Source organism: Ranitomeya variabilis, chromosome 2 (assembly GCF_051348905.1).
Source record: "Ranitomeya variabilis isolate aRanVar5 chromosome 2, aRanVar5.hap1, whole genome shotgun sequence".
Lineage (NCBI taxonomy): Eukaryota > Metazoa > Chordata > Amphibia > Anura > Dendrobatidae > Ranitomeya > Ranitomeya variabilis.
In genome coordinates this window covers 220,227,499-220,371,120 of record NC_135233.1, presented here as the reverse complement: position 1 = coordinate 220,371,120, position 143,622 = coordinate 220,227,499, and the positions used below count along the sequence as shown (strand labels likewise).

Below are 143,622 nucleotides of genomic sequence, written 5' to 3'. Positions count from 1 at the left end.
GCTTTCGTTGTTCTGACCAGCCACAATATAAGAAATTGAGTGTTCATGTAATGCTGGATGAACCAGTTATGAGCAAAAAGCGTGTTAGAACATGATACGGGGAACCTGGTTATGTTAAAAATATTGAATGGGCAACACAGGGATAGTTAGATTAATGTGTTGAGGCGGTAGGCCAGTCTGAACAAATGCGTTTTCGTTTTCAGGGCACGCTTAAAACTGTGGGTATTGGGGATTAATCGAATTGTCCTGGCTAGTGCATTCCAAAGAATTGGCGCAGCAAGTAAGAAGTCTTAGATACGGGAGTGGGAGGTTCTGATTATTGAGGATGTTAATCTCAGGTCATTAGCAGAGTGTAGGTTGGTAGACTGAGACGAGGGAGGAGATGTAGGGTGGTGCTGAACCATGGAGCACTTTGTGGGTGAGAGTGATAAGTTTATATTGAACTCTGGAGTGGGGCTTGATGTAGAATGTCAAGGAATAATGAAAATTATGAGCAATTTGAAAAATTACTTTAGTGTAATATGTCACGCTCACGCCCTGACTGGTGGGCGTGAGCCAGGGGGTTTGTGGCCCCACTGTGCCACAAACCAGACTACCCTGGAAGAGGCGTGACTAGGACAGCTGCCTTGGTGTTCGCTGGAGCCTCTGATGGTGAGGTCAGGCTTGTGTGGCAGGTAGCTGCCAGGTGCCACTCCAGGGTAGTGTCTGGATGTGGCTGCTGATCCCACTTGGGAAACAGGAACACTAGGACAGGTGCGGGTGACAGGCAGAACTGGCAGATGAGCATGGCTGAAACACAGGGTAAGCAGGCATGGCTGAGACACAGGGCAAGCAGGCATGGCTGAGACACAGGGCAAGCAGGCACGGCTGAGACACAGGGCAGGCAGGCACGGCTGAGACACAGGGCAGGCACGGCTGAGACCTGGAGCATGCAGGCACGGCTGAGACACAGGGCAGGCACGGCTGAGACCTGGGGCATGCAGGCATGGCTGAGACACAGGGCTGGCACGGCTGAGACACAGGGCAGGCAGGCACAGCTGAGACACAGGGCAGTTTGGTGTGGTGAATGAAGGAACAGGTAGGGACCTGTTCACACGGGAGGTGCAGGTAGGGATAAGAAGTATGAAGGAACAGGTTGGGACCTGTTCACACAGGAGGTGCAGGTAAGGAAACAAGCAGGAAGGAATGAAGTATGAAGGAACAGCTAGAGACCTGTTCAAACTGGAGGATAACCGCAAGGCTGCAGATAAGAGCTGTAGAGCAGCAAGAGATTCTGCGGCAGCAGAACCAGCATGAAGCAGAACCGCAGGAGTACGGAGCACAGGCAGAGCCGCAGAAAGACAAGGGTAAAGAGCAGGGTAGAACCGCAAGAAGCACAGCAGGGTAGAACGGAGCTGCAGAGCGGAGCCGCAGCGTGCAGAGTAAAGCTACAGAGTGCAGAGCTGAGAGTAGAGCGAAGGCACAGAGTGCAGAGCCAAGAGCAGAGCGAAGGCACAGAGTGCAGAGCGAAGGCACAGAGTGCAGAGCCGAGAGCAGAGTGAAGGCACAGAGTGCAGAGCCGAGAGCAGAGCAAAGGCACAGAGTGCAGAGTGTTATGGACCTGGTGGTTAGGAGCACCCAGAATGACCTGATGAGTAAGCTAGAAATCGGGACAAGCTCTGGGGAGTGGGAACTCTGCTGACCGCAAACCCTACTCCTATCACACACAATAGAAATAGCCGTGGAGCGTACCTAACTCTCCCTAGACGCCTCTTCACAGCCTAAGAGCTAACTACCCCTAAAGCTAGAAATAGAAGCCTAACCTTGCCTCAGAGAAATTCCCCAAAGGAAAAGGCAGCCCCCCACATATATTGACTGTGAGTCAAGAGGAAAGTCACAAACACAGGAATGAAACAGGTTTTAGCAAAGGAGGCCAGACTTCACTAAATAGTCAGAGGATAGAAAAGGGAACTATGCGGTCAGCACAAAAAACTACAAAAACCACGCAGAGTATGCAAAAAGGCCCCCACACCGACTCACGGTGTGGAGGTGCAACTCTGCACCCCCAGAGCTTCCAGCTAGCAAGGGAATATCATGATAGCAAGCTGGACTAGAATTTAGCAGTACTAAGAAATATATTCAGGAAGCAGTAACAACAAATGAACTAGCAAGGACTTAGCTTCTGCTGGAGTAGACAGTTCCTCAGAAAAGTCCAAGAGAGATCTGAATCAATACTGAGACATTGACAGCTGGCATGAAGTAACGATCTGAGTGGAGTTAAATAGGGAAGCCAAGATAGAAATAAACGAGGGCAGCTGAGAAAGCCAACCTCAGTGACCAGCAGCTCCGCTCAAAGCCACCAGAGGGAGTCCAAGAGCAGAACTAACCAAAGTACCATTCATGACCACAGGAGGGAGTCCGAGAATGGAATTCACAACAGCAGAGCGAAGGCAGAGTGCAGAGCTGAGAACAGAGCGAAGGCACAGAGTGCAGAGCGAAGGCAGAGAGTGCAGAGCGAAGGCATAGAGTATAGAGCGAAGGCATAGAGTGCAGAGCGAAGGCAGAGAGTGCAGAGTTGAGCAAAGGCAGAGTGCAGAGCCGAGAGCAGAGCGAAGGCACAGAGTGCAGAGCGAAGGCACAGAGTGCAGAGCCGAGAGCAGAGCGAAGGCACAGAGAGCAGAGCAAAGGCACAGAGTGCAGAGCCGAGAGCAGAGTGAAGGCACAGAGTGCAGAGCGAGAGAAGGCACAGAGTGCAGAGCCAAGAGCAGAGAGAAGGCGCAGAGTGCAGAGCCAAGGGCAGTGCGAAGCAAGACACAGAGTGCGGAGCCGAGTGCAGAGCAAAGAGGCACAGCAGGGAAAGAAGCCAGAGACAAGGAGGCAGGGAGACAGAGGTAGAACAGAGTTCAGACAAGGTAATGGTACAAGACAAGGTACAGGAACAAAGACACAGGGACCAGGATATTCTACCTCCTGGAGGGCGGACAGACAAGTACAAAGCAAGGCTAGAACTAAGCCACAGGGACCAGGATATTCTGCCTCCTGGAGGGCAGACAGTCAAGAACAAGGCAAGGAGTAAAGCCTTCAGAGAAGGCAAAACACAGCAAGGCCTGGCAGCTCAGAAGCAAAACACTGAGTAAACACATTGCACAGGCAAGTTTCACAGGGTGGAGCTGCCCTAAATACTAGAAGCCTCTTGGTAATTGGTCAGGGACACATTAGACAGGTGCACCCTGATTCCATAAGAACCAGAGAGTTCTGACACTGCCCCCTATGCACATAGCCAGGAAGCATTCAGAGAGCAGGCAGAAAGCAAGAGACACAGAGCATGGAGCCAGCAGCAGACAGAGACCACAACATGACCTGGAGCAGTGGGTAAGATGGTGTGTGAGGGATGGGAGGCCATGCAGTGATGCCAGCACAGTTGTTACATAATAACACAGGTCTGCAAGGGTAAAATTGTTTGAAAAGGGGGGATTTTTTTTATACTTTCAATCACTGAACTCAGTATCAGACTCACCACCAGAGACTGTACGTGTGTCCAAAGACGTGCTGGGGAAACCTGGGGACTCCTACTCTGGGGGTGATCAGGGAGACATCACTGGCACTGTCACCCCGAGCCCTATAGAAAAAAGCACCCTGAACGGCAACAGCAACCTCCCTCTGAACTTGCTGCTAAGAGTGAGCACACAGAGGATCCATAACACACACACTAATGTCCCAGAAAGCCCCACACAGAAAGAGGGAAAAACTTTAGAGGTCAGTGATAATGTGATGGACACCGTATCATACTCACCACAAAAGACTGTACGCGTGTCCAAAGACGTGCTTGGGAAACCCGGGGACTCCTACCCTTGAAAGTGAACAAGAAAGAAAGTATGCTGCAGGAGGAACAGAACCTGCAATCACGTGACCACTGGGGTAGTGATTGGGGGTGGAGCTAGGTCCCGAACTCCTAGCAGGGATAGTGGAACCCAGCACAGCCGGGAGAGTAGTCAGTAAAGCCGAGGTCAGACCAGAGGGCCGCGCAGTAATAAGCGGGTGACAACAATAGAGTGGTAAGAAGGAAGCCGGGGGTCAGAGGCCAGAGAGAGAAACACAGTACCAGGTGCAAAGACAGATGGGAAGTCAAAGACGTAGCCGGAGTACAACCAAGAGAAACACAGAAAGTACAGAATCAGCTGACGAATCTCAAACGGGAAAAAGACCGGGTCATACACAGAGTAATCGTACAGAAGCAAGCAATATACACAGGTACACAAGGGTCAGCTACTCAGCCAGGAACGGACGTATCACTGACAACGAGCATGGCACAAGTGCGGATACTTATAGCCCTCCCCAAACCAATGAGAGGCCACAAAGGATTAACCCTGGAAGGACCATAACATAAATTCCAGGCAGACCATGACAAATAGGCTTTTTCTGACACCATACTTTGAACCCTTTGAGCGACCTTTTGGTGGATGATTTTGGTGTCATTAGATTGGTTGGAAATTATTGGAAGCTGTGCTGCAAGTGACTGCTGTGGATTAGGATTTTGTTAACCCAGCTTCCAAAAAGAGTGTGGTGGTGTCCATACCATATCTTTCATTTTACCTCAGCAGTATAAGAAATGAAAGCTTTTACTTGGACCGTGGAACTTCCTAAACCTTCTGCAGAACTTTTATTCTCTAGACTAAAAGAACCTGCTAGTGGAGCGCCCCCAGACGCAGGGCCGCGGGGTACTCGGTACCGGGCCTCTCTGTCTCGGTCCTGGGGTTGTCACGGTGGCTAGACCCGGTCCGTGACCCTGCTAAGGGGCGTCCAATGAAAGATGTGATGGTGATGTGTGGTGCAAGTCGCGATGAATAACGAGGACACATGGTTGCAGTCTCTTTACCTCTTTACTGAAGGCTTCGGGATCCCCAATCCAGAGCACTGCTAACAGGGCTGGCTGAGACCGGCCGGTCCGAAGGCACATCCAGAGTTTCCTTTGCAGGTGGAAATCAGTGCCTACCTTCTAGCGCCTGTGTGTTGTAGTACCTCCCTGCTGAGCACCACGGGATAGTCCTCACAACTGTTGTGTTTGCTTCTGATGTTCTTTCTCACAACTATCGTATCTGTTCTGATGTTCTTCTCCATCCCCCAGATGATATGGCTAGGACGCACCCGTATGACGGGTAGGCCTGGAGTTATTCTGGGACCCTAGAGACGCCCCTCTCCCACAATTGCCTCCTATGTCTTCTTAGGTGAATTAGGTGAGACAGCCAACCTATAATTAACTGTCCTGCCGCTGTTTGAAGTAATGCTTGGAGCCCAATACTTCCTCGGCGTTCCGGCCACCGGCTACGCGCCTCAGGAGGATGTTGCCACGATCTTAAGGCACGACTCCTACTGGTTCTATACTCCTTTGTGCTGCGATCTCGTTTCTCACTTCTCCTCAATAAACCTCGCTTCGTGTCCTTTCTTAGGATGCCACCGCAACGGGTGCAGGCACGGCTCCGTAACGTTCTGTCCTGTTCGCTAGGCCTCTGCAGCGCCCCCACTGCCGCAGGGCCGAGGGGTACCCGGTACCGGGCCTCTGAGTCTCTGCTCTGGGGTTGTCACGGTGGCTAGGCCCCGGTCCGTGACCCTGCCGAGGGGCGCACAGTAAATAATAGATGTAGATGATGGTAGTGGTGGTGGTGGTGCGGTGCAGTAAATAACGAGGACACCAGGTTGCAGTCTCTTTACCTCTTTACTGAAGATCTCTGGGTCCTCAGTCCGGAATACGGTTCACCAGGCTGCGCAAGTCCGGCCGGTCCAATGGCACCTCCAGAGTTCTCTTTGCAGGTGGAAATCTGTGCCTTCCTGCTAGCGCTATGTGTTGTGGTCCTCCCCTGCTGTGCTTACGGGGTAGTACCCCACAACTGTTGTGTCTGTTTCTGATGTTCCCTCACAACTCGTTCGGATGATGTTCTTCTCCTCCGTCCCTCCCTGATGTTCTGGTTAGGACGGCACCCGTATGACGAGTAGGCTCGGAGCTCTTCCGGGACCCTAGAGTCGCCCCTCTCCTAGTGCGCCCCCCATGTCTTCATAGGTGATGTATGTGAGACAGCCCGCCTGAGACTGACTGTCCTGCCGTGGTTTGAAGTATTGCTTGGAGCTAGATATATAAATACTTCCTCGGCGTTCCGGCCGCCGGTTGTGCGCCTCAGTAGGATGTTGCCTCGGTCTTACAGCACGACTCCTACTGGTATTTCTCCTCTTGCTTTGATCTCGTTTCTCACTCAGCACAATATATCTCGCTTCTAATAGTTTCTTAGGGCACCGCCGCTATACTGAGCAGGCACGGTCCTGTGACGTTCTTTCTTGTAGCCAGGCCTCTGTCAGGGTCCCAAACCTGACAGGGACCCTACCGAATGTTCCCCCACAACACCCTCTGCCACAAGGTGTTGCCTGGTCCAACCCAATCAGCTTTCTCTCCAACTTCCTGCCTGACCCCCAGTTTTTACCCACAGTGGTGAGGAGTGGCCTAATAAATAGCACCCTTAGCTCCCCCTGGAGGCCCGACTGTGAAATGTATTGGTATATGTGATACCTGGTCAGATGAACTCCTTCAGTGCCATCAGACGTACCATAGCCCCCCTTACCGGCGGAGCCACAGTACTGCAACGACCAGGACTCTGGGGCGCTGCACTCCCCCCCGGTTAAATCCAGTACTCCGGGACTGGGAAGAAAACAACAATACAGGTTAGCAAAAAGACATACAATTTTTGTGAGTGCAATAACAGTAAGCATATTTAAACAGGCTTCCCTTTATGGGAGGTGAGGACACTTGAACGTTACAAAACATGATTAAATGTTATAGCAACATGCTATAACTAACTTTCTTTTACCCAACCGGGTATTCTACTAAGTGCAAAATTGTTGAACAATAATTTAACATTGCCTTTAAGGATGTACACTCTAAATCCATTAAAGACCTTCTTATAACACATTATAAGGCAATTAACTTCATACTCCTTCTTTAAATCTGCAGGACTGCCTGTCCTAGATGCTCCAGACCTACTGCCTCTCCTTTCTTTACAGGACCGCCCCTTTCAGCCCGGGCCTACTGTCCTTCCACTACTATACACAGTATAGAACATAACATTTACTTTCAGTTTGAAATCACTGAGCCATCCCTACATGGCTCCTAAGAGGACGCACTGATTAACCCCGTACGGGTTCACTTTCTGTCCTCATTTTTCTTTCAACGTTATTGAACCTTTCTTACAATTAACTAGTTAGTTACATTTAACTCTTACATATCAGCATTATTACTTTCTCTTTTTAAGACATTATTGCCACCCAACTGTCTTAAGGCAATACGGTTCATCAGCGCAATACGTGGACATCCCCTTTAAGAGGGGATCAAGTCTCTATGAGGTAGCACATCTTCTCAAGCTACCAGTCCGTACTCAGCAAAGGCTCCGGTCTGGTATCTTTGCAAAGAGTCCTTCTTTAAGTAAAACCAGTAGGGAGCACCTTTAAGAAGGTGCAAACTATTTACAAGCAGTTTGTATCATGCACTGTTCATGATTGCGGCAGTTCTTTTCAACAGGAAACAAAAAAAATGGAAAAACAACCAAAGAGCAGAAACAATAGGGATCCCGGGTCAACAAAGGGATCCCTTTAAGAGTTAACCCTGGACGGGTTTAGCAGCAAAACAGTAGAACAGTAACTATTTACATTAATGAAGCGTTCTTGCTTACTCAGTCTTGTAGTGTAGGGGGTGGTCTTCTTCCAGGCCTCACCCGGCCAACGGGTCGCCTTGTTGTAGCAAGGGCCGGTCCTGGCTCCAGCAGCGACAGGATCCCTCGCCGGGATGCCCTCCTTGGTTGTGGGCGAGCGCGACCCAGAGGCATGCGGTGGACCCGGACCTCCTGAGGTTCTGCGGTGACGGGCTCCGGCACCTTCCCTGCAGAAGGCTCGTCCTCCGGCGTTCCGGCAGCAGCCTGGAGGGCGACGCACCGCTGGACGCCCCGAGCTATCCAGCCAGCTCCGCCAGCTTCCCTCCTCCACCGGGTGTAGGTCACCGCATCGCCAGGCTCCAGATCAGGATCGTACCTTCCCCCGCAGGGCTCCACTTCTTCCCGATCCACACGGACCTGCAGTGGCTCCCCGATCTCCTGTATAACTCCCCTTCCTTTCCAGGAGTTAAAGGATACCACTACACCCCAGTGTGACGGTGGAACCTCCTCAACACTCCTCAGATCGACCTGGGCTGCCGGTTGGGACCTGTTCTGCCACGCTGTCATCAGGCGCTGCAGGTGCTCCGCCTCCGGCAGGATCCTCAGGCCCTGTGCCTGCAGCTCACACTCCGCCGCGGCCGGGATGAAGGAAGCGGTGCTTCCGGCGTCGCCATTTTCGCTTCTTCTCTGGTGTCCTCTTCCCGCGGTCTCTTTCGTGGGCGGCCCCGTCTCCATGGTCTCCACCCTCCAAACAGGATCAGGAGGCGGACCTCGGCTGTTGACGGACACGTCCTCAGGACACAGAAATATTTAGACTGGGCGGCCATTGTCCTTCGCGCTCTTCGGCTTGTCTACGCCCACTCCACACCCTTCTCCTTCTCCTGCGCTCTCCTCAGCGCTGTAATGGCGGCGGATTTTGGCGGTAAATGGCGCAGCACAGTCCTTGCAATAAAGTACAGTCCAAGCACAATAAATCACAGTTCCAAGGCACACATGACCTGATTCTTCAGGCTTAAGTAGATCCTGTTCGTGACGCCAAGTTTGCAGCGCCCCCACTGCCGCAGGGCCGAGGGGTACCCGGTACCGGGCCTCTGAGTCTCTGCTCTGGGGTTGTCACGGTGGCTAGGCCCCGGTCCGTGACCCTGCCGAGGGGCGCACAGTAAATAATAGATGTAGATGATGGTAGTGGTGGTGGTGGTGCGGTGCAGTAAATAACGAGGACACCAGGTTGCAGTCTCTTTACCTCTTTACTGAAGATCTCTGGGTCCTCAGTCCGGAATACGGTTCACCAGGCTGCGCAAGTCCGGCCCATCCAATGGCACCTCCAGAGTTCTCTTTGCAGGTGGAAATCTGTGCCTTCCTGCTAGCGCTATGTGTTGTGGTCCTCCCCTGCTGTGCTTACGGGATAGTACCCCACAACTGTTGTGTCTGTTTCTGATGTTCCCTCACAACTCATTCGGATGATGTTCTTCTCCTCCGTCCCTCCCTGATGTTCTGGTTAGGACGGCACCCGTATGACGAGTAGGCTCGGAGCTCTTCCGGGACCCTAGAGTCGCCCCTCTCCTAGTGCGCCCCCCATGTCTTCATAGGTGATGTATGTGAGACAGCCCGCCTGAGACTGACTGTCCTGCCGTGGTTTGAAGTATTGCTTGGAGCTAGATATATAAATACTTCCTCGGCGTTCCGGCCGCCGGTTGTGCGCCTCAGTAGGATGTTGCCTCGGTCTTACAGCACGACTCCTACTGGTATTTCTCCTCTTGCTTTGATCTCGTTTCTCACTCAGCACAATATATCTCGCTTCTAATCCTTTCTTAGGGCACCGCCGCTATACTGAGCAGGCACGGTCCCGTGACATTCCTTCTTGTAGCCAGGCCTCTGTCAGGGTCCCAAACCTGACAGGGACCCTACCGAATCTTCCCCCACAACACCCTCTGCCACAAGGTGTTGCCTGGTCCAACCCAGTCAGCTTTCTCTCCAACTTCCTGCCTGACCCCCAGTTTTTACCCACAGTGGTGAAGAGTGGCCTAATAAATAGCACCCTTAGCTCCCCCTGGAGGCCCGACTGTGAAATGTATTGGTGTATGTGATACCTGGTAAGATGAACTCCTTCAGTGCCATCAGACGTACCATAGCCCCCCCTTACCGGCGGAGCCACTGTACTGCAACGACCAGGACTCTGGGGCGCTGCACCTCTGTCAGGATCCCACCCCTGACAGAGACCCCCTGAATCTTCCCCCGCAACACCCTCTGCCACAGGATGTTGCCTGGATCAAACCCAGTCAGCTTCTGACTAACTTCCTATCCAACCCCCAGTTTTACCAGATTGTGAGGAGTGGCCTAATACATAGAACCCGTTGCTCCCCCTGGAGGCCAGAGTGTGAAGTGTAATGTGTGACTGTGATACCTGGTCAGGTGAACTTCTTAAGTGCCATCAGACGTACCATCACTCCCCTTAGTGGCGGAGCGTCAGTACTGCAACGACCAGGACTCTGGGGCGCTGCACTAGCTCCTGATACCTGTTTTTCATGGTACAGAAGCAGAGAAAAGTAATTCCTTCCATTCTTTTCTCAAGACGGTGCTCTAGTGTACTGCAGTGATGTTCCTGGGCTGATGGAAAAATGTAATATGAATGAAAAAGTACAATGTGAATGAGTGGAGACTCTTTATTGATTTATCCAAAAAAGTCTTAAAGGTGTGTTGCAGCACAATGGCATCAAGTATGCTTCAGTGCTTGTAGGGCATTATGTGCACTTGAAGGAAAGCTATGAAAATTTAGACTTTATCCTCAAGAAACTTAGCTATGAGGATCAAAGATGGTCAATATGTGGTGATCTTGAAATTCTCACTTTGCTCATTGGGCAGCAAAGATGATACCCGAAATGCCCATGCTTTTTGTGTGAATAGGAAAGCTGGGATAGGACTCATCAGTGGAACCAAAAAAGTTGGCCAACGAGAACATCTTTGCAACATGGACTTAAGAAAATAGCTGCAAAAAGTTTATTTGATCTCACTGAAGTTCTCCTGCCACCACTCCACATTAATATTGGACTAATGAAGCAGTTTGTAAAAGCTCTACCGAAAAAAGAAAATACTCTTAAGTACTCGTGTACCAAGTTTCAGGGACTGTCTGAAGTAAAACTGAGGGAAAAAAATTTTAAACGACGATATGTTTGAAACAAAAACGAAAGCTGTTGGGAAAAGGGCTTAGGATTCCTTTAAAGAACGTGTCAAAAAAAATTTGATGAATTTGAAGCTACATTTTTTACAGTCCCATTTGGACTACTTTCCTGAAAACCTTGATGCTGTTAGCGAAGAGCGAGGAGAAAGGTTTCATAAGGATATCAAGGAGATGGACTAATGATACCAAGGTTAGGGGTCATTCCATTTCAAATAATTCTAATCTGAATCTTTTTTTACATGATAACTTAGGATATTTTTTTCTTTTGTGTTTTGAAGTGCTACTTCAGTGAATTAAAAATTATAGTTTTTTTGATACCTAACTTTTTTTGGTATGGATTACATTTGAACATTATATTGTTTTGGGGTGATTCTCCTTATATTGCCCTCCGCATTGCCCCGTCTTTGTAATTCCCTTTATTTGCTGTGTCTCTTGATGTAACTCTTTGTCTGGATTTAATTTCCTTTGTTAAATAAAATTTGAAAAAATTTAATTAAAATTTACAGTTTAAAAAAAAATTATAGGTTTTTAATTTTTATCTTCATTAGTTATTTTTTTATAGATTTCTGAAGTTTTGAAAAAGCCTGAATTTTGGGTTTGTATGACCTTAAATTTGATATCATAGTTTGGGCTATTTTGTTAGAATTGTACAGGCTTTAATTTGATATAAAGGCACAGATGATTGGCCTCGGGGAGACCAAAACATCCAACACCGCGGAGACACCATCACGTGTTTCTCAACGCAGTGATCCAGAACACTGCCCCCATCCCTTATGGGAAATATGCAAATGCATGTAGGATATCTGCGGAGACACCATCACGTGTTTCTCAACGCAAGCAGTGAATAGCCAGGCCTTTCCCCGGGAAGGAACAACCACAGGAAGGGCAGCATCCAATAAAGGAAAACATCCAATACAGGAAAACCACCTATGCCAAGCATGGTATCCATCCACAGACAGCTATTTCGGGGTGTTTGCCCCTCATCAGTGTGGAGTAGGAATCTGGCTATTAGGAGCAGTGCCTAGTAAAAGACTGTAAAGGCACAGATGATTGGCCTCGGGGAGACCAAAACATCCAACACCGCGGAGACACCATCACGTGTTTCTCAAAGCAGTGATCCAGAACACTGCCCCATCCCTTATGGGAAATATGCAAATGCATGTAGGATATCTGCGGAGACACCATCACGTGTTTCTCAACGCAAGCAGTGAATAGCCAGGCCTTTCCCCGGGAAGGAACAACCACGGGAAGGGCAGCATCCAATAAAGGAAAACATCCAATACAGGAAAACCACCTATGCCAAGCATGGTATCCATCCACAGACAGCTGTTTCGGGGTGTTTGCCCCTCATCAGTGTGGAGTAGGAATCTGGCTATTAGGAGCAGTGCCTAGTAAAAGGCTGTAAAGGCACAGATGATTGGCCTCGGGGAGACCAAAACATCCAACACCGCGGAGACACCATCACGTGTTTCTCAACGCAGTGATCCAGAACACTGCCCCCATCCCTTATGGGAAATATGCAAATGCATGTAGGATATCTGCAGAGACACCATCACGTGTTTCTCAACGCAAGCAGTGAATAGCCAGGCCTTTCCCCGGGAAGGAACAACCACGGGAAGGGCAGCATCCAATAAAGGAAAACATCCAATACAGGAAAACCACCCATGCCAAGCATGGTATCCATCCACAGACAGCTGTTTCGGGGTGTTTGCCCCTCATCAGTGTGGAGTAGGAATCTGGCTATTAGGAGCAGTGCCTAGTAAAAGGCTGTAAAGGCACAGATGATTGGCCTCGGGGAGACCAAAACATCCAACACCGCGGAGACACCATCACGTGTTTCTCAACGCAGTGATCCAGAACACTGCCCCCATCCCTTATGGGAAATATGCAAATGCATGTAGGATATCTGCGGAGACACCATCACGTGTTTCTCAATGCAAGCAGTGAATAGCCAGACCTTTCCCCGGGAAGGAACAACCACGGGAAGGGCAGCATCCAATAAAGGTAAACATCCAATACAGGAAAACCACCTATGCCAAGCATGGTATCCATCCACAGACAGCTGTTTCGGGGTGTTTGCCCCTCATCAGTGTGGAGTAGGAATCTGGCTATTAGGAGCAGTGCCTAGTAAAAGGCTGTAAAGGCACAGATGATTGGCCTCAGGGAGACCAAAACATCCAACACCGCGGAGACACCATCACGTGTTTCTCAACGCAGTGATCCAGAACACTGCCCCCATCCCTTATGGGAAATATGCAAATGCATGTAGGATATCTGCGGAGACACCATCACGTGTTTCTCAACGCAAGCAGTGAATAGCCAGGCCTTTCCCCGGGAAGGAACAACCACGGGAAGGGCAGCATCCAATAAAGAAAAACATTCAATACAGGAAAACCACCTATGCCAAGCATGGTATCCATCCACAGACAGCTGTTTCGGGGTGTTTGCCCCTCATCAGTGTGGAGTAGGAATCTGGCTATTAGGAGCAGTGCCTAGTAAAAGGCTGTAAAGGCACAGATGATATTTGATATGGCACACTATGCTTGTTGATTTTTTGTTTAGTCAAATTCTAAATTTTTATGGGCGATTTTTCAAAAACTGCATATGTGTTACTTGTGTTCTTGGTTACATTTGTACATTGATTCAAGTTGGGATCTCTGTAGGATCATAGCTTGAAGCGTGGTTTTATAAATACTGTTTCATCCTAATCATATGTTTAACTAAATTGAAAGAATCAATATTTGTAACACCTTTTTAAATAGACCGTATTTTTCAGATTATAAGCCACACATTTTGGGGGAAAATGGGGGTGAGTCTTATAATGTGAATATACCTTACCGGTACCAGTACTGCAGGCCGCAGGCTGGGATGAAGGGGTGTCTGGAGGTGCTGTGGGGGTGTCTGGAGGTGCTGCAAGTGTCCGGCGGTGCTGCGCAGGTGTCCAGTCTCATCTTCCGAGATCTTGGTGACGAGATCTCCATCTGCGCATGCGCCGCCCCTGGCAGCCATTTTCCCGGAGTCCACCGCATAGGAAACCATGGAACTGCGGGGGCTCTAGCCTTTCACAAAATGTCAGCAGAGCCCCCATAGCACCGGAGACCCAGCGCAGCACCGGACACCTACGCAGCACCGCCGGACACCCTCGCAGCACCGTCCGACAACCCCACAGCACCGTCCAACAACCCCGCAGCACCGCCGGACACCCGCAGTGGAGCGCCACGTATCTGAACACCCCTCATCCCAGCCTGAGGCCTGCAGCAATGCTCCACTCTTGCCTCCTCCAGCAGCGACCCTGGGACCCCGCTTCACCATAGCCACCACCCCCGGTGTTACGGCTAGCAGAAAGCTCCAAATAAATAGAGATGTTTTTATTGATATTGGTGCATTCGCAGCCCGGGGTCCACCGTGCAGGAGTACCTGCTGCTAGCAACAGCGGCACGATATGGCGGTATGGACTAACTAACTTCACCAAGTAGTCGTGAAAGAAAAGCACTGTGCCCTGTTAGGCTTTACAGAGGCACAGGCTAACTGCCCACACAGAGAGCAGTCAGTGGTCACGCATGCACACAAAACTCCTCGCCAGAGGTGCCAGCATTCTAGGGGCTTATTTCAGAAGGGTCCCTGAACACATTGAAACACAAACTCCTCACCGGAGGTGCCAGCATTCTAGGGGCTTATTACAGCCGGGTCCCTGAACACATACTCTCGTGACCACACTGGCGCAAAGCACTTAACAAAGAACAATACTAGTGCATGGCCATGCGGTCATGCGAACCTTAAATAGCTGCAGCACATACAGGACCTTCCTAGAAGGACCAATGAGAAGCTACACCAGAGCGTGAGCACCTACAGGACCTTCCTGAAGGAGCCAATGACCTTAGCTGCAGTATCAGATCATGTGACCCTCGATCTCCACTGAGAGATCTTACTTTGGGCATGCTCAGAACGAGCAAAGCAGGACTTAGACCCAGAAGCGTCTGCTCGCCGCTGCCCAGCACCGACTTCAATGGCAGAAGCAGGAAAGGCAGCAGTAACTCTTAGCACAGAGTCAGACTGAGCGAGACGCTGGGACCGACATCTCCGCTGAGCAGGCTCCACTGCGGCAGGAGAAGAATGGGAGACCACAGCGGAGATGGACCGAGATTCCCACTGTGCAGAGGAGGGAACTCGACCCCTAACACCCGGTAAGCAATAAGACACATGGATTAAAAGAAGCACCACCATTTTATTAAAAAAGTTTTTTTCCTATCGTTCTCCTCAAAATTTGGGGTGCGTCTTACAATCCGGAGGGTCTTATAATCCGCAAAATACGGTGCATGTACTGTAACAATGTTTATTATCACGTCACCAGACATGTCCTATTTCAAGATTTTTAAAAGAATAGTACAGTAGTTAAATAATTAAGCTATAAAATAAAACAATATGAACTAGTCTTAACCCCTTAACGACCGCCGATACGCCTTTTAACGGCGGCCGCTAAGGGTACTTAAACCACAGCGCCGTTAATTAACGGCGCTGTGGAAAAAGTGAATAGCGCCCCCCAGAGTCGGATTTTCTCTGGGGTCTCGGTTGCCGAGGGTAGCCAAGACCCCAGAGAACATGATTCGGGGGGGTTTTACCGACCCCCGAGTTGCGATCGCCGGTAAGTAACCGTTTACCGGCGGTCGCAACAAAAAAAAAAAAAACGCGATTTGCCATTTAATTTCTCTGTCCTCCGATGTGATCGCACATCGGAGGACAGAGAAATAGGGTCCCCGATGGCCCCCGATAGCCCCCCAATACTCACCTATCTCCCCCGGTGCTCCTCGTGGCTCCCCATGGGCGCCGCCATCTTTTTTCTGGGAAAAAATGGCGGGCGCATGCGCAGTGCGCCCGCCGCCCGGCACCCGGAAGATCTTTGGGGTCTAGGCTGCCGGGGGTAGCCGAGACCCCAAAGAACATGATCGGGGTCGGATTGCACCGACCCCTGTTTTGCGATCGCCGGTAATTAACAGTTTACCGGCGACCGCAAAAAAAAAAAGCGATCTGTAATTCACATCAGAGGACAGAGAAATAGGGGGATTCGGGGACCCTATCATACTCACCCGGTGTCCCTGGGTCCTCTTCTGTCTCCTCCTGCCGGCCGGCTTTTTCCTCATGGCAGGCGCATGCGCAGTGCGCCCGCCATCTGCTGCCATCTGCCGGCCGGCAGGAGAGACGAGTTGGGGCTAAAATTAGGGTTAGGGTTAGGGCTAGGGTTAGGGTTAGGGTTGGGGCTAAATTTAGGGTTAGGGTTAGGGCTAGAGTTAGGGTTAGGGATAGGGTTGGGGCTAAATTTAGGGTTAGGGTTAGGGCTAGGGTTAGGGTTAGGGTTAGGCTACTTTCACACTAGCGTTTTTTGGCTTCCGTCGCAATGCGTCGTTGGAGAAAAAACGCATCCTGCAAAAGTGCTTGCAGGATGCGTTTTTTCTCCATTGGCTTGCATTAGCGACGCATTGCGACGGATTGCCACACGTCGCATCCGTTGTGCGACGGATGCGTCGTGCTTTGGCGGACCGTCGGCACAAAAAAGCTACATGTAACTTTTTTGTGCGACGTGTCCGCCATTTCCGACCGCGCATGCGCGGCCGGAACTCCGCCCCCGCCTCCCCGCACCTCACAATGGGGCAGCGGATGCGTTGAAAAAACAGCATCCGCTGCACCCGTTGTGCGGCGCTTACAACGCTAGCGTCGGTACGTCGGCCCGACACACTGCGATGGGCCGAGTACGACGCTAGTGTGAAAGTAGCCTTAGGCTTCTTTCACACTTGCGTCGGTACGGGGCGGTCGCAATGCGTCGGCCCGACGTACCGACGCACGTTGTGAAAATTGTGCACAACGTGGGCAGCGGATGCAGTTTTTCAACGCATCTGCTGCCCAGTCTATGTCCTGGGGAGGAGGGGGCAGAGTTACGGCCACGCATGCGCGGAAATGGCGGACGCGACGTACAAAAAAAAGGTTACATTAAACTTTTTTTGTGACGACGGGGCTAAAGTTATGGTTAGGGTTGGGGCTAAAGTTAGGGTTAGGGTTGGGGCTAAAGTTAGGGTTAGAGTTGGGATTAGGGTTAGGGTTTGGATTAGGGTTGGGATTAGATTACATTTGGGATTAGCGTTACGTTTAGGATTAGGGTTGGGATTAGGATTAGGGTTGGGATTAGGGTTAGGGGTGTGTTGGATTTAGGGTTTTGATTAGGGTTATGGTTAGGGTTGAGATTAGGGCTGTTTTGGGGTTAGGGTTGTGATTATCGTTAGGGTTGTGATTAGGATTATGGATCGGGTTGAGATTAGGGTTAGGGGTGTGTTGGAGTTAGGGTTGGAGTTATAATTTGGGGGTTTCCACTGTTTAGGTACATCAGGGGGTCTCCAAACACGACAGCCAATTTTGCGCTAAAAAAGTCAAATGGTGCTCCCTCCCTTCTGAGCTTTGCCGTGCGCCCAAACAGTGGTTTACCCCCACATATGGGGCATCAGCGTACTCTGGATAAATTGGACAACAACTTCTGGGGTCCAATTTCTCCTGTTACCCTTGTGAAAATAAAAACTTGGGGGCTAAAAATCTTTTTTGTGGGAAAAAAATATTTTTTTATTTTCGCTACTCTGCATTATAAACTTCTGTGAAGCACTTGAGCATTCAAAGTTCTCACCACATATCTAGATAAGTTCCTTAGGGGGTCTAGTTTCCAAAATTTGGTCACTTGTGGGGGGTTTCTACTGTTTAGGTACATCAGTGGCTCTGCAAACGCAACATAACGCCCGCAGACCATTCTATCAAAGCCTGCATTTCAAAATGGCGCTCCTTCCCTTCCGAGCTCTGCCGTGCGCCCAAACAGTGGTTTACCCCCACATATTGGGTACGAGCATACTCAGGACAAATTGACAACAACTTTTGGGGTCCAATTTCTCTTGTTACCCTTGTGAAAATAAAAATTTGGGGGCTAAAAAAATCTTTTTTGTGGGAAAAAAAATATTTTTTATTTTCACTACTCTGCATTATAAACTTCTGTGAAGCACTTGGGCATTCAAAGTTCTCACCACATATCTAGATAAGTTTCTTGGGGGGGTCTATTTTCCAAAATGGGGTCACTTGTTGGGGGTTTCTACTGTTTAGGTACATTAGGGGTCTGCAAACGCAACATAACGCCCGCAGACAATTCTATCAAAGTCTGCATTCCAAAATGGCGCTCCTTCCCTTCCGAGCTCTGCCGTGCGCCCAAACAGTGGTTTACCCCCACATATGGGGTACCAGTATACTCAGGACAAATTGGAGAACAACTTTTGGGGTCCAATTTCTCTTGTTACCCTTGTGAAAATAAAAACTTGGGGGCTAAAAAATCTTTATTGTTAAAAAAAAAATATTTTGTATTTTTACGACTCTGCATTATAAACTTCTGTGATGCACTTGGGCATTCAAAGTTCTCACTACACATCTAGATAAATTCCATGGGGGGTCTAGTTTCCAAAATGGGGTCACTTTTGGGGGGTTTCTACTGTTTAGGCACATCAGGGGCTCTCCAAACGCGACATGGCGTCCGATCTCAATTCCAGTCAATTTTGCATTGAAAAGTCAAATGGCGCTCCTTTGCTTCCGAGCTCAGCCATGCGCCCAAACAGTGGTTTACCCCCACATATGGGGTGTCGGCGTACTCAAGACAAATTGTACAACAACTTCTGGGGTCCATTTTCTCCTGTTACCCTTGGTAAAATAAAAATTTGGAGGCAAAAAATCATTTTTGTAGAAAAAATGCGATTTTTTTATTTTCACGGCTCTACTTTATAAACTTCTGTGAAGCACCTGGGGGTTTAAAGTGCTCACCACACATCTAGATAAGTTCCTTAAGGGGTCTAGTTTCCAAAATGGTGTCATTTTTGGGGGGTCTCCACTGTTTAGGCACATCAGCGGCTCTCCAAACGTGACATGGCGTCCGATCTCAATTCCAGCCAATTCTACATTGAAAAAGTAAAACGACACTCCTTCTCTTCCAAGCTCTGCGGTGCGCCCAAACAGTGGTTTACCCCCACATATGGGGTATCGACGTACTCAGGACAAATTGCACAACATCTTTTGTGGTCTAATTTCTCCTGTTACCCTTGTGAAAATAAAAATTTGGGGGCAAAAAGATCATTTTTGTAGAAAAAATGCGATTTTTTATTTTCACGGCTCTACGTTATAAACTTCTGTGAAGCACTTGGGGGTTCAAAGTGCTCACCACACATCTAGATAAGTTCCTTAAGGGGTCTAGTTTCCAAAATGGTATCACTTGTGGGGGGTTTCCACTGTTTAGGCACATTAGGGGCTCTCCAAACGCAACATGGCATCCGATCTCAATTCCAGCCAATTCTGCATTGAAAAAGTCAAACGGTGCTCCTTCACTTCCAAGCTCTGCGGTGCGCCCAAACAGTGGTTTACCTCCACATATGGGGTATCGACGTACTCAGGAGAAATTGCACAACAACTTTTGTGGTCTAATTTCTCCTGTTACCCTTGTGAAAATAAGAATTTGTGGGCGAAAAAATCATTTTTGTGAAAACAAATGCGATTTTTTATTTTCACGGCTCTACGTTATAAACTTCTGTGAAGCATTTGGGGGTTCAAAGTGCTCACCACACATCTAGATAAGTTCCTTAAGGGGTCTAGTTTCCAAAATGGTGTCACTTGTGGGGGGTTTCCACTGTTTAGGCACATTAGGGGCTCTCCAAACGCGACATGGCGTCCGATCTCAATTCCAGCCAATTCTGCACTGAAACAGTCAAACGGTGCTCCTTCACTTCCAAGCTCTGCGGTGCACCCAAACAGTGGTTTACCCCAATATATGGGGTATCGACGTACTCAGGAAAAATTGCACAACAAAATTTGTGGTTAAATTTCTGTTTTTACACTTGTGAAAATTAAACAAAATGGTTCTGAATTAAAATGTTTGCAAAAAAAAGTTAAATGTTCATTTTTTTCTTCCACATTGTTTCAGTTCCTGTGAAGTACGTAAAGGGTTAATAAACTTCTTGAATGTGGTTTTGAGCAGCTTGAGGGGTGCAGTTTTTAGAATGGTGTCACACTTGGTTATTTTCTATCATATAGACCCCTCAAAATGACTTCAAAGGTGATGTGGTCCCTAAAAAAAACATGGTGTTGTAAAAATGAGAAATTGCTGGTCAACTTTTAACCCTTATAACTCCCTAACAAAAAAAAAAAATTGTTTCCAAAATTGTGCTGATGTAAAGTAGACATGTGGGAAATGTTATTTATGAACTATTTTTTGTGACATATCTCTCTGATTTAAGGGCATAAAAATACAAAGTTTGAAAATTGCAAAATTTTAAAAATTTTCGCCATATTTCCATTTTTTTCATAAATAATCGCAAGTAATATCGAAGAAATGTTACCACTAACTTGAAGTACAATATGTCACGAAAAAACAATCTCAGAATCAGCGGGATCCGATAAAGCGTTCCAGAGTTATAACCTCTTAGGGTATGTTTCCACGTTCAGGAAACGCTGCGTTTTTGACGCTGCGTTTTTCCGTAGCGTCAAAAACGCAGCGTCCAGATGTTAGGCCGCTTTCACATTTGCGGTTGTGTCTGCAGCGTTTCTTCCGCAAATATCTGCATGCGTTGTGTATTCCTATCTTTAACATTATCGACGCATGCGTTTTTCTATGTTCGCGTTTTGCCGCGTTTGACGACGCATGCGTCGTCTAGCCGTCTGCGTCTTGGCACGGAAATGCAACATGTAGTAATTTTTAGAGGCGTCATTTTGCCGCCTGGAAACGTATGCGGCTGATTGCGCAAGGTTTGCGCCCAAAAAACGCATTGTAGTCTATGTAAACGCATGCGTTTTTTAGTACATGCTTTTGCTTGCGTTTGCCGACGCATGCGTCTCAATTGAGAAAAACATGTCTAGACACTGATAAGCCACCCCCCACATACAAGGTGATAAAGGGAGGGTGTGGACAGTTGCAGGTCACTACTCATCAGACTGCCTTGCAGACGAGACGCCCCACAGCCCCTTGGATCAGCAAACAAGCCTCAGAACTATGTGAGTATATCCTATCCAATGCATTTCTTTTCTATAATCTGTGTCTATGTGCCCTAATTTCTGTCATTCCTTTCTTTCTGCACACATCAGAATGTCTTCTTCTTCTGATGAGGAAACGCCTGGGCCTGCACAAGGGGAACATGTCAGCGAAGTGAGTATTCACCTCCTCAGATTGTATTCACTGTCACATCTACCCATATGACAATGTATATTTTCCCTTTTTCAGACCACTTCTTCTACAGCGGAAGAGACTGGGCAGGAGACTGGGCAGGAGACTGGGCAGGAGCAGCGTAGTCACGGCCGGGCAAGACGGCGGCATCGTGTAAGTATAGCTGGCTGAATGTGTATTGTATCCTCACTTTATAATTCTTGAATCTTCATTTCTTTCTACTTCTCTCTTTCTTTCCCTTTTGCTTCAGCACCAGTGTTTTTTTTACTTCAATATTCATGCCATTCCTCTGATTCTGTTTTCTGTCTTCCGTATGTGAACGCCTCCTATATTAATGTACTTTTTGTTGTTAGGTTCCAGAGGAGGATGAGGACCTAATTGAGAATGAACACCTCATCTCCCTGGTTCACGAGCGAGTCGCATTGTGGGACACCCGGGATCCACTGCACGCCAACAATGTGACGATCCGGAGGCTTTGGAATGAGGTGGCCGCAGCGTTGTGGGATGGCTGGGCCAATGCCCCGGCTCGGGTCCGTTCTGCATTTGGTAAGTATCGCAATGCAGTGTGATGTAGTCAATACCTTGGCCATGCTCACACAACTGTGTATGATGTGAGAAAGTCATTACTTTTTCACAGCACATACAGTTGTGTGACCATGGTCAAAAGACCATTGTCCTAACTATTATGTTTTGTTTTGCCAACAGTGTCAAAAGTGAAAACACGTTGGAGATCGATGAAGGACCGCTTCAACAAGGACCTGCGCCAAGAGAGCCGGCTTCCAAGTGGTTCAGCAGCAAGGATACGCAAATACAAGTACCACCGCATCCTTGCGTTTTTGAGACCAGTCCTTGCACGAAGAACGTAAGTATATTGGTTAAAAAAGAAAAAAAAAAGGGGTGTATAATGCAATTTTTTGTGGGTCATTATTACAAATCAGTATTTGTAATCCAAAACCTTGAGTGATTGATAGATGCAGCAGTGGGGTACGTGTTCTTTGAATACTTTCCCTCACATAGTTCCTCTCCAGGTTTTGGCTTACCAATACTGATTTGAAATACTGAGCAAATACTGAGAGTGTGACGGTAGCCTGCACAACAGATCTATACTCAGCAAGTTAGGTGTCAGAAATAATGAATTCAGGATGCCAATGGCTCCTCAATTCATTTTTCCTGACACTTGTCCTGGTGAGTATACAGGTGGCTTGTATGTCCTCTGTCGTCAATTCGTATTTCCCATCAGTATTTGTAATCCAAAACCTTGAGTGATTGATAGATGCAGCAGTGGGGTACGTGTTCTTTGAATACTTTCCCTCACATAGTTCCTCTCCAGGTTTTGGCTTACCAATACCTTGTATAGAGATATGGCTTGTATTGCCTCCATCGTCTCTTCATAGTTTACATCAGTTTTTTTAATCCCCAAGGACTGGTCGATGCATGCAGAAGTATAGCATGTTGTTTTATGAAACTTTTATTCCTACTGTTGAACTCCTGGCTTGCAAATTCTGATGTAAAATTCACTACAAATAGTAGTGTGACCTTTCCCTATCTGAATGTGTATCTAACTGTTCAGTTATCTTTTTGTAAATGTTTTGTAATATTTTTTTTTTCTTTCCGCAGCACTTGGAGCTCCACTGTTGGCCCAGGTTCTGGAGCGGTCCTTCATCAGTCAGCCACGGACCCGTCCCAGCCATCCTCCAGCGCTGCAGCAAGTGGGCCTGCCACACAACCTGGAGACCAGGAAGCTGGTCCATTAGATGTTCCCCTTCCCCAGTCCTCTGCCTCTAGCCAATTTTTTATGGGCTCCTCCCGGCAGCGGCAGAGGGCCGCGGACAGGTCACTCATGCCCGAGTTTTTGCACTTGAGCTCGGTCTTCCATGAGGGACTCAAGGCGATGGGTGACCGACTGGATACTGCCATTAGTCATATGAGCACACGTATCCAGGAGGTAACCACAGCCCTTGCCCAAGTGAAAGCCGACCTCCAGAGGCCAGCACATCATTTTTTTAATCAGATAGAACAGGGCATGTCGGAACACCTTAGTCCTGAGCTCCAGATTACTGTTATGCAGGCCTGCAATGCTGCTTACGTGCAGGCTATGCAGCAGAGTCGGTATTTTCAGCAGACAGTGGGGGCATTTCCAACAGTGCCCACACTGTCACGCTTTACATCAATGCCGACATCTGCTGCATACCACTGCACGGCCACCTCCATTCCAAACACTTCCGGACCGTATTATAGCACCACCACCATGCCCATTGCAGTGGGTCAGCCCACCGCCACCACCATGACAACTGCTGCTCCTGCTTGGGCCTCCTCCACTGCCACCAGCATGCTGCCGCCGCCGGACCCTGCCCTGGCGTTCCCTGGCACCACCACCAGACTGCCGTTGCCGGACCCTGCCCTGGCGTTCCCTGCCACCACGACAAGACTGCCATTGCCGGACCCTGCCCTGGCGTTCCCTGGCACCACCACCAGACTGCCGTTGCCGGACCCTGCCCTGGCGTTCCCTGCCACCACGACAAGACTGCCATTGCCGGACCCTGCCCTGGCGTTTCCTGGCACCACCACTACAAGACTGCCGTTGCCGGACCCTGCCCTGGCGTTCCCTGCCACCACGACAAGACTGCCATTGCCGGACCCTGCCCTGGCGTTTCCTGGCACCACCACTACCAGACTGCCGTTGCCGGACCCTGCCCTGGCGTTCCCTGCCACCACGACAACGAGCCCGCGCAAAACAAGGAAGGGGAAAGGCAAAAAAAAACAAAAAACCATAGCTATCCCTCCCCCCTCACCTCCCAATGTGTCTGTAATGTCTGGTTTGTCTCACCCTTCCAGTGTGTCTCAGCCCTCTCATGTGTCTAGCCCAATCCCTGAATTTCCTGACCCCAGCAGTTTTATAGCGCCTTCTCCTGCCACCCCTATGTCGGCTACAATAAGCCAGACCTCACAGCTCGACACCCCACAATATCGGCACTCAACCCCAAGCAGGCGCAGTTAAGTTTTTGGTTTGTGTGTGTTTAATAAACCTGTGTTTTGCCCCAATAAGGTTTGGTTAATTGTGTATTTCGCCGCCGTCACCACACAGCATGCGCCAATAACAAATTATGCGTCAAACACTTTTTTGGGGGCCACCTCCAACCTCCAGTACCTACTTAGCAGAACACTGAAGCTTGGTGTGTGTTTGGTTGAGAGATATGAGGTTGCCCCCAAAAATAACACTTGTATTTTCTCCAAAAACAGTTATTTCTGTTTACTCCGTGACTTTTGGTCGCACACAGAAGACAAAATGGTGGTAATACACAGCACAACTATACTCAACAGGTCGTGTCTTATCAGAAACATTATTTATGACCCCTGACCTGCTGTTTTTAGAAATGCATTGTATTACCTCCATTTTATCTTATTGGTACATATACATATATTTCACACAAAGTGAAGGAACAATGTACGTCATACATGGCATATCTATACTCACCCGGACAAGTGTCAGGAAAAATGAATTCAAGAGCAAATAGCATCATGAATTCATTAGTTCAGACACCTGACTTGATGACTATAGATCTCTGGTGTAGGCTGCCGTCACACTGTCAGTATTCGCTCTGTATTTTACAGCACTATTTGTAAGCCTAAACCTGGAGTGGAACTATGTGAGGAAAAGTACATTAAACAGATATGCACCACTAAAAGAATTTAACTACCGCTCCTGGTTTTGGCTTACAAATACTGATGTTAAGTACTGGACAAATACTGCGACAATAACGGACATCGTCTATACAGTCTGCGGCAAATAGCTAATGGTGAACCAAGACAGGACTCAATTACGTCAACAACCTAAGCCCAAAAACCCAAAGTGGTTTGTTAAGGAAATAGATAGGAGACATGGTGAAGAAAGTAAATCACAATTATTTTATTTGAAAAAACATTAACATTCCAAACATAAATTTGCAGACCCGAAACCAGCAGTACATTTTACACCATATTGTCCTGCCATGGCACACGTCCAATGTCAGAATCAAAAAACGCTGCAAATTGGTCCCGCATGTGGCCTACTTCAACTGTTGACCGCAGCGGGTGATGACGGTAATCAGGCAAAGGGTTTGCAACAGGTTCATCAAGTTCTATGGTGGGTCGCTCCTTAGCCAGAATGAAATTGTGGAGAACCACACAGGCTTTAACTACCTCATCCACTGTCTCCATTTTTAGATTTATTACAGTTGCTAGAATGCGCCATTTGGACACCATAATCCCAAAGGCACACTCTACTGTTCTGCGTGCCCTGGTTAGTCTGTAGTTATAGATCCGTTTTGTGTGGTTCAAGTCCCGACTTGAATAGGGCTTCAGGAGATTTTCACTCATCTGAAAGGCCTCATCCCCAACCATTACAAATGGCAGCGGTGGGCCTTGAGTGTAGGGGAGTGGTCGTGGCTGTGGGAAATTAAAATTTTTGCCATAAACACGTCGGCCCATATCAGAGGTTTTAAAAGTCTGTGAATCGTTGCCACGGCCAAAAGCACCAATGTCCACAGCAATGAAGCGACAGTCCGCATCGGCTATTGCCATAAGAACTACTGAAAAATATTTTTTGTAGTTGAAGAACTGTGATCCCGTTCTGGCTGGTTTGGTAATCCGGATGTGCTTCCCATCCACCGCACCCAAACAGTTGGGAAAATCACAAACAGTCCAAAATTTGTCAGCAATTTCTTTCCACATGTCCTCCGTGGGTATGGGTATAAATTCCTCACGGAGAATGGTCCATAAAGCCCGGCAGGTTTCAAAAACAATTCCGGACAGCGTGGAAATCCCAAGGCGGTACTAGAAATGAAGGGATGACAAGCTCTCTCCAGTTGCAAGAAATCTGTAGTAAGAATAAATAATTTACAAAATAGGCAAAAAAACATCAGACCTGCAAAAAATTTTGGGTAGCTTTTGTTTAGAATTATTACGTACCTTAAGGTAACCAGGAGACGTTCCGCTGGTGGAATGGCTCTACGGAGCTGTGTGTCCTGTCTCCGGATGGCTCCTTGGACACGATCAAGCAAATCCCGGAAAGAGTCTTGTGACATCCTGGTATATTCCGGGAATTTTTCTGGGTTCTCATTGAGCTCACCATACAGGGTGTGATATGCACCACGGCTCTCACGCAGTTCTACAATGGGGTGTTGCCAAAACCGCCTACGCCTTGTCCTTCTCTGTCTTTCCCGGTTTCGGTGTTGCTCCCAAGCAAACGCACATGCCAGAAAAATCTTGATGCTCAGATCCAGTTTGAAGTAATAGCTATCCATGTGAAGATCCATCTTCTCACAGGACACAGGAGCAAAATCTGAAGATTTCAGCTGTCCTAGGGTCTATATATAGATTTCACATAATACACGCCCTCTGTAGTCCCATTGGCTGGTTCTTGCATCTAGAATTTTTCTCTGGTAAATTTTTGCGACATGCGCACAAAAAACGCAAACGCATGGAAAACGCAAGCAAAAGCATGTAAACGCTGTGTTTTAATGACGCATGCGGTAACCGTAAGCGTTTTAAAAACGCTGCGTTTACACGCGTTTTTCGTGTCCTTGCGTTTGCGGATTAAACGCTGCTGATTAAAACGCTAATGTGAAAGTAGCCTTACAGCATAGTGGAGGGGATTTCATGAAATCCCGACTCCACTATGCGTTAAAAAACGCATGCGTTTTTGCCGCGAAAACGCATGCGCGGTGCGTTTTTTCAAAACGCAGCATGTTGCTACAATGAGCAAAACACGCAGGCACACCGCAGGTGACCTGCCAGTGACCTCAGGTGCAGTTTTGGTCAGGATTTTACTTGCATAAAATCCTGACCAAAGCCTGAAGCAAGCCTGAACGTGGACACATACCCTTAAAGTGACACTGGTCAGAATTGTAAAAATTGGCTCGGTCATTAAGTACCAAATTGGCTCTGTCACTAAGGGGTTAAACAATGAATATTAAGTATTTAAACTGACCTTTTATCATGAATTTGTCCCTTCTACTGGGTAACCTGTAATCTTATCTACAATCTTTTACTAACAATGTCCATTGCTTTTTGTGTCAAGAGTATGTACGGCCCATTATGGTATTTGGGTCCACCTGAGTTAATATTTAATCTTTTTTTTTTACTTTTAAAATGTCTGGTTTTCTTGGATGCACAAAGGCTGGTGATGGACCAGATGGATGTAAAAAGTCACTTGTCACTTTTACTTTTTCATTATCATAATCTTTGGAGAATACATTAGCCAGTAGCCACCAGTGCCAATCATATTCACAGGTAGCATAACCAGTTATGTCATCCAGTGCCAAGCTTGTGCCACCTTCAATCACTTCATGGGCCTCACTGTCGTTGCTGGCTGAAAAAAATCCTTGTTTTTATTTTTTGTTTACTACATGGAATGAAAGTGAGATACTGCTGAGTCCCTTTGATGGGTTTGGCTTCCTGTAACCGATGTTTTAACAAACTCCCCTCTTCTTTGTAGTCCTGGTTTGTGCAATACATGAACTGGATGTTATGAATATTTTTCCAGCTCCAGTTAAAAAGTTGCATGGGCGTTAAGATTTGGTCTGAATATGGCCTCTGGAGGCTAGCTGCAAGGCGTTTCACGGTGCCTCCTAAACCTAAAGTGCCATTCAGCTTCCATTCCAAAATTATTCTTGTGATGGCGTAGTTTTATAATTTTTTTCCTGAAGCATACGAGAAGTAGTAGACCTTGCGCAAACTTGGTAGAATGTCAGTTTTTATCACTGAAACCAATTTTTTTTTAAACAAATGAACAGCTGCTAAAATTATGAAGTAAGCACTCAGATATCGTAACTACACTTTTGTATTTTATTTCTGACTGTGCTTCATCGTGAACAACAAAGGAACAGTTCTCTGAAAAGTCTAAAGGCCCCGTCTCACATAGCGATTTACCAACGATCACGACCAGCGATACGACCTGGCCGTGATCGTTGGTAAGTCGCTGTGTGGTCGCTGGGGAGCTGTCACACAGACAGCTCTCTCCAGCGACCAACGATCAGGGGAACGACTTCGGCATCGTTGAAACTGTCTTCAACGATGCCGAAGTCCCCCTGCAGCACCCCGGTAACCAGGGTAAACATCGGGTTACTAAGCGCAGGGCCGCGCTTAGTAACCCGATGTTTACCCTGGTTACCAAAAAAACAAACAGTACATACTCACATTCCGGTGTCCAGGTCCCTTGCCGTCTGCTTCCTGCTCTCACTGAGCCGCCGTACACTGAGAGCAGAGCGCAGCGGTGACGTCACTGCTGTGCTCTCACTTCTCACTGTACGGCCGGCAGTCAGTGAGAGCAGGAAGCAGACGGCAAGGGACCTGGACACCGGAATGTGAGTATGTACTGTTTGTTTTTTTTTACATTTACGCTGGTAACCAGGGTAAACATCGGGTTACTAAGCGCGGCCCTGCGCTTAGTAACCCGATGTTTACCCTGGTTACCAGTGAAGACATCGCTGGATCGGTGTCACACACACCGATTCAGCAATGTCAGCGGGGCCTCAACGACCAAAAAAAGGTCCAGGCCATTCCGACACGACCAGCGATCTCGCAGCAGGGGCCTGATCGCTGGTACGTGTCACACATAGCGAGATCGCTATGGAGGTCGCTGTTGCGTCACAAAACTTGTGACTCAGCAGCGATCTCGCTAGCGATCTCGCTATGTGAGACGGGGCCTTTAGCTTATTATTGCCTCACTCTGATGTTATCTTTGAGTTGATTATAGCAGTCCGGCTGGTAGGGGGCTAGTGTTTTTTAAAGGGTTAGTCCAAAACCTAAAAGTACATTTCAATTAATAAATCTTTAAAAACAAATAACTATTGTAATGTCTGTAAAGCGCTGTGGAATTAATGGCGCTACAAAAGTGAGTAAAATAAATAAATAATTGAAGTCATGGTAGAATTCCCTAGCATTCGCTCTGTACTTCAACTTAAGTTTCTGTCCATATTATCCACTTCCTATGACGATTAATTTAAAGAAGTTGTCCACTACAATAAACATTTTTTTTTTCATAAATCTTGCTATTATGTGCCACTGAAAACATCCACTGTCTTTATTTTAGCAATATTACCTTTTATCGTGCTGTAGCAGCACATCTTCAGTGCTGGATCCAGCTCTCATGGGGTTAATCGACAACTTCCTTTCTCCTGAGTTATTGTGCTCTAATACTACAAGTTCCATTATGCATTGCACTTGCCTGTAACTCTGCACCTGGCACACCCACTCCAAAACACACCCCAACCCCTCCATCCTCTGTCTTCAAAGGAAATGTCTTTGTGATGTCATTTCTGTCCAACCTCCTCTTTTACATTTGTCCAACCCACACTACATTACACACGGATATATGGATAGATAGATGGATAGATAGATAGATATGGGATAGACAGATAGATAGACAGATAGATAGATAGATAGATAGATATGGGATAGATAGATAGATAGATAGATAGATAGATAGATAGATAGATAGATAGATAGATAGATAGATAGATAGATATGGGATGGATAGATAGATACATACAGATATATCTATGTCTATTTCCATACATATGTCCATATCCATGTTTCTAAACCCTTTCACCCCTGGGAGCTTTTTTGTTTTCGTTTATCGCTCCCCTTCTTTCCAGAGCCATAATTTTTCCGTCAATATGGCCATGTGAGGGCTTATCTTTTGCGGGACAAGTTCTACTTTTGAACGACATCATTGGTTTTACCATGTCGTGTAACAGAAAATGTGAAAAAAAGTCAAAGTGCGATGAAATTGCAAAAAAAGTGCAATCCCACACTTGTTTTTTGCTTGGCTTTTTTGCTAGGTTCACTAAATGCTAAGGCTGTGTGCACACGTTGCGGATTTGATTGCAGATCCGCAGCATTTTTTGCACAGAATTGCATCAAATCCGCAGTGTAGTGCACAACCATTGTAAGCCTATGGGAGCCGCAGACTTGTTGTGCACATGCTGCGGAAAAGGCCGCACCGAAACGCAGCTTTTTTTTCTCGCAGCATGTCACTTCTTTTGTGCCGAACTGCAGCGTTTCTGCACCTTTAGACTTTCATTGAGTCAGGCACATCCGCAGCAAAACCGCAGATGTAAAAAAGATGTGCAGTTTAGATGCAGATGTGGGTCTGAGAAACGCTGCAGTTCGGGAGGAGGGAAGTGTGTGGGCGGTGACGGTGTGCGTGTATGTGTGTGCGGACGGGGTCTGCGGGCTGTTCGGATGTGTGCGGCGCTGTGCGGGACTGTTCAGGTGTGTGCGGGGTCTGCGGGCTGTTCGGATGTGTGCGGGACTGTTCAGGTGTGTGTGGGACTGTTCAGGTGTGTGCGGGGCTGTGCGGGGGGGTCTTTTGGGTGTGTGTGTAGGCATCATCGATGGGACTACAAGTACGCAGCATCCAATCTGCAGCTAATTCGGATGTAATCCGGACAGTGGACACGCACCCTACACTATCCATACATCTATCAATAGATATATCTATCCAGACATATCTATAGATAGATATAGGAATAGGTAGATGTATGCATCTATAGATCTATCTATATGTAGCTCTGTCTATCCATTTCATCTATCATCTATATGTCTATCTGTGTGTAATTAAGTGTGGGTTGGACAATAATGACATCACAAATCTTTTTTTTGTTCAATAATACATCTTTATTTAGCTTTCAAAAACGCATACAAAAATGCACAAAAAACACGCAAAAAACGCAAAAAAAACCGCACCAAGAACTGCATCAAAACCACACAAAAAACCTGCATCAAAACCGTGCAAAAAACATGAAAAAACGTGAAAAAAATGCATCCAAAACGCAGCGGCGTTTTCTGCAAGGAGATGCAGATTTTGTGCAGAAAATTCTGCACCCAAATCTGCAACGTGTGCACACAGCCTAAAACTGACCTGCTATTATGATTCTCCAGGTCATTACGAGTTCATAGACACCAAACACGTCTAGGTTATTTTTTATCTAAGTGGTGAAAAAAAATTCCAAAGTTTGCTAAAAAGAAATAAATTAATTGCGCCATATTCCGATACCTGTAGCGTCTATATTTTCTGAGATATCGAGTCGGGTGAGGGCTAATTTTTAAAAAGCTGACGTTTTTAATGATACCACTTTTGTGCAGAAATGTTCTTTTGATCGCCCATTATTGCATTTTAATGCAGTGTCGCGGCGACCAAAAAAACGTAATTTTGTCTTTAGATTTTTTTTTCTCGTTATGCCGTTTAGTGATCATGTACATTTTTTTTTGTATTGAAAACAGCTGACATGTTGCGGCTTTGAAGTGGGCTCACCGCCGAAGCCCACCTCAAAGCGGGGGATACTGCCAGCTGACGTACTATTCCGTCAGCTGGCAGAAAGGGGTTAATGAACAATATGTTTCAGTAAAAAAAAAAAATGCCGTGGGCTCCCGCGAAATTTTCTGCGCCAGAGGGGGAAAGCCGACGGCCGGGTGCCAATATTTGTAGCCTGCTATGAATATCAGCCCGCAGCTGTCTGCGTAGCCTTTACTGGCTATTAAAATAGGGGGATCCCCCAAAAAAATGACGTGGGGTCCCCCTATATTTTATAGCCAGAAAGGCTACGTAGACAGCTGCGGGCTGATATTCATAGCCTAGGGAGGGGCCATGGATATTGGTCCCCCCCCCCCGGCTACAAATACCAGTCCGCAGCCGCCCCAGAAATGGCGAATCTGTAAGATGCGCCAATTCCGGCACTTAGCCCCTCTCTTCCCACTCCCATGTAGCTGTGGGATATGGGGTAATAAGGGGTTAATGTCACCTTGCTATTGTAAGGTGACATTAATCCGGGTTAATAACGGAGAGGAGTCAATAAGACACCTATCCATTATTAATCCAGTAGTAATAAAGGGTTAATAAAACACACACACATTAGGAAAAAAGTATTTTATTATTCTTCATTTAACCATACTTACCATACTTCAGCGCCTGCAAAAAACATAAAATAATAAACCGTATACTACCTGTCCGCCGTAATTCAATTAATAACGAGTGTCCCACGACGATCTCCCCTATAAGACAGTGACATCAGGTGATGTCACTGCTCTATAGGACCCTCAGTGACACACTGACAGGAGACAATGGCTCCTGCAGTGCATCACTGAGGTTACTATAGTTCACTGGTCTCACTTTATGGCAAAAAGCTGTGTGGGAACTTTCTCATACAGCAATGCCAAACGTGAGACTAGGGACTATTTTCTCACAGGGGCGTAGGAATACATTGTGGGGAATACATTGTGGAAGGATACCTTCCTTCCCTCATTGTGTTCCTGGAGCCCTTGGTGAGCGGTCGCATCAGCTGATGCTCCTGCTCTCCACGGGAGATCGTCGGGGGACACTCGTTTTAATTGGATTTCTGCGGATCAGGGAGTATAGTGTTTGTTTATTATTTTAATCTTTTTTACAGATGACACTGGCTTCAGGGAACAAAGTGACAAGTGATGGTATGTACTCTATGTTACATGTACTGTATGTCTATATGTATGTTGTATGTATGTACTGTATGTACTGTATGTGGCATGTCTGTTATGATCCCAATGGCAGAGGATCTCTGATATTCCGGCAAGATAGCAAAAATATAAATACTGCTCTAGGGAGGTGGAAACTGGGCTAACCGCATACCTGATCCTGGCACAAACAACTAAAAGTAGCCGGTGAACGTGCCTACGTTGGTTCTAGACGTCTCGAGCCAGCCGGAGAACTGACTACCCCTAGAGGGAAAAAATAAGACCTCGCTTGCCTCCAGAGAAATTGAACCCCAAAGATATAGAAAGCCCCCAACAAATAATAACGGTGAGGCAAGAGGAAAACACAAACGTAGAGATGAACTAGATTCAGCAAAGTGAGGCCCAATAGTCTAGATAGCAGAAAATAGACAGTGGACTATGCGGTTAGCAGAAAACCCTACAAAACATCCACGCTGAACATTCAAGAACCCCCACACCGACTGACGGTGTGGAGGGAGAATATCAGCCCCCTAGAGCTTCCAGCGAGTCAAAAATCAAATGTAAAGCAAGCTGGACAAAAACACTGAATAATGCAAACGATCCAAATTGTACAAAACAAACTTAGCTTTTCTTGCATGAGGCAGACTGAAAGGAATCCGGAGGAGACCAAATAGGTCTGGATACAACGATGCCAGGCAAGAGACTGAGTCCAGAGGAGATTCAAATAGGAAACACCCGCTGCTTAAAGACACAGCTGGAGCTCAGGCCTGCAACAAGACATACCTAACACAATACCGTTAGTGACCACCAGAGGGAGCCCAGAAACACAGTTCACAACAGTACCCCCCCCCTTGAGGAGGGGTCACCGAACCCTCACCAAGACCCCCAGGGCGATCAGGATGAGCAGCGTGAAAGGCATGAACCAAATCAGCCGCATGAACAGCAGAGGCGACAACCCAGGAATTATCCTCCTGACCATAGCCTTTCCACTTAACTAAATACTGGAGTTTCCGTCTAGAGATACGAGAATCCAGAATCTTCTCCACCACGTACTCCAACTCGCCCTCAACCAAAACCGGGGCAGGAGGCTCAACAGCAGGAACCATAGGCACCACGTACCGCCGCAACAAGGACCTATGGAACACATTATGAATAGCAAAAGACGCTGGAAGGTCCAAGCGAAAAGACACCGGGTTAAGGATTTCCAAAATCTTATAAGGACCGATAAAGCGAGGCTTGAACTTAGGAGAGGAGACTTTCAAAGGAACATGCCGAGAAGACAACCAAACCAAATCCCCAACACGAAGTCGGGGACCCACACCGCGGCGGCGGTTGGCAAACCGCTGGGCCTTGTCTTGTGACAATTTCAAATTGTCCACCACATGGTTCCAAATCCGCTGCAACCTATCCACCACAGAATCAACCCCAGGACAGTCAGAAGGTTCAACCTGACCCGAGGAGAAACGAGGATGAAAACCAGAGTTGCAGAAAAAGGGTGAAACCAAGGTGGCAGAACTAACCCGATTATTAAAGGCAAACTCGGCCAGTGGCAAAAAGGTAACCCAGTCGTCCTGATCAGCAGAAACAAAACATCTCAAATAAGTCTCTAACGTCTGATTAGTTCGCTCGGTCTGGCCATTAGTCTGAGGATGAAAAGCCGACGAAAAAGACAAATCAATACCCATCTTAGCACAAAAGGATCGCCAGAATCTGGACACAAACTGGGATCCTCTGTCAGATACAATATTCTCAGGGATGCCATGCAAACGAACCACATTCTGAAAGAACAAAGGAACCAAATCAGAGGAGGAAGGCAACTTAGGCAAGGGCACCAAATGGACCATTTTAGAAAAACGATCGCACACCACCCAGATGACAGACATCTTCCGAGACACCGTAAGATCCGAAATGAAATCCATGGAAATGTGCGTCCAAGGCCTCTTTGGGATAGGCAAGGGCAAAAGCAACCCGCTGGCACGAGAACAGCAAGGCTTAGCCCGAGCACAAATCCCACAGGACTGCACAAAAGAACGCACATCCCGCGACAAGGAAGGCCACCAAAAGGACCTGGCCACCAAATCTCTGGTACCAAAAATCCCAGGATGTCCCGCCAACACCGAAGAATGAACCTCAGAAATAACTCTGTTGGTCCATCCATCAGGGACAAACAATCTCTCTGGTGGACAACGATCAGGCCTATCAGCCTGAAATTTTTGCAGCCCTCGTCGCAAATCTGGGGAAATGGCAGACAAAATTACTCCCTCTCTGAGAATACCAGCCGGCTCATAGACTCCCGGAGAATCAGGCACAAAACTCCTAGAAAGTGCATCAGCCTTCACGTTCTTCGAACCAGGCAGGTACGAGACCACAAAGTCAAAACGGGAGAAAAACAACGACCAACGGGCCTGTCTAGGATTCAGGCGCTTGGCAGACTCGAGGTAAATCAGATTTTTATGATCAGTCAAGACCACCACACGATGTCTAGCTCCCTCGAGCCAATGTCGCCACTCCTCAAATGCCCACTTCATGGCCAACAACTCCCGATTACCAACATCGTAGTTCCGCTCAGCAGGCGAAAATTTCCTTGAAAAGAAGGCGCATGGCTTCATCACGGAGCCATCAGAACTTTTTTGCGACAAAACAGCCCCTGCACCAATTTCAGAAGCATCAACTTCAACCTGGAAGGGAAGAGAGACATCCGGCTGGCACAAGACTGGCGCTGAAGTAAACCGACGCTTCAGCTCCCGAAAGGCCTCCACGGCCGCAGGAGACCAATTCGCAACATCAGAACCCTTCTTGGTCATATCCGTCAAAGGTTTAACCACGCTGGAGAAATTAGCGATAAAACGACGGTAAAAATTAGCAAAGCCCAAGAACTTCTGCAGGCTCTTAACAGACGTGGGCTGAGTCCAGTCATGAATGGCACGGACCTTAACTGGGTCCATCTCCACAGTAGAAGGGGAAAAAATAAAACCCAAAAAAGAAACCTTCTGTACCCCAAAGATACATTTTGAGCCCTTCACAAATAGAGCATTCTCCCGCAAAACCTGAAACACCATCCTGACCTGGTTCACATGGGACTCCCAATCATCAGAAAAAAACAAAATATCATCCAGATAAATAATCATAAATTTATCCAGATATTTCCGGAAGATGTCATGCATGAAGGACTGAAACACAGAAGGAGCATTAGATAATCCGAAAGGCATCACCAGGTACTCAAAATGACCCTCAGGCGTATTAAATGCCGTTTTCCATTCATCTCCCTGCTTTATGCGCACAAGGTTATACGCACCACGAAGATCTATCTTGGTGAACCAACTGGATCCCTTAATCCGAGCAAACAAATCAGACAACAATGGCAAAGGATACTGAAATTTAACAGTGATCTTATTCAGAAGACGATAATCAATACAAGGTCTCAGAGACCCGTCTTTCTTGCCCACAAAAAAGAATCCTGCACCAAGAGGGGACGAGGATGGGCGAATATGTCCCTTCTCCAAAGACTCCTTTATATAACTCCGCATCGCGGCATGCTCTGGCACAGATAAATTAAAGAGTCGTCCCTTAGGAAACTTACTACCAGGAATCAAATCTATAGCACAATCACAGTCCCTATGAGGAGGAAGGGCACTGGACCTGGCCTCATTAAATACATCCTGAAAGTCTGACAAAAACTCAGGGATCTCAGAAGGAGTAGAAGAAGCAATAGACACCAATGGAGAATCGCCATGAATCCCCTGACACCCCCAACTAGACACAGTCATAGCTTTCCAATCTAAAACTGGATTATGGGCCTGTAACCATGGCAGACCCAAAACGACAACATCATGCATTTTATGCAGTACCAAAAAACGAATCACCTCCTGATGTACAGGAGTCATGCACATGGTCACCTGCGTCCAATACTGAGGTTTATTCTCTGCCAATGGCGTAGAATCAATTCCTCTAAGAGGAATAGGATTTTCCAAAGGCTCCAGGACAAAACCGCAGCGCTTGGCAAACGAAAAATCCATCAGACTTAAAGCAGCACCAGAATCCACAAAAGCCATAACTGAGTAAGAAGATAATGAACAAATTAAAGTCACAGACAAAATAAACTTAGGCTGAAAAGTACCAATGGCGACAGGATTAACTTTTTTCTTTAAACGTTTAGAGCATGCTGAGATAACATGTGTTGAATCACCACAGTAGAAACACAACCCATTTTGACGTCTATGATTTTGTCGCTCGGCTCTGGTCAGAATTCTGTCACATTGCATAGAATCAGGTGACCGTTCAGACAGCACCGCCAAAGGATTATCAAATTTGCGCTCCCGCACTCGTCGATCAATTTGAATGGCTAGAGCCATTGAATCATTTAGACCTGTAGGGATAGGAAACCCCACCATCACATCTTTAATGGCTTCAGAAAGACCATTTCTGAAATTTGCGGCCAGTGCACACTCATTCCATTGAGTAAGCACGGACCATTTCCGAAATTTTTGGCAATATACCTCAGCTTCGTCCTGACCCTGAGAGATAACCAGCAACATTTTTTCAGCCTGATTTTCAAGATTAGGCTCCTCATAAAGCAAACCAAGTGCCAGAAAAAACGCATCAACATTCACCAATGCAGGATCTCCTGGCGCCAGAGAGAAGGCCCAATCCTGAGGGTCGCCGCGCAAGAAGGAAATAACAATCTTAACTTGCTGAGCGGAATCACCAGAGGAACGAGGTTTCAGAGACAGAAACAATTTACAATTATTCCTAAAATTCAGGAATTTAGATCTATCTCCAAAAAACGGCTCAGGAATAGGTATTTTTGGTTCAGACATAGGGCTATGGATAACAAAATCCTGAATGCTTTGCACCCTAGCAGCAAGCTGATCCACACTAGAAGTCAGAGTCTGGACATTCATATCTACAGCAGAGTTTCAGCCACTCAGAGAAAAAGGGGATGGAAGAAGCTAGGCAAACTGCAGCAAAAAAAAAAACAAAAAAACCCCCCAAAACTCAGAACTTCTTTTTAATCCCGCTTCTGCGATGCATTAAACATTTTCTTTAGGCCTGGCATTCTGTTATGATCCCAATGGCAGAGGATCTCTGATATTCCGGCAAGATAGCAAAAATATAAATACTGCTCTAGGGAGGTGGAAACTGGGCTAACCGCATACCTGATCCTGGCACAAACAACTAAAAGTAGCCGGTGAACGTGCCTACGTTGGTTCTAGACGTCTCGAGCCAGCCGGAGAACTGACTACCCCTAGAGGGAAAAAATAAGACCTCGCTTGCCTCCAGAGAAATTGAACCCCAAAGATATAGAAAGCCCCCAACAAATAATAACGGTGAGGCAAGAGGAAAACACAAACGTAGAGATGAACTAGATTCAGCAAAGTGAGGCCCAATAGTCTAGATAGCAGAAAATAGACAGTGGACTATGCGGTTAGCAGAAAACCCTACAAAACATCCACGCTGAACATTCAAGAACCCCCACACCGACTGATGGTGTGGAGGGAGAATATCAGCCCCCTAGAGCTTCCAGCGAGTCAAAAATCAAATGTAAAGCAAGCTGGACAAAAACACTGAATAATGCAAACGATCCAAATTGTACAAAACAAACTTAGCTTTTCTTGCATGAGGCAGACTGAAAGGAATCCGGAGGAGACCAAATAGGTCTGGATACAACGATGCCAGGCAAGAGACTGAGTCCAGAGGAGACTCAAATAGGAAACACCCGCTGCTTAACGACACAGCTGGAGCTCAGGCCTGCAACAAGACATACCTAACACAATACCGTTAGTGACCACCAGAGGGAGCCCAGAAACACAGTTCACAACACATGTCGCATGATGTCACATGTTGCATGTCATCGCATGGTGCATGTCGTCGCATGCCTTCACATGTCGCATGGTGCATGTCGCATGATGTCACATGTCGCATGATGTCACATGCTGCATGTCGTCGCATGATGTCGCATGCTGCATGTTGCATGTCGCAAGTCATCGCATGGCGCATGCCGCATGCCATCGCATGTTGCATGCCACATGGCGCATGTTGACGCATGCTGCATGGCGCATGTCGATACATGTTGTCGCATGCTGCATGTCGCATGGCACATGTCGGCGCATGGCGCATGCTGCATGTCGTCGCATGGCGCATGGTGCATGTCGTTGCATGCTGCATGGTGCATGTCGTCGCAAGGCGCATGTCGTCGCATGGCGCATGTCGTCGCATGGCGCATGTCGTCGCATGTCGCATGCCGCATTTCGTCACATGGTGCATGTCGTCGCATGCTGCATTTTTTTTTTACATTCAACACATTAGCCGGATGATGGGACTACTACTGTCCCATCATTGGCTAAAGTGTCACTCACTGTCACTGTAGCAGGCAGAGCTCGATGGGACTTGTAGTCCCATTGGACAATGCCTGCACACAGAGAGAGAGACACACACACACACCCCAAAGATCACCCCCCCGCAGCAGACCCAGCACATACCGGCGCCGGCCCCCACATACCGGCCCCCACGTACCGGCACTGGCCCCCACATACCGGCGCCGGCAAGCAGAGCCCCGTCACCGGTGCCGGTACGCAGAGCCCCGTCACCGGCACGCAGAGCCCCGGCACCGGCACGCAGACACCGGCGCCGACACGCAGACACAATCATCACTACCTAGCCCCGCCCGCCCCCAGCACAGCCCCACAGTCAGCCTCCAGCCCCACCCACAGCCCAGTCACTCTTGATGAGTGACTGCTGACTGTGCGGCTGGGTCACGCCTGCTGCTGACGTCACGTCAATTTCCAGAATCTGGAAATTGACGTGACATCGGCGGAAATAAGCGGTGGCTGTAGCCTGGGGATCAGGTGACCCGGACTCAGCCGCCGCTATAGCGCCGCTCACAGGCGAAAACGGCAACAGAAGGTATTTGCACAATTCATCAGGGGCCACGGGGGGATACATTGGGGGGGTTAATTGAAAGTAGTGGACAACCCCTTTAAGGGTCCCTTTCCACTTGCGAGAGAAAAAACGGTCCGTAATCTGGACCGAAAAAACGGATGTAACGTATGCGATTGTCATGCGAGTGTCATGCGAGTGCAATGCGATTTTTAATCGCATCATCCGCTTTTTGTAATCGCATCATCCGTATGACATCCGTATTACTGTCCGATTTTTACGCACCGGTGTCCTGTGAAAAGCCGGTAATTCAGCGCGGGTACTGAATGGAAAGCTGGGTGATCTGTAGTTACCTTGAGTCACGGTGAGGCGCCCTCTGCTGGATGTCCTCATATGAACTCGAGCGTGGGAACTTTTCCAAGGCTCCAGTTCATGAGGACATCCAGCAGAGGGCGCATCACCGCAACTCAAGGTAACTACAGATCACCCAGCTTTCCATTCAGTACCCGGGGCTTTACAGGCAGGAGCGAGTGCTTTAGCACAGCTCCTGGCTATAAAATGATTTAACCCCTTCAGATGGATTTACTTCGTGGGACGTGACTGCTCATCGGAAGGTATGAGATATTGTTGATTTGTTATTTTTACTTTGTTACAGAACGATGGTCTTCAGCTGGATTAAGAGAATAATAAAATATTACAACAACCTGTGTCTTTATTTCATTAAAGGACTTTGTAATAATGTGTGTGTGTTTTATTAACCATTTCGTACTATTGGATTAATAATGGATAGGTGTCATAATTGACGCCTCTCCATTATTAACCTGGCTTAATGTCACCTTACAATAGCAAGGTGACATTAACCCTTCATTACCCCATATCCCACCGCTACACGGGAGTGGGAAGAGAGTGGCCAAGTGCCAGAATAGGCGCATCTTCCAGATGTGCCTTTTCTGGGGTGGCTGGGGGCAGATGTTTGTAGCCAGGGGGGGGGCAATAACCATGGACCCTCTCTAGGCTATTAATATCTGCCCTCAGTCACTGGCTTTACCACTCTGGCGGAGAAAATTGCGCGGGAGCCCACGCCAATTTTTTCTGTGATTTAACCCTTTAGTTTTATAGCTAGAGCCCCCAAATTTGACACACAGACACTTCTTACATCAGTGAAGAGGAATATGTAATAAAAGAAGGGATATGAGATGGTTTACTGTATGTAAACCATGTCTCATATCCTGTCGGGTTTGTGAAGGAGAGAGCAAAAGCCGGCAATTGAATTAGTGGCTTTTATGCTATCTAGCGCTGCATTAAATATAAATATACATATGTAGGTGTCTCACTGACATATATATATGTATATATACCTATTCTATGTGTATATATCTACTCTATTCTAACCTGTCAGTGTGATTTTACTGTACACCGCGCTGAATTGCCGGCTTTTCAAAGGACACCAGTGCGTAAAAATCGGACAGAACTCGCATGGTGCGAGTGCTGTGCGATTTTTTTCTCGCACCCATTGACTTGCATTGGCAAGTCTCGTCCGAGAATCGCAGCATGCTACGTATTTTTTTCTCAGCCGACCCAGATTTTTCTCAGTCCTATTAAATAACATTGGTCCGAGTGCAATCGGATTGCACTCGTCCGTTTTCCTCGCAAGTGGAAAGGGGCCCTAAGAATCCCCAGTGCATGATGGTATACTCAAAAGAATCATCATCTGCTGGCTGAAACTGCTGTCACTCCCCTTTCTGCCCTAAAACAAGCATAACAGGCACGTGAATTGTTTGACAATTTTATATAATTGATTTTTTGGGAATGTTTTCAAAATTTTGCGTTGAGTCTGCATGGGCAAAGTATTAACAAAGATGCTTTTGTGATATATACATTTTAGAGTGGCATGGTGTTTTTTTCTTTTTCCCTATCTTTGCTATGGCCTGAGTTATGAAGAGAAACGTAAAGGCAGGCAACACAGAAATTTGCATTGTTACCAAACTTTGAAAATTAATAAAAAATAAATAAAGTATATGGAATTTTTTTTCCTCACATTTTGCATTCTCTAACACACTATTACGAAAGAAAAAAAATCTCAAAAGAATTAAAAATATAGAGGAAAATTCAATTAGTTCACTTAAAATAGAATGACCCTGTAGATGGAAAGTGAACATGATGGGGGACTACTACTGGATGCTTCACACTGAAGATCCACATGGCTTATAAAAGAGAAAAGCTATCAAGAGAAGCTTTAAAATGAAAAGGACATTTCCAATAAAGCTGCAGAATGACTGCTTAATACATTTTTATATATAATATATTGTGTACATTTTTGGCTACAATATAGAAATTTCTCGTTCATCTCGCTTGTCTGTAATTTCACTCATGTTTTGTGCAAAATCCATACCTGATGGTTAAAAATAGAAGTGTGTTTTTAAATCAGGGCAAAAGAAAATATAAGAATCAGTCATTGGATTTGAAACAATTTTCAGAAACTCCAATTTTGCATACCTGTGTAATTTTTGATGGACACTTCTTAAAAAAATTACTCCAAGGACTAATGTGCTGTGTTATTCTTAGTGCAACACAGTGGCACCTGTTTCAGACTTTCAAAGATCACTGAAAATAGAAAAAAGAAAAAGGAACCACAAGCAATGAGTCATAGAGGTGGATAACTAAGTATGTTTCCACTGGCCGTATTGTTGGCACATTGATCGGAGCAGAAACCCCACTCCACCCAAAGCGCTGCCCCCTTCTGTACGCGCGGTGATTCCAGATGTGTTCATTGAACACATCTGGAATCGCCGCACCCTATGCATAGGACTGTGTTATTTACCTTGCGGAGAGGGAGTGTCGCTGCAAGGTAAACAGACATGGGGAGGTCTAAAAAGATGCGCTGCATGTCCAGAAACGCAGGGCCGCCGGATGCGTGTTCGCACGCATAGTGGAGACGGGATTTCATAAAATCCCCTCCACTATGCTGTAATATCTGGACGCTGTGCATTGAACGCTGCGGCTGTACGCACCGTTCAATCCGCAGCTAACCGGCCCATGGAAACATACCCTAAGGAGGAAGAAATAGAAAAATAAGCAAATAACCCACTATTTGTAATTGTAATCCCTCATAGAACCATCCAACCAAATATCAGAAATACGCGCCAAAACTGCCAGTTCTTACCCATTATGCAGAGTGGTCCCAAGAAACACCTAAAGACATCCACAACGCGTGTTTCGCTTACTGTGTCATTGCTCACTCTCCCCTTGGGAAAGAAATGACACAGTAAGTGAAATGTACATTGGGGATGTCTTTAGGTGTTTCTTGGAACCACTCTGTATAATGGGTAAGAACTGGCAATCTTGGGCCGAATTTCTAATGTTTGGTGGGATGGTTCAGCGAGGGGTCAAAATTACCATAGTGGGTTATACGCTAATTTGTTCTATTTCCCCCTCCTTACATATCCACCTGTAGAACCCTTTGCTTGTGGTTCTTTTTTTTCCTATTACCAGCCCATTTGTCTACTTTATATATAATGTATTTTATTATTTTGTATAAATAAAGATGTTTTTATCCTTTGAAAGCTCCATTTTCTCCTCCTTTATTTTCGTAATTAAATGTACATGAACCACACATGTGCATAAATATACACACCAAAAGGGTCACAAGGAGATACAACATAATAAAGTACCAGTGCAAATAATATATACATCACAGAAAAAGTTCAAATATTGCTTAGATTGTGAAGGTACCTGGTTTAGCTTGAGAGAAAACCCCTGGTAGGTCCAGTACGCAGTAAACCCAAATTTATTTAAAGAAAAAAAAAAAAAAGAAAAATGTCACTTATAAAATTTAAAGTGCCTCATAAAGCTAACAATTCACTGTGACCTCAACGCGTTTCCCCATCCTTGATAAACATTCATGAGGAAGTATTAGAGGGTAGTCCAAAGCAGATACTTGGAGTCATAATGCCTGGATAAAAGCATGCCGGAAACACGTTGAGGTCACAGGGAATTGTCACTCTGTCCATATTTATGGATATTTCTTTTTTTTTCTCTCCCAAATTCATTCAGACTAGGGGTGACTTTTTGTGAGTACACGGCTCCCTAGGTTCCTCTAAAGCTAGAAGACAGTGAGCGCAAATCTTGTGTACTTTATTTAAGGTGCCAAACTTTGCGGTCAGGTAGGTCATCTCTTAGAGAAAGTATCAGGTCCTCCTTTGCCCTGTATCCTAACCTACTCAGTTCTATAGTTTCCCTAGTACAACAGTGAATAACCAAATTCATTCAAGCCAACATTATTTGGATATTTTAGGAACAAGGGTGATATTTTATTTTAATTTGGATAAATAAAAGTTATCTTTTATTGAGGGGAACTTTTTGAATATTTAGATTTTATTTAAAAAAGTACTCCAATATTTTTTTTCTTTGAGGATATAATACATACATCACTTGTTAGGGCTGGCAGAACGCACCGAGTAAATAGAGAGATAATGTTTGGTGCGTTCGCAGCCCAGGGTCCACCGTGCAGGAAAGAACCTGCTGCTGGCAAATGGCGGCACAATATGGCAGTAGAAGCGAACTCTGTTACTTCACAGAGTCGCTATAGAGAACGCACTGTGTCCTGTTTAGCTCACAGGTGTACACAGTAACTGCCGAGCAGATAGCAGCTTGTGGTCACGCAGTCAAAGAGGCAAACATACAATCTCCTCACCGGAGGAGCCGGTATTCTAGTGGCTTATTTCAGCCGGGGGCCTGAAACCATACACATAATCTCCTCACCGGAGGTGCCGGTATTCTAGTGGCTTACTTCAGCCGGGTCCCTGAATACACACAAGAGTGACCACATTGGCGCAAAACTCATCACATGAATTGATACTAGCAAATGGCCGTGCGGTCATGGGCACCTTTTATAGCTGCAGCAAGTAGAGGACCTTCCCAGAAGGACCAATGGGAGGCTGCCACAGACGTTTGAGCACCTTCAGGACCTTCCTAGAGGACCAATGGGTTTTGCTGCAGTATCTGAGCATGTGACCCCTGATCTCTAATGAGAGATCTTAACCTGGGCATGCTCAGAAGGGGAAAAGTGGGACTTAGTCCCAAAAACGTCTGCTCGCCGCTGCCCAGTACTGGCCACAATGGCAGAAGCTGGAAAGGCAGCAGTAACCCTCTGCACAGTCAGACTGAGCAAGACGCTGGGACCGACGCCTCCGCTGAGCAGGCTCCACTGTGGCAGGAGAAGAATGGAAGACCGCAGTGGAGATGGCTCGAGATTCCCCCTGTGCAGAGGCGGGAACTTGACTCCTAACATTACCCCCCCTCCTAGGCCCTCCCTCCTTGGACCTCACTACGCTCGAAGGCAGCAATGAGCTGCGGAGCCTGAATATGCTCAGCAGGCTCCCAGGACCTGTCCTCAGGACCATAACCTTTCCAGTCCACCAAATAAAATTTTTTGCCACGTACCACCTTGCACCCCAAAATAGCGTTCACCTCGTAACCATCCGTAGACGAACCCGATGTCCCGGCAGATGACTCGGAAAACCGGGACATGTATACGGGTTTCAAGAGGGACACATGAAAGGTGTCGGTGATACCCAGGCATGGCAGAAGGGTCAGATGGTAGACCACAGGGTTAACCTGTTCGGGGACCTTGAAGGGGCCCAAGTAGCGAGGTGCAAACTTAGTGGACTCAACTCGCAGCCTGATGTTAAGGGGGGAGAGCCACACTAAGTCGCCAGGAGCAAAGGTCGGAGCGGGGCGCCGATGTGCATCGGCGGAGGACCTCATTCTCTCCTTTGAGGCCCGAATGGCATCCTGAGTGGGGTCCCAAATGTCCCGTGCCTCCACAGCCCAGTCTGCCACCCTGGAGTCGGTGGAAGACACAGGCATAGGCACAGGAACCTGCGGATGCTGACCATAGTTAAGGAGGAATGGGGTCTGTCCAGTGGAGTCAGCTACAGCGTTGTTAAGCGCAAACTCCGCCCACGATAGAAAGGATGCCCAGTCATCCTGCCTGGCTGAGACAAAATGTTGCAGATATGTGATCAAGGTCTGGTTGGCCCTCTCTACCCACCCATTCGTCTCGGGATGATATGCAGAAGAGAGATTCAACTCAATGCTGAGAAGATGACAAAGCTCTCTCCAGAACCGAGACGCAAACTGGGGACCCTGGTCACTGACAATTTTGTCCAGCATACCGTGTAGGCGGAAGATGTATTTTATAAACAACGCTGCCAAGGCCCGTGCAGAAAGTAGCCGTGGAAGCGGCACCAAGTGCACCATTTTAGAAAAATGATCGGTGATAACCCAAATGATGGTACAGCCACGAGACTTGGGCAAGCCCACCACAAAGTCCATCCCGACCATCTCCCAGGGCCTGTCTGCCACCGGCAAGGGATAAAGTAACCCAGCTGGCCGTTGTCGAGGAGACTTATTTTTGGAGCAGGAGACACACGCCCGAATATCTCTGATGTCACGAACCATAAGCGGCCACCAGTACGTCCTCGCCAGCAGCTCAGATATCCTCTTTGTCCCAAAATGTCCACCCACCTTGGACGACTGAGCGAGAGAGAGAACCTCCGGTCGCAAATTAATAAGTACAAAGGTCTTGCCCGGAGGCACTGACTCTAGCGAAACCGGAGCTACGGTTCTCAGGCTCTCTGAAGGGACAATAAGCTGAGGCTCCCCTTCCTCCTCCTCAGAAGACAGAACTGAGCGAAAGAGGGTGTCAGCACAAATGTTCTTCTCCCCAGTGAAATAATGGAGGGTGAAGTGGAACTGGGAGAAGAACAAGGACCATCTGGCCTGACGAGAATTTAGCTGCTGGGCTGTTTGTAAATTAACCATATTTTTGTGGTCCGTGAAGACTTGGAAGGGAAAGCGAGACCCCTCCAAAAGATGTCTCCACTCCGAGAAGGCTAACTTCATTGCTAGCAACTCCCTGTCCCCGATGGAATAATTCCTCTCCGCTGGTGTGAAGGTCTTGGAGAAGAAGAAGCAAGGATGCTTCCGACCTTGAGCATTCTTTTGGAAGAGGACTGCTCCTGCACCAACGGATGAGGCATCCACCTCCATTATAAACGGCTTATCAACATCGGGACGATTTAGGATGGGAGCGCTAGCAAAATGAGACTTAATAGAAGAAAAAGCCTTGGAGACCTCTTCAGACCACAATTTGGGATTTGCTCCCTTCTTGGTGAGGCTACCAAGGGAGCTACCAAAGTTGAGAAGTGGGGAATAAACTGACGATAGTAATTTATGAACCCCATAAAGAGCTGCACCGCTTTAAGAGAATGGGGTTCTTGCCAGTCCATCGCAGCCTGTAGTTTGGCAGGATCCATAGCCAATCCCTGGGTGGAGATGATATAGCCCAGGAAAGGTAGACTCCTGCTCAAACATACACTTCTCCAACTTTGCATAGAGGGAATTTGCCCGTAAGAGGTCGAAGACTCTGCCAACATCTCTCCGGTGGGAGTCAATATCTGGAGATTAGATGAGAATATCATCCAGATAGACTACGACCGAGGTGGAGAGCATATCCCGGAAGATATCGTTAACAAAGTCTTGGAAAACAGCTGGGGCATTACAGAGCCCGAAGGGCATCACCAGATACTCATAGTGCCCATCCCTGGTATTAAATGCCGTCTTCCATTCGTCCCACTCATGGATGCGAATCAGGTTATAAGCAACCCGCAGATCTAATTTGGTAAATACCCTTGCTCCCCGTAGCCTATCAAAGAGCTCTGAGATCAGAGGCAATGGGTACTTGTTCTTAACGGTGATGGCGTTAAGACCCCTGTAATCTATGCATGGGCGTAATTCTCCATTCTTCTTCTGCACGAAGAAAAACCCTGCCCCAGCAGGTGACACTGACTTCCTAATGAACCCTCTTGCCAAATTCTCCTGGTTGTATTGGGACATAGCCTCCATTTCCGGGAGAGAGAGGGGATAGACCCGTCCCCGAGGAGGTTCTGCTCCAGGCAAGAGATCAATAGGACAGTTATAGGGGCGGTGAGGCGGAAGGGTCTCCACAGCCTTTTTGGAGAAGACGTCTGCATAGGACCAATAGCACTTGGGAAAGGAAGAGAGATCTGCGGGTATCTCAATAGTGGAAACCTGAACGCACTCGGAGGTTCTGCTCCAGGCAAGAGATCAATAGGACAGTTATAGGGGCGGCGAGGCGGAAGGGTCTCCGCAGCCTTTTTGGAGAAGACGTCTGTATAGGACCAATAGCACTTGGGAAGGGAAGAGAGATCTGCGGGTATCTCAGTAGTGGATACCTGAACGCACTCCCTCACACATCTGCCCTTACATGAATCACTCCAACCCAATATCCTCCCAGAGGTCCACTCAATATTTGGGGAGTGGAAACGGAGCCAAGGTATTCCCAGCAGAATCTCATCCATTCCCTCGGGAAGAACAAGAAGGGAAATAATATCCTGGTGGGGAAGGGGACATGGAAAACGTGAAAGGGACAGTCTGGTGTGTGATTTGTGAGGGAAGTGTCGACCCATTCACTACTCTAACAGTCACCGGTTTGGCGAGCATCACCAGAGGTATTGCATGGCGCAGAGCAAAAGCAGAGGACATGAAATTCCCCTCTGCTCCAGAGTCCACACAAAGCTCGACTGTCAGAGTGGATGAGCCTAACGTGATTGTCCCTTTCTTGGAGGAAAATGCCGCTGTGTCTAGTGAAACTCCTCCAATGGTCACTAGATGCAATCGTTTTCCTGACCGCCGTGGACATTTATTGGCATAATGTCCAAGTTGTTGGCAATTTTTACAAACCACAGGTACTCGAGTGGTCCGAGACTTAGGTCCCGCTCGAGAAACCTCCATGGCCTCATAGGTGTCAGACGCCTGAACAGGAGATTCTAGAGGACTGGAGAAGGTAGGAGCCAGCCGAAACCTCTGCCTACACTGGGTCCGCTCTAACCTCCGCTCGTTAAAACGGAGGTCGATGCAGGTAGATATAGAAATGAGCTCCTCCAGTGTGGCAGGAATCTCCCTGGTGGCCAAGGCATCCTTCACATGGTCTGCCAGTCCTTTCCAGAACACCGGAATTAGGACTTTATCCGGCCACTCCAGCTCTGAGACCAGAGTCCTGAATTGGACGGCGAACTGGCTGACCATGGACGAACCCTGTGTTATTGCCAACAATTGGAGCACGGTATCGTGGGTAACACGAGGTCCTAAATAGACCTGTTTCAGAGCGTCCAGGAAGAGAGGAGCACTCTGCACCACACGATCATCACGCTCCCACAGCGGCGTTGCCCACTCCAATGCCCTGCCCGACAAAAGGGATAAAATAAATCCCACTTTCGCCCTTTCTGTAGGGAAACGCGCAGCCAGGAGCTCAAGATGTATGGAGCACTGACTCACGAATCCTCGACATAGCTTACTGTCACCAGCAAACTTGTCTGGAAGCGGGAGACGGGACAAAGTCGGAGCAGGGGTGGCAGAGGACAAACTGGCTGCAGCTACACTTGCAGCCTGGACAGCGACTGCGGTAACATCCACAGCTGAGGTTGTGCATTCAAGAGCCGCCAACCTACCCTCCAGCTGCTGGATGTACCGCTGTAGTCTCTGATCGTCCGCCATTTACTAGCCAGACCCTGGCACTAGTATACTGTTAGGGCTGGCGGAATGCACCGAGTAAACAGAGAGATGATATTTGGTGCGTTCGCAGCCCAGGGTCCACTGTGCAGGAAAGAACCTACTGCTGGCAAATGGTGGCACAATATGGCGGTAGAAGCGAACTCTGTTACTTCACAGAGTCGCTATAAAGAACGCACTGTGTCCTGTTTAGCTCACAGGTGTACACAGTAACTGCCGAGCAGATAGCAGCTTGTGGTCACGCAGTCAAAGAGACAAACATACAATCTCCTCACCGGAGGAGCCGGTATTCTAGTGGCTTATTTCAGCCAGGGCCCTGAAACCATACACACAATCTCCTCACCGGAGGTGCCGGTATTCTAGTGGCTTACTTCAGCCGGGTCCCTGAATACACACAAGAGTGACCACATTGGCGCAAAACTCATCACATGAATTGATACTAGCGCATGGCCGTGCGGTCATGCGCAACTTTTATAGCTGCAGCAAGTACAGGACCTTCCCAGAAGGACCAATGGGAGGCTGCCAAAGACGTTTGAGCACCTTCAGGACCTTCCTAGAGGACCAACGGGTTTTGCTGCAGTATCTGAGCATGTGACCCCTGATCTCTAATGAAAGATCTTACCCTGGGCATGCTCAGAAGGGGAAAAGTGGGACTTAGTCCCAAAAACGTCTGCTCGCCGCTGCCCAGTACTGACCACAATGGCAGAAGCTGGAAAGGCAAACGCTACACATAAACCCAGACTCATAATAATCAAGGTGGCCGAAGACAATGTCTGGTCTCCTATAAGCACTACTCCCAGTTAGACATATATATACAAAGGAGAACAACAGGAGCATTTATAGCAAAAGTGAATATAAACTTTATTAAGAAAATTGTTAAAAGCTAACACACTTAAAAGACACCAAAAGAAACCACCAGAGAACAATGTCAATGCCGCTTTGTTAACAACAAAATTGTTGGCATATATTAATGCATAAGGAAAAGATCCATGATCCCCAAAAGGCCCCCCCAACAAAGGACCAGACTGCCTTAGACCAGCTTATATCTCCTGTAAATTAATATCGCCAATGTGGCTAGAAATATAAGAGAGGCCGGCCAAAACGTGATACCAAATCGGGGTAGTAATGGGGAGTGCCCAGAGGAGCAATGTAGGTAAAGTGCCGCCTGGCGTAAAGACACCCCTACCAGAGCACCAACAGGATCTTACCCAGTAATAAAGTCCCTGGATTGGGCGCCACCCCCTGGAAAGGCAGCAGTAACCCTCTGCACAGAGTCAGACTGAGCAAGACGCTGGGACCGACACCTCCACTGAGCAGGCTCCACTGTGGTAGGAGAAAAATGGGAGACCGCAGCGGAGAAGGCTTGAGATTCCCCCTGTGCAGATGCGGGAACTCGACCCCTAACATCACTATCTACATTCTCACTGTTTATTTCATCCCACTGCAGTTATATATCTATAAAATTCCATCTCTTTATATTAGGATGTTGGGTCATGTGATCTCTAGTCTGACATATAGTCAAGTACATGCCCTAATACACTGTGTGCAGAATTATTAGGCAAGTTGTATTTTAGAGGATTATTTTTATTATTGATCAACAACTATGTTCTCAATCAACCCAAAAGACTCATAAATATCAAAGCTTAATATTTTTGGAAGTTGGAGTGGTTTTTTTTTAGATTTGGCTATCTTAGGAGAATATCTGTTTGTGCAGGTAACTATTACTGTGCAGAATTATTAGGCAACTTAATAAAAACCAAATATATTCCCATCTCACTTGTTTATTTTCACCAGGTAAACCAATATAACTGCACAAAATTTCTGACATGCAAAAACAAAACCCCCTCAAAATTAGTGACCAATATAACCATATTTCTTTATGATGACACTCAACAGCCTTCCATCCATAGATTCTGTCAGCTGCTTGATGTTTACGATCAGAATTGTGTGCAGCAGCCACCACAGCCTCCCAGACACTGTTCCGAGAGGTGTACTGTTTTCCCTCCCTGTAGATCTCACATTTTATGAGGGACCACAGGTTCTCTATGGGGTTCAGATGAGATGAACAAGGGGGCCATGTCATTATTTTTTCTTCTTTGAGACCTTCACTGGCCAGCCACGCTGTGAAGTAGTTGGAGGCATGTGAGTGATGGAGCATTGTCCTGCATGAAAATCATGTTTTTCTTGAACGATACCGACTTCTTCCTGTACCACTGATTGAAGAAGTTGTCTTCCAGAAACTGGCAGTAGGTCTGGGAGTTGAGCTTCACTCCATCCTCAACCGAAAAGGTCCCACAGGTTCATCTTTGATGATAGAAGCTCATAACAGTACCCCACCTCCACCTTGCTGGCGTCTGAGTCAGAGTGGAGCTCTCTGCCCTTTACTGATCCAGCCTCTGGCCCATCCATCTGGCCCATCAAAAGTTTGGCAATTTCAAGACTGCTGCATCCCTCTGCAAGACATCTCACAATTTTGGACTTTTCAGAGCCCGTCAAATCTCTCTTCTGACCCATTTTGCCTTAAGGAAAGGAAGTTGCCTAATAATTAAGCACACCTTATATAGGGTTTTTGATGTCATTAGACAACACCCCTCCTCATTACAGAGATGCACATCACCTGATTTACTTAATTGGTTAATTGGTAAATGGCTCTCAAGCCTGAACAGGTTGGAGCAGGACAACATGTATAAAAAGTATCATGTGATCAAAATACAACTTGCCTAATAATTCTGCACACAGTGTATGTAGCCAGGAAGTCGCTCGTGGACTTCATGTGAACTTTAAGATGATATCATCAGCTATTAAATTTCAGCATGACAGCTCTGACTCTTCTTTCTCCGCTCCACACTCCCTGTCCTCCATGTAGATAAAGATATATGTAAAGACTTAAAAAAAAGTCTAAAAGAAAAATAAAATGGTCTTTCATGCTCATAGCAACCAATCATATAGCAGCATTGATTTTTGTATTCTGCTCTTTAGAAATAAAAACTGCACTGTGATTGGTTGCTTTTTTCTGTTGCTTATTTTTATAAGTTCAGTTAACTATTCATAGAAATATTGTGTTCCAATATTTTATTTGTAAATAGTTTAATGCATAGTGAAATAATAAATAAGCGCAGGATTACATCATATAGAGATGAACAGATTGATCAAAGTCAGACTATTAATAGTCCCCGTCTTTGGACTGACCTTGACAGAGACAGTTTCTCACACATAAACCAGTACTTGACCCTAATTAACTAATGTCACCCTAACAACTGTTCATTAGCTAGGAAATAACATAATATTCTCACTGTCAAGTTGAAATGAAGAAAAATGCATTTAACATATATTTCTTTCAATTTACAACAATTTTTAAAATGATTCTCAACTACTAATCTCCCAACCTATTAACTTAATCTTCATGGAAATAACTAGGGCTCTGTTCACATCATGTTTAGCCTATGTTAGAAGTACCGTATATATGAGAAAGATCTGCCAATTTATACCTTTTGTGGACATCTGCAACATATTTCATTGTATGGACATACAGTAGGATATTTCAAAAATATTTTTTTTTACACATGCATTTAAGATGCAGCAAACAACATTCTTTCTTCAAAAAGAAATCCCTAGGGTCAACTCACAGCAAAAACTACATTAGAAGTTTAACACATTAGTTAAACCAGAACCCCTAAAAATTCACACCTGCCCTTTAAGAAGCAGTTAAGAATACCACTACTGTGTCTTGTATTCCAAGATTCAGCTATATGCCTCTTTCAGACATCAAATTTTTTTTTTTATATATATGAGAAAAATGGACAGAGTTTCATCAGTGATTTTCATTAGTATTTCATGAGTGATTTTCAAGAGTGACAAAAAGAAAAATTGGGAAAAGCCTCACCGTGTGGTAAATGTAGCACTGCTCTTTGTTAACACAGCATGGATCCAATACTGTTGACCACCGGAGAAAATTGACAAAAAAAAAAAGGATCCACATGGCCGTAACAGTATAAATATGTAGCTTTATATCACATGGTTAAAAAGAGGTGTAAAGACAATTAAAAAACATGCCCATTCTAGAGAGAAGAAAGAGAGAGTGGGCATGTTTTTCTAATTGTCTGGGAATAAACTGTAGGAGAGATCAGCGCAATAGGGTCTTATCCGATGGACACAAATTTCATTCAATTCAAATAGCACTAAGGCTAGTTTCACACTAGCGTTAACTGCAATACGTCGCAAAAGTTCTTGCTGGATACGTTTTTTCGTCATAGACTAACATTAGCGACGCATTAGCGACGCATTGCAAAACGTCGCGTCCGTTTTGCGACGCTTGGGCGTGTGTTAGCGGACCGTCGAGAAAAAAAAATGTTACATGTAACGTTTTTTGCTCCCGACGGTCCGCTTTTTCCGACCGCGCATGCACGGCCGGAACTCCGCCCCCACCTCCCCGCACTTCCCCGCACCTCACAATGGGGCAGCGGATGCGTGGGAAAAATGCATCCGCTGCCCCCGTTGTGCGGCGGAGACCACGCTAGCGTCGGGAACCTCGGCCCGACGCACAGCGACGGGTTGTTCCCGACGCTAGTGTGAAAGTAGCCTAACCTGAGAGATCTATTGGTAAGGCATATAGATCTTAATGAGGATTCCAGCTGCACCAGATCCACGGGTCCGCAAGAGACCGTATCAATATGACAAGATAGAGGATATTATGGCTTTAGTCTGATTTAATTGTCTGGACACCCCATTTTTAACCATGCAAAATAGAGCTACATATTTTTATTCATACGGCCATGTGGATCCTTTTCTTCCTTTTTTTTTGTTGATTTTCAAGTGTCACCAACAGAGTTTGGTCAGAGTTTTCTAAAAAGTTTTCACTGATAAGAAAAAAAAGTTTGTCCATCTTCTACTATCTATCAGTCCATGAAAAAGTACAAAACATGGATGGCATCTGATTTCTGTCCGATTTTTTCGTGAACCCATAGATTTTCATTGCCAAGTTTGACCGGAAACGTCTCTGCGATTTTGCAACAACCACTGACATGTAAACAGCCCCATAGACTGTCAAAGCTATGAGTACTGTCCGTGAAAAACACAGATAGAACTCGTATGTGAAAAACTAACTTGTGAATGAGCCTTTAGATTTATAATTTGTTGATTTTCAAGTGTCACCAACAGAGTTTGGTCAGAGTTTTATAAAAAGTTTTCACTGATAAGAAAAAAAAGTTTGTCCATCTTCTACTATCTATCAGTCCATGAAAAAGTACAAAACATGGATGGCATCTGATTTCTGTCCGATTTTTTCGTGAACCCATAGATTTTCATTGCCAAGTTTGACCGGAAACGTCTCTGCGATTTTGCAACAACCACTGACATGTAAACAGCCCCATAGACTGTCAAAGCTATGAGTACTGTCCGTGAAAAACACAGATAGAACTCGTATGTGAAAAACTAACTTGTGAATGAGCCTTTAGATTTATAATTTACTCCTCAGTGCATATACTTTATGATTATGTATATGATCTTTCTCTCCATATCTACATTTTGTTAGTTAATCCTTCAGTGTAGAGAACATCTACAACACATCAGAACAAAGTTTGGGCTCTCTTCTATGGCAGCTCCAGTCCGTACGTCGTGCAGTAGCATATCTGGCTTTCTACTTTCAGCATTGTAGGTCTCTGTCCTTGCTATTTTTCTGTGGAGGCTTGACTGAGCTCTTCACTTTCATTCAGCAGGTGATTTGTAATAAGTGACATGCCTTCTACTCAACTCTCAGGAATCCTGCTAATTCAATTCTGATGCTTTGGCACTTTATATATTGTCACATGTGTCAGCCTCAAGTGATGTTAATTTATCTTTTGACATTTTAATGTGTGTTACATTGGGTAAAGGTCACTTCAAAGACAAGCTCTTTCATAGAGCAGCGTTTTTTCCTTCCTGGAAGCCTAGTTTTACACGTTCCCTGGGCCCATGTATAGTGAAATAAGTTCAAAAGACATAGCCAATAAAGAGAGTCAGCTGTGTCCAGCCTCATCAAGGCTCTTTATGGTTGACAAAGCTACAATAATGGTTGACAAAACACAGGTTTTGCTGCATTTTTGCTGTTTTAGATGCTTTTTTTGTGCAGAATACTTGTATGAATTGTCTACAGTACACGTTTAATAAAGTTGGTTTATTTCAGGTAGAAAAAATACTGCAAAACCTGTTTTGCACTTTCACTTTGATTTTTATGGGTGCCAAAATGCTGTGTGTGAACGTAGCCTTAAAGGGAACCTGTCACCTCAGGGCGTTTTTAAGTAAAGGAGCCACCTTCAGCAGCACTAAGGCTGCATTCTGTGAAGGTGGCTCTTATGTTTATCATCCCTAGGAATGCTGAATTAATTACTTTTATAAATTTGGCGTCGTACCGCTATTGAATCAGGGAGGTATGATTTCTCCCAGACTCAAGCACCTCGCAGCCGTCCATCATCCCACCGGGCGCCGCCTCCTCTCTGTTTTGTGCAGTCACCGGCACCTGCGCTCTGCAATTATTTCTCGGGCATGCGCCGTGCACGCTGCCCTGGAACTTACATCAAGTGATGTAAGTAGATCGCGCCTGTGCACAGCGGAGGCCCCAGATCTCGCCCCGCAGTGTGTTGTGATGTATTCACACTGCAAGGCTGGGAATCTGGTGCCTGCACAGTGGAGCGGGTCACCGTGCTCCATTGAAGATAGTGCTGAAGTCTCGCGAGATTTGTGAAGTCTCACGAAACATCGGCACTATCTTCAATGGAGCACGGTGACCTGCTCCACTGCGCAGGCGCCAGATTCCCAGTCCCACAATGTGAATACATCATAACACACTGCGGGGCGGGATCTGGGGCCTCAGCTACATGAAGGCGCCGGAGACATCACGACAGAGAGGAGGCACGCCCAGTGGGATAATGGACGGCTGCGAGGCGGCTGAGTCAGGGTGAAGAATCATACCTCCCTGACCCAATAGAGGTTTGTGCCAAATTTATAAAAGTGATTAATTCAGCATTCCTAGGGATGCTAAACATAAGAGCCACTGTAACAAATGGAAACGGAGGCACAGATGGTGAAGTTCATATTCGTATTTATTGTAATTGAATGTGGAACCTTAGGACCACGGTCCGGGGGGCTCCGAAGGGGGTGTGACTACGTGAGCCTAAGACACCCGTAGTAAGACCCCTCGAACAGGGTCAGAATGGTATACCTGGGGGACACGGGTGCTACCTCCAGTTAGACCCCAGACTCGTGGTAACTGACCCAGCAGGACAGATGGACAAACAGGGTTAGCAGGTGATGTAGAGCTAACCGGTTGGTACTGGGGGTACGGGTAGAAGCTGGTTCCAGCGGTACTGATGTTGTCCTGAGGTTCAGGTGACTGAATGGCGGAAAGAGACAGAACTGGAGTAAGCAAGTTGGAGATCGTCCAGAAAAGCTAGGTAACGGGTAGCAGATAGTCTAGACAAACAGTGTAAGCGAAGCACTGACAGAGACATCAGAACGGAAGCACATGCTAGCAGGAACCGTAAGATAGCAACTGACGATACTTGTTGCTCCGGCACCCTCCCTATGGTGGAGGGACTAGAAATAGCAATCATTCACATGCCATTGGTCAGAAGCACTTATTGGAAAATGCGCGCTGTCTCTTTAAGAGACTGGGAGAGAGCGCAAGCAGGACCTGCTGGCTGCACGCCAGGAAGCAGAGCAGGCAAGAGAAGCAGAGGTCCTGTCCGGACAGCATGGAGCCGGCACAGAGCAGGAGTCCCGACAGGAACTGGACTGGGTGTAACAGTATACCCCTCTTTACGCCCCCTCTTTTTCAAGACTGCATAGAATCTTTTCAGAAGGAGAGGAGCCTGAATATTCTCTTTAGACTCCCATGACCGCTGCTCAGGACCAAAACCTTTCCAATCCACCAAATACAAAATCTTACCCCTTACTCTTTTAGTGGCCAAGAGGTTCTTTACCTCAAAAACATCCTCCTCACTGACGGGCTCAGGATTGGAACCTGGGTCTTTAGAAAAGGAGCTCAAAACTACTGGTTTGAGGAGGGAAACATGGAAAGAGTTAGGCACACACAAAGAAGCAGGCAATTTCAATTTGTAGGAGACTGCGTTGCTCTATTTCAAGACTTCGAATGGACCAATGAAGTGGGGACCTAGTTTGTATGAGGGGACCTTCAGACGGATATACCTGGAGGAGAGCCGCACCTTATCTCCGGGCAGAAAGATGGGTGCATTCAGACGTCTTTTGTCCGCATACCTCTTCATACATTGTGAGGCTTTCTCCAAGGCAACCTTGGTGTCACTCAATATTTTCGAGAATTAACCAGTAAAGATATCAGCTGCAGGGACGCCGGAAGACCCAGAGATGGGAAGAGGGATCCCGGGTTGGAGCCCAAACACAATCTGAAATGGAGATTTTCCGGAAGATTCACTTACTTGATTATTGTATGAGAATTCTGCCCAAGGCAGCAATTTGATCCAGTCATCATGATACTCATTGACAAAGTGATGCAGGAATCCAGTCAGAATTTGGTTGGTCCACTCTACTTGCCCATTGGCTTGAGGGTGGTATGCAGAAGAGAAGTCCAGTTCCACTTACACAGATTTACAAACCGCTCTCCAGAACTTGGAGGTGAACTGGACGCCCCTGTCGGACACAATGTGGAGAGGAAACCCATTGTTAGGGGTCGAGTTCCTGCCTCTGCACAGGGGGAATCTTGAGCCATCTCCGCTGCAGTCTCCCATTCTTCTCCTGCCGCAGGGGAGCCTGCTCAGCGGAGGCGTCGGTCCCAGCGTCATGCTCAGTCTGACACTGTGCGAAGGGTTACTGCTGCCTTTCTAGCTTCTGCTATTGTAGCCAGTACTGGTCAGCCGCGAGCAGATGTCTTTGGGACTAAGTCCTACTTTTTCCCTTCTGAGCATGCCCAGGGTAAGATCTCTCATTGGAGATCAAGGGTCACATGCTCAGGTACTGCAGCTATTCCCATTGGTACTCTAGGAAGGTCCTGAAGTTGCTCAAGTTCTGTGGCAGCTTCCCATTGGACCTTTTTTGGAAGGTCCTGTAGTTGCTGCAGCTATAAAAGGTGCGCATGTCCACACGGCCATGCGCTAGTATCTTTCTGAGTTATGTGCTTTGCGCCAGTGTGGTCATGTGAGATTGTATTCAGGGACCCGGCTGAAATAAGCCCCTAGAATACCGGCACCTCTGGTGAGGAGATTGTGTGTTTGAGTGTATTCAGGGACCCAGCTGAAATAAGCCCTTAGAATACCGGCACCTCCGGTGAGGAGATTGTGTGCATGCATGACCACTAATGCTCTCTGTTGGGCAGTTAGCCTGTGCTCCTGTGAAGTCTAACAGGGTGCAGTGCTTTCCTTTCACGGCTACTCTGTGAAGTAACAGAGCTAGTCTATACCGCCAAATAGTGCCACCATTTACTAGCAGCAGGTTCCCCTGCACGGTGGACCCCGGGCTGCGAACGCATCAATAATAATAAACATCCATATTTACTCAGTGCGATCCGCTAGCCCTAACAGAATACTAGCACCAGGGTCTGGCTAGTAAATGGCGGATAAACAGCAATCCTTGCGGTACATCCAGCAGCTGGAGGGTAGGTTGGTGGCTCTCGAGCGCTCAACCTCAGCTGTGGATGTTACCGCAGTTGCTGTTCAGGCTGCTAGCGTGGCTGCAGCTACCTTGTCCACTGCCACCCCTGCTCTGACTCTATCTCGCCTCCCGCTGCCAGAGAAATTTTCTGGAGATAGTAAATCTTGTAGGGGTTTCGTGAGCCAGTGCTCTATACATCTCGAGCTTCTGGCCGCACGTTTCCCCACAGAGCGGGCAAAGGTGGGATTTATCTTGTCTCTCCTGTCGGACAGGGCATTGGAGTGGGCTACACCGCTGTGGGAGCGTGGCGATCATGTGGTGCAGAGTGCTCCGCTGTTCCTGAGCATTCTGAAACAGGTCTTTTTAGGGCCTCGAGTCACCCATGATACGGTGCTCCAACTGTTGGCATTGACTCAGGGCTCGTCCTTGGTCAGCCATTTTTTCATCCACTTCCGCACCCTAGCATCTGAGCTGGAGTGGTCGGATAAAGCCCTTATCCCTATATTTTGGAGGGGGCTGGCTGACCACGTGAAGGACGCTCTGGCCACAAGGGAGGTTCCCGCCACACTGGAGGTGTTAATAGCTGTGTCTACCCGTATTGACCTCCATTTTCACGAGCGGAGGTTAGAGCGGGCCCAGTATAGGCAGAGGTTTCGGCTGGCTCCCACCTTCGCCAAACTTTAGGAATCTCCGGTCCTGGTTCCTGAGTCACATGAGGCCAAGGAAGTGTCACGAGCGGGATCTAAGTCCCGGACCGCTCAGGCACTCAAGGTCTGCCATGTTTGCCAGCAGTCAGGACATCTTGCCACCAGATGTTCACAGCGGTCGAGGAAACGTCAGCGTCTAGTGGTAGTAGGTGGAGGTACACTAGACACGGCGACGTTTGCCTCCAAATTGTCCTTTAAGGAGACAATTACAATAGGCTCATTCACTTACTCGGTAGAGCTCTGCGTGGATTCTGGGGCGGAGGGCAATTTTATGTCTTCTGCCTTCGCCCAACGTCATGCAATACCCCTGGTAATGCTAGCTCAACCAGTAACTGTACGAGTGGTGAATGGGTCGACACTGCCCTCACAAATTACACACCAGACTATCCCTTTCATTCTGTCCTTGTCGCCATCTCATCAGGAGATTATATCTTTGCTTGTCATTCCTGAAGGAATTGATGAGGTCCTGTTAGGGATGCCTTGGCTACGGTACCACTCTCCTCATATCGAGTGGTCCACAGGCAGAATTTTGGGATGGGGTGAATCTTGTGGGGGTAGATGTCAGAGGGAGAGCGTTCAGGTTGCTACAACAGAGGTACCCACAGATCTTTCCTCTTTGCCCAAGCAGTATTGGCCCTATGCTGACGTGTTCTCCAAAAGGGCTGTGGAGACCCTTCCGCCTCACCGCCCCTATGACTGTCCTATTGACCTCTTGCCTGGTGCTGAGTCTCCTCGGGGTCGAGTCTATCCATTATCTCTCCCGGAGAGGGAGGCAATGTCTTAGTACATCCAGGAAAATCTGGCAAGAGGATTCATTAGAAAGTCAGTGTCACCTGCAGGGGCCGGGTTCTTCTTCGTGCAGAAGAAGAACGGGGAACTACGTCCATGTATAGACTACATGGGTCTTAACGCCATCACCGATAAGAATAAATATCCCCTGCCCCTGATATCTGAGCTCTTTGATAGGCTTCGGGGAGCAAGGGTATTTACTAAACTAGATCTGCGGGGTGCTTACAACCTGATTCACATCCGTGAGGGGGACGAATGGAAGATGGCTTTTAACCCCAGGGATGGGCACTATGAATATCTAGTGATGCCCTTTGGGCTCTGTAATGCCCCAGCCGTTTTCCAAGACTTTGTAAACGATATCTTCCGGGATATTCTCTCCACCTTGGTCGTAGTCTATCTGGATGATATTTTCATCTACTCTCCAGATATTGACTCCCACCGGAGAGATGTTTGCAGAGTCTTCGACCTCTTACGAACTAACTCCCTCTACGCCAAGTTGGAGAAATGTGTGTTTGAGCAGGAGTCTTTACCTTTCCTGGGCTATATCATCTCCACCCAAGGATTGGCTATGGATCCTACCAAACTACAGGCTGTGATGGACTGGCAAGAACCCCATTCCCTTAAAGCGGTGCAGCGCTTTATGGGGTTCATTAACTATTATCGCCAGTTCATTTCTCATTTCTCAACTTTGGTAGCTCCCTTGGTAGCCCTCACCAAGAAGGGAGCAAATCCCAAATTGTGGTCTGTGGGGCCTCCAAGGCTTTTACTTCTATTAAATCTCATTTTGCTAGGGCTCCCATTCTACATCGCCCCGATGTAGATAAGCCATTTATAATGGAGGTGGATGCCTCTTTCGTTGGTGCTGGAGCAGTCCTCTTCCAAAAGGATGCTCAAGGTCGGAAGCATCCTTGCTTCTTCTTTTCCAAAACCTTCACACCAGCGGAGAGGAATTATTCCATCGGGGACAGGGAGTTGCTAGCAATGAAGTTGGCCTTCTCAGAGTGGAGACATCTCTTGGAGGGGGCTCGTTTTTCCTTCCAAGTCTTCACGGACCACAAGAATTTGGTTTATTTACAGACCGCCCAGAGGCTAAATTCTCACCAGGCCAGATGGTCCTTGTTCTTCTCTTGGTTCCATTTCACCCTCCATTTTCTTTTCGGGGAGAAGAACATTCGTGCCGATGCTCTCTCTCGCTCCTTTGTATCATCTGAGGAGGAGGAAGAGGAGCCTTGGCTTATTGTCCCTTTTGAGAGCCTGAGAACTGTGGCCCCGGTTTCACTAGAGTCTGTGCCTCCGGGCAAGACTTTTGTGCCATCCCGTTTGCGTCCGGAGGTTCTCTCTTAGGCTCACTCATCTAGGGTGGGTGGACATTTTGGGACCAAAAGGACATCTGAGCTACTGGCGAGGACATATTGGTGGCCGCATATGGCCCGTGATGTCGCAGACTATGTTCGGGCATGTGTCTCCTGCGCCAGGAACAAGTCTCCTCGTCAACGGCCAGCTGGGTTGCTTCATCCCCTGCCGGTGGCAGACAGACTCTGGGAGATGGTCGGGATGGATTTTGTGGTGGGCTTACCCAAGTCTCGTAGCTGCACCATTATTTGGGTTATCACCGACCATTTTTCCAAAATGGTGCACTTGGTGCCTCTTCCACGGCTACCTTCTGCACGGGCTCTGGCGGAGTTGTTTATCAAACACATATTTTGCCTACATGATATGCCTACATGGTATGCGTCTCGATTCTGGAGAGAGTTTTGTCGTCTACTCAGCATTGAGTTGAATCTCTCCTCAGCTTATCATCCCGAGACTAATGGGTTGGTAGAGAGGGCCAACCAGACCTTGGTCACATATCTGCGACATTTTGTCTCAGCCAGGCAGGATGACTTGGCATCCTTGCTACCGTGGGGGGAGTTTGCGCTGAATAATGCCATAGCCGACTCCACCGGACAGACCCCATTCCTCCTAAACTATGGTCAGCATCCGCGGGTACCTGTGCCTATGCCCGTGTCTTCTGCCGACTCCAGGGTGGCAGACTGGGCTGTGGAGGTGCGGGATATTTGGGACCACACTCAGGATGCCATTCGAGCCTCCAAGGAGAGAATGAGGTCCTCCGGAGATGCACATCGGTGCCCCGTTCCGACCTTTGCTCCTGGCAACTTAGTGTGGCTGTCCGCCCGTAACATCAGGCTGCGAGTTAAGTCCACGAAGTTTTCTCCTCTCTACTTGGGCCCCTTCAAGGTCCTCGAACAGGTTAACCAAGTGGTCTACCGTCTGGCCCTTCCGCCACGTCTGGTTATCACCGACACCTTTCATGTGTCCCTCTTGAAGCCCGTATACATGTCCCGGTTTTCCGAGTCATCTGCCAGGACATCGGGTTCGTCTACGGACGATTATGAGGTGAATGCTATTTTGGGGTGCAAGGTGGTACGTGGCAAAAAATTTTATTTGGTGGACTGGAAGGGTTATGGTCCTAAGGACTGGTCCTGGGAGGCTGCTGAGAATATTCGGGCTCCGCAGCTCATTGCTGCCTTCTAGCGTGGCAAGGTCCAAGGAGGGGGGCCATGTTAGGGGTCGTGTTCCTGCCTCTGCACAGGGGGAATCTCAAGCCATCTCCGCTGCGGTCTCCCATTCTTCTCCTGCCGCAGTGGAGCCTGCTCAGCGGAGGCGTCGGTCCCAGCGTCATGCTCAGTCTGACACTGTGCAAAGGGTTACTGCTGCCTTTTCAGCTTCTGCCATTGTAGCCAGTATTGGTCAGCGGCAAGCAGATGTCTTTGGGACTAAGTCCTACTTTTTCCCTTCTGAGCATGCCCAGGGTAAGATCTCTCATTGGAGATCAAGGGTCACATGCTCAGGTACTGCAGCTATTCCCATTGGTACTCTAGGAAGGTCCTGAAGTTGCTCAAGTTCTGTGGTAGCTTCCCATTGGTCCTTTTTTGGAAGGTCCTGTAGTTGCTGCAGCTATAAAAGGTGTGCATGTCCGCACGGCCATGCGCTAGTATCTTTCTGAGTTATGTGCTTTGCGCCAGTGTGGTCATGTGAGATTGTATTCAGGGACCCGGCTGAAATAAGCCCCTAGAACACCGGCACCTCTGGTGAGGAGATTGTGTGTTTGAGTGTATTCAGGGACCCGGCTGAAATAAGCCCTTAGAATACCGGCACTTCCGGTGAGGAGATTGTGTGCATGCATGACCACTGACTGCTCTCTGTTGGGCAGTTAGCCTGTGCTCCTGTGAAGTCTAACAGGGTGCAGTGCTTTCCTTTCATGGCTACTCTGTGAAGTAACAGAGCTAGTCTATACCGCCAAATAGTGCCACCATTTACTAGCAGCAGGTTCCCCTGCACGGTGGACCCCGGGCTGCGAATGCATCAATAATAATAAACATCTATATTTACTCGGTGCGTTCTGCTAGCCCTAACACTCATGAAGATGGAAGATGTGCTGTATGAAATGGTGAGCGAGCTCAGGAGCAGATGGAAGACCCGGTAACGAAACGATCCACCACTACCCAGATGACGGTACAGCCGGAAGAGACGGGAAGATCAGTAATGAAGTCCATCGCGATGTGCTGCCAAGAACCTGAAGGAATAGAGAGAGGTAATAGCTGCTCAGACAGCAGATGCTTAACAGTCTTGTTGCGGGCACACGAGGGACAGGCAGCAACATATTCCTGGACATCTTTGCGCATGGTCGGCCACCAGTAGTAACGGGAGATTAGTTGCAGAGTCTTTTTATGACCGACATGGCCAGCCAACTTGGAAGAATGACCCCACCGGAGGACACGGCTCTGATCCGAAGTAGATACAAGAGTTTTACCAGGAGGAAGTAGAACAAGATTCACTGCGGCTACAGACACAAACCTGGATGGTTCAATGATGTGCTGCGATTCTTCCTCAAAATCAGGAGGCAGGAACGCTCTAGAGAGTGCATCAGCTTTAACATTCCTATCAGATGGACGGAAATGAAGAACAAAATTAAATCTGGCAAAAAACAAGGCCCAGTGGGCCTGACAAGGATTCAGTCTTTGTACGGATTTACGGATTAAAGATAAGCGAGGTTCTTATGATCAGTGAAGATGAAACCTGATGGGCCACTCCCTCGAGATGTCGCCACTCTTGCAAGGCTAATTGATTGCCAATAATTCTTAATCTCCCAAGGAATAGTTCCTTTCTGAGGTAGAAAAGACCTTCGAGAAGAAACCACAGGTGACCATCTGACCGGAGGATGACTTCTGGGTGAAAACCGCACCAGCACCTATGGAAGAAGCGTCTAACTCTAGCAAGAACTGTTTCTCAGAATCCAGTCGATGAAGAATGGGTGCAGAGGAGAAGGCCTGTTTAAGAGAAACAAAAGCTTCCTCTGCCTCAGGAGACCAATCCTTGGGATTTGCCCCTTTCCGGGTCAAGGCCGAGATGGGTGCCACATGGGTGGAAAAGTGAGGAATAAATAAACGGTAATCGTTGGCTAACCCCAGGAACCGTTGTATGACTTTCAGACCGGATGGGCGAGGCCACTTAAGGATGGCAGATACCTTCTCCAGATCCATCTTTAATCCTGTGGACGAGACAATATAATCAAGGAAAGGCAGAGATGAACGTTCAAAGAGACATTTTTCAAATTTAGCATAAAGTCTGTTCTCCCTGAGTCTTTGTAAGATCAGACGTACTTGTCTCCGGTGGGAGGCTAAATCTGTAGAGAAGATCAGAATGTCATCCAGGTAAGCAACCCACGAATAGAGCAGATCTCTGAAAATATAATTTACGAATTCCTGAAAAACTGCAGGTGCATTACTTAAACCGTACGGCATAACCAGGTATTCGTAGTGTCCATCCTGGGTGTTAAAAGCAGTTTTCCACTCATCTCCTTTACGAATATGTATTAGGTTGTAGGCCCCTCTGAGGTCCAGTTTGGTGAAGATTTTAGAACCCCCTAAGACGATCAAACAACTCTGAGATAAGCGGCAACGGATACCTGTTCTTTACCGTAATCTGGTTTAGCCCCCTGTAATCGATACAGGGCCGAAGAGCTCCATCTTTTTTCTTCACGAAGAAGAAGCCTGCTCCAGCTGGCGAAGAAGACTTCCGGATAAATCCTCTGGCCAGGTTCTCCTGAATGTAGACCGACATGGACTGGGTCACTGTTTGTGAAAGAGGATAGATTCGCCCCCGAGGAGGAAACGTTACTGGGACCAGATCAATCAGGCAATCATACAACCTGTGTGGAGGTAATTTCTCTGCCTCCTTTTTCCCGAAGACGTCAGCAAAGGCCAAGTAAGAGGGTAGGCCCGGCAGGGCAGTGGGCTGAACTGGAGGAAGAACAGGTCGAACTGGAATGATACATCTATCCAAGCAGGAGTCTACCCAGCGCAGAACCTCTCCTGTCTTCCAATTTAAGACTGGTTCATGCATCCGGAGCCAGGGTAGACCCAAAAGCAAGGGGTGAGAGGAACCAGGCAGGACATAAAAGTGAATTCTTTCTGAATGCGTTAAAACCTACCCGGAGTTCCACTGGCTCAGTCTGGAACCAAATGGACTTGGACAGGGCACCTGCAACGGTTCTGGAAGGCATTGGACTGGTATTTGATAACGATCCACGACCGCCTGCTGAATGAAATTCCCGGGAGCTCCAGAATCCAGGTGACAGAGTTCAGAAAATTTTACCTTGCAAAAAACCACGGAAACTGTTATTTGCAGTGGTGGAGGAAGATGATCCTTACCTAGGGCTGCCTCTCCTACAGACCCTAGGCACGGGAGCTTCCCGACTTCTTTGGAATTACCAAAACAGCTCTCCTCCTGGCGGCAATTACCCAACTTTACCCGATCTAATTCCATAGCCACGGTTAAGGAGAACGAAGTCGGGAAAATCGCTGATTTTGGAGTAATAGCAACCAGGTGGTAGGAACCTTTTTCACGTTCGATCTCCTTAGATCGTCTTGACACCGTAGGTCAATCCGGACTACCATGGAAATTAGGTCATCCAGTGTTGTAGGCACGTCCCGTCCTGCCAGCTCATCCTTAATTCTTCCTGAAAGACCCACCCAGAAGATAGCCACGAACGCCTCATTGTTCTCGGATAATTCAGACGAGAGGGTACGGAACCGCACTGCATACTGAGACACAGTAAAAGCCTCCTGGCGTAGTCGAATAAGAGCCGAAGCTGTCGATGTAGCAAGACCAGGTTTATCAAAGGTCCTGGGGAATGCCTCTAGAAAAGACTGAAGGTTAGTAACCAAAGGATCCATTCTCTCTCACAGCTGATTCAGCCAGGTAAGGGCCTCTCCGTCAAGGTGAGAGATGATGAAGCCCACCTTGGCCCAATCAGAAGTAAACATATGCCCCAGGAGTTCAAAGTGCAGAGTGCACTGGTTAATGACCCCCCGACACTGAATGGGATCACCACGGAAGCGGGTGGGAGCCACCAAACGAGGACCTCTACTTGTTGTCCAGCTAGGTACCTGGATGCCAGTGGCAGAGTTGGGTGCAGGTGAGAGACCAGGGTATCCATATAAGTACACAAGTTGTACAGGGACGTCGTGATCTTGTCCTGTTGACTCCTCAGACGGGTAACCTCTTGACATAGCTCCACGGCCAGTGGTGCTTGGGATCCAGCGGGTTCCATGGCCTGAGCAATCTGTAACGTATGGAAACGGAGGCACAGATGGTGAAGTTCACATTCATTTTTATTGTAATTGAACATGGAAACTCTGAACCACGGTCTGGGGGGCTCTGAAGGGGGCATGACTACGTGTGCCCCAGACACCCGTAGTAAGACCCCTCGAACAGGATCGGAATGGGATACCTGGGGGACACGGGTGCTACCTCCAGTTAGACCCCAGACTCGTGGTAGCTGACCCAGCGGGACAGATGGACAAACAGAGTTAGCAGGTGACGTAGAGCTAACCGGTGGGTACTGGGGGTACGGGTAGAAGCTGGTTCCAGAGGTACTGACGTTGTCCTGAGGTTCAGATGACTGAATAGAGCAACGAGACAGAACTGGAGTAAGCAAGTTGGAGATCGTCCAGAAAAGCCAGGTATCGAGTAGCAGATAGTCTGTGAAGACAAACAGTGTAAGCGACGCACTGACAGAGACTTCAGAACGGAAGCATATGCTAGCAGGAACCGGAAGATAGCAACTGAGGACACTTGTTGCTCCTGCACCCTCCCTATGGTGGAGGGACTAGAAATAGCAATCATTCACATGCCATTGGTCAGAAGCACTTTTTGGAAAATTTGCGGTCTCTTTAAGAGACCGGGAGCGAGCGCGCGACCTAAGCACACAGCGCGAGGACCTGCTGGCAGCACGCCAGGAAGCAGAGGAGGGAGGTGAAACAGAGGTCCTGTCCTAGCAGCGTGGAGATGGCACAGAGCGGAGTCCCGACAGGGACCCTGCGAATGTACAGGAACCGGATCGGGTGTAACAGCCACCTTCACAGAATGCAGCCTTAGTGCTGCTGAAGGTGGCTCTTTTACTTAAAAACGCCCAGGGGGGACAGGTTTCCTTTAATGTCTAATTGCCTGGTGGCATAAAGATTAATTATCACCTTTCTTGGTGCTCAAGAGCAGTGGAGGAGTCGAAAGTTTTCCATCCTACATATTTTAGGTTTAGAAGCCAGAAATGCCCCAGTACTTGTGCTTGGACATTTCTCCTGAATGGGGTCCTGTCCCACCAAGAATACCAATGTAAATGAAGAGGTGGCAGCACATCTGAAGTCCTTTGCAATAATTTCTATTGGAGTTCCAAAACCAGCTGAGTGCCTGTGTTCATACTGGGGGGAGGGGACCCAAATTCTGAAGCTAGGTACAGGTTTTAGAAACAGTCCTTTCTTAATATATCTTGTTGCATACCCCTTTAATGGCTCCTTTCCTGGTAACCTGGGATTAATATCCACTTCCAAGGTGGTCTAAGGTAGCGAAAAGCTTAATATCTATGGTCCTGTTTTAAAGTAATGAAGGTGTTATTCCCAGATTCCATGGTGATTTCTGGTAGTCACAGTTTTAAGGTTAGCTACCTGAGTGGTCTATGGTCATGGAGAGGGATCTATATTCATTGTTTAGTGATATACTTTCCTCCTGGGCTCCATCACTATCTCATCAGACCTCTGGCTGTTGATGGTGTAAGATTCGTTAAACATGCTCGTCTTTGCATTTGTGCCTTGATCATACAAGCCTTCTAATAATTCAAGCCGGGACTTCTCTGCCACACTGTTCTCTGATAAGAGAAAAAAATAGAAATGAAAGGCAGATCTACAAGAAAAGTTAGATATTTGTTTTATAGGGACTATAGCTTACCTTTTGGGAATATAATAATTTAACAGGAGTATCCTGTGCATATTTTTCATAAACGCCAAAGATGGGAATATATTTTTTAGTGCTGTTACTAAATGAAATCTGCTTCTGTGGTTGTATATAAAGTATTTTAAAACAAACATAATGAAAGTCACATAAAATTATTCCAGAAAAAGATTTAAAATTACTGAGTGGCAAAAGTTAAACAATCAATTCCTAGCCTAGTTTTTCTGGCTTTGATTTGCAGAGTAACAGGTGTAACGTATCAGTAGCAAGGCTACTTGTTATGACACTATTTATTAGCGCTCTCAAAGTGTAATTAGATTGCATTTGGTTCTTTTTTTATATATGAGCTTTCTTTCATTAAGGGCTTCCTATTCCTGGTCTCAGTGAAAAACAATCCCCACTTTACTGATAGGTTGTAGATTGCAAATGTTATGTTCCACATCCAAGCAGTCCAAGTCATCCAGGTTAGGAGTCTTATTTTTACATTTGATGAATAGACAATATTGGGTCCTGGTGCACGATTAAGGCAATATCAAGGTTCACTCTATTAGTAGGGAGTGCAGAGTTGGCAAAAGGATGCAATATATAAGCTTACTCAATAGCCTTTATCCATATTTTTTTTCTCTCTGGTCTTCGTAAGTATCGTTTGTTCGTATTGCATGTGAAGTAGTGTGAATAATAATAATAACAATAATATATTTTTAATTGATATGTTTGTAACAAGAATTGTGTAAGGGCTTATAAAGTGCAAAAGGACATAGAAAACGGTGACAATTATTGTCTAACGTTACATCAAAAAGCATGAATTACTGAATTCAGAACCTTTCTATTGTCTACGAATGAGTATTGATACTGCATATAGTTGGCTTAGACTAGAAAAAAACTTACGTTGTCGAAGTAATACTAATTTTTTCAACATTTTCACCTTTTAATTTTATAAATGTAATGCATTAATCAAAAAGTAATTCTAATCCTTTAGAAAAAAAATTGTGTTCTGCAAGCCACAGCGTGGATTGGCACAATCATTTGTCGTAAATTTCCATCTTCAATAATTTTTTAGAGTTTCAGAAATTCAGAAAGAAATAATAATCAGATGGGGCCAATTAAGGAAAATATGGTGAATTATCGACAATTTCAAAGCGGATTTTATTGAGTTTAATCTTCACCTGATATGGTTAACTTTTCTTACAATTTCAAAATGAAAAACTTTTCTGCCAAAACATAGCACGTGCATTTGTCAAAGTTAATACTTTAAAATAATTAATTAATTAGTAAATTTACCAATACTTCCTCGTATATCCAGAGTGCCTCTTGGATGTGAGGAAGTTATATATATACAGTATATATATATCTCAAAAGCCCAAATAAGGCCTTTTGAGATATATATATATATTTATTTTATACATATACATATATTATAAACATATTTGTATGTAATGAATTGTCCAAGAACCCAAAGTGTATTTGTATCTCCCTCAAAAGATAATACAACCCCTGGCAAAAACTATGGAATCACCGGCCTTGGAGGACGTTCATTCAGTTGTTTAATTTTGTAGAAAAAAAGCAGATCCCAGACATGGCACAAAACTAAAGTCATTTCAAATGGCAACTTTCTGGCTTTAAGAAACACTAAAAGAAATCAAGAACAAAAAAAGGTTGTAGTCAGTAATGGTTACTTTTCTTAACCAAGCAAAGGGAAAAAATTATGGAATCACTCAATTCTGAGGAAAAAATTATGGAATCATGAAAAACAAACAAACAAAAAAACACTCCAACACATCACTAGTATTTTGTTGCACCACCTCTGGTTATTATAACAGCTTGCAGTCTCTGAGGCATGGACTTAATGAGTGTCAAACAGTACTCTTCATCAATCTGGCTCCAACTTTCTCTGATTGCTGTTGCCAGATCAGCTTTGCAGGTTGGAGCCTTGTCATGGACCATTTTCTTCAACTTCCACCAAAGATTTTCAATTGGATTGAGATCCAGACTATTTGCAGGCCATGACATTGACCTTATGTGTCTTTTTTCAAGGAATGTTTTCACAAATTTTCTCCATGGAAGGATGCTTTATCATCTTGAAAAATGATTTCATCATCCCCAAACATCCTTTCAATTGATGGGATAAGAAAAGTGTCCAAAATATCCTACATAAACATTTATTGAAAATGTAATGACAGCCATCTCCCCAGTGGCTTTACCGGACATGCAGGCCCATATCATCAATGACTGTGGACATTTGCATGTTCTCTTCAGGAAGTCATCTTTATAAATCTCATTGGAACGGCACCAAACAAAAGTTCCAGCATCATCACCTTACCCAATGCAGATTCTTGATTCATCCCTGAATATGACTTTCATCCAGTCATCCATTTCTTACAGTTTGGTCACAGACATTGACTCCAGTTTCCTCCCACTCATTCCTCATTTGTTTTGTTGTGCATACCGTTTTGGAGACATATTGCTTTAAGTTTCCAGTCTTGACGCTTTGATGTCTTCCTTGGTCTACCAGTATGTTTGTCATTAACAACCTTCCCATGTTGTTTGTATTTGGTCCAGATTTTAGACACAGCTGACTGTGAACAACCAATATCTTTTGCAACATTGCGTGATGATTTGCCCTCTTTTAAGAGTTTGATAATCCTCTCCTTTGTTTCAATTGACATCTTTTGTGTTGGAGCCATGATTAATGTCAGTCCACTTGGTGCAACAGCTCTCCAAGGTGTGATCACTCCTTTTTTGATGCAGGCTAACGAGCAGATCTAATTTGATGCAGGTGTTATTTTTGGATATGAAAATTTACAGGGTGATTCCATAATTGTTTCCTCAGAATTGAGTGATTCCATAATTTTTCCCCTATGCTTGGTTAAAAAAAGTAACCATTACTGAATACCACATTTTTTGTTCTTGATTTCTTTTAGTGTTTCTTAAAGCCAGAAAGTTGCCATTTGAAATTACTTTAGGTTTGTGCCATGTCTGTGACCTGCTTTTTTTCTACAAAATTAAACAACTGAATGAACATCCTCCAAGGCCGGTGATTCCATAATTTTTGCCAGGGGTTGAATATCGCATCCACAACCAGCGCTCTACTTCTGCTAGCAACCACTGGCCAATTTCAATTTCTGAACAGTAGTTCACAATTCTCCTGATATGTGGGCATCACATCCTAGATGACAGAGATGTCTATGGCTTGAATGTCCCTTTAGAGTTACTTATATGCTATTTCCATTCCTTGTTAGATAACTCAAAATACTTTATTCCCTGGTTGTGCTAAAAGGTAAGTGGTGATGTGAAAAACAAGGACAGAAAGTCCACAAGACCACTGGAACAATAATTAATCTGTTCATGCTAATATTTATTAATTAGACGTAAATGTAATACAAAACATAAAGAGGGACAACTAAACAACAAAATCAACATAATAAAATATGTGAAATAATCCCTTTTCTCTACTAGGGTTAAAGTGGACAGTAACATACAAAAACTATTTTTTTTGAGGACAGGTAAAAAGACTTTCATTTTGTTCACAGTAACCATACTATATATTTTTAATAAAAACGTTATTGGTAATGTTGCCACCATTTTTTTACATCATATAATGATTAATTTATCTAGACTATATTCTTACAGAATCCAGCAAACATGGGTGACGGTGAAATGGCGGTCTTTGGTGATGCTGCACAGTACCTCCGTAAGAGTGACAAAGAGAGACTAGAAGCCCAAACAAAGCCTTTTGATGCCAAGAACACCTGCTTCATAGATGACCAGAAGGAACTCTATGTGAAAGCTTTAGTCACGTCTAGGAATGACGGAAAAGTCACTGTGAAAACCGCAGATGATAAGGTAATGAGAACAATAAATTGAATAAATGAAAGGACAAGTAGAAAAAAATGTTAAGTAAAAAACATTTATTTTATTTTTCTTCTACTCAAGACTTTAACTGTAAATGATGATCAGGTTTATCCTCAAAATCCACCAAAGTTTGATAAAATTGAAGACATGGCCATGATGACTCACCTGAATGAGGCATCTGTGCTGTTTAACCTCAAAGAGCGTTATGCAGCTTGGATGATCTACGTAAGTCAACTCACTTAACTGAAAATTGACAGCTTGTATCTAAAAAAACCCTGAAAATGTGTAATTGAAACAAAAAGTTTGTTAGTCTCAATTTTTCTAATACAATCTTTTTTTCGCATATATTACAGACCTACTCTGGGCTTTTCTGTGTCACTGTCAACCCCTACAAGTGGCTGCCAGTGTACGACCCTAAGGTGGTAGCTGGGTATAGAGGCAAGAAGCGTGTGGAAGCCCCACCACACATCTTCTCCATCTCTGATAACGCCTATCAGTTCATGTTAACAGGTAGAGTCTTCTTTTAAGAAGAATCTTGATTGTGAGCTACATAGCATTGATTTTCTATTAATGTTTATTTTGACAGATCAAGAAAATCAGTCTGTCCTGATTACGTAAGTTAATCATCCTGTTCCTATTTATTAATTATATATTTTGATATTTTATAATGTCATAGTAATGTAGCAATACTACCTGATTAAACTGTTTGCAAAATATCCATTAATCATGTTAAGATTTCTAGTGAGGTGGAAAAGTACAAAGGTATTATTGTTCATAGCCTTTTTGCTCTCAGTTCATTGATACCATAATTCTGCTCTATGTAATTAGGTTAAAGTAAATTTACCATTTATTTCACATTTACATTTCATGCAAAGATATCAAAGTTTGTAGTGATATAATAAGCCATATTTCCTTCCGTGTACTTTCGCTAATGTTGAAGATGACTTCAGTGACAAAATGCATGAGCTATTATCAAACTTTGTACTTACAATCAGAGGATCCTCTGGTGGATGGTCTATGGTTCTTCTGAAAATTGACAATCCCTCGTCAGGGCTTATCTCGTTTTTAGACTACTTGACATCTAACATTATTGATTATCTAGCTTTTATATCAAATGGAAAAAACACAATTAACTAAGTAATACACTTGTCGATTTTTACGGGTGAATCCCAACAACAGAAGTAACAAAACTTATTTAATATGCGATAAAACTTTCTATTTTCTTCAAGGGAGCTGTAAAATTTTCATCAAAATCCCTGGCTGCCCATGAATAAGACTCTAAGGGCATGTTTACATGGACCAACTGGCAGCACGATATGTAAACCTTTATTGCTCGGCGGTCGTTTAACCCCTTAACGACCGCTGCTAAGGGTACTTAAACCACAGTGGAAAAAGTGAATAGCGCCCCCCAGAGTCAGATTTTCTCTGGGGTCTCGGTTACCGGGGGTAGCCGAGACCCCAGAGAACATGATTCGGGGTTTTTTTACCGACCCCCGAGTTGCGATCGCCGGTAATTAACCGTTTACCGGCAGTCGCAAAAAAAAAAAAAACGCGATTTCCCATTTAATTTCTCTGTCCTCCGATGTGATCGCACATCAGAGGACAGAGAAATGGGGTCCCCGATCGCCCCCGATACTCACCTGTCTCCCCCGGTGCTCCTCGTGGCTCCCGATGGGCGCCGCCATGTTCTTCCGGCAAAAAAATGGCGGTCGCATGCGCAGTGCGCCCGCCGGCCAGCACCCGGGAGATCTTTGGGGTCTTGGCTGCCGGGGGTAGCCGAGACCCCAAAGAACATGATCGGGGTCGGTTTTTACCGACCCCTGTTTTGCGATCGCCGGTAATTAACTGTTTACCGGTGACCGCAAAAAAAAAAAAGCGATGTGTAATTCTCTGTCCTCTGATGTGATCGCACATCAGAGGACAGAGAAATAGGGGGATTCGGGGACCCTATCATACTTACCGGTGTCCCTGGGTCCTCCTGTGTCCTCTTCTGGCCGCCGGCTTCTTCCTTCTGTAAGAAAATGGCGGGCGCATGCGCAGTGTGCCCGCCAGGATCTGCTGGCCGGCAGCTAGAGGAGTTGGGGCTAAATTTAGGGTTAGGGTTAGGGTTGGGGCTAAATTTAGGGTTAGGGTTGGGGCTACATTTAGGGTTAGGGTTGGGGCTAAATTTAGGGTTAGGGCTGGGGCTAAATTTAGGGTTAGGGCTAGGGTTAGGGTTGGGGCTAAAGTTAGGGCTAGAGTTAGAGTTGGGGCTAAATTTAGGGTTAGGGTTGGGGCTAAATTTAGGGCTAGGGTTAGGGTTGGGGCTAAAGTTAGGGCTAGGGTTAGAGTTGGGGCTAAATTTAGGGTTAGGATTGGGGCTAAAGTTAGGGTTAGGGTTGCGGCTAAAGTTAGGGTTAGAGTTGGGATTAGGGTTTGGATTAGGGTTGGCATTAGGGTTACGTTTGGGATTAGGGTTAGGTTTGGGATTAGGGTTAAGGTTAGGGTTGGGATTAGGGGTGTATTGGGATTAGGGTTAGGTTTGAGGTTAGGGTTGAGATTAGGATTAGGGGTGTGTTGGATTTAGGGTTCTGATTAGGGTTATGGTTGTTTTGGGGTTAGGGTTGTGATTATCCTTAGGGTTGTGATTAGGATTATGGATCGGGTTGGAATTAGGGTTAGGGGTGTGTTGGGGTTAGGGTTGGAGTTAGATTTGGGGGGTTTCCACTGTTTAGGTACATCAGGGGGTCTCTAAACGCCACAGCCAATTTTGCGCTCAAAAAGTCAAATGGTGCTCCCTCCCTTTCCGAGCTCTGCCGTGCACCCAAACAGTGGTTTACCCCACATATGGGGCATCAGCGTACTCGGAATAAATTGGTCAACAACTTTTGGGGTCCAATTTCTCCTGTTACCCTTGTGAAAATAAAAACTTGGGGGCTAAAAAATCTTTTTTGTGGGAAAAAAAATATTTTTTATTTTTACAACTCTGCATTATAAACTTCTGTGAAGCACTTGGGCATTCCAAGTTCTCACCACACATCTAGATAAGCTCTGTGGGGACTCTAGTTTCCAAAATGGGGTCACTTGTGGGGGGTTTCTACTGTTTAGGTACATCAGGGTCTCTGCAAACGCAACATAATGCCCGCAGACCATTCTATCAAAGTCTGCATTCCAAGATGGCGTTCCTTCCCTTCCGAGCTCTGCTATGTGCTCAAGCAGTGGTCCCCCCCACACATGGGGTATCAGTGTACTCAGGACAATTTTGACAACAACTTTTGGGGTCCAATTTCTCTTGTTACCCTTGTCAAAATAAAAATTTGGGGGCTTAAAAATCTTTTTTGTGGAAAAAAAATTTTATTTCTATTTTCACGACTCTGCATTATAAACTTCTGTGAAGCACTTGGGCATTCAAAGTTCTCACCACACATCTAGATAAGTTCCTTGGGGGGGTCTAGTTTCCAAAATGGGGTCACTTGTGGGGGGTTTCTACTGTTTAGGTACATCGGGGGCTCTGCAAATGCAACATAACGCCCGCAGACCATTCTATCAAAGTCTGCATTCCAAAACGGCGCTCCTTCCCTTCCGAGCTCTGCCATGCGCCCAAACAGTGGTTTACCTCAACATATGTGGTATCAGCCTACTCAGCATAAATTGCACAATAAATTTTGGGGTCCAATTTCTCCTGTTACCCTTGTGAAAGCAAAAATTTGGGGGTGAAAAATCATTTTTGTGGAAAAAATATGATTTTTTTATTTTCATGGCTCTACATTATAAACTTCTGTGAAGCAGTTTGGGGTTCATAGTGCTCATCACACATCTAGATAAGCTCTTTGGGGAGTCTAGTTTCCAAAATGGGGTCACTTGTGGGGGGTTTCTACTGTTTAGGTACATCAGGAGCTCTGCAAATGCAACATGACGCCCGCAGACCATTTCATCAAAGTCTGCATTCCAAGTGGCGCTCCTTCCTTTCCGAGCCCCGATGGGTGCCCAAACAGTGCCCCCACCCACATATGGGGTATCAGCGTACTCAGGACAAACTGGTCAACAGATTTTGGGGTCCAATGTCTCCTGTTACCCTTGAGAAAATAAAAAATTGCAGGCTAAAAAATCATTTTTGAGGGGAAAAAAAAGGATTTTTTATTTTTACGGCTCTACTTTATAAATTTCTGTGAAGCACTTGGGGGTTTAAAGTGCTCACCACACATCTAGATAAGTTCCTTAAGTGGTCTAGTTTCCAAAATGGGGTCACTTGTGGGGGGTTTCTACTGTTTAGGCACATCAGGGGCTCTCCAAACGCGACATGGTGTCCGATCTCAATTCCAGCCAATTCTACATTGAAAAAGTAAAATGGCACTCCTTCTCGTCCAAGCTCTGCGGTGCACCCAAACAGTGGTTTACCCCCACATATGGGGTATCGACGTACTCAGGAGAAATTGCACAACAACTTTTGTGGTCTAATTTCTCTTGTTACGCTTGTCAAAATAAAAATTTTGGGGCAAAAAGATCATTTTTGTAGAAAAAATGCGACTTTTTATTTTCACGGCTCTACGCTATAAACTTCCGTGAAGCACCTGGGGGTTTAAAGTGCTCACCACACATCTAGATAAGTTCCTTTGGGGGTCTAGTTTCCAAAATGGTGTCACTTGTGTTTTTTTTTTACTGTTTAGGCACATCAGGGGCTCTCCAAATGCGACATGGCGTCCGATCTCAATTCCAGCCAATTCTACATCGAAAAAGTAAAACGGCACTCCTTCTCTTCCAAGCTCTGCAGTGTGCCCAAACAGTGGTTTACCCCCACATATGGGGTATCGATGTACTCAGGAGAAATTGCACAACAACTTTTGTGGTCTAATTTCTCCTGTTACCATTGTCAAAATAAAAATTTAGGGGCAAAAAGATCATTTTTGTAGAAAAAATGCGATTTTTTTATTTTCACGGCTCTACGTTATAAACTTCTGAGAAGCACCGGGGGGTCTAAAGTGCTCACCACACATCTAGTTAAGTTCCTTAAGGGGTCTAGTTTCCAAAATGGGGTCACTTGTGGGGGGTTTCCACTGTTTAGGCACATCAGGGGCTCTCTAAACGTGACATGGCATCTGATCTCAATTCCAACCAATTCTGCATTGAAAAAGTCAAACGGCGCTCCTTCTCTTCCAAGCTCTGCGGTGCGCCCAAACAGTTGTTTACCCCCACATATGGGGTATCGGCGTATTCAGGAGAAATTGTACAACAACATTTATGGTTAAATTTCTGTTTTTACACTTGTGAAAATAAAAAAAAGGGTTCTGAAGTAAAATGTTTGCAAAAAAAAAGTTAAATGTTCATTTTTGCCTTCCACATTGTTTCAGTTCCTGTGAAGCACGTAAAGGGTTAATAAACTTCTTGAATGTGGTTTAGAGCACCTTGAGGGGTGCAGTTTTTAGAATGGTGTCACACTTGGTTATTTTCTATCATATAGACCCCTCAAAATGACTTCAAATGTGATATGGTCCCTAAAAAAAAATGGTGTTGTAAAAATTACCCTTAAAATTTTGTTTCCAAAATTGTGCTGATGTAAAGTAGACATGTGGGAAATGTTATTTATTAACTATTTTTTGTGACATATCTCTCTGATTTAAGGGGATAAAAATACAAAGTTTGAAAATTGCAAAATTTTAAAATTTTTTGACATATTTGTTTTTTTTTTTTCATAAATAATCGCATGTAATATCGAAGAAATGTTACCACTAACATGAAGTACAATATGTCACGAAAAAACAATCTCAGAATCAGCAGGATCCGTTGAAGCGTTCCAGAGTTATAACCTCATAAAGTGACAGTGGTCAGAATGGTAAAAATTGGCCTAGTTATTAAGTACCAAATTGGCTCTGTCACTAAGGGGTTAATAGCCTGTATAAACAGCCATATCAAAATAAACAATGCCCAATGAGCGATCTATAAAACATTGTTCAGTGTGCACAGGCTGTCATGGTTCTCAGCAGTGCGAGTCCTGTTTACACAGGACAATGTACTGCCGAAAAATATTTTTTGCAGTCCACAAAAGATAATTTCACCTGATGAATGAGCGTTACACTTCACCAGGTAGTCAGCAGCCTGTTTAGACTGCAAGATGAGTGTGAAACAAGTGTTTGTAAGAACGCTTGTTCCCAATTATATTTTAGTGTAAATGTAACTTAAATCTCTAAATATTAAAATTATTTCCTATGGAAGAGGAGAGCATCGCTTTCAATCTCTATATCCTTATTCGCGGACTGCAGGACGGTTTGAAATGAAGATGTGGGGTGAGGCTAATTGTAAAATACTGGTAAATTAATTTTAACAAGCCTGTCTCACTAAGGAAAGCAAAATTACCACTGAACTGAGAGCAAAAAGGCTGGGAAAAAATATGACCTTTGTGCATTTCTTCCAGTTAGAAACCTTAAAGCACCACTCCGGCTTTTTTGTTTCTATTTTACTGCCGGAGTAGTATAACTAATGCATCTTTCCTGCCCCTAGTAATACGAGCTGCTGTCTTCTTGGCAACACTAGAGTCGTCCTCCACTGGTGACCTGTAGGATTGCTCCAGTGTTTGCTGGGCGAGCCGGAGGTCACTTCTCAATGCAAGTCTATGAGAAAAATAATGAGGCACTCATGCTTTTGCATTGATAGCTTGTAACCACTAGCTCCGACTTCCGGTCAGTCAGAAAATGTGGTCACAAGATGGTGGAACAGGATAACAGTGATGCCGGGAAGAGCAGAAGAAGGTGACCGATAAATATATTACTACATTAGTGATATCACTCTGGAGGTGAAATAAAGACAAACAAAAAAACCCAGAGTGGCGCTTTAAATTAGATGGATATTGGATGTTGCAGTTAAAGTGAATCTGTCACCAAATCCACCAATACAAAAATGCAAACATTATTAAATTAGTATCTTAGCCCTGAAGAGCCTGCAGTAATTACGGTACTTTGCGAATACATGTCAGAATGGAGGCATAATATGTATGTAAGCAAAAAAACTGAAGTAAGATGCACTGCCAGCAGAGTCACAAATGTCCAAATAAAAATAAGGTGCATAAAGTATTTTTTTCCTGTAAAATTTGTTTGAAGAACAGTATATTCTCTTCATCTGGTCCAATAGTGAAAAAATACTAAAAGAAGATTCTTATTTATACATACAGACTGGTGACTGAAAACTATTCCAGCAAAATTTGTGCTCCAGAAGCCAAATTGCACTCTTTCCCTTCTGAGATCTGTCTTGTGCTCAAGCAGTAGTCCACCACCCCATAAATTGTAATGCCATACTCTGGAGAAATTGCATAATGAATTACAGGGGCACATTTTTCCTTATTACCTCTTGTAATGAGTCCACAGGTACCGCCAGCTGGAGTGTGCTGTCTAAATGATCACTGAGGATATATTACACAGTACAGAATTGTGAAATTAACTGTAGAGTAGAAAATTTAAATTGTAACTATTGAGACAATAGTCATGTGACCATGATGACATCATCATTGATCCTTCTGCACTTCTATGTTGCAGCCTGCTTATGATTGATCAGCGTCATACAGGAGACAGAAGTACACGCCCCCAGTAAAAACTCTCACTTGGACTTAACTAAAGTTAACTCATTAGGTGCCAAGAACACGATTGCTAATATTTCCACAAAGGAGAGGCAAAATTAAAAAAGTTTTATCTGCTCTGCACCTACAATTACATGGTGTGCCCAGCTCATTTACATTATGAAATCTGGTTGCAGATCCATCTTATGAAATGAACTGCTATTAAACCTGAATGAAGTTGTGTAATATGGCTGATCTAAAACAAATTTGCACTCTTTAATATGTAGAAAAACTATGGAAACTCCCATCTAAATTTTGACATTTCGGTGTATTATACTTTAGCTTTTTATTTATAATTTGTTCTACCTCTATTTTTATCTCCAGTGGAGAATCTGGTGCTGGAAAGACTGTGAACACCAAGCGAGTCATTCAATATTTTGCAACAATTGCAGCTATTGGTGATTCTGGAAAGAAAAAGGAATCTTCCAACAGTATGCAGGTAACTTCTTATACTGAGGTACATACACTGGTGCTTGAAAGTTTGTGAACCCTTCAGAATTCCATATTTCTGCATTAATTTGACATAAACCTACCGTATATACTCGAGTATAAGCCGACCCGAGTATAAGCCGACCCCCCTAATTTTGCCACAAAAAACTGGGAAAACTTATTGACTCGAGTATAAGCCTAGGGTGGAAAATGCAGCAGGTACCGGTGAATTTCAAAATTAAAAATAGATGCTCCATACCGTTCATTATGGCCCCATAGATGCTCCACATAAAGCTGTGCCACATATAATGCTCTGCACTGTTCATTATGGCCCCATAGATGCTTCACATAAAGCTGTGCCACATATAATGCTCTGCACCGTTCATTATGGCCCCATAGATGCTCCACATAAAGCTGTGCCATATATATAATGCTCTGCACCGTTGCCCCATAGCTGTGCCATATATATAATGCTCTGCACCGTTGCCCCATAGCTGTGCCATATATATAATGCTCTGCACCGTTGCCCCATAGCTGTGCCATATATATAATGCTCTGCACCGTTGCCCCATAGGTAGCTGTGCCATATATATAATGCTCTGCACCGTTGCCCCAGAGCTGTGCCATATATATAATGCTCTGCACCGTTGCCCCATAGCTGTGCCATATAGTGCTCTGCACCGTTGCCCCATAGCTGTGCCATATATATAATGCTCTGCACCGTTGCCCCATAGCTGTGCCATATAGTGCTCTGCACCGTTGCCCCATAGATAGCTGTGCCATATATATAGTGCTCTGCACCGTTGCCCCATAGATAGCTGTGCCATATATATAGTGCTCTGCACCGTTGCCCCATAGCTGTGCCATATAGTGCTCTGCACCGTTGCCCCATAGCTGTGCCATATAGTGCTCTGCACCGTTGCCCCATAGCTGTGCCATATAGTGCTCTGCACCGTTGCCCCATAGATACTCCACATAAATCTGTGCCATTGCTGCTGCTGCTGCAATAAAAAAAAAAAACACATACTCACCTCTCTTGCCGCAGCTCCCCAGCGTCCGGTCCCGGCGTCTCTCTGCACTGACTGATCAGGCAGAGGGCGGCGCGCACACTATATGCGTCATCGCGCCCTCTGACCTGCACAGTCAGTGCGGAGAGACGCCGGGAAGATGGAGCGGCGCCCGGCGTGTGGAACGTGGACAGGTGAATATGTAATACTTACCTGCTCCCGGCGTCCCGCTCCTTCCCCCGGACAGCTGGTCTTCGGTGCCGCAGCCTCTTCCTCTATCAGGGGTCACCGTTACCGCTTCATTAGAGAAATGAATAGGCGGCTCCGCCCCTATGGGGGGTGGAGCAGCCTATTCATTTCTCTAATGAGCGGTCCCACGTGACCGCTCAGGGGAAAAGGCTGCGGCACCGAAGACAGTGGGACGGGCAGGGGGAGCGACAGGAACGCCGGAACTAGGTGAGTATATGACAGTCCTCACCCGCCGACCCCACCACCGATCATGACTCGAGTATAAGCCGAGAGGGGCACTTTCAGCCCAAAAATTTGGGCTGAAAATCTCAGCTTATACTCGAGTATATACGGTACATCAAATTTTCACACAAGTCCTAAAAGTAGATGAAGAGAACTACCGTAAATCAAATACATGAGTCAGAAATAATAGGCTGTTTCTTTTTTTAAATGTGAAAAATGATCCTAAATCACATATCTAACTGGAAAAAGCAAGTGAATCTTTGTTTTCAATGTGTAGCCCCCTTGTGCAGTAAAAACTACATCTAAAATTTTTAATGTAATTGTTGATTATTCCTGCACATTGGCTTAAGGGAATTTTAGCAACCCTGTTATGTCGGTGGGATTTCTCCCATTAATTGCTCGCTTTAGATTCTTCCACATTTATATAAGGTAAAGTCTGGACTTGGCCATTCCAAAACTTTAATTTAATTCTTCTTTAAATAAACCTTTTGTAGAGCAACATGTGTGCTTTAAATTGTCGTCTTGCAGCATGACGCAAATTCTCTTGAGATTCAGGCCATGAACAGATGTCAAAACTATGAATTAACACATGTGGAATTATATACTTAACAAAAAAGTGTGAAACAACTGAAATTATGTCTTATATTCTAGGTTCTTCAAAGTAGCCACCTTTTGCTTTGTTGACTGCTTTGCACATTCTTAGCATTCTCTTGATGAGCTTCAAGAGGTAGTCACTGGGAATGGTCTTGCAACAATCTTGAAGGAGTTCCCAGAGATGCAGAGATGCTTAGCACTTCTGGCCCTTTTGCCTTCACTCCGTGGACCAGCTCACCCCAAACCATCTCACCAGCACCCCATCACTCTCCTTTTTGGTCAAGTAGCCCTTACACAGCCTGGAGGTGTGTTTGGGGTCATTGTCCTGTTGAAAATAAATGATGGTCCAACTAAACGCAAACCGGATGGAATAGCATGCCGCTGCAAGATGTTCTGATAGCCATGCTGGTTCAGTATGTCTTCAATTTTGAATAAATCCCCAACAGTGTCACCAGCAAAGCACCCCCACACCATCACACCTCCTCCTCCATGCTTCACGGTAGAACCAGGAATGTAGAGTCCATCCGTTCACCTTTTCTGCGTCGCACAAAGACACGGTGGTTGGAACCAAAGATCTCAAATTTGCACTCATCAGACCAAAGCACAGATTTCCACTGGTCTAATGTCCATTCCTTGTGTTCTTTAGCCCAAACAAGTCTCTTCTGCTTGTTGCCTGTCCTTAGCAGTGGTTTCCTAGCAGCTATTTTACCATGAAGGCCTGCTGCACAAAGTCTCCTCTTAACAGTTGTTGTAGAGATGTGTCTGCTGCTAGAACTCTGTGTGGCATTGACCTGGTCTCTAATCTGAGCTGCTGTGAACCTGCGATTTTTGAAGCTGGTGACTCGGATAAACTTATCCTCAGAAGCAGAGGTGACTTTTGGTCTTCCTTTCCTGGGGCGGTCCTCATATGAGCCAGTTTCTTTGTAGCACTTGACGGTTTTTGCCACTGCACTTGGGGACAAGTTTCCCAATTTTTCGGACTGACTGACCTTCATTTCTTAAAGGAATGATGGCCACTTGTTTTTCTTTACTTAGCTGCTTTTTTCTTGCCATAATACAAATTCTAACAGTCTATTCAGTAGGACTATCAGCTGTGTATACACCAGACTTCTGCTCAACACGACTGATGGTCCCAACCCCATTTATAAGGCAAGAAATCCCACTTATTAAACCTGACAGGGCACACCTGTGAAGTGAAAACCATTCCCGGTGACTACCTCTTGAAGCTCATCAAGAGAATGCCAAGAGTGTGCAAAGCAGTCATCAAGGCAAAAGATGGCTACTTTGAAGAACCTAGAATATAAGACATAATTTCAGTTGTTTCACATTTTTTTGTTAAGTATATAATTCCACATGTGTTAATTCATAGTTTTGATGCCTTCAGTGTGAATGTACAATTTTCATAGTCATGAAAATACAGAAAAATCTTGAAACGAGAAGGTGTGTCCAAACTTTTGGTCTGAACTGTATATATATATATATATATATATATATGTATATATATATATATATATATATATACACACTCTCTGGTACGGTCCCCGCCAAGCTTCCCAATAAATGAAGTAAAAAAACTATCTGCAACCACCAATCGTTTATACAGGCTGACTTGATGTCCAACATGTAGCTTATGGCTTTAGAGGTGCGGTTTACAGAGGGAGAGGAACAGAGCTACTAAATTTTATATACTCAATCCGGAAAAGTAGGATGTGTTTATAAAAAATATACAAAGATGTTGCAAAATGGGAATAAAACAGTACAGTATACAAATACATAAAATAAAAGGGATAACAAAAGATAAGTACTAAACCTGTGTCACGGAAATGGTATAAAGGTTAGCAGAGGGATGAACTTTTTTAGAAAACTACATAGCACTGTGTCTTCCAGGACTGACGAATGACAAAAACTCATATGGGGGGCTTGTTGTGGGATGTGCTAGGTCTTTAGAAGATTATGAGATCCCCAGCTTTTAGGATATTTTTGCCCCTGGAGGTCCTAGACGGCCCGGGATATATTGTTGTCATGTTTCTGATCACGATTTTACTTTTCTATTGTTATGGCTTGACTCTGGGACTCGATCTGGTGATCTCTGGCTCTGTGTCAGTTTCCCTCTCTGTTGGACTACAGCCTGTGCTGTCTCTGTCCAACTGCTGATAATGCTCCTGTCTTTGCTTTGCTGTGTTGCTTCTATGCAGTTGTATTCTATTTCTCGCTTTGTTTCCTATCACATCTGGGGAAGGGCTATTTTTGCTGGCTATATTCCAAATTAGGTGGGTGTTTGGATTTCCAGCTCCTCAGTGATTATCAGGATTAGCTTGCTGAGGTTTATTCTATTGCTTCTACTGCGATTTGTTTTGCGTATTCCCCTTCTCAGCTATTTTACCCTTTGCTTACATTCAGGTCTGGTGATTTTCAAATATACCAAAAGTCTTTTGGGATTCCTTTCTTTTCCTTTCATCGCTCATGTTTGTGTGAACACGTCTTTAGCTCTATCTATGTCTCACCCTCTTTCCGTGTGCACTCCGTTTTGTTGTTGTGGTTTTGGGTTACACGCTCTACAGTTAAGGACACTCATGGTCAGCCGATGTTGAGTGGGGTGCCATTGCGTAATTTTAAGGTGTCAACCTCCTTGGTCAAGCAGGAACAAATCAAGGTCAGGTTAGGGAGTTGCCTAGTCTGTATATGAACCAGTGGTGTGCAGGTTTAACATTCCCATGTTTTTTTCATCACTGTGTGTTACGGATCAGTCAGAGCTTCTATAGAGCTGAAATATGGCATGGATAGCGTCATCCATCTGCTGATATTAAGTTGGAGTTGTTAGGTCATCCTTACGGTGATGTGAGTGAATGCGTTATGTTCATCCCTTCACTACTACTCTGAAAATACATCTCACATAAATATCAGAGTGATACAAACCCCAATATTCTTAACTGACCACTATATTCACAGTGTCTGAGATAATTCCTTTGAACAGAGGAAGCCCCTGGCTCAGGAAGTGCACTTCTCCATCATTGAGTATATGAATCTTGGACTTGGTGGTTGGCTCTGAGCAGATCCCCTACTATAATTACCTGCTCACCGCACGAGGTCCTAATTCAGTGGAGGTTGAAGTGTTAACTTTTTTTCACTTCCCCAGTTATATTTAATCCCACATGTTCAGAGTGATGTCGATATGTCCTCTCTACGGACATGCCTTTATGGATTTTACAAATTTTTCTCTACAACATCTAGGCTCCCTCTTCTGGGTTTGCTCCTCTCCAGGTGTTTTCCATCTTCCCATTTTGGTCTTCCCGATCAAATTCTGGGTTGAGCTTTATATGCATTTCCTTCCTGGCTATACCGCTAGGTAGACTTTTATGATAAACACTTGTTTAATTCCTGCAGTGAGTCTGGGTTTTTTTCATTCCAAGTCCCTTTTTCCTTTCACCTCTTTATGTTTCTGGGAGGTTAAAATTGTCTTGTTTATTTTGGCTATCCCTCAATCCTATATGATTCCCCACTGTTTAGAGATGGTTTTGCAACCATTTCCAGCCTGATGAGTAACAAAAACTCTTCTTCTGAGGTCCTCAGAAATCTCCAATGCTCATTCTATAATACACTTCCACAAACATGAGTTAAGGTCAGACTTTAATAGATCTCTGTTCTTTAAATAAAACACATCGCCCACTCACACCTGATTGTAATCCCGTTGATTGAAAACACCAGATTCTAATTTCATATTCTCATTATCGGCTAATCTGAAAGTCACATGCATTTGCCACTCACAAACATGTGATATTGGATTATATTTCTAATTTAAAACATAACAAAATATAATATTTTGACTAATATGCTTGATTTCATTATCTTTTATTTATGCCTAGGATTTGTTGGAAAATCTGATATAGTTTTATGTCAAATTTATGCAGAAATACTGAAAATTTGAAAGGGTTCACAAACTGCAAAGTACCACTGTAAGATCTTTTTAGTATACTACATACCAACCTCTCAGATTCTGTGGATGAGGATATGTAACTGAGTTAGTAGCATTTACTTATAAAAGAAAAATGCCTTCTTTGCATTCTTTAAGACCATGCTCAAGAAGCTTATGATAATTAAGACAGCTATGTAACTTAGAAGGTACATCGAGTGCCGATGTCAAGCTCAAAATTCTAGAAAGTGCATTTATGAGGCTCGTGTTAAGAACAGATCCTGACACTATGCAATGCAAACTATTCCTGCTACTGAAACCAGAATAGAAAAAAACAATAAAAAGGAAATATGAGTAAATATGTAAATGAGAAAAGAATTAGTCTTAAAGAAGTTGTCCTATTCTTATATCATGCATTCTACTCACTTCTATCATTGTTTTTCTGTTGTATCTTAACTAAAGAAAATGTAGATAATAACATGAAGATTATTTATAGCTGACAAGTAGCAGTATATATATATTGTATAACTGAAGGTACACTTACACTGGGAAACTCTAAGAAAGTTATCTGCCGGTCTATGCACACCGTCAATCACCTGAAGTACAAGCAAATCGCTCACTCATTGGATAAAATGATTTTCAAACCAGCTTGGAAATCATAATTCTGGGCAGCACATCATCCTGTGTAAACAGGATATGTGCTGCCGAGAACACTGATATTTTATACAAACAAACAATCATATAAATGAACATTCTGTGTACATGGAAGTAAGGTCAGCCAAATGACCGTTAATAGGCTTACATGTACATCAATGATCTTCTAATGGCCGAGGTTGACTAGTGTAAATGAAGCCTATAGCAATTTATCATTTAAGACAAATCTTTTATTGTCTGAACTATGATTATGACAAAAAACTATACCTCATCTTTCCTTGGCTGGGTTATTACAGCTAAGAACAAAGGTCCCTTTTTGTTGTAGGGGTGCAGATAAGAACAATTACATGGTTTCAGTCAGGAATGTTGCTAGAAGCTCATGTTTGTGTATGCATCACATTTGCAGTAGTTCATCACAGCCAAAGGTGCTCTACTAAGGACTAAAGATGCTTCATTCATTCAGGGAATGACGTACTCCTGAGACAGCAGAAGTCATTAAAAGTGGCATTTTATGTAGAATTTGGAGAATCCACTTGCTACATTGACTGTATTGAGCTATTTAAATTGTTCTTGTTTCATTGGTTTGTGGAAAACAGCAGAAAGTTTTTACGTTTTGCTAATAAAACTAATTTGTAATGGGGGTTGAATCATTTTGATTGCAGCTATACAGTATAATGCCCAATGCTTAGCCTGAGGGTCAGAGTATAAAAAGGATTCAAAGAACATCATAAAAGGAGCAATCCTCTTATTCGCTACTTCTCATAATGCAGAATATGAATTTTGTAACTATTGTCTTGTGTTCCATTAAATTAACACTTCTTATATTTTAGGGTACCCTGGAGGATCAAATCATTCAGGCTAACCCTCTGCTGGAAGCATTCGGAAATGCCAAGACACTGCGAAATGATAATTCATCTCGTTTTGTAAATATTAACATCAGACAAGTTATTTTCCATAGTCACCTGCACAGAAATACAGTCATGGCTTACTTTTTTTCTATTTTTTCTTTTAGGGTAAATTCATCAGAATTCACTTTGGTACCACTGGAAAACTTTCTTCTGCTGATATTGAAACTTGTAAGAATGGGCGTGAAGATAATACACAACTTTAGATAGTTGTATGTGCTTATAGTCAGCAGTTTTACATTTACATTATATTTTCCAACATGCTGTAAAAATGTAGGAGTCAAGGGGTTTTCCGTCATAAACCTTTTTCACTTAAATAGGTATGTTGAACATTGATAATAAGCTTGAGGTATAAAATCCCATGGTTACTTTACAATAAGTTGCTTATTTCTCATGAAACCTTGTCCATATTGGCGACCCACACTTCCAGGTTTGCTCTGCCTTACATAAGAAGTTTTTTTATGAACATTTAATTGCCCACGATCTTGAGTGAACACACTGAATCTTTCTCTGTCACCATTTCTTTGCACTGTTTTACTGCACATTCTTAACTTTTTATTGATTTCATATGTTTGGTAGCTCATGCACAGTGACAAGTAGGGTGACACTTGGTGACAACAGTCAAAACACACATTAGTAGCATGCACATATCACAGCAGAGAGCAGCTGAAAAAATAAAAGTGCAACGTAGATTCAGCCATCCGGGATCAGAAACAAGATGTAATACTGAGTATTCAAGAACTTCCTGAAGAGTAGAGTTGGGATACTTGTATGTTTCTATTACTGAATAAGTGAAATATTTTTAAAATAAGGAATTAAATTTTAATTTCATTTATTTAAAAGCACATTTTGGTTGTAGAAAACCTGTTCAATTCCTTGTGTTTTTTATATTTTTTCAATATGTAACTACAGATCTCCTGGAAAAGTCCAGAGTAACATTCCAACTTTCAGCTGAAAGAAGCTACCACATCTTCTACCAGATCTTGACAAACAAGAAACCAGAAATTATTGGTAATGTCCCTGTTTATATTCTAAAAAATACATTCCCTGTGAAGCATCCATGTTCTGCCACATAGGGCCTCCATGAAGAACCATATTCGGGAGCTTTTCATAGTATTATATATTTATTCTGCTTCAGTTTTTACCTTGCCAGGTGTTCTGAAGATTACATGAGTTGTAAATTTTGTGCATCCAAACCATTTGCAAAACAATATTGTAGGTTGTATTAGTTTCACCTTCAGCATGTTATCACTATTGGTTTTGTTGTTTTAGAGATGCTGCTTCTCACGACCAACCCTTATGACTATCCTTGGATCAGCCAGGGCGAAATAGCTGTGAAGAGTATTAATGACGAAGATGAGCTTTTAGCCACTGATGTCAGTAACAGCTTTATTGGGAGGCACAAATGCCTAAATAAAGATGTTGTTAGTTAGTGTATATTTTTTATTTCTTTATAGACTGCTATTGATATTCTTGGGTTCAATCCAGATGAAAAAATTGGCATCTACAAAATGACTGGTGCTGTCATGCACCATGGTAATATGAAGTTCAAGCAGAAGCAGCGGGAAGAGCAGGCTGAGCCAGATGGCAATGAAGGTTAGTGTCTTTGGTCCTTGAGTTAGTCATGATTTTTCGTACCAGTAAGGAATAATATTGTGCTTGTCCTCCACATCTAGTTGCTGACAAAATTGGCTATTTAATGGGTCTCAACTCTGCTGACTTGCTCAAAGCTTTGTGCTACCCAAGAGTAAAAGTGGGCAATGAGTTTGTCACCAAGGGACAAACAGTGCCACAGGTATCTAATATAAACAGCAAAACACACACAACAAGGTACGATATAATACTTAAACTGATGTTTTCCACTTCAGGTGTACAACTCAGTGGGTGCCCTCAGCAAATCTACATTTGAAAAACTGTTCTTATGGATGGTCACACGTATCAACCAACAGTTGGACACCAAGCAGCCCAGACAATTCTTCATAGGCGTGCTGGATATTGCTGGATTTGAAATATTTGATGTAAGCAGCTAATCTAGTTTTACATGTTCCCTTAGTCAACCACCTGGTATCTTCTCATCTGCTTTCTATCAATTTCAGTACAACAGCTTGGAGCAGCTCTGCATTAACTTCACCAATGAGAAGCTGCAGCAGTTTTTCAACCACCACATGTTCGTCCTGGAACAGGAGGAATACAAGAAAGAAGGTATCGACTGGGAGTTCATTGACTTTGGTATGGACTTGGCTGCCTGTATTGAGCTAATTGAGAAGGTAAATTTGTTTTAGATCAGTCTATTGAAAATATCTATAGTTCTGTGGAACTCAAAAACATTTTTTTATTATTTACTTTTAAGCCCATGGGTATTTTCTCCATCCTTGAAGAGGAGTGCATGTTCCCCAAGGCCACTGACACATCCTTCAAGAACAAGCTGTATGAACAGCATCTAGGCAAGTGTAAGAACTTTGAGAAGCCCAAGCCAACCAAAGGAAAGGCTGAAGCTCATTTCTCTCTGGTGCATTATGCTGGTACTGTGGATTACAACATCTCTGGTTGGCTCGATAAGAATAAGGATCCATTGAATGAGTCTGTTATCCAGCTCTACCAGAAGTCTGCTGTCAAACTGTTGGCCTTCTTGTATTCCAACTACAACAGTTCTGAATGTAAGTTGTGTGTCTTTCTCCTTGATATTTTACAAGTTGAAAAGGTTGAAGTAGTATTAAAACCTGACATTTTTATCGTAGCTGATGCTGGTGGTAGTAGTAAAGGAGGAAAGAAGAAGAAGGGATCCTCTTTCCAGACTGTGTCTGCTCTTTTCAGGGTTAGTATTCATATCCATACAATTGGTAAATAATCCCAAATAATTTATAAGGTTTATTAAATGCACATGATAATAGTAGTGCCAGATTATTAAATAGTATAAATTGTTGACACTGAAAGATCATTTACGTTGGCCAACTGTAGCCGTTAAAAGACTGCCAATCGTATACATACAAGCTGATTGGTAGGAGTTTAACAGCCTTTTTAGAAAGGCAAACCACATATACTATAAATATAAAATGTTAACATAGAATAATCAATTTTTATTCATATTATCCAGATTTTGTTTTATCAATCACCTAATTAAATCTGCTCAATTTTTTCTAGCCTTATAAACTTGTAGAAAGAGGTCACACCTCTTTGTAGTTTTGCCATGGAAACAAGTGCTAAAGTCAAACTGAATGTACTCCTAAATTACAGATTAAAGGCTACTTATTGTTTTAATGCTGAATGTAATATATATTTTTGCTAAAGGAAAACTTGGGCAAACTCATGACCAATCTGAGAAGCACCCATCCCCACTTTGTACGTTGTCTGATTCCCAATGAGACTAAAACTCCAGGTAAATTTTGTTTGCCCTAGCACAGAAGTTTCAATATATGTGTATTCTATGTTAAAGCTATTTTTCTCTACCTAGGTGTCATGGACAATCACTTGATTATCCACCAGCTGAGATGTAATGGTGTCCTGGAAGGTATCAGAATTTGCAGGAAAGGATTTCCAAGCAGAATACTTTATGCAGACTTTAAGCAGCGGTAATTACAATATCTATCTATATACTGTATATATATTTTTATTTTTTTCATACTTATGCTCTCTATTCTTGTAAGGCAGGGGTGCAAATCTTTTATTCTGCCAAGTGCCATTTGTATATTTCTACCATCATTCGGAGGTCACACAAAATTATCAACTTCAAAAATTGCCCTGCTATATTTGCTCAAACAATTAGTTAACTTTCCCTAATGTGACGGCTGGAACTGCTTCCATTTGGTGAGGCTGTGATATTAGGAGGGATTGATCATGTTGCTTCTTGTAACTGCTTTTCCAGACTTGTGTCGATCTGGAGAGCAATAAACTCTTTGTCAAAATAAGCTTTGTAAAGGACTTGCAGCAGTAAGTTGTTCCTATGCCGATGTACATTACACTGCATGTCTCACCAACAGGAAAAATTTATTACTGCTCACATTACAATTATATAACACAAGAAGTGGGAGTTTTGAAGTATATACATCACATAGGAGACACAGAGACTGATGTATATACATCACATAAGACATACTGGGGCTGGAGCGTACACATCAAATAGGAGACACTATGGCTAAAGCGTATACATCACATAAGAGATGGTGGGGCTGAAGAATATACATTATATAGGAGACGCTGGGGCAGTAGTATATACATCACATTAGAGACGGTGGAGCTTCAACATATACATCACATAGGAGACTAAGTGACTGCTGTATATACAATAGGAAACATTGGGGCTGGAGTATGTACATCACAGAAGACAGAGGGAGGTCTGAAGTATATACATCACATATGAGGAACACAGACTGCTGTTTACACTTTACATAAGACACACTGGGTCTGGAGCATATATATATATCACATAGGAGATGCTGGGGCTGCAGCATATATATCACAAAGAAGACACTGGGACTGAAGCATATAAATCGCATATGAGATGCCGAGGCTGCAGCATATATATATATATATATATATATATATATATATATATTTATATATATATATATAACACAGAAAACACTGGGGCTGCAGCATATACATCACATGGGAGATGCTGGGGCTGCAGTATATATATCACATAGGAGACACTGGGACTGAAGCATATAAATCACATAGGAGATACTGGGGCAGCAGCATATACATCACATAAGAGACACTGGGGCCTCAGCATATACATTACATAAGAGACACTGGGGCTGAAGCATATACATCACATAGGGGATGCTAGGACCACTGTATATAGATCACTAAGTAGATGCTGTGTCAGAAGCATATACATGACATAGGAGACACTGAGCCTGGAGTATATACAAAACATAGGTGACACTGGGGCTGGAGTATACACAATAGGAGATATTGGGGCTGGAGCATATACTTGACAGAACACATTGGGGATAGAACATGTACATCACAGAAGACACGGGTGCTGCTGCTGTCTTCATCTGTGGGATACGAGCGCATCGGGTGAAAACTCCGTCCACAAAATACATCCAGATGCTGGCAATGTCAACTGTCAGGACATAGTCCCACAATGCATAACCTGTACCCCAGTACAGTCACTGTCAGCTTCACAATAACAAAAAGGAATCAGTAGCTGCCACCCCCAATCCTTTATACAGGCCGATTGGACACCCGTTACAGGTAGCATATGGCTACAGGGGTGCGGTGTGCAGAGCAAGAGGAACAGAGCTATTGCATTTTATATATTTAACTTGGAAAGGTAGGCAGTGTTTACAAAAAATATACAAAGATTATACGAAATGCGATCAAAATAATACGGTACTGTATATACAATTGCATAAAATAAATGGGAATAAAGACAGAAGTACTATACCTGATGTAGCAGGAATGGCTCTTATTTTTATGGAGAGAAGCACTCTGGTTAGAAAAATGAGACACTCTCACAGCGAACTATGTCTTCCAGGAATTAACAAATATGACAATTTAAATCGATATAGTTGGAGACTTTATATTGATATTTATTTATTTATTTATTTATTTGGAGCACACATATATTTTAATCTTCTGTCACCACTGGACTGGTAATTATTTATTTGTTTACTCATACATTTCTCTATGTGGGTCACATATCGGTCTATATTGTCATATACACAGATTTTCTGAGTTATACTGTATATGATTTATGTCATATTTATATTTAGAGTTTAAACTTGTACTGAATACATTGTAACATTATTTGGAGACCACCAGTGTATCTATCGCTGCAGTATAACCCTTGTTATGTGTTTTTAACCCCTTCATGACCCAGCCTATTTTGGCCTTAATGACCTGGCCGTTTTTTGCAATTCTGACCAGTGTCCCTTTATGAGGTAATAACTCAGGAACGCTTCAACGGATCCTGACATATTGGGCTTCATGTTAGAGGTAAATTTAGGTCGATAATTTCTGAGTTTATTTGTGAAAAAAACGGAAATTTGGCGAAAATTTTGAAAATTTCGCAATTTTCACATTTTGAATTTTTATTCTGTTAAACCAGAGAGTTATGTGACACAAAATAGTTAATAAATAACATTTCCCACATGTCTACTTTACATCAGCACAATTTTGGAAACAAATTTTTTTTTGCTAGGAAGTTATAAGGGTTAAAATTTGACCAGTGATTTCTCATTTTTACAACAAAATTTACAAAACCATTTTTTTTAGGGACCACCTCACATTTGAAGTCATTTTGAGGGTTCTATATGGCTGAAAATACCCAAAAGTGACACCATTCTAAAAACTGCACCCCTCAAGGTGCTCAAAACCACATTGAAGAAGTTTATTAACCCTTCAGGTGTTTCACAGCAGCAGAAGCAACATGGAAGTAAAAAATGAACATTTAACTTTTTAGTCACAAAAATGATCTTTTAGCAACAATTTTTTTATTTTCCCAAGGGTAAAAGGAGAAACTGGACGTTGTTGTCCAATTTGTCCTGAGTACGCTGATACCCCCAGGTGCTTCACAAATTGATCCGTAAAAATGAAAAAGTACTTTTTTTTCCCCAAAAAATTATTTTAGCCTCAATTTTTTCATTTTCACATGGGCAACAGGATAAAATGGATCCTAAAATTTGTTGGACAATTTCTCCTGAGTATACCGATATCTCACATGTGGGGGTAAACCACTGTTTGGGCACATGGTAAGGCTCGGAAGGGAAGGATCGCCATTTGACTTTTTGAATGAAAAATTATCTCTATCGCTAGCGGACACCATGTCACGTTTGGAGAGCCCCTGTGTGCCTAAACATTGGAGCTCCCCCACAAGTGACCCCATTTTGGAAACTAGACCCCCCAAGGATCTTATCTAGAAGCATAGTGAGCACTTTAAACCCTCAGGTGCTTCACAAATTGATCCGTAAAAATGAAAAAGTACTTTTTTTTCACACAAAATTTCCTTTAGCCTCAATTTTTTCATTTTCACATGGGCAACAGGATAAAATGGATCCTAAAATTTGTTGGGCAATTTCTCCTGAGTACGCCGATACCTCATATGTGGGGGTAAACCACTGTTTGGGTGCACGGCAAGGCTCGGAAGGGGAGGCGCGCCATTTGACTTTTTGAATGGAAAATTAGCTCCAATCGTTAGCGGACACCATGTCGTGTTTGGAGAGCCCCTGTGTGCCTAAACATTGGAGCTCCCCTACAAGTGACCCCATTTTGGAAACTAGACCCCCCAAGGAACTTATCTAGATGCATAGTGAGCACTTAAAACCCCCAGGTGCTTCACAGAAGTTTACAACGCAGAGCCGTGAAAATAAAAAATAATTTTTCTTTCCTCAAAAATGATTTTTGGCCCGGAATTTTTTATTTTCCCAAGGGTAATAGGAGAAATTGGACCCCAAATGTTGTTGTCCAGTTTGTCCTGAGTACGATGATACCCCATATGTGGGGGTAAACCACTGTTTGGGCGCATGGCAGGGCTCGGAAGGGAAGGCACGCCATTTGGCTTTTTGAATGGTAAATTAGCTCCAATCATTAGCGGACACCATGTCGCGTTTGGAGAGCCCCTGTGTGCCTAAACATTGGAGCTCCCCCACAAGTGATCCCATTTTGGAAACTAGACCTCCCAAGGAACTAATCTAGATGTGTGGTGAGCACTTTGAACCCCCAAGTGCTTCACAGAAGTGTATAACGCAGAGCCATGAAAATAAAAAATAATTTTTCTTTTCTCAAAAATGATTTTTTTAGCCCACAATTTTTTATTTTCCCAAGGGTAAAAGGAGAAATTGGACCCCAAAAGTTGTTGTCCAGTTTCTCCTGAGTACGCTGATACCCCATATGTGGGGGTAAACCACTGTTTTGGCACACGTCGGGGTTCGGAAGGGAAGTAGTGACGTTTTGAAATGCAGACTTTGATGGAATGCTCTGCGGGTGTCAGGTTGCATTTGCAGAGCCCCTGATGTGCCTAAAGAGTAGGAACTCCCCACAAGTGACCCCATTTTGGAAACTAGACCCCCAAAGGAACTTATCTAGATGTGTGGTGAGCACTTTGAACCCCCAAGTGCTTCACAGAAGTTTATAACGCAGAGCCGTGAAAATAATAAATGTGTTTCCTTTCCTCAAAAATATTTTTTTAGCCCACAATTTTTTATTTTCCCAAGGGTAACAGGAGAAATTTGACCCAAAAGTTGTTGACCAGTTTCTCCTGAGTATGCTGATACCCCATTTGTGGGGGTAAACCACTGTTTGGGCAGATGCCGGGGCTCGGAAGGGAAGTAGTGACGTTTTGGAATGCAGACTTTGATGGATTGGTCTGCAGGCATCATGTTACGTTTGCAGAGACCCTGATGTGCCTAAACAGTAGAAACCCCCCACAAGTGACCCCATTTTGGAAACTAGACCCCCCAAGGAACTTATCTAGATGTGTGGTGAGCACGTTCAACCCCCAAGTGCTTCACAGAAGTTTACAACGCAGAGCCGTGAAAATAAAAAATAATTTTTCTTTCCTCAAAAAAGATGTTTTAGCAAGCAATTTTTTTATTTTCACAAGGGTAACAGGAGAAATTGGACCCCAATATTTGTTGCCCAGTTTGTTGTGAGTACGCTGATACCCCATATGTGGGGGTAAACCACTGTTTGGGCGCACGTCAGGGCTCGGAAGGGAAGTAGTGACATTTGAAATGCAGACTTTGATGGAATGGTCTGCGGGCGTCACGTTGCATTTGCAGAGCCCCTGATGTGCCTAAACAGTAGAAACACCCCACAAGTGACCCCATTTTGGAAACTAGACGCCCCAAGGAACTTATCTAGATGTGTGGTGAGCACGTTCAACCCCCAAGTGCTTCACAGAAGTTTACAACGCAGAGCCGTGAAAATAAAAAATCATTTTTCTTTCCTCAAAAAAAGATGTTTTAGCAAGCAATTTTTTATTTTCACAAGAATAACAGGAGAAATTGGACCCCAATATTTGTTGCCCAGTTTGTTGTGAGTATGCTGGTACCCCATATTTGGGGGTAAACCACTGTTTGGGCGCACGTCAGGGCTCAGAAGGGAAGTAGTGACATTTGAAATGCAGACTTTGATGGAATGGTCTGCGGGCATCACGTTGCATTTGCAGAGCCCCTGATATGCCTAAACAGTAGAAACACCCCACAAGTGACCACATTTTGGAAACTAGACCCCCTAAGGAACTTATCTAGATGTGTGGTGAGCACTTTGAACCCCCAAGTGCTTCACAGAAGTTTATAACGCAGAGCCGTAAAAATAAAAAATAATTGTTCTTTCCTCAAAAATTATGTTTTAGCAAGTAATTTTTTATTTTTGCAAGGGTAACAGGGGAAATTGGACCCCAACAGTTGTTGCCCAGTTTGTCCTGAGTACGCTGGTACCCCATATGTGGGGGTAAACCACTGTTTGGGAACACGTCGGGGCTTGGAAGGGAGGGAGCACCATTTGACTTTTTGAACGCAAGATTGGCTGGAATCAATGGTGGTGCCATGTTGCGTTTGGAGACCCCTGATGTGCCCAAACAGTGGAAACCCCTCAATTCTAACTTCAACACTAACCCCAACACACCCCTAACCCTAATCCCAACTGTAGCCCTAACCCTAATCACAACCCTAACCCCAACACACCCCTAACCACAACCCTAACCCCAACACACCCGTAACCCTAATCCCAACCCTAACCCTAACCCTAATCCCAACCCTAACCCTAATCCCAACCCTAACCACAACTGTAACCCCAACACACTCCTAACCCTATTCGTAACCCTAACCACAAGCCTAATCTTAACCCTATTTCCAACCCTAGCCCTAATTCCAACCCTAACTCTAATTCCAACCCTAACCCTAAGGCTATGTGCCCACGTTGCGGATTCGTGTGAGATTTTTCCGCACGATTTTTGAAAAATCTGCAGGTAAAAGGCACTGCGTTTTACCTGCAGATTTACAGCGGATTTCCAGTGTTTTTTTTGTGCGGATTTCACCTGCGGATTCCTATTGAGGAACAGGTGTAAAATGCTGCGGAATCCGCACAAAGAATTGACATGCTGCGGAAAATACAACGCAACATTTCCGCACGGAATTTTCCGCACCATGGGCACAGCGGATTTGGTTTTCCATAGGTGTACATGGTACTGTAAACCTGATGGAAAACTGCTACGAATTCGCAGCGGCCAATCCGCTGCGGATCCGCGGCCAATCCGCTGTGGATCTGCGGCCAATCCGCTGCGGATCCGTGGCCAATCCGCTGCGGATCCGCAGCCAAATCCGCACTGTGTGCACATGCCCTAACCCTAACCCTACCCCTAACCCTAACCCTACCCCTAGTTCTAACCCTAGTTCTAACCCTAACCCTAGTGGAAAAAGAAAAAAAAATATTTTATTTTTTTATTATTGTCCCTACCTATGGGGGTGATAAAGGGGGGGGTCATTTACTATTTTTTTTATTTTGATCACTGTGATAGGTTTTATCACAGTGACCAAATTATATCTGGAACGAATCTGCCGGCCGGCAGATTCGGCGGGCGCACTGCGCATGCGCCCGCCATTTTGGAAGATGGCGGCGCCCATGGAGAAGACGGATGGACACCGGGAGCCTCGGTAAGTATAATGGGGTGGAGATCGGGGCACGGGGGGGGCGTCGGAGCACGGGGGCTGGCATAGGAGCACGGGGGGAGCGGACAGGAGGACGGGGGAACGGAGCACAAGACGGAGGGGAGCGGACCACAGATCGGTGGCTTGGGGGGGCGATCGGTGGGGGGGGTCACATCAGTGTTTCCAGCCATGGCCGATGATATTGCAGCATCGGCCATGGCTGGATTGTAATATTTCACCAGTTTTTTAGGTGAAATATTACAAATCGCTCTGATTGGCAGTTTCACTTTCAACAGCCAATCGGAGCGATCGTAGCCACGGGGGGGTGAAGCCACCCCCCCTGGGCTGAAGGACCACTCCCCCTGTCCCTGCAGATCGGGTGAAATTGGAGTTAACCCTTTCACCCGATTTGCAGGGACGCGATTATTCCATGACGCCACATAGGCATCATGGGTCGGATTGGCACGGGTTTTCATGACGCCTACGTGGCGTCAAAGGTCGGGAAGGGGTTAATAGTTGTATTCATAATTTAAGAAAGATTTACTATTTTGCATTTTTGTATTCAGAGGAGATTCTTCTTATTGGCTTTTTTGTTGATTAATCTCCTAAACTATTACCTTATTTTTGAGAACTCAGGAATCAACAATGACAGACACCCAAACATTGTTTTCATTAGATCACGGTTATGTCTACATACCTCCCCTTGGTGAGCTTATATGGGGGCTGGTTGTGGAATGTGCTAGGTCTTTTAGAAAATTATGAGATCCCCAACTTTCAGAATATTTTCACCCCTGGAGGTCCCATGCAGTAGATATTGCTATCATGTTTCCTATTGCAATTTTACCTTTCTATAGAGATAAAATATGGCATGGATAGCATCATCCATCAGAACAATATTAAGTTGGAGTGGTTAGAATGGCCTTACAGTGAGGTGAATGAATGCATTCAGCTTATCCCTTCGCTACGATGCTGACAATGTATCTCCATAAATATCAGATCGATGCAAACCCCAATATTCACCACTGGCCACTGGCTCCAAAAAGTCTGGGGACCAGTGCTTTGAACAGAGGAAGCTCTTGCATTGGAAATGTATTTCTCCACCTCTGAATAAACAAATCCCAAGCTTAGTATCTGGCTTTCAGAGCAGATCTCCTGTTGTAAATGCCTAGTCACTGTGGGAGGTCCCTACTTCAATGGAGGTTGAAATGTCAGCTCTTTCTCACTTCCCTAATTATAATTAGATTCTCACATCCCCAGTTATAATTAATCCCATATGTGAGGGGGATATGTCCCCTCTCTGGAGACATCTTTATGGATTTTAATTTTTCTGTACGACACTTGGGCTGGGGATAACTTTTAGATTGCCGGGGGGCAGTCGCTGTGGTCCATTCTTAATGGAAGCGCAAAAGGTTGCAGAGCGCAGCAGTCAGCTAATCTTCACACCTACTAGAATTAATGGAAAGGCAGCCGGGGCTCTTCAGAATTTCTGGTTTGTAAGGTGTGGTAGTACACTGCATGCTCTCAAAACGGAAACAAATGTCGAAAGGCACCGAGGGAAGTGACTACCCTTTAAAAAAAGTCTCAGTATTTTTTTCCCCTAAACTGTTTTAATTATATATGTAATGTGGTGAAAGTATATTAAAATACTTACCAATTATCATCTTCCCAAGTTTCCATTGCCATGCCAGTCCGTTTTTGTTCCACATGACCAGAAAACAGACAGGCCAGATCACATTGAATTTGTTTGTGAAACATAATGTCACTTTCTTAGTTTAAGTCTATGGAGCCTTGGTACTCATAGATGTACACTGGTGAAGAAATATTGTCCTAAACAGTGTGGGACAGCAAAGATAAACAGTGATAATAGGGGCTAAAATGGAGCTTAGCAGAATTAAAAAACGGGGCTGATGGCTGCATTATAACATACTTGCACTATGTTACATACATCATTTGGTTGGTTTAGGGAAAAAAAATGAGACATCTCTTTTAAGAAGAAATAAAAACAGAGCAAGTTTGCATTTTGAAGTCTTCAGAACTGAATCACATTTCTCTCTTTTGTTAGTTACAAAATCCTGAATGCAAGTGCAATTCCTGAAGGGCAGTTTATTGACAGTAAGAAGGCAGCTGAGAAACTCTTGGATTCAATTGATATTGACCACACACAGTACAAATTTGGACACACTAAGGTATATAAACAGTACCCATTTGTCTTCTTGTTTTATTCAAAAGTCTTCTCTGGCCTTAATATTTTTCTTGTGTTTCTTTAGGTGTTTTTTAAAGCTGGTCTCCTTGGTGTACTGGAAGAGATGAGAGATGAAAAGTTGTCTCAACTAATTACTCATACTCAAGCACTTTGCAGGGGTTTCTTAATGAGGGTTGAGTTTAAGAAAATGATAGATAGAAGGTATCATTTATTTTGCTGAACAAATTTACGCACAAAAATTAAATTTACAACTTTTAAAAATATACTAATATATTACATTTCTCAAAAAGGGAAGCTCTGTTTGTCATCCAGTACAACCTCCGGTCCTTCATGAATGTCAAACACTGGCCATGGATGAAGCTATACTTCAAGATTAAGCCACTTCTTAGGAGTGCCGAGTCGGAAAAAGAAATGGCAAACATTAAAGAAGAGTTTGAGAAGTCAAAAGAAGCTTTGGCTAAGTCAGAGGTTAAGAGGAAAGAATTAGAAGAGAAGCTGGTTGCCCTTGTGACAGAAAAAAACGATTTGCTTCTCCAAGTACAGACGGTAGGAGCTTTAGTATATATCTTTACTCGTTTGCGACCAGTAACAAAAATGGCTAACAATTATACCTGAAAATCTGCAGGAATCTGAGACCTTAGCTGACGCTGAGGAGAGATGTGATGGTCTCATCAAAAGCAAGATCCAACTGGAATCTAAAATTAAGGAGCTTAGTGAGAGACTTGAAGATGAGGAAGAAAGTAATGCTGAGTTGACAGCCAAAAAGAGAAAATTGGAAGATGAATGCTCTGAACTGAAGAAAGATATTGATGATTTAGAACTTACTTTGGCTAAAGTAGAAAAGGAAAAACATGCCACAGAAAACAAGGTAAAGTTAACCACTTTCAGCTGCATAACATACTATTCTGTAAACGACAGGGTGCAGACATATGGAGAGTGCTCAGGTTGGGACAATGATCTAGCGAATTAGTTTCATTGCTATACGTGAAGCGGGGAAGGAAATTTTTCCCTAATATGGAGCTATTTGCATCTGCCCCATGTTATTTTTGGCCTTCCTCTGGCTCGACATGTTAGGCTATAGGTTGAACTCTATGATCTCAAGCCTACCATCAACCTTAACCCCTTAAGCCCCGAGGGTGGTTTGCACGTTAATGACCGGGCCAATTTTTACAATTCTGACCACTGTCTCTTTATGAGGTTATAACTCTGGAACGCTTGAACGGATCTTGGCGATTCTGACATTGTTTTCTCGTGACATATTGTACTTCATGATAGTGGTAAAATTTCTTTGATATTACCTGCGTTTATTTGTGAAAAAAATGTAAATTTGGCGAAAATTTTTAAAATTTAGCAATTTTCCAACTTTGAATTTTTATGCCCTTAAATCACAGAGATATGTCACACAAAATACTTAATAAGTAACATTTCCCACATGTCTACTTTACATCAGCACAATTTTGGAAACAAATTTTTTTTTTGTTAGGGAGTTATAAGGGTTAAAAGTTGACCAGCGATTTCTCATTTTTACAACAAAATTTACAAAACCATTTTTTTTAGGGACCACCTCACATTTGAAGTCACATTTAGGGGTCTATATAGCAAAAAATACCCAAAAGTGAAACCATTCTAAAAACTGCACCCCTCAAGCTGATCAAAACCACATCCAAGAAGTTTATTAACCCTTCTGGTGCTTCATGAGAGCTAAAGCAATGTTGAAGGAAAAAATGAAAATTTAACTTTTTAGTCATGAAAACGATCTTTTAGCAACAATTTTTTTATTTTCCCAAAGGTAACAGGAGAAATTGGACTGCAAGAGTTGTTGTCCAATTTGTCCTGAGTACGCTGATACCCCATATGTGGGGGGGAACCACTGTTTGGGCACATGGCAGGGCTCAGAAGGGAAGGAGCGCCATTTGACTTCTTCAAGCTGAAATTAGCTGGAATTGAGATCGGACGCCATGTCGCGTTTGGTGAGCCCCTGATGTGCCTAAACAGTGGATACCCCCCACAAGTGACCCCATTTTGGAAACTAAACCCCCTAAGGAACTTATCTAGATGTGTGGTGAGCACTTTTATCCCCCAAGTGCTTCACCGAAGTTTATACCGCCCGTGCGTGAAAATAAAAAATCCTATTTTTTCCACAAACATGATGGTTTAGTCCCCAATTTTTTTATTTTCACAAGGGTAACTGAAGAAATTGGACCACAAAAGTTGTAGTCCAATTTGTCCTGAGTACGCCAATACCCCAAATGTGGGGGGGAACCACTGTTTAGGCGCATGGCAGGGCTCAGAAGGGAAGGAGCGCCATAAGACTTTTTCAAGCTAAAATTAGCTGGAATTGAGATTGGACGCCATGTCGCGTTTGGTGAGCCCCTGATGTGCCTAAACAGTGGAAACCCCCCACAAGTGACCCCATTTTGGAAACTAGACCCCCTAAGGAACTTATCTAGATGTGTGGTGAGCACTTTTATCCCCCAAGTGCTTCACAGAAGTTTATACCGCCCGTGCGTGAAAATAAAAAATCCTATTTTTTCCACAAACATGATGGTTTAGTCCCCAATTTTTTATTTTCAGAAGGGTAACTGAAGAAATTGGACCACAAAAGTTGTAGTCCAATTTGTCCTGAGTATGCCAATACCCCATATGTGGGGGGAACCACTGTTTAGGCGCATGGCAGGGCTCAGAAGGGAAGGAGCGCCATAAGACTTTTTCAAGCTAAAATTAGCTGGAATTGAGATTGGACGCCATGTCGCGTTTGGTGAGCCCCTGATGTGCCTAAACAGTGGAAACCCCCCACAAGTGACTCCAATTTGGAAACTAGACCCCCTAAGGAACTTGTCTAGATGTGTGGTGAGAACTTTGAACCCCCAAGTGTTTCACTGAAGTTTATAATGCCCGGGCGTGAAAATAAAAAATCCTATTTTTTGCCCACAAAAATGATCTTTTAGTCCCCAATTTTTTAATTTCCCAAGGGTAACAGGAGAAATTGGACCACAAAAGTTGTTGTCCAATTTGTCCTGAGTAGGCTGGTACCCCATATGTGGGAGAAAACTACTGTTTGGGCACACGTCAGGGCTCGGAAGGGAAGTAGTGACGTTTTGGAATGCAGGCTTTGATGGAATCGTCTGCGGTCGTCATGTTCCGTTTGATGAGCCCCTGATGTGCCTAAACAGTGGAAAACCCCACAAGTGACCCCAATTTGGAAACTAGACCCCCTAAGGAACTTGTCTAGATGTGTGGTGAGAACTTTGAACCCCCAAGTGTTTCACTGAAGTTTATAACGCCTGGGCGTGAAAATAAAAAATCCTATTTTTTGCCCACAAAAATGATCTTTTAGTCCCCAATTTTTTAATTTCCCAAGGGTAACAGGAGATATTGGACCACAAAAGTTGTTGTCCAATTTGTCCTGAGTAGGCTGGTACCCCATATGTGGGAGAAAACTACTGTTTGGGCACATGTCAGGGCTCGGAAGGGAAGTAGTGACGTTTTGGAATGCAGGCTTTGATGGAATCTTCTGCGGCCGTCACGTTCCATTTGACGAGCCCCTGATGTGCCTAAACAGGAAAAAAACCCACAAGTGACAACATTTTGGAAAGTAGACCCCCAGAGAACTTACCTAGATGTGCCAACTTTGGAATTATTTTATTTCCTGTAAAGTAAATTAGTAGTGCATGGAGGTGTGGTACAATTTAAAGTAATCCTTCATACACAGGCCAGGTTTGTCGGGGCAGGTGTCGCATTGATAGATGGTGTCCCTTCGAATTCCTCTTTTGTAGCACACTCGGCACCTTTTTTGCGGCTTACCTTTTTTTTCAGTTGGCGGGACCACCCCAGGAAAATGCTGGCCTGGTACGATACGTGCACCTTCAGTTCCAGAAGTACTGGGGCCCGCTCCTTCCCTCGTGCCAAACATCAGGGCCTTAACCACTACCTCCTGGAAATGAAGGTACGACGTATCGGTGTTGCGTGCACATCGTGACAGCAGGAAAGCATTGAGCATTGCCATTTGTACGATGTGCACGGACAGCTTTTTGTACCACACCCTGGCCTTTCTCAAAGCACTGTATGGTTGGAGGAGTTGATCGGAGAGATCAACGCCCCCCATGTTTTTGTTGTACCCCAGTACACAGTCCGGTTTGCAGACCTGTGCAGAGGTACCCCGTACAGTGCTGAGGGCGCTGCCATCACCGTGTATGGTGGTCAACAGAAGGGCATCCCTTTTGTCCTTGTACTTGACAACCAGCAGGTGGTCGCTACATTGGGCTTTGCTCTCGCCTTTTCTGAGCATCTGCCCAAGTAGCGTCTTTGGGAGGCCTTTCTGATTTTTGCGGACAGTACCGCAGGCTGCGGTACCTCGCGCAGAGAGGGATTTGTAGAGTGGGATGCTGGAATAAAAGTTATCAGTGTAGAGGTGATAACCTTTATCCAGCAGTGGGTGCACCAAATCCCACACAATTTTCCCACTCACTCCCAGGATAGAAGGACACTCAGGCGGTTCAATCCTGCTGTCCTTACCTTCGTAGACTCTAAAGCTGTGGGTGTACCCTGAGGTACTCTCACACAGCTTGTAGAGTTTGATTCCGTACCTGGCCCTATTGCTGGGCAGGTATTGACGGAATCTAAGCCGCCCCTTAAAATGAATTAAGGACTCATCCACGCAGATGTCCCTTTGAGGCACGTACACTTCTGCAAACTTTTTGTTGAAGTGTTCGATGACCGGCCGAACCTTGAACAGACGGTCAAAATTGGGGTCATCTCGTGCGGGACACCGTGCATTATCGTTGTAATGCACGAACTTATGGATGGCCTCAAAACGCGTCCGGGTCATGACCATTCGGAATACTGGAGTGTAATATAAAATATCCACACTCCAATATTGCCGAAGTTCAGGCTTCTTCAGGATCCCCATGTGGAGGACCAGGCCCCAAAACTGTATCATTTCAACTGCGTCTACAGGAGACCAGTTAGAATATGATGAACCCGAGTTTTGGTCCAAAAATTGCCGAGCATACAGATTAGTTTGCTCCACCATGAGGTTGACGAAAGCCTCAGAGAAAAAGACTTTGAAAAAGTCTAGTTCTGTGAGGCCGGTGGTGTCAAACTTGATTCCTGATTCTGCCACAAAATCAGGAATCAGTGGCTCGTAATTTTCGGGTGGCGAGGTCCATATGGGGTCCGCAGTGGGGTGCGCTGGTTCGTCTTCAGCAATGGTGGGCGCTTCATCTTCATCTTCATCAACGATGGGCCTAGCCTCATCTTCTGTCCTGCGGCATCTGCGTGGCGGTTCCGCAGGGCCGGAGGAGGAAGATGAGGAGTGGGAAGAGGATGAGGAAGAATCAGAAAAATAAAGAAAAGTAGGATCCTCTCCCTCGCTATCAGTGTCGGAGGCAAGGAAAGAATATGCCTCCTCCGCTGAATAGCGCTGTTGGGACGAACGGGACGAGCGGGACTTTTTTGTTGTAAGTGTGGTGCTTGGGTGCACTTTATTGGTAACTATGTGTAAGTGTGGGGGGATAGTGCTTGGTGCAAACTACTCTGAAAAGAAAAAGCTAAAAGGAAAAAAAAATACCTGTGAAAGAAAAGTATAAAACAGCAGGCCCTAGCTCTGATAAGTGAACCGCGTCACTTAATAAAGTTTGGCGGCTGCTGGGTGTGTGAACGGGGATGTGAAAAAAAAAAACGCAGGCACGAGAGCTCTGATAAATGAACCGCGTCACTTATCAAAGTTCAGTGGCTGCTGGGTGTGTGAACGGGGATGTGAAAAAAAAAACCAGGCACGAGAGCTCTGATAAATGAACCGCGTCACTTATCAAAGTTCAGTGGCTGCTGGGTGTGTGAACGGGGATGTGAAAAAAAAACCGCAGGCACGAGAGCTCTGATAAATGAACCGCGTCACTTATCAAAGTTCAGCGGCTGCTGGGTGCGTGCACAGGGATGTGAGAAAAAAAAAAAGAAAAGCACGGGTTAGACGCGGCGGGGTGAGCGCACGGAGATGTGGGGAAAAAAAGAAAGAAAAGGAAAGCACGGGTTAGACGCGGCGGGGTGAGCGCACGGAGATGTGGGAAAAAAAAAAAAGAAAAGGAAAGCACGGGTTAGACGCGGCGGGGTGAGCGCACGGAGATGTGGGGAAAAAAAAAAAAGAAAAGGAAAGCACGGGTTAGACGCGGCGGGGTGAGCGCACGGAGATGTGGGGGGGGGAAAAGGAAAGCACGGGTTAGACGCGGCGGGGTGAGCGCACGGAGATGTGAGGAAAAAAAAAGAAAAGGAAAGCACGGGTTAGACGCGGCGGGGTGAGTGTACGGAGATGTGGTGTTACCGGCTTCTGTAGCACCACAAGGCCCAGCAAGACAGGATCTGGCTGTGTGACCGCTCAGCAGGAGTCCCTCAGCTAGAGTGAGGACCCCTGCAGAGCGGTCACACAGGTCACCTGCAGGTGACAGACAGGTCACAGAGCGGTCACACCGCTGCTGTGAGCTGACATTGGTGGGATCAAATGATAACATCGATCCCACCAATCCCTGCAGGGCTTGGTGACCATGGCAACTGCCTAGGATCCCTCCGATCCTAGGCAGGTCACTGCCAGGTCACCAGCAGGGCACACAGCGGTCACAACGTGACCGCCGCTGTGCCCTGTGATTGGCGCGATCGTCGATCGCATCGATCGTGCCAATCAGCACCTGCAGGCCCTGCTGGGCCTGCACTAGTCACTGGCCTGTGATCGGTGCCATTGCAGCACCGATCCAGGCCGCTACAGCAGGGAGCAGGGCGTACGGTACAGAAGGGCACAGCGGCGGTATTCCCTGTGATTGGCGTGATCGTCGATCGCATCGATCGCACCAATCAGCGCCTGCAGGCCCTGCTGGGCCTGCACTAGGCTCTGGCCTACGATCGGTGCTATTGCAGCACCGATCCAGGCCAGTACAGCAGGGCACAGCGGCGGTAATACGCAATCGATACGATCGGCGATCGCGCCAATCCGGGGGGGTACATCGGTACTCGATCCTAGCCTGCGACCTCATTGTTTCAGCCGCTCCGATTGGCTGAAACAATGAGGAACGCTGTGATTGGCTGTTCAGAATTGAATAGCCAATCACAGCGATCCAGAGGCCTGGGGGGCGGAGCCAGGCCCGGGGATGTCGGCGCCATCTTCATCCAGGTAAGATGGCGCCGGAAATTTAATGCGATCACCGCGACTTAAGTCGCGATGTCGCATTAAACAGTATGACGTACTATCCCGTCGGTGGGAATTAAGGCCCACCCCACCTCGACGGGATAGTACGTCATATGGGATTAAGGGGTTAAAGGAGTTGTCCACTACTAGGACGACCCCTTCTTAAACTAAATGTTCTGCCATGATAAAATAATGGAGCATATACTCACCTCTCGTGTTGATGCAGTTCCAGCAGTGATGGCAGTCATGGTCCCAGAGCTATGATGCGGTGGAATGACATGTAATGCCCGACACCCAATCAGCGCTCGCATCACTGTGTCCGCATTCGGACAAACTGAACATGCAGAAGAAGTCCAGGATGAGCTGCAGCCCAGGTTTTCTCTTCATGTTCAGTTTGTCTGAAAGTGGAAACAGTGACGCCAGCGCTGATTGAGCGCCGGCGTCACATGTCACAACACCGCATCACAGCCTCGGGGAGAGCGAGTGCTGACACCGCGGCAACAGCAACGGCATTGGGGTGTGAGTACAGGCTTCATTATTTTATCGGCGCCAAACATTTAGTTTAAGGGGTTCTCCTAGTAGTGGACAACCACTTTAAAAACAATGAAACAAAGGCAGCACCTGCATCTATCAGAGTTGGCTTTGATTGCTACTATCATTCTCTGTCATTCACCCATTTCTCTTGTATTACATGAGTGCGGGGTGCCTATGAATTACCATTCTGTGCATAGCCTCTTCATACTTTAGTGAAGACCTACAACAGTCTTCATAGGAGACACACAAACACACACACACACATACAGTGGGGATAATATTTTGCAAGTTTTACCACTTGGAGAGGTCTGTAATTTTTATCATAGGTACACTTCAAGTGCGAGAGACAGAATTTAAAAAAAAAATTCCAGAAAATCACATTATGATTTTTACATAATTATTATTATTATAGCACCATTTATTCCATGGCGCTTTACATGTGAGGAGAGGTATACATAATAAAAACAAGTACAATAATCTTAAGCAATACAAGTCACAGCTGGTACAGGAGAAGAGAGGACCCTGCCTGCGAGGGCTCACAATCTACAAGGGATGGGTGAGGATACAGTAGGTAAGGATAGAGCTGGTCGTGCAGTGGTTTGGTTGATCGGTGATTACTGCAGTTTGTAGGCTTGCCGGAAGAGGTAGGTCTTCAGGTTCTTTTTGAAGGTTTTGATGGTAGGTGAAAGTTTGATATGTTGTGGTAGAGAGTTCCAGAGTAGGGGTGATGCGCGAGAGAAATCGTGTATGTGGAAGAGGAGATAAGAGGGGAGTAGAGAAGGAGATCTTGTGAGGATCGGAGGTTGCGTGCAAGTAAGTACTGGGAGACGAGGTCACAGATGTATGGAGGACACAGGTTGTGGAAGGCCTTATATGTCATGGTTAGGCTTTTGTACTGGAGTCTCTGGATAATGGGGAGCCAGTGAAAGGGATTGACAGAGGGGAGAAGTCGGGGAATAGGGGGGGGGACAGGTGGATTAGTCGGGCAGCTGAGTTTAATATAGATTGGAGGGGTTCGAGAGTGTTAGAGGGGAGGCCACAGAGCAGGAGGTTACAGTAGTCGAGGCAGGAGATGATGAGGGCATGGACTATGGTTTTTGCAGATTCTTGGTTTAGGAATGTACGGATCCGTGAAATATTTTTGAGTTGAAGGCGGCAGGAAATGGAAAGGGCTTGGATATGTGGTTTGAAGGTGAGATCAGGGTCAAGGATTACCCCGAGGCAGCGAGCTTGTGGGACTGGAGAGGGTGGGCAGCCGTTTACTGTAATGGATAGGTTCGTTGGGGGGGTCGCGTGAGATGGGGGAAAGACAATGAAATCTGTTTTGTCCATGTTAAGTTTTAGAAATCCAGCATAGAAGAAGGATGAAATAGCGGACAGACATTGAGGGATTCTGGTTAGTAGGGTGGTGATATCTGGTCCAGAGATGTAGATCTGTGTGTCATCAGCATACCGTGAGATTCTATGAGCTGTCTATGAGCTGTCCCAGGCCAAAAGTGTAAATGGAGAAGAGCAGGGGCCCTAGAACTGAACCTTGCGGGACTCCGACAGATAGGGGGCGAGGTGAGGAGGTGGTGTGTGAATGGAAGACGCCGAATGTTCGGTCAGTTAGGTATGAAGAGATCCAGGATAGGGCCAAGTCTGTGGTGCCAAGGGATGAGAGGGTCTGTAGTAATAGGGAATGGTCCACTGTGTCAAAGGCAGAGGACAGGTCCAGGAGGAGGAGGATAGAGTAGTGTCGCTTGCTCTTTGCGGCTAATAGGTCATTGGTGACCTTAGTTAGGACAATTTCAGTGGAGTGGTGTGACCGGAAGCCTGATTGTAAGCAGTCAAAGAGGGAGCAGGAAGAGAGATGGGAGGACAGTTCAAGATGGACGTGTTGTTCCAGTAGTTTTGAGGCATAGGGGAGAAGTGATATAGGGCGATAGCTAGATACAGAGGATGGGTCAAGAGAGGGCTTTTTGAGGATATGTGTGATTGAGGCATGTTTAAAGCTTGAGGGGAAAACACCAGTTGTGATAGGTTGAAGAGATGGGTTGAAGTTAATTAATTTGCATTTTAGTGCATGAAATAAGTATTTAATACAATAGAAAAACAAAACTTAATATTTGGTACAGAAACCTTTGCTTGCAATTACAGAGCTCAGACGTTTCCTGTAGTTCTGGACAAAATTTGCACACACTGCAGCAGAGATTTTGACCCACTCCTTCATACAGATCTTTTAGGTTTCAGAGCAGTCACTGGGCAACATTGATTTTCAGCTCCCTCCAAAGATTTTCTATTGGGTTCAAGTCTGGAGAGTAGCTCGTCCACTTCAGGACCTTGAATTGCTTCTCATGAAGCCACTCCTTAGTAGCTCTGTGTATTTCAGGTCATTGTCATGCTGGAAGACCCAGCCATGACTGTTATGGTTTCCAATGGCAAGGAAACATCAGAAGCATAGAATAAACGGACAAGCTCTCGGGTGATGGAAACTAGAGCTGACCGCGATGCTAAACCTACACACCACACTAGAAGTAGCCAGGGGGCATTCCTGCGTTGTCTCTAGATGCCGCGCGCCAGCCGGAGAACTAACTACCCCTGGTAGAAGAAAACACAGTCCTGGCTTGCCTCCAGAGAATGTCCCCACAGGAGATAGTAGCCCCCCACATATAATAACGGTGAGAGCAGATGAAAAGACACACGTAGTATGAAAGCAGATTTAGCACAGAGAGGCCCGCTAACTAAATAGCAGAAAGATACAACAGAGGACTTCGCGGTCAGCTGCAAAACCCTTCAAAACACCATCCTGAAATTACCTTAACTCATGTGACAACTCATGACACCGGAGTGGTAATTTCAGCCCAACAAGAGCTTCCAGCTGCAGAGATTCACATAAGTGCAAACTGGACAAAACATACAAAAATAGACTTAAGGACTAAAGTGTCCAACTTAGCTGAGCAGAAAACTGGGAGCAGGAACATGCAACAGAATCACTCTGGATACATTGATGGCCAGCATTAGAATGACTGAGGAGCAAGGTTAAATAGGATACTCCCACATCCTGATAGGAACAGGTGAACTGAGAAGGCAAAGCTTGCAGGACACCAGTACCACAAGAGACCACCGGGGGAGCCCACGAACCGAATCACAACAGTACCCCCCCCTTAAGGAGGGGGAACCGAACCCTCACAAGAACCACCAGGGCGATCTGGATGAGCCCTATGAAAGGCACGGACCAAATCAGAAGCATGAACATCAGAAGCTGTAACCCAAGAATTATCCTCTTGACCGTAGCCCTTCCATTTCACCAGATATTGAAGTCTCCGTCTGGAAACACGGGAGTCCAAGATTTTCTCCACCACGTACTCCAATTCACCCTCAACCAGCACAGGAGCAGGAGGCTCAACAGAAGGCACAAGTGGTACCTCATACCTCCGCAATAATGACCGATGGAAGACATTATGGATAGCAAAGGATGCTGGGAGGTCCAAACGAAAAGACACAGGGTTAAGAATTTCCAAAATCTTATAAGGACCGATGAACCGAGGCTTAAACTTAGGAGAAGAGACCCTCATAGGGACAAAACGGGAGGACAACCACACCAAGTCCCCAACACGAAGACGAGGACCAACACGACGATGGCGATTAGCAAAACGTTGAGTCCTCTCCTGGGACAACTCCAAATTGTCCACCACCTGCCCCCAAATACGATGCAACCTATCCACCATGGTATCCACTCCAGGACAATCCGAAGACTCCACCTGACCAGATGAAAAACGAGGATGGAACCCTGAATTGCAAAAGAAAGGGGAGACCAAAGTGGCAGAACTGGCCCGATTATTAAGGGCAAACTCAGCCAACGGCAAAAAGGAGACCCAGTCATCCTGATCAGCAGACACGAAACACCTCAAATAAGTCTCCAAGGTCTGATTAGTACGTTCCGTCTGGCCATTTGTCTGGGGATGAAATGCAGACGAAAAAGACAAATCAATGCCCATCCTGGCACAAAACGCCCGCCAAAATCTGGACACAAACTGGGATCCCCTGTCGGAAACGATATTCTCCGGAATACCATGCAGCCGAACCACATTCTGAAAAAACAGGGGCACCAACTCAGATGAGGAAGGCAGCTTGGGCAAGGGCACCAAATGAACCATCTTAGAAAAGCGGTCACACACCACCCAAATGACGGACATCTTCTGAGAAACAGGGAGATCAGAAATAAAATCCATAGAGATGTGTGTCCAAGGCCTCTTAGGAACAGGCAAGGGCAACAACAACCCACTAGCCCGAGAACAACAAGGCTTGGCCCGAGCACAAACATCGCAAGACTGCACAAAAGTACGCACGTCCCGAGACAGGGAAGACCACCAGAAGGACCTAGCCACCAAATCTCTGGTACCAAAAATTCCCGGATGACCTGCCAACGCAGAAGAATGAACCTCCGAGATGACTCTATTGGTCCATTCATCCGGCACAAACAATCTACCAGGCGGACAACGATCAGGCCGATCCGCCTGAAACTCTTGTAAAGCACGTCGCAGGTCTGGGAAGACAGCAGACAATATCACCCCATCCTTAAGTATACCCGTAGGTTTAGAATCACCAGGGGAATCAGGTTCAAAACTCCTAGAAAGGGCATCCGCCTTCACATTCTTAGTACCTGGCAGATACGAAACCACAAAATTAAACCGGGAGAAAAACAACGACCAGCGCGCCTGTCTAGGATTCAGACGTCTGGCCGACTCAAGATAAATCAAATTTTTGTGATCAGTCAAGACCACCACCCGATGTTTAGCACCCTCAAGCCAATGACGCCACTCCTCGAATGCCCACTTCATCGCCAAAAGCTCCCGATTACCGACATCATAATTTCGCTCGGCGGGCGAAAATTTTCGAGAAAAGAACGCACAAGGTCTCATCACTGAACAATCTGAACTTTTTTGCGACAAAACCGCCCCCGCTCCGATCTCGGAAGCATCAACTTCCACCTGAAAAGGAAGAGAAACATCAGGCTGGCACAACACCGGAGCAGAAGAAAAACGGCGCTTAAGCTCCCGAAAGGCCTCCACAGCAGCAGGAGACCAATCTGCAACATCAGCACCCTTTTTAGTCAAATCAGTCAAAGGCCTGACAACGTTAGAAAAACCAGTTATGAATCGACGATAAAAGTTAGCAAAGCCCAAAAATTTCTGAAGGCCCTTAAGAGAAGTCGGTTGCGTCCAGTCACAAATAGCCCGAACCTTCACAGGATCCATCTCAATAGAAGAGGGGGAAAAATGTACCCCAAAAAAGAAATCTTCTGAACCCCAAAAACACACTTTGAACCTTTAACAAACAGAGAATTGGTCCGCAAAACCTGAAAAACCCTCCTAACTTGTTGAACATGAGATTCCCAGTCATCCGAAAAAATCAAGATATCGTCCAAATACACAATCATAAATTTATCCAGATATTCACGGAAAATATTGTGCATAAAAGACTGAAAGACCGAAGGGGCATTTGACAGACCAAAAGGCATCACCAAATACTCAAAATGGCCCTCGGGCGTATTAAATGCGGTTTTCCACTCATCCCCCTGCTTAATTCGCACCAAATTATACGCACCGCGAAGATCAATCTTAGAGAACCACTTCGCCCCCTCAATGCGAGCAAATAAATCTGTCAGCAATGGCAAAGGATACTGATACTTGACTGTGATCTTATTCAAGAGTCTATAATCAATACAAGGTCTCAAAGAACCATCGCTTTTAGCTACGAAAAATAACCCCGCTCCAAGAGGAGACGAAGAAGGACGAATATGTCCCTTTTCCAAGGACTCCCTAATATACTCTCGCATGGCAGCATGTTCAGGTACAGACAGATTGAATAGACGACCCTTAGGAAATTTACTGCCAGGGATCAAATCTATGGCGCAATCGCAATCTCTGTGAGGAGGAAGAGAATTAAGAGTAGATTCCTCAAAAACCTCACGATAATCAGACAAAAACTCAGGAATTTCAGAGGGAATAGATGAAGCAATGGAGACCAAAGATGTGTCCCCATGATTTCCCTGACATCCCCAGCTTAGTACAGACATTGTTTTCCAGTCAAGGACTGGGTTATGAGTTTGCAACCATGGCAATCCCAGCACCAACACATCATGTAGATTATACAGTACAAGGAAGCGAATCACCTCTTGATGGTCTGGAGTCATACGCATTGTCACTTGTGTCCAGTATTGTGGTTTATTACTAGCCAATGGTGTAGAATCAATACCCTTTAAAGGTATAGGAACTTCCAGAGGCTCTAGATCAAACCCACAGCGCCTGGCAAAGGACCAATCCATAAGACTCAAAGCGGCGCCAGAATCCACATACGCATCCGCAACAATAGAAGATAACGAACAAATTAGAGTTACAGACAAAATAAACTTGGACTGCAAAGTGCCAATAGCAGAGGATTTATCAACTTTCTTTGTTCGTTTAGAGCATGCTGATATAACATGAGTAGAATTTCCACAATAGAAGCACAAATGATTTTTGCGCCTATAAATCTGTCGTTCGCTTCTGGACAGAAAGCTATCACATTGCATACTCTGTGGTGCCTCTTCAGAAGACACCGCCAACTGGTGCACAGGTTTGCGTTCCCGTAAACGCCGATCAATCTGAATTGCCATTGTCATGGACTCATTCAGACCAGTAGGCGCAGGAAACCCCACCATGACGTCTTTTACAGCATCAGAGAGACCTTCTCTGAAAATTGCCGCCGGAGCGCACTCATTCCACTGAGTAAGCACAGACCATTTTCGAAATTTTTGGCAATATATTTCGGCTTCATCTTGCCCCTGAGAGAGGGCTATTAGGGCTTTCTCAGCCTGAATCTCCAAATTTGGTTCCTCATAAAGCAACCCCAAAGCCAGAAAAAACGCATCCACATTGAGCAACGCAGGATCCCCTGGTGCCAATGAAAATGCCCAATTTTGGGGGTCACCCCGCAGTAAAGAAATAACAATTTTTACTTGCTGGGCAGGATCTCCAGCAGAATGAGATCTCAGCGAAAGGAACAATTTACAATTGTATTTAAAATTTAGAAAACAAGATCGATCTCCAGAAAAAAACTCCGGTATAGGAATTTTAGGTTCAGACCGAGGAGCATGTAACAAAAAATCTTGTATATTCTGAACTTTAGAGGCAAGATTATTCAAATTGGTAGCCAGACTCTGGGGATCCATATTTCAACAGATAAAGTCTGAGCCATTCAGGGGTTAAGAGGAGAGGAAAACAGGAGACTGCAATTAGAGCTGGAGTGCAACTTCAGAGGAAGGAAAAAAAAAGAAAAAAAAAAAGTTTCACACAGTTCCTTTTCTCTCCTGCTTCAGCCTATAGATTAAACATTTAGGCTGGCCATACTGTTATGGTTTCCAATGGCAAGGAAACATCAGAAGCATAGAATAAACGGACAAGCTCTCGGGTGATGGAAACTAGAGCTGACCGCGATGCTAAACCTACACACCACACTAGAAGTAGCCAGGGGGCATTCCTGCGTTGTCTCTAGATGCCGCGCGCCAGCCGGAGAACTAACTACCCCTGGTAGAAGAAAACACAGTCCTGGCTTGCCTCCAGAGAATGTCCCCACAGGAGATAGCAGCCCCCCACATATAATAACGGTGAGAGCAGATGAAAAGACACACGTAGTATGAAAGCAGATTTAGCACAGAGAGGCCCGCTAACTAAATAGCAGAAAGATACAACAGAGGACTTCGCGGTCAGCTGCAAAACCCTTCAAAACACCATCCTGAAATTACCTTAACTCATGTGACAACTCATGACACCGGAGTGGTAATTTCAGCCCAACAAGAGCTTCCAGCTGCAGAGATTCACATAAGTGCAAACTGGACAAAACATACAAAAATAGACTTAAGGACTAAAGTGTCCAACTTAGCTGAGCAGAAAACTGGGAGCAGGAACATGCAACAGAATCACTCTGGATACATTGATGGCCAGCATTAGAATGACTGAGGAGCAAGGTTAAATAGGATACTCCCACATCCTGATAGGAACAGGTGAACTGAGAAGGCAAAGCTTGCAGGACACCAGTACCACAAGAGACCACCGGGGGAGCCCACGAACCGAATCACAACACATGACCCATCTTCAATGCTCATGCTGAGGGAATCTCATGATACATGACCCCATACATCCTCCCATCAATATGGCGCAGTTGTCCTGTCCCCTTTGCAGAAAATCACCCCCAAAGTATGATGTTCCCCCACCATGCTTTATGGTTGGGACGGTGTTCTTGGGGTTGTTCTCATCTTTCTTCTTCCTCCAATCACAGAAGGTGGAGGTGATACCAAATAGTTATATTTTGGTCGCATCTAACCACATGACCTTCTCCCATGCCTAATCTGGATCATCCAGATGGTCATTGGTGCAATTCACACAGCCTGGAGACTTTATGGCATGATCAGGGGGTCATTGCATGCCCTGCAGGATTGTAATCCATGACTGCATGTGTTACTAACTGTAATGTTTGAGATTGTGGGACAGCTCTCTTTAGGTCATTGATCAGGTCCCCTCATGCAGTTCTGGGGGTTCTGAGGCGAGATCCTCCATGGAGCCCCAGACCGAAAAAGATTGACAGTCATGTTGTGTTCATTTAATTTTCTAATAATTGTGTCAACAGTAGTTGGCTTCTCAAAAAAACTGCTTGCGTATTGTCCTGTAGTTCATCCCAGACTTATGCAGGTCTACACTTTTGTCCCTGGTGTCCTTAGACATCTCTTTGGTCTTGGCCATGGTGGAGAGGTTACAGTGTGATTGACTGAGTGTGTAGACAGGTATCTTTTATACAGGCAACAAGTTCAGACAGGTTCAATTAATGCAGGTAATGAGTAAAGAGTAGGAGGGCTTCTTTTTTAAAGATTCTGACTCTCACAGTTGAAGTGTACCTACAATAAAAATTACAGACCTCTCCATTCCTTGTAGGTGGGAAATCTTGCAAAATTGGAAGTGTATAAAATACTTATTTTCTCCACTGTATGTATATCTATATAACATATGTAACATATATATGTTTAGAAACATATTTAACATATATATGTTTAGAAATACCCCTCTTTCCTCCACTTAAAAATAAAGAAATTAAAAAAACATATTTGGTATTACTGTATATTCAATATTGCCATATATCTAATTGTATGATCTATAAAAATCTAAAGCATTTTAACCAGAAAGGTAAAAGCTGTAAAACAAAAACCGGAAAGCCAAAACTGCAATATTTTCTATCACCGTACTTCCCCACAAAAATGCAATAAAAAGTGATCAAAACGTCAATGTGTACCCCAAAACAGTAACAATAAAAACTACAGCTCAGAATGTAACAAGGCAATAACCTCTTGTACAGCTCCATCAATGGAAAAATCGTTTTTGGCCTTGGAAATTGGAGATATAAACTAATTTGTTTTTTAACTCTCACAATTTTTAAGTCACTAAAATAATGCAAACTATATAAGTTCGATATAGACGTAATCCTACAGACCTGTAAAATCCTTTTGTCAAGTAAATTTTATGGCATGATGAACGGTATAAATATTTAGCCCCAAAATAGTGGCACAATTGTGTTTTTTCCCTATTTTACCTCACTTCAAATTTTTCCCCATTTTTCAGCACGCTCTGTTGCAAAAAAAATTGGTGTCTTTCAAAATTACAACTTGTCCTGCAATCAATCATGCAGTTATGTTAGAGGAATAAAAAGTTATGGCTCTAGATTGAGGAAAAACATTCTAAAAACAGTTTAGAATCTTATAAATGAAAAAACGTATCTTATCAATATTCCGCTGCTCTAGTATTGACCGGATTCTGTACTTCTCCAAGCTAATTACGTTTCATCAAGCCACCTCATTGCTACCACCAAACATTGGTTGGTTTTAGTTGCCAAGGTGGTGGCTGAATGGCACGTGAAATCTCTGTTCATCCCTGCAACCAGTGATTGCTTGCAGCACTTAGGTAGATAAATGTTACATGATCAGTTGCAAAGAACGTATACAGGACAGCAGAAAAATGGGAATCCAGAACCCAGAGTGATGGGGACTGGTAAGGTGAGTTAGATCTCTTTTAAAAAAAATTAGAACATGCTCATTTGTATTAAGGTTTTTTTTATGGTTAGGCAACACTTTTAAGATAATCTTTCTTCATAGGTTAAAAACCTCACTGAAGAATTGGCCACTGTAGATGAAAATGTATCAAAGATCACTAAGGAAAAGAAGGCTCTTCAAGAAGCTCATCAACAAACTCTTGATGACCTGCAGGCTGAGGAAGACAAAGTCAGTACTTTGACAAAAGCCAAGACAAAACTGGAGCAGCAAGTAGATGATGTTCGTATATAAATATATATATATATAAAATAATAGTATGTTTTGATTATTTTACCCACATTAACAATCTACCAATAAAATTACATTTCTTAATCTTCCAGTTAGAAAGTTCCTTGGAGCAAGAGAAGAAGCTTCGTCTTGATCTAGAAAGGACCAAGAGAAAGCTTGAAGGTGATCTCAAACTTTCTCAAGAAACAGTCATGGATCTTGAAAATGATAAGCAACAAGATGAGGAAAAACTGAAAAAGTTAGTATTTTTGTGTACACCAATTTGTTTTTAAATTTAGCTTATATAAAAAAATATAAATTCTCCTACACAGAAAAGACTTTGACATTTCCCAGCTCCATGGAAAGATAGAGGATGAGCAGTCCCTGGGTTTACAATCGAACAAGAAGATCAAGGAACTGCAGGTATTTCACCATGAAACAAAACCATGTAATAATCTTTATCATCACATCATTTCACTGTTGGTCTGGTAATTATAAGAGGTAAATCCTGCATTGAGCAGGGAGTTGGACATGATGACCCTGGAGTCCCCTTCCAACTCTAAGGGTACCTTCACACTGGTCGATTCTGCTACGATTACGACGCATTTGCGTCATATTCGACATCGCAGTACGAGCTCGTAGCCAGCGGTCACACTCTACGATGTTAACGCTTTTTCTGACGTAGTTGCAATGTGAACGTCACGCGTCGCAATCGTACGCTACCCTTCACACCGCCATAGTCCTACGACTCCGAGCGTGACGTATTACCAGCATGGGCGTGCTAAAACGTCACGCCCAATCAGGAGACAGGTATGCGGAAGCCCAACCCATGTAGTCGCATTACGAGCTCGTATGACCGCCGTCACATACTACGATTTCGACCGCCACAGCGAGACATTTACGACGAAAGAAAGTTCTGCTCTTTCTTTCACATCGTACGATGCTGGGCTGCGTCGCAAATCGTAACGCCATGTCACACTTTGCAACCTCGGAACGAGGACGGATAAACGTCACAAATCGAACGCTCGTTCAGACTTTGATTGCACAGTGTGAAGGGGCCCTAACATTCTATGATTCTATAGTAAGTACAAATAATACAGATAATGAGTCCAGAGTAAGAGGGCTTCTTGAAGAAAAGCTAACATATCTGTGAGAAACAGAATTCTTGCTGGCTGGTAGGTGATCAAATACTTATTTCATGCAATAAAATGCAAAAATATAAAAATCATAAGGTAATTTTCCGGATTTTTTTTAAGATTCCGTCTCTCACAGATGAAGTTGTACCTACGATAAAAATTTCAGACCTCTCCATTCTTTTTAGGTGGGAAAACTTGCAAAATCGGCAATATATCTAATACATAATTATATAAAAGACACATCTGCATGTTTTTCTCAGTATTTAACATGAACTCATAATAAACCTTTCCCGTTTTAGGTCAATTAGGATTACCATAATTATTAATATTTGCCAAATGCTAGAATAATGAGAGAGAGATAATGTTTTAAGGCATTATTATTACATACTGCAAAGTCAAAAGTTTACATACACTAAGATTACTATGCCTTTAAACAATTCTGGACAGCCCATATGATGTCATGTGTTTGGAAGCTTCTGATGTATTTTAATGCACACCTGAAACACACTGCTTCTTTGTATAGCATCATGGGAAAGTCTCAAGAAATCAGCCAAGAAATCAGGAAGAGAATTATGGACTTGCACAAGTCCGGCTCATCCTTCGGTACAATTTCAAGATACCTGATGGTGTCTCGTTTATCTGTACAAACAATTATATGCAAGTACAAACAAGATGGGAATGTCCAGCCATCATACCGCTCAGGAAGAAGACAGGTTCTGTGTCCCAGGATTGAACGTGCTTTGGTCTGACATGTACATATCAACCCAAGGACAAAAGCAAAAGATCTTGTGAAGATGACGGTGGAAGCTGGTAAGATTGTGTCAATATCCACAGTAAAACGAGTACTGTATGAACATGGGCTGAAAGGCCACTCTGCCATTAAGAAGCCATTACTCCAAAAGAAACACAAAAAGCCAGATTCATGTTTGTAAATGCACACAGGAGCAAAAACCTTAATTTTTGGAGACATGTCCTGTGGTCTAATGAAACTAAAATTTAACTTTTTGGACATAATGACCATGGTTATGTTTGGAGGAAAAAGGGAGAAGCTTGGAAGCCTAAGAACACCATCCCAACTGTGAAACACGGGTGTGGCAGCATCATGTTGTGAGGCTGTTTTGCTGCAGGAGGGACTGGTGCCGTTCACAAAATAGATGGCATCATGAGAAAAGAAATTATGTGGTAATACTAAAGCAACATCTCAAGACATCAGCCAGGAAGTTAAATCTTGGGCAGAAATGGGTCTTCCAAATGGACAGTGACCTGAAGCATACTGCCAAAATGGTAACAAAGTGGCTTAAGGATAACAAAGTCAATGTTTTGGAGTGGCCATCACAAAGCCCTGATTTCAATCCTCTTGAAAATCTGTGGGTAAAGCTGAAAAAGGCAGTTAAGAGCAAGGCAACCTACAAACCTGGATCAATTACACCAGTTTTGTTAGGAGGAATGGGCCCAAATGTTGTCGTTTGACCCAAGTAATTCAGTTTAAGGGAAATTGTACCAAATACTAATGAAATGTATATAAACGTTTGACTTTGCAGTAAGTAATAAAAATACCTTAAAGGGAACCTGTCACCCCCAAAATCGAAGATGGGCTAAGCCCACCGGCATCAGGGGCTTATCTACAGTATTCTGGAATGCTGTAGATAAGCCCCCGATGTATCCTGAAAGATGATAAAAAGAGGTTATATTATACTTATATAGTTTATGAAGACTTCTGGTTGTCCCAAACTTCTTCCATTTAAGGATTATGGAGGCCACTGTGCTCTTAGGAACCTTGAGTACTGCAGAAATTCTGTTGTAACCTTGGCCAGATCTGTGCCTTGCCACAATTCTGCCTCTGAGCTTCTTGGCCAGTTCCTTTTGACCTCATTCTCATTTGGTCTGACATGCACTGTGAGCTCCAGAAAACCTGCAGGAGAGATAAGCGCAAAATAGGGTCTTATCCGATAAGACTTTTGAAATAAAAAAAATCAGATGGTGCTCACCTGATACATCTTTGTGCTAAGGCATGTAAATGCAATCCATTTAACAGCTGCAGCAGATGCACGGGTCAGTCAGGTAACCGTATCAGGAATAATACATTTTGGCAATTTATGGATATAATCCACGCTGCTGAATGAATTAGAAACCAGACGTCTTGAAGATAAGAAATGGTGGTTTATTTTCAACATGTTTCAAAGTCTATATGACTTCTTCCTCAGGAGATCACCACATATTGCCAAAATTTATTATGCACTGTCAGCTGTGAGGTCTTATATAGACAGGTGTGTGCCTTTCCAAATCAAGTCCTATCAGTTTAATTAAACACAGCTGGCCTCCAATGAAGGAGTAGAACCATCTCAAGGAGGATCACAAGGAAATGGACATGTGACTTAAATATGAGTGTCTGAGCAAGGGGTCTGAACACTTCTGACCATGTGATATTTCAGTTTTTATTTTTTATTAAATTTGCAAAAATTTCTATATTTCTGTTTTTTTCAGTCAAGGTGGGGTGCAGGGTGTACATTAATGTGAAAAAATGAACTTTTTTCAATTTACCAAATGGCTGCTATTAAACCAAGAGTGAAAAATGTAAAGGGGTCTGAATACTTTTCGTTCCCACTGTATATATTTTCACACCAGCATGGGGGGGCATTCCAGATCCTGCACCGAGGACCATTGGACTCTAGTTATGCCACTGGAGATGAGCGAATTGATTTGCAGGACCTTGGTCCAGCTGTAAGGTCAGCAGTCTGTGGTCAGCAGCCCTGCGATACATCTCTTATTTGTTACAAACATATTACGCTTTGTCAGGCCTACTAATCAGAAGAAGTACAAGTGGTTCACAGGGCTCCCATCCAGTGGCCATGGAGTACAGAAATGGCACCTTGGGTCGAATTACTCATCTCTGCTAACTAAGCATTATTATGTAGGCTCGTATTGAAGAACTTGAAGAAGAAATTGAGTCTGAAAGGGCAGCTCGGGCCAAAGTTGAAAAGCAAAGAGCTGAGCTTTCTAGAGAACTGGAGGAAATCAGTGAAAGACTTGAAGAGGCTGGAGGTGCAACATCTGCCCAGGTTGAGTTAAATAAGAAGCGTGAAGTAGAGTTCCAGAAGCTGAGACATGATCTGGAAGAAGCAACCCTTCAACATGAAGCTACAGCTGCCACTTTACGCAAAAAACATGCTGATAGCGTAACCGAGCTTGGGGAGCAGCTTGATAACCTGCAGCGTGTGAAACAAAAGCTAGAGAAAGAAAAGAGTGAACTGAAAATGGAAGTTGATGATCTTTCCAGCAACCTGGAAAACGTCTCTAAAACTAAGGTAATGCAATTCTGTGTTTTTCTTCAGTCATTACACTGCTAGCCACCACTACTGCCAACATTACTGTTTATTTTTTTCAAAGGCCAATTTAGAAAAAATCAACCGTGTAATTGATGATCAGCTCAACGAAATGAAGGCCAAGGAAGAAGAGCACATGCGCTCAATTAATGACCTCACTGTCCTAAGATCTCGCTTTGAGTCTGAAAATGGTAAACCAAAATATAGTATTTTACATAAATCTTGACTCATACAAGCTATGGGAAACAATGCACAATATAAGAGAAAATATAGTAATAATTTGCCACTAACGCTTTCTTACTTATTTGTAAATAACGGGTTGTCTACCTGAAAAATAAATACCCACTATGTACTTATATGCATATGCTAAAAGAGTGCCTCAATCAATCTCAAGATATTGCTGCTGGTTCCAGTAGCTCCACTTTGGGGTTGGGCTAGATACAGGAGAGATTGCTGTTTCATTTTGTGATCATTGCTGTGCGTTAAAATTGCACTTCCAGCAAACTTTTAATCCATAAACCTTCCTAAATATATGTGTAGTGAAGATGCATTAACATACTGTATTTATTGACCGCCATGATCCCTGTTTCTCACTGATATATTACTTTTGATTCTTCTTCAAGAATCGAGTGACACTCAAATTTGACTCACTCAGAGGTACAAGTGCTTCTCACAAAATTAGAATATAATCAAAAGGTTAATTTATTTCAGTTCTTCAATACAAAAAGTGAAACTCATATTATATAGAGTCATTACACACAGAGAGGGTGTATTTCAAGTGTTTATTTCTGTTAATGTTGATGATTATGGCTTACAGCCAATGAAAACCCAAAGGTCATTATCTCAGTAAATTAGAATACTTTATAACACCAGCTTGAAAAATGATTTTAAAATCCAAAATGTTGTCCTACTGAAATGTATGTTCAGTAAATGCACTCAATACTTGGTCCGGGCATTTTTTGCATCAATTACTGCATCAATGCATTGCGCATGGAGGCAATCAGCCTGTGACACTGCTGTGGTTTGTTTGATAGCAGCCTTCAGCTCATCTGCATTCTTGGGTCTGGTGCCTCATCTTCCTCTTGACAATACCCCATATATTCTCTATGGGGTGGGGTTAAGGTCAGGCGAGTTTGCTGCCAATCAAGCACAGTGATACTGTTGCTTTTACACAAGGTATTGGTACTTTTGACAGTGTGGACAGGTGCTGAGTCCTGCAGGGGAATTAAATTTCCATCTCCAAAAAGCTTGTCGGCAGACGGAAGCATGAAGTGCTCTAAAATTTCCTAGTAGACGGCTGCGCTGACTTTGGTCTTGATAAAACACAGAGGACACACCAGCAGATGACATGGCTCCTTAACCATCACTGATTGTGGAGACTTCACACTAGACCTCCAGCAGCTTGTATTGTGGCCTCTCCACTCTTCCTCCAGACTCTGGGACCTTGATTTCCAAATGAAATGCAAAATTTACTTTAATCTGAAAACACCTTGGACCACTGAGCAACAGTCCAGTTCTATTTTCTTTGGCCCAAGTTAGAAGCTTCTGGCATTGTCTATTGGTCATGAGTGGCTTGACACAAGGAATGCGACACTTGTAGCCCATGTCCTGGATACATCTGTGTGTGGAGGCTCTTGGAGCAATGACTCCAGCAGCAGTCCACTCCTTGTGAATTTCCCCAAAATTTTTTGAATGGCCTTTTCTTAATCCTTTCAAGGCTGCAGTTATCCCAGTTGCTTGTGCACCTTTTTCTACCACAGTTTTTCCTTCCACTCCCTTTTCCATTAATATGCTTGGATACAGCACTCTGTGAACAGCCAGCTTCTTTAGCAATGAGCTTTTGTGGCTTACCCTCCTTGTGGGGTGTGTCAGTGACTGCCTTCTGGACATCTGTCAAGTCAGCAGTCTTCCCCATGATTGTGGAGCCTACTGAAACAGACTAAGCGACCTTTTAAAATGCTTAGGAAGCCTTTGCAGGTGTTTTTGTTAATCATTCTAATTTACGGAGATGATGACTTTTGCGTTTTCATTGGCTGTAAGCTATAATCATCAACATTAACAAAAATAAACGCTTGAAATAGATCACTCTGTTTGTAATTACTCTCTATAATATGAGTTTCACTTTTTGTATTGAAGAACTGAAATAAATTAAATTTTTGATGACATTCTAATTTTTGTGATAAGCACCTGTATATGTGTGAACCAGAAGTCAGTTTAACAAAATGTAAGGGTATAGAGCATTAATGGCAAATCTTTTAGAGACTGAGTGCCCAAACTGGAACCCAAAACCCATCTGTTTATCGCAAACTGCCATCAATGCAATTTAACCTGAGTACTGAGGTTTCAGTTTAGAAAAAACAATTAGTACAGAGAGCATGCGGGAGCAGCAGGACGCAGGCGGGGGAAGCAGAGAAGCAGAACAGGCAGAGGCAACAGAGAGCAGCCACAGACAGGAGCTGGGGTACCAGACTGCAGAATATGCTTCCTATCCTGGTATATGCTCCCCCCATCCTGGCATATGCCACACATCCTGGTATATGCTCCCCCGTCCTGATATATATCCCGCATCCTTGTATATGCTCCCCAATCCATGCATATGCCCTCATCCATGTACATGTTCCCCCAATGTATATGCCCTCATCCATGTATATGTTCCGCCATCCATGTATATGTATATCCCTCAATTCATGTATACCCCCCTTAGTTGTATGTGTCCTGCCATCCATGTATATGCCCCCCATCCTGGTATATGCCTTTCATCCTGGTATATATGCCCCATCCTTGCATACATCCACCATCCTGCTCACACCGCATAGAAAAAAAAAAAAAAACACAAACCCTACTACTCCCTTTCTTTCTCCCCCTCCCCTTCTGATGCCGGCAACTGACTTCAGCGTCCAAGCGACTGGGGCACATAAAGTGCGACTGGGGCACATAAAGTCACTGCCACGCACACAGTCACGTGTATGCTGATGTTAGCTGTTTGACTCTGATTGGCTAGCAGCGTGTATTGCGGCGCACGGACCCGGTAAGTTCATGCGTTGCAATACATTTCAGCTGGATGTGTCCAAAGATGAACATCCAGCTGAAGTAGGGGCTAGCATTGCTGGGCTCCTCACCCTCATGGGCGCTGTCCACTGATGCAGAACTGCACTAGTGCTGAGGTGATGGCGCACGTGCCCACAGGGAGGGCTCAGCGGACCCCTCTGAAAAAATTGCCATAGGTTTACTACCACTGCTATAGACCATAGTTCTGGTGCTCAATAGGCTTATATTGTACAAATGACTTCTGGTTCACACATAAACCCCATGTATGATCTGTTGAGACTGCGATCATTAATTATTTTAATGCACCTACTTCACTACATACATACTTAGATAGGTTTATGGAATAATAATGTTTTGTTGAGTGAATCTTTAAGTTGCTAGCTGGACCTGCTTAATAGCCAATCTAGCCCTCTTCTCTGTAGATTTATTGTGGCTAAGAAGGACCACACAATTGAAACCCATTGGTAAAGGAAGTTTTCCCCTATGTCAAACCCAAGCTGGAAATGGTGCTGGTATCTTGAGATCTAAGCACCTTTGTTATAACAAGCAAGTATGTTGTATAGCTTTATATTTTAAAAATATCTAAAAGTTTGTTTGTAAGTGGACAATTCTGAAAAATCTTGTATTTTTTATTTGACTGTAGTCTAAAAGTTAACAGTCTTGAAAAATTCTTGATTATTATCAAACAGGTTCATTTAGGTGGAATAGACATTATTGTCAGCAAAATAGTAGATTACTACTGTATTTTCTACAATTACTTAAAATTTGCTATTTTTAAAATTAAGTACCCAACTTTTTGTATTTTTAAATGTTCACTTGTATATGTATTTTAGGTGAGCTTTCTCATCAACTTGAGGAAAAAGAATCTCTAATATCTCTGCTCTCCAGAGGAAAGCAGGGATTCACCCAGCAGGTGGAGGAACTCAAGAGACAACTTGAAGAAGAATCAAAAGTAATACATGAGTGTTGATCATTTCTAAGTGCAAATCTCCATAAATGTTTATAACATTTTGTTTATTTTAGGCCAAAAATGCCCTAGCCCATGCTCTTCAGTCTGCCCGTCATGACAATGACTTGCTCCGTGAACAATATGAGGAGGAGCAGGAAGCTAAAGCTGAACTCTGTCGTACTTTGTCCAAAGCTAACGGTGAAGTTGCTCAGTGGAGGACCAAATATGAAACTGATGCCATTCAACGCACGGAGGAGCTGGAAGAGGCCAAGTAACTAATTTAATACTGACAAGTACAAAATGCTAAATATGTTAAACAAATATGCTAATAATTATCTTAACACTTTTATAGAAAGAAGTTGGCTCAGCGCTTGCAAGAAGCTGAAGAGCAGGTAGAAGTTGTAAACTCTAAATGTGCTTCATTGGAGAAAACCAAACAAAGGCTGCATGCAGAGGTGGAAGATCTAATGGTTGATATGGAGAGAGCAAACAGTACATCAGTGGCTCTGGATAAGAAACAGAGAAACTTTGATAAGGTAGATTTTTAATTAAACTATACAGTACTGTAACAAGCCTGAAGCTGCATTTACACTGAAAGATAATCATGAATGATTGTTCTTAAAAAGGTTTGTTTCACGATTATCTAGTGGTGCAAACAGGTGAGCATCACCTGATGAACGAGTAAAATACGAGCTCATTGGGTAAAGTTTTTGAAGAGCAAAAGATTACCATTCTAAGCAATGCATGGTGCTGCATAAACAGGATTAACACTGCCGAGAACCATGGCAGCCTATGTGCACTAACAGATCTATCATAGATCGCTCAGTGTGTATCATTTACTTTGGCCTGCTTGTCTAAACAGGCTATGAAACTATCGCGGATCGGCAGTCGTACCATGCTGCTGGTCGGTCTTTGTAAATGTACAATAAATGCCAGTGTGCATCAACTCACTGGGACAGATTTTAGTTTAAAGGGAACCTGTCACGTGAAAAAACACTATTAACCTGCAGATATAGTGTTAAAGGGAACCTGTCAGCAGGATTGTGCTGAGTAACCTACAGACAGTGTCAGGTTGGCACCACTATACTGAGTAAAGTGATAACTGATAATCCATCTTGTGGTTGTTGTTTATTCTTTATTTGCAGTTTTCAGTAAATGATATGCTCGTGCTCCGGGGCGGCCTGCGGTTGGGGCTTTATGTAGTGCTCTTCTTACATATTCAACTGTATTGCTTCTGACAGGTCACTGTGACCTGCCCCCTATTTTACAAACTGAATACAATATGTTTTGGAAAAAAAAACATTCAGCAGGCGGCACCTGTGCTGCAGCATGATCTTGTCTATAATGTGCATTTAATTATTTTATTTGCTGATATAAGTTTATTCAGAAAAAAAATTCTCTCTCAAAATATCCAATAGAGCCAATAAATGCTATCTTGGCGGAGACAATTTTTTTTTTCCTCTAGCAAAATGGTGTTGGTGGTGCCTGCACAGTAGCATCTATCGGATTGCCTGCCTGCTGAATGTGAATATATATATATTTTTTTGTTTTTCAAAACATTATATACAGTATGTAAAATAGGGGGCAGGTCACTGAGGGATCAGAGACCTGTCATAAGCCAAACAGATGCATATGTAAGCAGAGCGCTACATAAAGCCCCGCCCACAGCCCCTCCACAGGCCCACCCCAAAGCATGAGAATCTCTTTAACTGAAAACTGCAAATAAAGATTAAACAGCAACCACAAGACGGATTTCATCACCCACGTAACAATTTAATCAGTATGACGGCGCCAACCTGATAGTGTCTATAGTTTACCGAGCACAATCCTCCTGACAGGTTCTCTTTAATGTGCAGGCTAGTAGCCCAACCAACCCAGTGCCCGCACTTAGAGCCCTGCTGCAGGGAGGAAATTAACTTTATTTTCCCCTGCAGTGCTCGGCGTTCAGTCTCAGGGGCGGTGCTGCCGCGAATTCAGTCACTGCTCTATGTATAGAGATCGGCGACTGTAACTGTGCCCCCTGCACTGACTTATAGTTGACCCTAATGATGAGCCCTCTGTAAGTCAGTGATGGGGGCACGATTACAGCCACCACTCACTACACACAGAGCAGTGACTGAAACCCCGCTGGCGACACCCCTGTGACTGAACCCTGAATGCTGCTGTGGGGGAATAAAGTTAATTTCATCCCGGCAGTGCGGTTCTAAGTGTGGGTGCCAAGCGAGGTTCAGGTTAACCTGAAGATTAACACCATATCTGCAGGATAATAGCATGTTTTCAAGTAACAGGTTTCTACTGAATAACAGCAATCAAAAAGTCTTTAAAATGGTGTACATTTAGCTGGATTTCCGGAATCAAACATTTTATCCTCAATCATCTAGACGAGCAAAAAGAAAGCCCTTTTTAATTTACATACATTTCTTAAAACTCCCCCGGTTTCCAGATAGAGCCACGTGTTATGTGATATTGACCCTTTGCTTTTACTGGCTTCTGTAGAGGCCCCATCTGTTCCATTGTTTAGGTCACCTTAAGCTAGTTCACAATAGGAGCCACAGCTTTTGTCATGAACAAGTGGTATCAGAAACTTTAAAGTTATATGATCTGTCCATTTATAGGTTCTTGTAGAGTGGAAACAGAAGTATGAAGAGAGTCAGGCTGAATTGGAAGCTTCTCAGAAAGAGGCTCGCTCCTTGAGCACTGAGATCTTTAAGATGAAGAATTCTTACGAAGAAACATTGGAACAAACTGAGACCTTGAGACGTGAAAACAAGAACTTACAACGTATGTCTATGTCTTAAAGACCAAAACTACTGACCTAATCATGCATTTCTATTAGTTACATTTTTAAAAGTGTAATACAATCTTAAAATCAACCGTAAATGTCAGCTACATAAGGATGTTCTCCATTGTGGTGTCTACTCTTTAGGCTTTATATTCCTAAAGAGAGGAAATTGCCTCAGTTCTCCTTAAAGGTCCGGTCAAAGGTGATTTGGTTGGTACTTTAACTTGTCAGTAGAGTTGTCTGTATACTTTCTACGCAAAACACCTATTCTTTTTTTTTATTCAGAGGAAATCTCAGACCTGACAGAGCAGATTGGCGACACTGCAAAATCGATAAATGAACTAGAAAAGGCTAGAAAGCAGATTGAACAGGAAAGGAATGATCTTCAGGCTGCTCTAGAAGAAGCTGAGGTCTGAAAATTTGAATTTTTCCCCTATGTTATATTTTATTTCTGCAGTCAAGATCTTTTAAAGCTAAGGATTATTCCCAACATTGAAAGTTATCACCTATCCTCAGTGTAAATGATAACATTCTGATCAGTGAGAGCCCAACCGCTTTATTTGGCTATCTCTGCCAAATGAATGAAGCAGCGGCACACATGCCTGGCCATGTCTTTATTCAAATGAGCAGCTATAGGAAAAAAAATGGAGACACAAAGCGCAAAATAGGGTCTTATCCTTTAGATAACCAAGAGAGCTTTCTTAGAATAGCTCACCTGATTTTGTTCAATGAAGAGCATGTAGCGATTTCGGCTGCTGCAGATCCACAAGCCGATCAACGGCCGTATGACAATATAAACTGTGCAGGAGGTGTGGGTTAAATCCGCGCTGCCTTAATGATGAAGTTCCAAGGATAATAAATTTAAAAGGTGGCTTATTCAACGCGTTTCAAGGTCAGTGCGACCTCTTCTTCAGTTGTATGTGGAATTTCCTGAAGAAGAGGTCGCACTGACCTTGAAACACGTTGAATAAACCACCTTTTAAATTTATTATCCTTGGAACTTCATCATTAAGGCAGCGCGGATTTAACTCACACCTCCTGCACAGTTTTTATTCAAATGAGGGTGAATGATCAGATAAATTATGAAAAAAAAACAGTTAAGGGTAAGTTCTGCTCTACTCACTTCTGCATTGTGAAGTGAGTCGGGCAGGTGATTTTACATCTATTGATACTAGTCAGGGTGTGTGTAATCTTCAGGTATCGCTGCATTCATTCTGCTCATCACGCACAGTTGCACTGGTCATAGATGTAAGCTACACTTATTACCATTATTTCTCACTAACAAGCACATTTGGCCAATTGGACAAGCTAGAAGCCTCTACTGTGTCTTCTACAGAGAATTTAACAGGTAAAAATTCAGAATCCTGTTTATCCCACAAACAACACGCATCAACTATCCACAAGGGTAGAAGGGTAATAAATATGGGATTGTTGGGCCATATACCGATCATGAGAAGAAAGGGCCTTATTGTCACACTGCAGCTCTGCAGGTAAATGCAAACTCCACTAGATGGCAACAGCATGGAGAGAGGGCTGAAATCCTGCTCAGAGCAGACCATCAGAACTGCAGTGAGGCTACCACCAGGTGGCAGCAGAATAGTCAAACAAGCCAGGTAGATACCAGAGAGTAGCATAGTACCAAGGGAAATTCCAAACAGAGTCAGAGGAGCGCCAAAAGGTGAGTACTGGTCCATAGCAGAAGTACAAGAAGGAAGAGACAGAATCAGGTCAGAGCCAAAGCAGAGTCGAGTACCCGGGAATCCAAACACACAGGGAAACATAGAGTCGGGGCGGGAAGAGAGGAATGAACAGACACGGGCAAAGACAGCTAAACGCAGCAGAACAAATCTGGGTTTTAACAGAGCCAACTACACATGCCATAGGCAGGAAATATAACTGACACTGCCTGCAGGATGCAGCGCAGAGAAATAGCAGACCTGACACTGGAATGAATCAGAGAAAGTTAACCACTGACATGACCAGACCGGGTAAAGGAGAGACAAGACCCAAAACCCGGTCTGGATCATTACACTTATGCCCCCTGCGACTGAGGTGGTAGGGCTCAAGCTTGGCAATTGTTCCATGTACTGTCTACAGGAGCGGTAATCATGATTGCACACTACCACAGTCCCACTCAAGGGAATAAAGAGTAGATCAGTCATGATAGTGTGCAATGATTACCGCTCTTCAAGACAGTATAAGCGTGGTAATCATGATTGCACACTACCACTAGCACAGACCCACTCAACTCAAGTGAATAAAGTGTAGGTCACACATACACCAACTGCTATATTCATGCAGGACTTTGTTTGGGACCGATGGTGATCGCAGAGGTCGGATCTCCATGGATCATACGTTTATCACCTATATTGTATATATACAGTAGATGATAAATATTATTTTCTGCATAGCCCTTTAAAAGGCATACAGTTAGGTCCATATATATTTGGACAGAGACAACATTTTTCTAATTTTGGTTATAGACATTACCACAATGAATTTTAAACAAAACAATTCAGATGCAGTTGAAGTTCAGACTTTCAGCTTTCATTTGAGAGTATCCACATTAAAATTGGATGAAGGGTTTAGGAGTTTCAACTCCTTAACAGGTGCCACCCTGTTTTTAAAGGGACCAAAAGTAATTGGACAGATTCAATAATTTTTAATGAAATGTTCATTTTTAGTACTTGGTTGAAAACCCTTTGTTGGCAATGACTGCCTGAAGTCTTGAACTTATGGACATCACCAGATGATGTGTTTCCTCCTTTTTCATGGTCTGCCAGGCCTTCACTGCGGTGGTTTTCAGTTGCTGTTTGTTTGTGGGCCTTTCTGTCTGAAGTTTAGTCTTTAACAAGGGAAATGCATGCTCAATTGGGTTGAGATCAAGTGACTGACTTGGCCATTCAAGAATATTCCACTTCTTTGCTTTAATAAACTCCTGGGTTGCTTTGGCTTTATGCTTTGGGTCATTGTCCATCTGTAGTATGAAACGACGACCAATCAGTTTGGCTGCATTTGGCTGGCTCTGAGCACACAGTATGGCTCTGAAGACCTCAGAATTCATTCGGCTGCTTCTGTCCTGTGTCACATCATCAATAAACACTAAGGACCCAGTGCCACTGGCAGCCATGCATGCCCAAGCCATCACACTGCCTCCGCCGTGTTTTACAGATGATGTGGTATGCTTTGGACCGTGAGCTGTACCACGCCTTCGCCATACTTTTCTCTTTCCATCATTCTGGTAGAGGTTGATCTTGGTTTCATCTGTCCAAAAAATGTTCTTCCAGAACTGTGCTGGCTTTTTTAGATGTTTTTTAGCAAAGTCCAGTCTAGCCTTTTTATTCTTGATGCTTATGAGTGGCTTGCACCGTGCAGTGAACCCTCTGTATTTACTTTCATGCAGTCTTCTCTTTATGGTAGATTTGGATATTGATACACCTACCTCCTGGAGAGTGTTGTTCACTTGGTTGGCTGTTGTGAAGGGGTTTCTCTTCACCATGGAGATTATTCTGCGATCATCCACCACTGTTGTCTTCTGTGGGTGCCCAGGTCTTTTTGCATTGATGAGTTCACCAGTGCTTTCTTTCTTTCTCAGGATGTACCAAAACTGTAGATTTTGCCACTCCTAATAATGTAGCAATTTCTCGGATGGGTTTTTTCTGTTTTCGCAGCTTAAGGATGGCTTTTTTCACCTGCATGGAGAGCTCCTTTGACCACATGTTTACTTAACAGCAAAACCTTTCAAATGCAAGCACCACGCCTCAAATCAACTCCAGGCCTTTTATATGCTTAATTGAGAATTACATATTGAAGGGATTGCCCACACCTGTCCATGAAATAGCCTTGGAGTCAATTGTCCAATTACTTTTGGTCCCTTTAAAAACAGGGTGGCACAGGTTAAGGAGCTGAAACTCCTAAACCCTTCATCCAATTTTAATGTGGATACCCTCAAATGAAAGCTGAAAGTCTGAACTTCAACTGCATCTGAATTGTTTTGTTTAAAATTCATTGTGGTAATGCCTATTACCAAAAGTAGAAAAATGTTGTCTTTGTCCAAATATATATGGACCTAACTGTACATTGCTTGATTTGCCCCATAGACATTATGTAGTTGGTGGATCTACTGAAATGTATGCTTACTGTTACTTTTATAATTACATCTTCAAAGGGCTCACTTGAACACGAAGAATCAAAGATCTTGCGTGTCCACCTTGAGCTCAACCAGCTGAAATCAGAAATAGAAAGAAAGAATGCAGAGAAGGATGAGGAAATTGAGCAGCTTAAGAAGAACGGACAAAGAGGTATAGACACCATGCAGAGCACATTGGATTCTGAAATAAGAAGTAGGAATGAAGCTCTGAGGCTTAAGAAGAAGATGGAAGGAGACCTGAATGAAATGGAGATCCAACTAAGCCATGCCAATCGACAGGCTGCAGAGGCACAGAAGCAACTAAAAATTGTCCAAGGGCAACTGAAGGTCATTTTATAATTTAAATGCTATCCAATTAAAGTTGTACTTGGCCAATCTCATATCTAGCAATTTAACATTGTTTTTTCCTGACAGGATGGTCAGCTGCTATTTGATGATACCTTGAGAGGACAGGAAGATTTGAAAGAACAGCTTTCCGTGATTGAACGTAGAAGCAATTTGCAACAAACCGAAATTGAGGAGTCCAGGGCCACTCTAGAACAGACAGAGAGATCACGCAAATTAGCAGAACAGGAACTTCAGGACGCCAGTGAACGTCTTCAGCTTCTCCACTCACAGGTGTGATCTTCAGCTGATGATCACTGAAAGTGCCTACAGCCATCCATAATGTATTTGTTGTGTGAATGGCCAGTGAATGTATCAAGATCATGAAAAATATTAGATAACAACCTATTTTGTTTAGAACACCAACCTTATTACTACCAAGAAGAAGCTTGAAAATGACATTGGTCAGCTCCAGAATGAAATTGAAGAGGCTGTTCAGGAATCTAGAAATGCTGATGAAAAAGCTAAGAAAGCCATCACAGATGTAACTTTCCTATTTCATTCTATTACTAAGCATTAATCTATTTGATGATTGAACAGATACATTCTTATTAATTTGTTTTAAGGCTGCTCTCATGGCAGAGGAGTTAAAGAAGGAGCAGGACACAAGTGCTCATCTGGAAAGAATGAAGAAGAACCTGGATCAGACAGTGAAGGATCTACAGCACCGTCTGGATGAAGCTGAACAGCTGGCACTAAAGGGTGGCAAGAAGCAGCTTCAGAAACTGGAAGCCAGGGTAAACACATTGTATACAGCAATTGGTATAATGTTGATTTCATAGTTGTGAGGGTTAGAGTAAGCTCAGTTTCACAAATCTAAGATTTACAGTCCGCCTTTAGACTCAAACTCATCAGCATCATAGGCATTTATGAGTTTGGGCCAGGAGAACCGTGGTTGGTTCAGACACTGCTGTCTGTACCTGAAATGTGCATGTGGGACATGTGAAACCAGTTAAACACATGTATTTACAGGTCCGTGAATTGGAAAATGAGTTGGAGAATGAACAGAAACGAGGTATTGAGACTTTCAAAGGTGTTCGGAAATATGAGATGAAAGTGAAGGAATTGACCTACCAGGTTAGATACCCTGTTTTTTGTTTGTTTGTTTTAAAATCTTTTTATTGATGTTTTCCATAACAATAACCATACATGGCAATTCAAATTGCAATAACAGTAGCAAAAAAGAGAAATCAACATAATGCCAAGTATCCCTCCCCCACTCCCACCCATCCCTTCTCTGCGTGCAGCTGTTATATTGTATTAAGGAACTGGCGAATGTCCACTAAGGGTACCGTCACACAGTGGAATTTTCATCGCCACGACAGCACGATTCGTGACGTTCTAGCGATGTATTTACGATATCGCAGTGTCTGACACGCTACTGCGATCAGGGACTCCGCTGAGAATCGTACGTCGTAGCAGATCGTTTGAAACTTTCTTTCGTCGCTGGATCTCCCGCTGTCATCGCTGGATTGTTGTGTGTGACAGCGATCCAGCGATGCGTTCGCTGGTAACCAGGGTAAACATCGGGTTACTAAGCGCAGGGCCGCGCTTAGTAACCCGATGTTTACCCTGGTTACCAGCGTAAAAGTAAAAAAAAAAAAAAACGTACATACTCACCATCTGATGTCCGTCATGTCCCTTGCCGTCCGCTTCCCGCTCTGACTGTCTGCCGGCCGGAAAGTGAGAGCACAGCAGTGACGTCACCACTGTGCTCTGCTCTCACTATACAGCGGCACTCAGTCAGAGCGGGAAGCGGACGGCGAGGGACCTGACGGACATCAGATGGTGAGTATGTACGGTTTGTTTTTTTTTCACTTTTACGCTGGTAACCACGGTAAACATCGGGTTACTAAGCGCGGCCCTGCGCTTAGTAACCCGATGTTTACCCTGGTTACCAGCGAACCTTGGCATCGTTGGTCGCTGGAGAGCGGTCTGTGTGACAGCTCCCCAGCGACCATACAACGACTTACCAACGATCACGGCCAGGTCGTATTGCTGGTCGTGATCATTGGTAAATCGTTATGTGAGACGGTACCCTTACTCCTTGTAGAAGATACCATTGAGTGTTTTCAAAATGAGATCTCAGTTTATCTCTAATCTCTGTGGAAAGTGATGGGATAAATAAAGACCAAGTGGTCAAGAACCTTCCCGACATTCTTTCCTTGCTAGTCAGCACATCTAGCCAGTCCATTTTGAAAAGAAACATGATTTTTGTGTAAATTAAAGATTGTGGTGGTATATTTGGGCTTAACCAATGATGTAACATGATTTTTCTAGTGGCCGAGGCCCAAATCATCAAAGTAGCTTTAATATATTTAGGTAATGTTTTCTGATTTTCATAAAAAATATTAAAAATAGTCCACTGTGGTATAAGTGGAAAGGAGATCCCACACATCTCCTGTAGTTTCGTGTGTATGGTTCCCCAAAGCCCCCCGTATTCTTGAGCAACCCCACAAATGATTAAATAAATCAGTATTTCATATTTTGTATTTAGAGCATGAATAAGAAGTTGAGGGAGACATTTTAGATTGGACATATGGGGTGATGTAAGCTCTATGCAGAATCAATAGTGCCATATCAGTGTAGCTGCTGTATGATATAAATTTCCTTTGTGTTACTGTGGCATCCAAAAATTCACTAGCCTATAGGCCCAAAATATCTTTTGACCATCTTGTTGGTCCCATGTTTTCTCCTTCCCATGACCAAGTTCTGCGCAGCGTGAGATAAATGCTACTGGTAGAAGCTACCTGTAGTCTTGCATTTCTAAGAAAACCATCCAAAATGTTCCCCCTAGTCTCTGTAACCCCACCCGGTAAGCATTTTTGAAGTAGACTATGTTCCTGACGGAAGAGAAAGGGGTTATTAACAAATAATGGGAAGCGTTGAGATGCTACTTCAAAAGAAAGCATGGAGAAACCAATATCCAGCAGATCAATTACTAGAGTGCAACCTTGGTCTGCAAGGGTTTTATAATACAAAGGTGGAGTACCGTGGAGTACCGTTTAAAAAACTAGGATTACCCAAAAAAAGGTTCAAATGGAGATAACTTGTAAGGTAATTTACAAATCTTCCTACACCGCCTCCAAGTCATTATTGTTTGCCACAGTGTTGGGTGTTCTTGGATTTCGACAGGGAGTTCCTCGTGCTTAGGTGCAACATAGCAGTCAATGAGATATGTGGGCAAAGTTGTTGTTCCAAAGTTACGAAATGAGAAATCCCCCGTATCCAGTCTATAGTGTACCTAAGATTCGCTGCCAAATTATATCTATTTATGTCAGGGAAATTAATCTCACCCTCTGCCCTTGATGCTTGTAATTTTGATAGCCCTATTCGTGTCCTACTTGTATCGCCTCGTATACATTTCCAAAAGGCTTTATTTAAAAATTTGAGATCTGCCTGAGATATTAATAGGGGAAGGGTCTGAAAAACATACATTAGTTTAGGAAACGCTACCATTTTGATAAGATGGCATTGACCTAAGAAAGATAGTGTGAAATGTTTCCAGGAATTTAAAAGATTGATCAGTGATTATATTAGTGGTCTATAACTGATCCTATATAGAATTGAAGGATCTGCAGGAAGTTGTATGCCTAAATATATAATAGATTCCTGGCTCAAGTGAAATGGAAACATAGGATCAGACAACTTCCCCGATCTGAAGAGTGACAAGGCCTCAGATTTATTGTAATTGATTTTGAAGCCCGAACATTTACCAAATTCCCCCAAGACCTCCATAATAGCTGGAACTGCTTGGACAGGATTGACGATAAACAAAAGAATGTCATCAGCAAAAGCTGAGATTTTAACTGAGGTGATCCCAACCTGTATGCCCTCAAACACCGTCAGATCTTGGAGGGTTCTTCGGAGTGGATCAAGCGCTAAATTGAATAACAGGGGAGACAGTGGGCAACCCTGACATGTACCACGCTGAATCTCAAAGGGTAACGATAAGACATTATTTATGAACAGCCTGGACACCGAGTCCCTATAAATTGCTCTAAAAGCAATGAGATACCCTTTTTATTCAGATGTCTCAAGTATTTGGTCCACGCTAATTAACTAACCTATTAATCTATCTGAATATTACTTTTATGCATTACTATTATTCACCTAGACTGAAGAAGACAGAAAGAATAATCTGAGACTACAAGATTTGGTCGACAAGCTACAGTTAAAAGTTAAAGCCTATAAGAAACAGGTTGAAGAATCTGTAAGTTAAAATCCTTGTAAATATATTAGTCCTTGTAAATGAAGGTTGAATGAATGTGACTGGAAAGAGAAGGAAAAACAATACTCTAGTCATTAGCTTATGCAAAAGTATTTTTTGTTCAGCTTTGATTTCAGAACTTTGGGCTAGGCCTCTTCTACAGACAGCTCTGGCAAAAATTAAGAGACCACTGCAAAATGTTCAGTTTGTCTTATTTTACTCTTTATAAGTATATTTTTTAGTACAATTTAAATTGTTAATTTATTCTATAAACTTCTGACAACATGTCTCCGAATTTCCAAGCAATACATTTTGTATACTTTTTCTGAAAAGGAGAAATGGTCAAAATTAAAAAAAAACCCATTGCTTTCAGACCTCAAATAATAATCATAATCATTTAGAAACAACAATACTAATGATTTAACTCAGGAGGAGTTCAGAAATCAATATTTTGTGGAATAACGATGATTTTTAATTACAGCATTCATGCGTCTTGGCATGCTTTCCACCAGTCTTTCACACTGCTTCTGGTGCTAAAATGTAAGCAGTACTTCTTTGTTTGATGGCTTATGACTATCCATCATCCTCTTCATTACATTCCAGAGGTTTTCAATGGGCTTCAGGTCTGGAGATTGGGCTGCCCATGACAGGGTTTTTATGTGGTGGTCTCTTAATTTTTGCCAGAGCTGTATCTTGATCTCCACATTACAGTTTTTCCCCAAACAACAAAGTTATCCCCAGCAATCCGATGGTTTTAGAACCCCAAGACTGGCGCTCTGCATCGTTGTCTTGAATGGAGCAAGGTGCCCATATTCACCTTCATCGTCAATGGGACAGCCAGAAAAAGATGAATTGCTTGTTTTCTCTGGCAGTCCTATAGACAATGAATGGACTGGATGTTGAGCATGTGCATCTTTATTAAAGACGATAATGTACAGCCCAATTTTTAGAGTTCCAGACCTCCAATCTTAGTTTTGCTGGCGTTCCCAGCAGTCATCTCTCCAGTGAAAAACAAATTATCCCCATTCTACAATTTTTAAAGAAATTCAGCAGTTCCACACTGCCCCTAATGTATGACTAGTTCATGCTCATGCTCATTATCTTTATTCATAAAACTGCTGGTTTGCATGTAGCTTATATTACTGTCTAGGGATTTATCTCCATAATGGCAAAATTTTACTTCTTAAGACCATGTTCATATGTTAAGAATATCCTGCATACACACCACAAATAAACAGCTGTTTACAGTACCACACAATTACGGCAGATATTCAAACCATATCATGCTCATGTTGGTGCAGATTTTTGCCCAATAAAATTCTTTGTAATGGATCAGGGTGAAATGTGTAAATAACATATCTCACACTTTGCACTGACGAGGGGCGGTACCTCAAAACACAGTGTCTGCAAATTGATACACTGGTTTTGGCTTTTATCATAAGTCATGTAATAAGGCTCGTTAAAGGGTCGACATTGACTTCTAGGATCACTGCTTCCTAAAGGTGGCACTAGAGTTCTAGTCCACTTCCTGTCTGGAGACTATTTGCATAAATAACACATGAAGATTTTGTTGAGGATTTGGCATTTATTGCAACTTGTGGACAAAGCCTAAAGGTACCTTCACACTAAGCGACTTTGCAGCGAGAACGACGACGATCCGTGACGTTGCAGCGTCCTGGATAGCGATCTCGTTGAGTTTGACACGCAGCAGCGATCTGGATCCCGCTGTGATATCGCTGGTCGGAGCTAGAAGTCCAGAACTTTATTTTGTCGCTTGATCACCCGCTGTCATCGCTGGATCGGTGTGTGTGACACCGATCCAGCGATGTGTTCACTTGTAACCAGGGTAAATATCGCGTTACTAAGCGCAGGGCCACGCTTAGTAACCCGATATTTACCCTGGTTACCATTGTAAAAGTAAAAAAAAAACACTACATACTCACCTTCTGATGTCTGTCACGTCCCCCGCCTGCGGCCTCCCTGCACTGAATGTGTCAGCGCCGGCCGGCCGTAAAGCAGAGCACAGCGGTGACGTCACCGCTGTGCTCTGCTTTACGGCCGGCCGGCGCTGACACATTCAGTGGAGGGAAGCCGCCGGCAGGGGACGTGACAGACATCAGAAGGTGAGTATGTAGTGGGTTTTTTTTACTTTTACAATGGTAACCAGGGTAAATATCGGGTTACTAAGCGCGGCCCTGCGCTTAGCAACCCGATGTTTACCCTGGTTACCCGGGTGCTGCAGGGGGACTTCGGCATCGTTGAAAACAGTTTAAACGATGCCGAAGTCGTTCCCCTGATCGTTGGTCACTGGAGAGAGCTGTCTGTGTGACAGCTCCCCAGCGAACACACAACGACTTACCAACGATCGCATCGCTGGTCGTGATCGTTGGTAAGTCGTTTAGTGTAACGGTACCTTTAGGGTCATTATAACTACTTATTCTCAATGTTTGTTCAGGAAGAACAAGCAAATGCCCTTCTGAGTCGCTTTATGAAGGCTCAACATGAGCTTGAAGAGGCGGAAGAAAGAGCTGACATTGCCGAGTCCCAAGTGAATAAGCTGAGGGCCAAGAGCCGTGATGTTGGTGGGAAGGTAACACAATGACAACATCGTTTTATTTGCCATGTGCATCTACATTGTATATTTTGTTTGTATTGATAGCATCTTTCAGATTGATTCTACTCTCCATGGGGGTGCTAACAATATACAGTGGGGCAAAAAAGTATTTAGTCAGTCAGCAATAGTGCAAGTTCCACCACTTAAAAAGATGAAAGGCGTCTGTAATTTACATCATAGGTAGACCTCAACTATGGGAGACAAACTGAGAAAAAAAAATCCAGAAAATCACATTGTCTGTTTTTTTATCATTTTATTTGCATATTATGGTGGAAAATAAGTATTTGGTCAGAAACAAACAATCAAGATTTCTGGCTCTCACAGACCTGTAACTTCTTCTTTAAGAGTCTCCTCTTTCCTCCACTCATTACCTGTAGTAATGGCACCTGTTTAAACTTGTTATCAGTATAAAAAGACACCTGTGCACACCCTCAAACAGTCTGACTCCAAACTCCACTATGGTGAAGACCAAAGAGCTGTCAAAGGACACCAGAAACAAAATTGTAGCCCTGCACCAGGCTGGGAAGACTGAATTTGCAATAGCCAACCAGCTTGGAGTGAAGAAATCAACAGTGGGAGCAATAATTAGAAAATGGAAGACATACAAGACCACTGATAATCTCCCTCAATCTGGGGCTCCACGCAAAATCCCACCCCGTGGGGTCAGAATGATCACAAGAACGGTGAGCAAAAATCCCAGAACCACGCAGGGGGACCTAGTGAATGAACTGCAGAGAGCTGGGACCAATGTAACAAGGCCTACCATAAGTAACACACTACGCCACCATGGACTCAGATCCTGCAGTGCCAGACGTGTCCCACTGCTTAAGCCAGTACATGTCCGGGCCCGTCTGAAGTTTGCTAGAGAGCATTTGGATGATCCAGAGGAGTTTGGGGAGAATGTCCTATGGTCTGATGAAACCAAACTGGAACTGTTTGGTAGAAACACAACTTGTCGTGTTTGGAGGAAAAAGAATACTGAGTTGCATCCATCAAACACCATACCTACTGTAAAGCATGGTGGTGGAAACATCATGCTTTGGGGCTGTTTCTCTGCAAAGGGGCCAGGACGACTGATCCGGGTACATGAAAGAATGAATGGGGCCATGTTTCGTGAGATTTTGAGTGCAAACCTCCTTCCATCAGCAAGGGCATTGAAGATGAAACGTGGCTGGGTCTTTCAACATGACAATGATCCAAAGCACACCGCCAGGGCAACGAAGGAGTGGCTTCGTAAGAAGCATTTCAAGGTCCTGGAGTGGCCTAGCCAGTCTCCAGATCTCAACCCTATAGAAAACCTTTGGAGGGAGTTGAAAGTCCGTGTTGCCAAGCGAAAAGCCAAAAACATCACTGCTCTAGAGGAGATCTGCATGGAGGAATGGGCCAACATACCAACAACAGTGTGTGGCAACCTTGTGAAGACTTACAGAAAACGTTTGACCTCTGTCATTGCCAACAAAGGATAGATTACAAAGTATTGAGATGAAATTTTGTTTCTGACCAAATACTTATTTTCCACCATAAAATGCAAATAAAATGACAAAAAAAACAGACAATGTGATTTTCTGGATTTTTTTTTCTCAGTTTGTCTCCCATAGTTGAGGTCTACCTATGATGTAAATTACAGACGCCTCTCATCTTTTTAAGTGGTGGAACTTGCACTATTGCTGACTGACTAAATACTTTTTTGCCCCACTGTACTTAGCTATCTCAGAGAGGCAAACACTAGAGACAACTAACCTACCAAACCAAAAGTTTGGGAGTGTAGGAGCACAGCAGAAAAACACTGGACAAGTATCCTCAGTCAGAATGGCAACAATGCTGTAATTAGAGTTTTTGTAACTTTTTTTTCTTTACAGAAAGAAAATAAAGAGTGAACACCCTTATACAAATATTGGAATCTATCAATACTGCTATGTGTTCTTCAACAATTCTCATTTGAAAATTAAATATTATTCCAATCTTTTCTTGTCTCAAGTTGCATTTTTAATAAGTGTATGTCTACAGGATGGGTGTCTTTTCCTTTTGGATTGATTCAATAATTTATGTTGCAATACTTGTTAGAAAAGTGAGACACAGAGAAAAAAAAGAGAGAAAACACAGTAGTTTGACAATAAATGGCTTCACCCAATCACTAAACATGAGAGGAGAAACAGTTTTAGTGTTATCATTCATATTTTCTGACAAAAGGCCAAGAAAGCAACTGTAAAGCACAACTGTAGGTAGCTGTGGGGGACATCATAATACATATAAGGACTTAGGGGAAATCATACTGAATATAGCAAGCTGTAGCGGCCATTATTCTGTATATATGGAAGCTGTAGGAGGAGGAAATCATACTGAATATAGAAAGCTGTAGAAAACATTATTCTGTATATATGGAAGCTGAAGAAGGCATCAT

At 44.3% G+C, this 143,622-nt stretch overlaps 1 protein-coding gene across 1 annotated transcript; it reads left to right on the top strand.

The window, feature by feature from the left end:
• The first annotated feature begins 71,851 nt into the window (after positions 1 to 71,851).
• LOC143804980 (myosin-4-like) lies at positions 71,852 to 143,180 on the top strand. Its single transcript, XM_077283663.1, has 40 exons — positions 71,852 to 71,891; positions 72,019 to 72,231; positions 72,322 to 72,465; positions 72,594 to 72,750; positions 72,827 to 72,854; positions 80,147 to 80,261; positions 87,718 to 87,810; positions 87,900 to 87,963; positions 88,705 to 88,803; positions 89,065 to 89,168; positions 89,250 to 89,388; positions 89,469 to 89,587; positions 89,661 to 89,810; positions 89,889 to 90,059; positions 90,143 to 90,449; positions 90,531 to 90,607; positions 91,081 to 91,168; positions 91,244 to 91,361; positions 100,453 to 100,576; positions 100,658 to 100,794; positions 100,884 to 101,139; positions 101,219 to 101,461; positions 118,461 to 118,637; positions 118,739 to 118,884; positions 118,958 to 119,048; positions 122,677 to 123,066; positions 123,149 to 123,275; positions 126,966 to 127,084; positions 127,156 to 127,352; positions 127,434 to 127,617; positions 129,697 to 129,862; positions 130,149 to 130,273; positions 134,032 to 134,340; positions 134,428 to 134,631; positions 134,756 to 134,881; positions 134,964 to 135,134; positions 135,370 to 135,474; positions 138,515 to 138,610; positions 141,063 to 141,197; positions 143,081 to 143,180. Exons 2-40 carry the CDS (start codon positions 72,031 to 72,033, stop codon positions 143,096 to 143,098), a joined length of 5,820 nt encoding a protein of 1,939 aa, XP_077139778.1. The 5' UTR covers positions 71,852 to 71,891; positions 72,019 to 72,030; the 3' UTR covers positions 143,099 to 143,180.
• Positions 143,181 to 143,622: the final 442 nt, after the last annotated feature.

Coding starts and splice junctions, on each gene's coding strand:
- LOC143804980 (XM_077283663.1), top strand. CDS start 72,031: ATGGGTGACGGTGAAATGGCGGTCTTTGGTGATGCTGCACAGTACCTC. Junction 100,795..100,883: donor AAGAAAATGATAGATAGAAG/GTATCATTTATT, acceptor TTTCTCAAAAAG/GGAAGCTCTGTTTGTCATCC. Junction 134,341..134,427: donor TTGTCCAAGGGCAACTGAAG/GTCATTTTATAA, acceptor TTTTCCTGACAG/GATGGTCAGCTGCTATTTGA.